This window comes from Nannobrachium achirus (assembly GCF_963921795.1).
Source record: "Nannobrachium achirus genome assembly, chromosome: 10".
Taxonomy (NCBI): Eukaryota; Metazoa; Chordata; class Actinopteri; order Myctophiformes; family Myctophidae; genus Nannobrachium; species Nannobrachium achirus.
This window is the reverse complement of record NC_137819.1, coordinates 53760006-53904184: the sequence shown is the minus strand read 5'-3', so window position 1 is coordinate 53904184 and position 144179 is coordinate 53760006. Positions and strand designations below refer to the sequence as shown.

General features: G+C 41.7%; 5 protein-coding genes across 7 annotated transcripts in view; all 5 read left to right on the top strand.

Moving 5' to 3' along the window:
* The window catches only part of LOC308292120 (alpha-taxilin-like), a 14733-nt gene extending 5446 nt beyond the window's left edge, over window positions 1–9287 (top strand). Inside the window, exons 5-11 of the mRNA XM_080734376.1 lie at window positions 1672–1842; window positions 4048–4242; window positions 4881–5000; window positions 5095–5169; window positions 5745–5837; window positions 5932–6027; window positions 7178–9287. Of these exons, the coding sequence (XP_080590502.1) occupies window positions 1672–1842; window positions 4048–4242; window positions 4881–5000; window positions 5095–5169; window positions 5745–5837; window positions 5932–6027; window positions 7178–7495 (1068 nt within the window). The 3' untranslated portion in view covers window positions 7496–9287. The remainder of the gene's footprint in view (window positions 1–1671; window positions 1843–4047; window positions 4243–4880; window positions 5001–5094; window positions 5170–5744; window positions 5838–5931; window positions 6028–7177) is intronic.
* A 49987-nt stretch (window positions 9288–59274) lies between these two features.
* Window positions 59275–63468, top strand: LOC308292177 (alpha-taxilin-like). Its single transcript, XM_080734461.1, has 6 exons — window positions 59275–60338; window positions 60937–61056; window positions 61151–61225; window positions 61766–61858; window positions 61963–62058; window positions 62616–63468. Exons 1-6 carry the CDS (start codon window positions 60237–60239, stop codon window positions 62931–62933), a joined length of 804 nt encoding a protein of 267 aa, XP_080590587.1. The 5' UTR covers window positions 59275–60236; the 3' UTR covers window positions 62934–63468.
* A 2826-nt stretch (window positions 63469–66294) lies between these two features.
* LOC308292171 (alpha-taxilin-like) lies at window positions 66295–73778 on the top strand. 2 transcript variants are annotated; one of them, XM_080734452.1, is made up of 9 exons: window positions 66355–66392; window positions 67539–67631; window positions 68213–68283; window positions 69383–69484; window positions 70068–70187; window positions 70282–70356; window positions 70897–70989; window positions 71096–71191; window positions 71748–73778. In XM_080734452.1, the coding sequence occupies exons 4-9, from the start codon at window positions 69383–69385 to the stop codon at window positions 72063–72065; spliced, it is 804 nt and encodes a 267-aa protein (XP_080590578.1). In that variant the 5' UTR covers window positions 66355–66392; window positions 67539–67631; window positions 68213–68283; the 3' UTR covers window positions 72066–73778. The 2 variants fall into 2 exon arrangements, with proteins under 2 accessions (XP_080590577.1, XP_080590578.1); XM_080734451.1 differs by lacking the exon at window positions 68213–68283 and having other exon boundaries at window positions 66295–66392.
* A 5166-nt stretch (window positions 73779–78944) lies between these two features.
* LOC308293161 (DOMON domain-containing protein FRRS1L-like) lies at window positions 78945–83682 on the top strand (the record flags this gene model as incomplete). Its single annotated transcript, XM_080735595.1, has 4 exons — window positions 78945–78985; window positions 80990–81128; window positions 82807–83053; window positions 83510–83682. 4 exons carry the CDS (start codon window positions 78945–78947, stop codon window positions 83680–83682), a joined length of 600 nt encoding a protein of 199 aa, XP_080591721.1.
* Window positions 83683–95991: 12309 nt separating this feature from the next.
* LOC308292145 (uncharacterized protein) lies at window positions 95992–125211 on the top strand. Of its 2 annotated transcripts, XM_080734410.1 has the most exons (27): window positions 95992–96332; window positions 99590–99729; window positions 106379–106457; window positions 108498–108583; window positions 108923–109128; window positions 114432–114485; window positions 114612–114719; window positions 114839–114892; window positions 115419–115517; window positions 116012–116065; window positions 116690–116788; window positions 117057–117110; window positions 117232–117285; window positions 118290–118343; window positions 118470–118577; window positions 118697–118750; window positions 119277–119375; window positions 119870–119923; window positions 120548–120646; window positions 120915–120968; window positions 121090–121143; window positions 121329–121382; window positions 121618–121671; window positions 121850–121894; window positions 122633–122731; window positions 123414–123521; window positions 124133–125211. In XM_080734410.1, the coding sequence occupies exons 1-27, from the start codon at window positions 96250–96252 to the stop codon at window positions 124514–124516; spliced, it is 2490 nt and encodes an 829-aa protein (XP_080590536.1). In that variant the 5' UTR covers window positions 95992–96249; the 3' UTR covers window positions 124517–125211. The 2 variants fall into 2 exon arrangements, with proteins under 2 accessions (XP_080590536.1, XP_080590537.1); XM_080734411.1 differs by lacking the exon at window positions 124133–125211 and having other exon boundaries at window positions 123414–123869.
* Window positions 125212–144179: the final 18968 nt, after the last annotated feature.

The window sequence follows — 144179 nt, the reverse complement described above, 5'->3', positions numbered from 1 at the left end:
ATCACACTAGGGATGGGACGGGATAAGCGATATTATCGTTTATCATGATGAAAAGCATTGCGATAATCATATCGAGATTTAATTTATCGTGAAAAAGTCCTCCGTCATGCACTGGGATCAATTCACCGTTTACGTGTTTGCCGAGCTGCATATCCAGTACCACTTAAACCCTCTATTGGTAAAACCTACTTATAATATACAGTATGTACTTGATACAGTCTTTTTTTCACTCTCTACAAAATCTCTTTGCCAAAAAATAGCCGATCTACAAGCTCACAACGCGTCGCAATGCGACACGTTGTGTGCTTGTAATCGGCTATTTTTTTGGCAAATATTCTGCCCCAGGATTATGGATGTTGGGGATATTTTGATTATCGCGATTTCTTTGGTCACAATAATCGTGATATGAAATCTTATATCGTCGCATCCCTACATCACACTTCCTGATCCAGCACGAGTTCTCTTAAGGTGCCTGCACTTTACATTGAACTGTTTTGGCAAGATCCAATCATCTCAGAGGTTGGAAATGTGAGTAATTATAACTGATTTTAGCTAGATCATTTGAAGGATCTTTACTTTGGCTCAGACTGGACAGCTGAGCACAAAGTGACTTATGGAAATGAGGTACTGATTTATCGCTGGTGCTTACACACACAGGCAGACACAGTGGTGCAATGCAGAACTCAGTGCTATACTGTACGTCCTCTGTGTCCTAGGGCTATTTTGTAACCCACAGGGAGAAATGTACTGTGTGAAATAACTGCATCATTCTGTGCATCCTGCATTAGTGATTGATTTTGCACTGGAGGCGTGTGTCTCAAAGAGAGAGGGTGTGTGTATGTGAGCTTGCTACTGTAGATAAAATACTGCTGTATAAGTGAGTGACTTTAAGAAGGATACATATGTTTACAAATGGTATTGTGTGTGTGTGTGTGTGTGTGTGTGTGTGTGTGTGTGTGTGTGTGTGTGTGTGTGATAGCTATAGCAAGCATGGAATCTTTTTCTTTTTGACTATTGATGATTTCCCCCCTTTTTTGACTAATGAGCACCTTCCAACAACTTTATCACAAGTTCTAGCCATAGAACATTTTTCTACAGCTATTGTCATATGAGCTGTGCACGCAATGTTTCCTACTAGCATTTGGAATTTTCTCAGGTTGTAGATAAATTGTTAATCGCAATTATTTGAGTGACAATTAATCGTCATGTAAAGTGTCATAATCGTGACCGCCCTATGTACAGCGTGTGACACTGGTGTGCAACTAGGTTCAACTCAGGCTTTAGCGTTACCCTACAAATTGCACACACACAAAAAAAATTGTAAACCTAGTATAAATGGTATTTAAAAAATCACACCCAATGTGAAGTGAGCGGTGGTCGTGCTTGCATAACGTTTTCAGACTAGGATTTGAGTCTAGGATGTACAGGGTATGCTACACACACACGTTTTGAGGAAAAAGGCTACAGACATACGACATATGACATCACTAGACAAACATGATGCTACGTACACACATTTTACTATGGCAAAACGCTGAGGAAAAAGGCTACAGACACACGCACAGCCACTCTTAGGAGCGGTTTACCACCGCTCAAAAATTACCGCAGTAAAATCAAATGTTTTCACAAGTACAGTAATACTATACTCTCATTACTGTGTGTGTGTGGCAGCTGGAAGAGCAGCGTAACTCTCAGAAGCAGATGCGAGCGCTGCAGAAGAAGCAGACGCAGCTGGTGCAGGAGAAGGACAACCTGCGGAGCGAGCACAGCAAGGCCATCCTGGCCCGCAGCAAGCTGGAGAGCCTCTGCAGAGAGCTGCAGAGACACAACCGCACACTCAAGGTACTCCACACACACACACACACACACACACACACACACACACACACACACACACACACACACACACACACATACACACACACACACACACATCACAGGGTGCAGGGTCTGCAGGTCTGGAGAAAGTATGGAATGAACGAATTACAGTTCTATCTCTAAAGTCTGAAAGTTGTGCTCATAGTTATGTAATATTTTTGCCAGACCCATGAAATGGGTAGGCCTACATAAGCAAATGTCGGTCTGTCCGGGTTTTCTATATAAAGGGTATATATGATGATGACATGATGATGACATGCCTATAAAAGGCATGATGTCATAAATGATGATGACAGACAGGGGGTCTGGCACAACCAGGTTGACCTGGTCTAGTTGAAGTTGACATTACACAAAGGAAAAGACAAACATGTTCAACACCCCAAAATTTTTGTTTTGTGTTTGTTGTGATTGCCAGTTGCCTAAGCTGTAATCCTGCTCTCCCTCTGCCAACCTGGGGAGGGCCCCGAACTGAGCTCATGCTTCCTTTAGTGCATGAGGAGTGAGCAAGCCATTTCTTATCACCTGACAGGGGGGAGCTTTCTGGGGGGGAGCGCGTGGAAGGAACACTTTATTCCAACCAGTTCCATTCCCCTCCATCAGGCGCCCCGGCTGGCCAGGGGGAGGCATTATAGAGACCAGGATTACTGCATGTTTTTGTGAGGGTATCTCTACCCTAGTGTGTGTTTGTGATAACTGCTGCCTTTAAAGGTGATACACCATGCATTTAAAAAGTATTTATGTCATATTGTCTATGTCCCAAAAACGTTTTTCAAAAGGTTTGAGGCTAAATTACCACTCCTGAATAGAGAGCCTCTCATTTTTGAATGGCTCTGAGCATTTTCAGCTGCAGTACCACCTTTGGCCTGAACTGCGCCCCCCCCCCCCCCCCCCCAACTTCTGCTACTGCTAACTTCCTAATCAGTGGGCAAATGGTGAAAGGGTGTGCATCATATTCACAGACTAAAATAGCTTTACTAGAAACTATGACTTGAGATTCGAGTTCAAGGCAGGCACTTCAATAACGAGACCTTGAGGCTTGTTAGTTGCTATCTAGGTGAGTGAGTTCCCGCACTCGACAGCCCAAGTCCTCGCACTTTGAAAAGCGCGCCATCTGAGTTGGCAAGCCGTAGTGGACAGCATAGATTGTCATCTGAACGCAAATGAGCGTCTCTCAACCAAATCACAGTGATTGGGGTGAAACATTTAGTTAGGAAAAAGATACATGTGTTACACACGTCTTGTACATTATGGTTCTTAATCTTAGAAGGAGTAGTTCACCCTCTTTTCTTCTATTGATTACTCCCATTCTGGAATCAATACATTTATTGTAATCACATTTTGGTCTTAGGAATGCTATAACAAATATTATTGAACTCAAGTCTCCATGGCGTGAGTAATCAATTGAAAAAAAGTCCTTTAATTAAGCTAAGCAGCACAGTCAAGACGCAAATACAGAAACATAGCATGAAGCTCAAAGACACAATGACCGTGATGAGCTGCTGTTGGATTTAAAAATCAAACCTCGGTTCGAAGTGGAGCGGTGAATCTGAGCAGCTTGCTAAATGCCTAAACTGTAAACTGTAAACTGTGCCTGTGAGTGAGTGGTGAGTGTGCCTGGCCTGCACAAAACAGCGCCCCTCCTTTAACTAGTGTGTTGTGTGTGGCCACTCAAGGTATTGCCAGGCTACGGACACGGCCAGCCAGCCACCCAGCCAGCCACCCAGCCACATACCCACGGACATACCTGTCTATTGGGAGCGCTTTCACCGCTCCAAAAATAAAAAGGTCACCACTTTGGGTCTGCATACTGACCGTGTGTCCTTGCAATAGGAATGTTTTTAATTGTGTTTTTCGAGTCTTTTTTTTCTTTTTAGATGTGGTCAGTGTGCTATCCGGTCAGTTACCGGTGTGGGCCGTGGAAGCCATCTTCAGGGCCATCACAAGGGGGGAAAAGTGGGACTGAGTTACTAGGGCCCAAGGTGGAGGGGCCTTAATTATTTTATACTTGAAAAATAGCCACTCTGTGCCGCACTGTGAGCTTGTATATCTGCTATTTTTCAATAGTTAAAGCACAAAGTGTTAGTGAATCCTTGTACCCAGGGCCCAGAAATTGGTGCGACACCCCTGGCCATCTTCATGCGGTCCCCCTCTTCTCCTCTCTCCCCCCAGGATGAAGGTGTGCAGAGGGCACGGCTGGAGGAGGAGAAGCGGAAGGAGGTGACGTCCCACTTCCAGGTGACCCTGAACGACATCCAGGCGCAGATGGAGCAGCACAACGAGAGGAACGCCAGCCTCAGGCAGGAGAACACAGAGCTGGCTGAGAAACTCAAGAAGCTCATAGAACAGTACAAGCTGCGAGAGGAGGTACTTCCTCTGGCCTCCCTTGTCGGGGGGAATTGTTGTCTTCAAATTTTGGGGGGCTTTTTTTTGTATGATGAAGACCCCTTAGTTCAGTGGTTCTCAACCTTTTCAGGCTGCCCACAAAATAATCATATTGTAACTGGAGCGCTAAGAGTTGAGGCATTACATTTTGTATAACACGGTTCTATTGTGAAAAGAGCAGATCTACATGCTCATGAGGCGTTGTGAGCATGTAGATCGACCATTTTCACAATTTCTGCCTCTAATATTTGACAATTTGACCAATATTTAATTTGTCATTTTAGATGTATTAAAAAGTCCTCAAATTGTCACTTTAGAAATGTGCAGATACCCTCCATACACTCAAACTTTATGCTGTTTTGTCAAACAATGTTGCATATTAAGTTAATCATCTGGGGACCCCCCCACCCCCAAAAATATATATTTTGGGGACCGACCCTCAGGTTGAGGACCACTGCCTTAGGTGAGAGAGAGATGAAGCAGAAAGTCGAGATGAGCGTTTATATTAGCAAAACATTGGTAATAGTAGTATGAGTTTATGGTGTGTGTGTGTGTGTGTGTGTGTGTGTGTGTGTGTGCGTGTGTGTGTGTGCGCGTGTGCGTGCGTGTGCGTGTCCCAGCACATAGACAAGTTGGTGAAGCACAAGGATCTCCAGCAGCAGCTGGTGGACGCTAAGTTGCATCAGGCCCAGGAGCTGCTCAAGGAGTCTGAGGAACGCCACGACAGAGAAAAAGAGTTTGTACGTTAGTCGTCCACGTGCCATACATACATTCATACTGTACATAAACACATGTTCTGTCCCCTAATTCCTTGATGGGGTTCTCTGTTCTCAGCTGCTGAAAGAAGCAGTGGAGTCTCAAAGGATGTGTGAGCTGATGAAACAACAGGAGGTCCACCTCAAGCAACAGGTTTGACTGGACCCTTTGTAGAACTAGTGATACTAGTAGTAATGATAACCAGTAAGATGCCTAAGGGCAAGGTCATGCAGATAAAGCAATAACATTATGGAATACACATAGCATCTATGCAAAAGAAACAGAACATCTACGTGAATGAAATAATCTAACTACTTATATGACAGCCAATCTGTAGAGGTGTCATTGAAGCAAATATACTGATATTTATTTTACAGGCCTACTATAATAAGTTCTTTGTAGTGTTTGTGTTTAGGTTCCCTGAAACAAAGGCCTGATTGTCCTGGAGATCTTATGCTCTGATCTAGTCTGGTCTGGCTATGCTAAAGCCCGCTCCAGTATTTTTTGCTGTTCCATGTTTTCCAGTGCCAACCTTTAGAGCTTTAGAGCTATAAGTCCATGTGGAGGAGAGTGAACTTCGTTCTGCTCTGGTTTCCATAGCAGTGTGAAATCATTTCAAACCACAACCACAGTGGAGATGGTTTGTTGAGAACATTTTGGAGGGAGCTTTAAATATTCTGATGTGATTGTACCTGACCAACCCTCATGGTTTCCTCCTCCCCTCCTAGCTGTCACTCTACACAGAGAAGTTTGAGGAGTTTCAAACCACTTTATCCAAGAGCAATGAGGTCTTCACCACTTTCAAACAGGAGATGGAGAAGGTAATGTGTGTGTGTGTGGGGGGGGGGGGGTTAAAGAAAGAAATAGCCTCTCAAGAGCTGACCTTCCTTTTTATGTGTAATTGTATATCCTCAGATGACAAAAAAGATCAAGAAGTTGGAGAAGGAGACCACCATGTATCGCTCCAGATGGGAGAGCAGCAACAAGGCTCTCCTGGAGATGGCAGAGGAGGTAAGCCACTCCAGATTAGGGATGGCACGATACGCGATTATTATTGTTTATCGTGATAAAAAACACTCACGATAATCGTATTTTGGAGCTTTAATTTATCGTGATATCGTGCTCCGTCATGCACTGGGATCAATTCACCTTTTATTTGCCGAGCTGCATATCCGGTACCATTTTAACACCTTCAAAGCCGTCCGCACTTGCCCGTACTTGCCTCGACCACCAATTAGCCGATCGTCTATTCCCGTACTTTCCCGTAATTTATGAAATTAATCATAATTTTTTGAAAAATACAGTTGCCGGCCGTGCTCTGTCTCTTTAAGAGACCTTGTGCAATGGGATCAAGTCAGAAACGTGATGACGTCATCGGCTGGCTCTGCCACTGGGTCCATGAGCGGCCATTACGGCCCCTTGTTATCTGTATGGAGCAGGCTGGCTAGCGCACCCTCTTGTCTTTTTCCATCAGACGACAGACGAAATCAAGCCTTCGGAATGAATGGATTGCATTGGATTAGATAAATGTGCGTGCACAGAAGACGGATTGTATTTTTGGGTGCTGTTTATTATCGCTGTTTTCCCCGTATCGCTCCATGTTAATGACCGGAGGAGATCTGCCTTCTAGACCATCAAAATAAGGTTGGCCAACAAAAAAAACTCCGTTTGCTGGCTTGCACGGAGCGATCCGATTGTGTTGTTATGATTTCGTGCTTTGCTTTTTTAAAACATGTTTATAAATAAATTGCTGATTGCACGGCAGTACCGGGGTTCAGGGGGTTCTGCCGGGGCTTGGAAGGTGTTAAACCCTCTATAATTGGTAAAAGTTACTTACAATATAGTCTTTTTTTCAATTTATCAAATGTCTTTGCCAAAAAGGTGCCGATCTACAAGCTCACAATGTGTCGCGATGTGTTGTGAGCTTGTAGATCTGCTATTTTTTGGCAAATGTTCCACCCCAGGATAATGGCTTGTGATTATCGCGATAATATCGTAAATCGCAATTTCTTTTGTCACAATAATCATGATATGATATTTTCATATCGTCCCATCCCTACTCCAGATGAATCCAAAACATATAGAATAGCACAGCATGTGGATGACATGTCAATACGGGCTTGCATTTCTTTCTTTTTTTCCACTGACTGTCTCTGCACAGAAAACCATGCGGGACCGTGAGTTCGAGGCCCTGCAGGGGAAAGTCCAGCGGCTGGAGAAGCTGAGGCGGGCGCTGAAGGTGGAACGCAACGAGCTCAGCAAGAAGGTCCAGAACCTCAGCGGAGCCCAGGAGGACCCCAGGGCCGACTCCCCCTCTCCGCCCCCAACGGACTTACCTCAGGAGCCCAGCCTGGTCGCCAGCATCCTCCCCGCCCCAGACGCAACGCCCTGCTCTCATTCTTGTCACTGTGGCCCAGAGCTGGACACAGAGGGTTTAATGGGAGAGGCATGCCCCCAGTCTCTCACTGCCCAAGACTGAGCCTTGCAGCCCTAGTCTCACACACACACACGTGCACACACAAACGCTAGCGTGCAAGCCTCTGCTACTAAGCGCCGTTTCAGTAGCAGTTGTTGCTTTTATCTGGTTTGACAGCGATGGTGGTAGAGTTTACTCGTGTCCTTCCGAATGTGTCTGGGGTTTCACGGTAACGAAGGGGAGATTGTGCCTTCTGAAGGGATAGATCTTATCCTGCATCTCTTGTTTCTGTCCTGTTCTTCTTCTTTTTTTTTTTGCTTCACATTCCACGCATGATGCGCAAACTGCAGAGATATTTGTGCAAGATAAGAGAGTCAATGCTGCTCAGGATGGCAAAAGTCACAGAAAATAGTCCATTCCTATGTAATTTGTGTTCATGCGTTCCACCTGTACGTGTTCATGTGTGTCGGATATTGTTTGTAGTTTGCAGTATTGTAAAGGCCTAGTAGCACAACCTTGGCTTCAATACAGGTGTCAATTTATTAATGTATTTAGTCAGTACAATACTTGCAGATGGCATGTTCATTATGAATCACAAGTGATCTGGGGAAATTTAGAAATTACATTTTCATTTTGATCTAGGTTTGCTTATTTTTTTTTTCAGGCAGTATAAGTTTTGTAAGAACATCACATCTTCCTGAAGTTTGAGTTTGTATCAATTTGCAGACCATTTTAGGGTTGCAGACGTTTCTTTTTTCTGATTTGTTTAGTTGCATTGTGCTTCTCATCTTGTGGATTGTATTTATTGTTTACAATTTTTAAAGTGTGTATCTTGGAAAAACACCACTATAAAAATAAATCAGTTTATTTTTCATACTTGAGATCATTTATGAAGGTATTGTATTTGGAACAACTTTCCATTCCTAATTATTGTCTTTTTTCCTTTGCTCGCTTTATATCGGTTGATTTCCTTTGTCTGTTGGCTGTTCTTGCGGTCATGACGTGACAGATTTCAGTTTCAATTTAAATTTTAGGCCAGTTAAGTCCATCTTTTGTAAATCAGTCAGTATTATTTTTTTGGCAAATTACTTAAGCTGTTGGACACCCACCTTGGGTCATTGCAGTAGTACTGGTATAATGTATACGAGAATGTTATAGGATCTCTATGCAACCCTTGTCGTGTGGTTTTGTTCTGTGGCATTCTGACACAAGCACTTAACCGGGAATGTATATTCATTAGCCATTAACTCCTACATGTACATGTGTGTTCAGTTTATAGCCTGATTTATACTTATTTGCCTGTTGTTGCCGCTTGCCAAAAATTGCTGATATTCAAGCTCACAACGTGACTCTGTGTGACTCGTGAGATTGCAGGTCTGCTACTTTGGGCGTGTGACACTGGCACTCAAAGAACTTTAGATCAAGCCTTTGGAAAAGGTAAATAAAGGAATTTGTAATGATTTAAAATAATGCTTTTGCTCAAATTAGGATTGGGTGGCGTATGATTGTGTGTAAATCACAGTAAGACACAGTCAATGTAATGTTAATTTCATAACACTCCACAGACATGATACTTGGGTTACTTAATGTCATTGGTGTGGTCATTTCAGCCACTAATGATTTATTAACTTGGTAACGCAAACATTTCTTCCACGGTCGGTTACACACTACAGACTCACCATGTCCATCATTGACAAGAACCAAAGATTGTTTCCCTTTTTGACTACTTTGCAGTACTTTTATCTGGCCTTGTATATTATGTTTCTTGATAAATAAACGATGCAACTGTAAACTGGCCAAGTCTTACATTAACAACCAGCGTTCAAAACTGGGTCAAGTTCACTCTCAAGTTCAAGTTCTCAATATGTTAATAAAATGACTCTATTACCATTATTTGTCTGTGTAATAATTTATATGTTCAAGATTTGTTGCCGGACAACGCCAGTTGGTTTAACCAACGACCCATAAAGAGGTCTCTTAATAAAGGCCAACACAGGTTCGTAATATACACTGAGAGAGCAACCTGGGGAATGTAAACCCCAAAGAGAGAGAGGGAGACCAAACAAGTTCTCAGGGGGATACAAAAGTACAAATTTATTGGTCCCTAATACATGGGCATCTTCGCCATTAGAACAATAACACAAAAAAGAAACCCAAACAAAAGAAAGAAAAAAGCCCTAACTAGGAGCGCCACTAAGCCGGGAATTGTAAAGGGATATTTAAAAATAGCGAAATAGTATAAACTTTAATAGGACAACGAATACTAAAACCAGATATTTAAAATACTAAATCCTCCAAAGTGGGGACACTAATAAAACTCCAACGGGCACCGTGCGTCCCTTAATCAAGCACTTAACTCTATTTCTCTTATCATACTATAGGCCAAGACTCAGGCCAAGCGCAGAGCGCTACAGTACTTTTACTCAATTACTTCGTTTGTTACGTGTCAGTGTACAAGCGCAGAGCGCTACAGTGCTTTTACTCAATTACTTCGTTTGTTACGTGTCAGTATACAAGCGCAGAGCGCTACAGTGCTTTTACTCAGTTCGTTATAGCAGAGCAACCACCCAGTGGACCCAATGTCTTCAATGGAGTGTATATGGATAGCCGGACATCATCACTTCTCCCGTCTACTTCGGTACACCTGCAAGCACAGGAGGGAGAGTGCCAGATAACTTGTTCTACACCACCAGGCGCTTTATACGTGAAGGCTAACAGGATTCGTGGCAGTGTGACATAAGACGGTACTCACACACAAAGAAAAGGCTCGTCACACTGTGATCGCCGTCACACAGCCCGGCCAGGTACGTCACCCTCTGGAAGGCTGGAGGTAGTTTGGACACGACCCGTCTCTCCAAGGCTGGTTCTGCACTGGTGCACAAGTCACTCAGGATAGTTATATGGTATACTCAGTTCGTTTCTTTCAATGTCACTAGGCCCCCTGTCATGCTCTGCTGCTGCTCGTCTGCACACACGTCTGTCCTCTCTGGAGTTTTGCTGTCAACTGAGTCTGCTCTCTCATTCATACTCTGCGACACTCCCCATGCCGGCTCCCCATTGGCCCGCAGTGACGTCACCCCACCCCCATTGGTCGAGTCTCTGTTCCTAGTTATCCAACCCAGAACCATTACACACAATGTCCGAGGAACATCAGTCCAGTCCATTCACAAAAACAGGGACACGCATGGGAGAAAGAGAACACAAATAAATCATTAAAACAAAACATACAAGGCGTGTGTACTCAACAGAAATAAATAGAAATAAACACCGCATGTATAACCAGAATACAAAAATAAAAAAGCAAAAAAATAGGAGTACCCTCTTTCACCCCATTACATTCTCCCCTACTTTTACGTTAGCAGTCCCTTGCGAAAGACACTACGTTGGACTATACCTATTTGGCGGCTGTCCTAAATTAACCCGAGCAGAACGCCGGGGCCCCACAGGAAAGAACCCATAGCACTGCGGAATTGCTGGGCTCCTCACCTCGGGCTCTGGTTCAGGTCTCACTGCTTCTCGTGGAGGAGCTATGCACACTTTTAAAGCATTCCGGTGCATAGTGCGATCCCGCCCCCCCTTCTCCGGTTGAATACGGTACACCAGCCCCGCATCGCCCACCGTACCCAACACCACAAAGGGCTCCGGGTCCCACCAGGGAGCCAGCTTTCCCTGTCCCTGTCTGTTCCTATTACGTACCCATACCCGTTCCCCTGGCAACAGCGGAGGGATACCTGCCCTACGATCATAACTACGCTTCCGCTGGTCCGCTACCCCACCCATCTTCTGTTCTGCAGTGCGGTAAGCCATGTTTAAACACCGCTGGTGGCTCTGTACCCAGTCCCCCACCCTCTGTCTAGGCTGGGATGGCAACACCCCCAACTCTACGTCTACTGGGCGCCGCAAATGACGACCAAACATTAAGAAGGCCGGGGCGTAGCCAGTGGCGCTGTGTGGCGTGTTATTATAAGCATGTACTAACTCGGGTAGGTGTTCTGCCCAACGGTCCCGCTTATCGGCATCCAAAGAGCGTAATAAATTCAAAAACGTTTGATTCCACCGTTCCACCCCCCCGTTACCGGCCGGATTGTACGGAGTCGTACGGCTCTTAGTAATACCATATACGTTACACAATTCTTGGAGCAAGGCCGACTCGAAGTTCTGGCCCCGGTCCGAATGAAAACGGACAGGACACCCATAAGGCTGAATAACATAAGCCCACAGGGCACGGACAGTGGTCTGGGCTGTCTGGTCGCGAGTTGGAATAGCCCAGCTATATCTGGTAAATAGATCGGTCGCTACCAAAACATTTTGCCATGGATCGGCTGGTCTCCCCAGGGTCAGGAAATCAATCGCAACAACCTCTAGGGGATAAGACACATTAAATGGCTGTAACGGGGCCCTGGGTTCTACTCTAACCTTCTGTAGGCTGCAGGTGACACATCCCTGTTGGAACCGACGTACCTCCCCCTCCATGCCTGGCCAATAGAACCGCCGTCGTAGCTGCGTCAGTGTCCGATCTGTTCCCGCATGCGCAGCTGCTTCGTGCATTCCTCTCCACACCTCGTGCCGTCGGGGACCTGGACAAACAAGTTGACAGTACTCTTCACGAGTATACGGGTCAGTCACTCTGCGATATAACACGCCTTCTCGTAACTCAAACTTCGTCCACTACCGTAATAGTTGTTGTACCCCCCTCGTCCACTTCCTCTTCTCGCTCAACGCAGGATGGGCTCCTCTCTCCACCCACCGAGCCACCCGCCCAACATCATCGTCCGCTTGCTGTGCATCCCTCCATTCGCTCCTCTTCAGCCCGCCCGCCTCGTCTTCTCCCTGTACTAACTCCACCGCCCCCACAGCCTCGGTGCGCACAGGGAATCTGGACAGCGCGTCCGCATTGGCATTGTTCTTCCCCGGCCTATACTTGACGTCAAACGTGAAGGAGGCTAACTGTGCTGCCCAACGCTGTTCGACAGCACCTAACCGTGCCGTGGAGAGGTGCGCCACTGGATTATTATCCGTAAACACGGTAAATTGAGCCCCCGTAAGATAATCTTTGAACTTTTCAGTCACAGCCCATTTAAGGGCTAGGAGTTCCAATTTAAAAGAACTATAATTCGCATCATTCTGTTCGGTCGGATGCAAACTCCGGCTTGCGTAGGAAATAACCCGCTCTTTACCCTCTTGGACCTGTGACAACACCGCACCCAGGCCATGGCTACTGGCGTCCGTATAAACCACAAATGGCTGGTTAAAATCGGCGTACGCCAGTATAGGGGCCTGGGTTAGCGCTGTTTTCAACGCATCAAACGCGCTCTGACATTCAGGAGTCCACATTATTTTATGTTGGTGTGATCTAACATCATTTGGAATGCCAATTAAGAGGCTGGTTAAAGGCCGTGCTACCGCGGCGAAGGACGGCACGAACCGGCGATAATATCCAGCAAACCCCAACCACGCACGAACCTCACGGACAGTGGTAGGAGTGACCCACTCCCTCACGGCCACCAACTTGTCTGGGTCGGGTCGCACTCCCTCGTGATCCACAACGTGGCCCAGGAACTTCACCTCCCGTTGCAAGATTTTACATTTGTCCAGCCGCAGTTTTAGCCCCTGTTTCCACAGTCGCTGGAACACGGTCTCAAGATGCTGTAGGTGGGAGGAGAAGTCAGGTGAGTAAATAATAATGTCATCGAGATAAACTAACAAGGACTCTGTTACTAGGCCACTAAGGCACTGTTGCATAAGTCGCTGGAAAGTGGCAGGGGCATTACACAACCCAAACGGCATTCTTTTAAATTCAAACAGGCCGAGAGGTGTAGTAAATGCAGTCTTTTCTTGGTCACGCGGGTCCATTCCCACTTGCCAATAGCCACTTGCCAGATCTAATGTTGAAAACCATTTAGCTTGCGTCAGGCTCGTCAGTGTCTCTTCAATGCGCGGCAGCGGAAAGGCGTCCTTATGAGTGACAGCATTCAGTTTACGATAGTCAACGCAAAAACGCCAACTTCCATCTTTCTTCTTGACAAGCACGATTGGTGCGGCCCACGGGCTACAACTCTCTGCGATGACTCCTTGTTCCAACATACCGCTCAGCAGCGTCTTCATCTCTTTATACATCGAGGGAGGCAGTGGCCGGTGTCGCTCACGAATGGGCGCCGCGTCTCCGGTAGGAATCTGGTGCTGCACGGTGTCGGTCCGGCCGAAATCCTCGTCATGGGTAGCGAACACCTTCTCCCAGGTGGACAGCATTTCCCGCAGTTCATCTCGTTGCCCCTCTTGTAGGTCGGGTCGGTCCGCCAAACCCTGCATCTCCCGTGGTAAGGTGCGCTCCAGCTCGTCTTCTTCGGCGCTCACCAGCGCCACTTCCACCGCGCCATCTTCTCCCATTGACAGGCTCAGGTCTCGCTGTCCACGGACATCCACAGCATCTACGAGGTACAGTTTCCCTAACTTTTGATACCGGCCCACCCGAACACTAAATGCATGGGGATTACAAAGGCGCACCGGAACACGCCCCCCCTTCACAGTCACTACGGCTCGTGCCACCCCCAGTTGGTGGTTATTCGTAGTATTTTCCAGCAGGGCCTCGTAGTCACCACCGGCAGGTCCCCGGCGCGCACGGCCCCACACAAGTACCTCGCTGCGGGCAGGCACCCAAATCTGTCGGCGACCGGCAGGCCACACGTAGCCCAGGGATCCATCTTCGTTAGTGACCGCTTCTATCTGCCTACAAGCGGCGAACGCGTCTTTCCACACCGCTTTCTTATATTTAGGGGAAAAAGCAGTTTGGCCTGGCCATTTAAATAGAACGCCCCAACATGCACTAACGACATTCATGCCGATAATTAAAGGGTGCGTGCAATGTTCATCTTTTACGATTACTACCCCCCTCCCTGGCACAGTGACTCCCTCCAACTCCATGTCCAACACCGCATAACTGGTGTACGGGATATCAAGGCCATTAGCCGCTCTTAACTTAAACACCAAGGGATTTTGTCCCAAGTTAGCGGGGGGAAAATATTGATCGAATAGGCTCTGTTGCATGAGCGTGACTTGTGACCCAGTATCTAGTAGTCCCTGTAATGGAACTCCCTCCATGGTAACTTTAATAAGTGGGCACTCACCCACAAAAGCCTCATTAGCCCTAACCCCTTTTAACGGGTGTTTGACACCGGCTGCTCGGACTCCAGCAACCGGGTTCTTTAGTTTAACGGCGGCTGGTTCCCTCTACAGAACCGCGCTATATGGCCCGCAGTTTTACACTGGCGGCATATGGGTCTACCCTCTGCATCCCACTCATTTCCTCGGTTGGGCACATACCGGTTACTCGTTGGTGCGTAACGCTGTGCTGGCGGCGGGGCATAGGGGGCCGGTTCATACGGGCGATTATACGGCGGAGGTGCGGCTGTGGCAGCCTCCTGTGAACGCTCAGGCGGCGGGGGTGGTACAGCAGCGGCAGCAGCCTGTAGCACCGGGCGGAGCTCCCTCATCAGTTCATTCGTCAGTCCCTGCATTTGCACTTTTACGTCTTCCATGATCTCCTGTCTCAGTTTGTTTCCAGTCGCTCGTCTGTGAGGGGTTAGAAGCAGGCGTGGGATTAACAGCATGGCACATTACTTCAGGCGTTTTCATATCCCCATACTCAGTATCTAATAATAAGGCCTCTGCTCGTAGTTCAGCAAAACCATCATCTGGATTTCTCCGGGCGTATACTCGTAGTGCTTGGCTCAGCGGACCCTCGGACAGCCCCATAAGCAATTGATCTCGTAAGACGATATCGGAGGGGGCCGTGTTTGGATCATGTCGCCGCAGCCTACAGCATAATTCCCTAAGTCTTAGAATATATGCACTAATGCTTTCGCTCGGCCGCTGAGTGCAACCATAGAACTGTGACCGTACTTTAGACACTGGAACAGTTTCTCTATACAAGTTATCAAGATATTTCAAGATTTTTCCCACCGTGTCTCGCTCGCCTTCTTCCAGTACAACGATTTGCCGCTTAGCCTCATCCGTTAAAGTTTTAAACAAAATAGCCACTTTTTTTACTTCTGTCATCTCCTGTGTGCCTAATAAACCTTTAATTTGATCCCTCCATTCTTTATATTTTTCCTCCCCTTCTGTTCCCGCAAACTTGGGCAGCCACGGGGCTCCCGGGTACACGGGCATCATCATCATTGTTAGCAGTCACAGTGAATAGCAATGTAGCTACAATTGTTTGGTCTCTCTCGTGTTGCTCTCTCGCGTCCTGCCGACACAACGTCAATTATGTAAACTGGCCAAGTCTTACATTAACAACCAGCGTTCAAAACTGGGTCAAGTTCACTCTCAAGTTCAAGTTCTCAATATGTTAATAAAATGACTCTATTACCATTATTTGTCTGTGTAATAATTTATACCAAAATGTTCAAGATTTGTTGCCGGACAACGCCAGTTGGTTTAACCAACGACCCATAAAGAGGTCTCTTAATAAAGGCCAACACAGGTTCGTAATATACACTGAGAGAGCAACCTGGGGAATGTAAACCCCAAAGAGAGAGAGGGAGACCAAACAAGTTCTCAGGGGGATACAAAAGTACAAATTTATTGGTCCCTAATACATGGGCATCTTCGCCATTAGAACAATAACACAAAAAAGAAACCCAAACAAAAGAAAGAAAAAAGCCCTAACTAGGAGCGCCACTGAGCCGGGAATTGTAAAGGGATATTTAAAAATAGCGAAATAGTATAAACTTTAATAGGACAACGAATACTAAAACCAGATATTTAAAATACTAAATCCTCCAAAGTGGGGACACTAATAAAACTCCAACGGGCACCGTGCGTCCCTTAATCAAGCACTTAACTCTATTTCTCTTATCATACTATAGGCCAAGACTCAGGCCAAGCGCAGAGCGCTACAGTACTTTTACTCAATTACTTCGTTTGTTACGTGTCAGTATACAAGCGCAGAGCGCTACAGTGCTTTTACTCAGTTCGTTATAGCAGAGCAACCACCCAGTGGACCCAATGTCTTCAATGGAGTGTATATGGATAGCCGGACATCATCACTTCTCCCGTCTACTTCGGTACACCTGCAAGCACAGGAGGGAGAGTGCCAGATAACTTGTTCTACACCACCAGGCGCTTTATACGTGAAGGCTAACAGGATTCGTGGCAGTGTGACATAAGACGGTACTCACACACAAAGGCAAGCATACGCTTGCCTCCTGAGTTGAAAAGGCTCGTCACACTGTGATCGCCGTCACACAGCCCGGCCAGGTACGTCACCCTCTGGAAGGCTGGAGGTAGTTTGGACACGACCCGTCTCTCCAAGGCTGGTTCTGCACTGGTGCACAAGTCACTCAGGATAGTTATATGGTATACTCAGTTCGTTTCTTTCAATGTCACTAGGCCCCCTGTCATGCTCTGCTGCTGCTCGTCTGCACACACGTCTGTCCTCTCTGGAGTTTTGCTGTCGCCATCACTGAAGCACAGGTATTGGCTAAAACCATTCGATGTTACAGGACAAGCACAAAGTTTCCAGAATTGTATACAGTAGTGGTTAAAAGTATTGGCACCCTTGCATTTGTTTTAAAAAAAAACAATCGTCTAGATCCCCAAATTATTTTGGGGGGTCCCAGATGATTAACTTAAAGTTATACCATGTAACTTTTTTTATAAAACAAATCTTAAAATTGTCCTAACTGTTAAATCGCTAAAGTTTTAGAACCCCCACTCTGTTATTTTCAGCTTCTGAAGCCTTCTCTTTATATGTTTTCTATGAGTTGTGAGGGGGGTAGAATTTCCCGGCAAAATGATGTCATCTCCCACATGATACACTACCGGCCAATCACAGCGCCGATCATACACCACCGGCCAATCACAGCGAGTCTTGCTGTCTCTAAAGGAAGTAGCTTCCCTCAGCAACTGTGTTTACATTGGTGAAGGAATCTTGCTTGCTACTCCCTCAATCCTGGTCTAAAAATGATGGGAGACGGCTCTACGGAATCGTATCGGCGAGGCGGAGGTGCTCGCGACGGCCGCGGGGGTCCGCGGACCCCCGTTCCGGTGGTCCGCGGCGACTCCGGCCGAAAAAAGCAATACCGCTACTGACCACTAGTTGAGCAGCTTCCACAGTACAGCTTTAATGTGAAACATTGTTTTCTCACTCAGCAATAAACAAACCAACGTAAAGTTTAATTGTGTAGAGGGTATATGCACATTTTTTATTTCTAACTGTTTATGATGTGAGAGGTGCTCCTGGAAGGAGCTAAGCTCCAACATCTGACTTTGTCCGGGGACATGAAGTGTGGCCTATACATCTGGACGCTTAATGAAATGAACTCAAATAGCACTGCTCACTTCACACTAGGTGTGATTTGTTAAACTATGGTAACATTTCCTTAGTTCACACCTCATTAATTAAAGAAAGAGGTTTTGCTGCTGTTAGTTTGGACTCTCCTGTGACCAATGCGGTGTGGTTAAACCTGTCAGGATCAACCTCCACCAGCATAGGTCCCAGAGTCACTGAATCACTAAGCCTCTCCACCACGGCCAGGTCACAGCAAAAGGAGAGGAAGTGGCCCTTAAAAAGGCCGTTTGGGGGGGTTGCAGGAAGGGTCTTGGATCTCACATGAGGGAAAAGTAGTTGGCCACCGCAGAGTCCCACTCCTGATAAAGAGATGAAAATGCTATTGCTTACCATTACGTACCATTTTCATCTCATTAGTACGGTATCTCCTTCAGGGTGAGAAGTTAAGTCACCCAAGAGAGACTTAACTTGGAGTAGAACCATTGCTCCTACACTTGGAAAGGAGGCAGCTTAGGTGGTTCGGGCATCTACTGTAGTACAGATGCCCCCCGAGCGCCTTCCTAGGAAGGTCCTCGATGCACGTCCCATTGGGAAGAGACCCTGTGGTGGATCAAATAATAAGGTTTATATTATCTCCAAATCTGGAAATCTCATTCCATTGAAGATGGATGGATGGATACATTAGTACATTGGGTACATCCTCCATGTTGCGTGGAACATGAGCGGTGAACTTGAACCATTCATTTGAACTGGTCGGTCCTGTAAAAGTGAGCAAAGTGATTTGTTCAGAATGTTCACTGAAATGAAAGGGCTCGCTCATCAGGGGGTACCAGTTTATCCACATCCTCCCATCTTCCTGTACTTTGATGACAGTTGGATAGCTTGTTCCATTGGTATGAACCACTGTGACATCAATGAGTAATTGATCTGCTACAAAAGGGATCTTCTTTGGCATTTCAGCTTCCGTCAGTTGAATTGCCCAGTGCTTATGCCAGTTATTCACATGGTACAGCTCTGGTCTCTCTGCCTGCACGTTGACAACAAAGTAGAATTCAGTGTTGTGTTTTTTAGCGTGTTTGAGTTCGTTGTGTGTTGCAACAAATCTGGTTTGATAGCTAACTTTCTTGGTTGCTTTGACCTCTATGTACTGGGTTGTTCCGTTGGTATGATCCACTGTGATGTCATAGGGCTCACCCGTCTCCCGTCCAGCGTTTATCCATTTGACGTTGGCGTCATCGCCATATGTTGACCTCAAGTACAGCCAGGCCCATTCTTCTCCACGTTTGCCAACTCCACTCTGGTTCAGTTTATCCCGTATACAACTTGTATTCATCTTTTTCAAATTGAACATTGTACGTCGTATACAACTTGCATTCTTCTTTTTCAACTTGAACATTGTAGGTCGTATACAACTTGTATTCATCTTTTTCAACTTGAACATTCTAGGTGCTTGTACATTAGAAGCACGACCATGTTCAGTTATATGGGGGGGCTCTCTCCATTCCGAGTGGCAAGTGGCAACACTTCCACAGAGGTTAGGGTTAGGGTTAGGGTAAGTGATAGGTTTAGTGTCGGAATGGAGACATATCGGAGAGGAGACATGTCGGAATGGAGCCATATTAGGTGGTATGCTGCTCTCAGTGCTATGGACCTCCTCCTGAAGATGCTGATGATCAACTGAAGTGATTTGTTGACACTTCATCTTTTTATACCATAACCGTTGCTATGGACAACAAATGTCAACAAACATTTTGTCAACAGACATTTTTGTCAACAAACATTTAAACAAACACACTCAAGATGTGTTTCTCCATAAATATGTACCCTAGCAACCACAGTGTTTACCCTAGCAACGGGCAGTTTTTCCCTAGCAACCACAGTGTTTACCCTAGCAACCACAGTGTTTACCCTAGCAACCTAATATCAGACCATATTAAACCATAGCAACCTACATAAAAAAAAGTATTTTTCCCAAAAAAGTATTTTTCCCCAAAAAGTATTTTTCCCAAAAAAGTATTTTTTTCCAAAAAAAATATTTTTTTCCAAAAAAAAGGATTTTTTTCCCCAAAAAGTATTTTTTTCCCAAAAAGTATTTTTTCCAAAAAAAAGTATTTTTTTTCCAAAAAAAGTATTTTTTTCCAAAAAAAAGTATTTCTTTTCCAAAAAAAGGATTTTTCTCCCCATTTTTTTTTTTTTTTTTTTTCAATATTTTGTGTCAGTTTGAACCCATGTAGTAAAATGTATTGGGTTCATTTATTGAAACCAAGTACTGTATTAAATCCACAGTGCACTTACAGGTGGATACTGGTCATTTTAACTTAAAGGAGTAGTTCACCACCAAAATGACTTTTTTCTATTGATTACTCACGCCGCGGAGACTTGAGTTGAATAATATTTGTTTTGTATTTGTCGCATTCCAAAATAATTATAATAGTACATTTACCCCCATTGATTCCGGATGGGGACCTATGCATTTGGGTCAATGGAGGTACATTTATTGTAATCAAATTATTGCCTTAGGAATGCGACAAATAGAAAAAAAATATTATTGAACTCAAGTCTCTGTGGCGTGAGTAATCAATAGAAAAAAGTCATTTTCGGGGTGAACTACTCCTTTAACAGTAAGTTCAGCTGCAAATAACAGCTGACATTAACAACACATGAACAGTGCAAATTAAGTAGATGTGACTTAATAAGAACACATTCCAATGTCAAAGCAAAACTTCAATGCAGACTGACAGACAGAAGGAGGAGAGGGAGAGAGGAGGAGGAGGAAAAATAGACAGAGAAACGTCTTATTTCCAGACATCCCAATTTGGCTATCAGCATAACTTTCCATTCCTAATTATTTTCTTTTTCCTTTGCTCGCTTTGTATCGGTCGATTTCCTTTGTCTGTTGGCTCTTCTTGCGGTCACGACGTGACCAATTTCAGTTTCAATCTAAATTTTAGGCCAGTTAAGTCCATCTTTTGTAAATCAGTCTGTATGTATTTTTTGGCAAATTACTTAAGCTGTTGGACACCGACCTCGGGTCTTGGCAGTAGTACTGATAGAATACTTTACATGTTTGTTGTTGCTAGCATTAACATTTATGATACTGTGAGATTAAGACTACCAGTAAGACTCCCGCACCGTTGCCACACCCGGTGTGCATTTCCGAACGCACCCCCCGTTTCTCGGCGAGCTTCATTTCGGCGACTCTACCTGTTACCCTTTGGGCGTGTGACACTGGCACTCAAAGAACTTTAGATCAAGCCTTTGGAACAGGTAAATAAAGGAATTTGTAATGATTTAAAAGAATGCTTTTGCTCAAATTAGGATTGGGTGGCGTATGATTGTGTGTAAATCACAGTAAGACACAGTCAATGTAATGTTAATTTCATAACACTCCACAGACATGATGCTTGGGTTACTTACTTGGTGAGGTCATTTCAGCCACTAATGATTTATTAACTTGGTAACGCAAACATCTCTTCCACGGTCGGTTACACACAGCACACTACAGACTCACCATGTCCATGATTGACAAGAACCAAAGATTGTTTCCCTTTTTGTCTACTTTGCAGTACTTTTATCTGGCCTTGTATATTATGTTTCTTGATAAATAAACGATGCAACCGTGAATGTGATTTTGCCTGATATGACTCTTTACAACATATTGCTCATTCTAACAAAGTGGATGTTGCATGTGTCGCCATCACTGAAGCACAGGTATTGGCTGAAACCATTCGATGCATGTTACAGGACAAGCACAAAGTTTCCAGAATTGTATACAGTCGTGGCTAAAAGTATTGGCACCCTTGCATTTGTTTAAAAAAAAAACACACAATCATCTAGATCAGTGGTTCTCAACCTGTGGCTCAACCCAGGGGGGGTCCCCAAATTATTTTGGGGGGTCCCCAGATGAAACATTGTTTTCTCACAACAAACCAACGTAAAGTTTAATTGTGTAGAGGGTATATGCACATTTTTTATTTCTAACTGGTTATGATGTGAGAGGTGCTCCTGGAAGGAGCTAAGCTCCAACATCTGACTTTGTCCGGGGACATGAAGTGTGGCCTATACATCTGGACGCTTAATGAAATGAACTCAAATAGCACTGCTCACTTCACACTAGGTTAGATTAATAAAGAATTAATTAAAGAAAGAGGTTTTGCTGTTGTTAGTTTGGACTCTCTCCTGTGACCAATGCGGTGTGGTTAAACCTGTCAGGATCAACCTCCACCAGCATAGGTCCCAGAGTCACTGAATCACTAAGCCTCTCCACCACGGCAAGGTCACAGCAAAAGGAGAGGAAGTGGCCCTTAAAAGGGCCGTTTGGGGGGGTGCAGGAAGGGTCTTGGATCTCACATGAGGGAAAAGTAGTTGGCCACCGCGGAGACCCACTCCTCCATTATCTCCTCCTTCTCATCCAGAATGGCGTCCCACTCTCGTTGAATCTCTTGCGGAGTCTTCTCCTCCTTCAGCTTCCTGAGGGAAAAGAAGTCTGCCACAAGAGACTCCCAACTCCTCCATCCTCTCCTCGTGCTCCTCCACTCATACTTGATCCTCCACTCCTCGCTGCACTCCAGTTCTGACCACAACAGTGTAACTTCAGCCATAGTAATGGATAAGTCGTCTCTCTGCTGCTTACAGTTCAGTTCTGTGCTTTCTCTGTGACAAGAAAGAAGAAAAGTGATTTGAATGTCCCCTGATCTCGAGAAGCTAACGGCTGCAGCCTGCGGGAAGTCTGCAGACGTGGGTCTGCAGACGCCGCGTCTGCAGACCAGACCCGCGTCTGCAGACCCCATACTACTTGACTTTACTGCCCCCTAGTGATTCGGGGCTTTCCTAGAACAGCGGAAGGAGGAAGTGTCGTGTGGTCTCACATGATTTACAAGCTCACAATAAGTTGCACTGTGTAACTTTGTGAGCTTGTAGATCGGCTATTTATCACGCGCACACACACACACACACACACACACAGCACACACACACACACACACACACACACACACACACACACACACACGATTGGTAGATCTAATTCTAAAACCAGTCCCATCCCAATGATTTTTAGATCTAATTCCATCGGCAGTTCCATACCATAATTTGTAGCTCTAAATCCATCACCTGTCACATCCACATGATTTGTAGATCTAATTCTAAAACCAGTCACATCCACATGATTTGTAGATCTAATTCTAAAACCAGTCTCATCCCAATGATTTGTATATCTAATTCCATCGGCAGTTCCATACCATAATTTGTAGCTCTAAATCCATCACCTGTCACATCCACATGATTTGTAGATCTAATTCTAAAACCAGTCACATCCACATGACTTATTTGGGGTGTTCCTTTTAGGCAGGGTGTATAACTGTAGGCTACTTGTACTGTTCTTCATTTTGTCTAATAAAATATACAATCAATCAATATCCATAACTTATGGATAGGAGAGGATGAGGGGGACAGAGAGGAGAGGAGAGGATGAGGGGGAGAGAGAGGAGAGGAGAGGATGAGGGGGGGAGAGGAGGAGAGGAGAGGAGAGAGGAGAGGAGGCTTACTAGGATCTACTTTTAGTTGACCTTGTACCAGTGATTTGTGCTGAGAGGAGAGGAGAGGAGAGGAGGCTTACTAGGATCTCCTTTTAGTTGACCTTGTACCAGTGATTTGTGCTGAGAGGAGAGGAGAGGAGAGGAGGCTTACTAGGATCTCCTTTTAGTTGACCTTGTACCAGTGATTTGTGCTGAGAGGAGAGGAGAGGAGTGATTTGTGCTGTAATGAAACTGTACTTAATTCTTCATTCAATCAATCAATACACTGTGCAGACCTGTCTGCAGCATAGAGTTATAATAAGAATATAGAATAGAGAGGACACCAGATATCCCCGCCCGTCTGCAGACCCTACTGACTGGCATTTCCGAAGGCTGCCACTGGGAGCAGTAGAGAGGTTGACCTGGGTCTGCAGACCCCTGCAGACCTGTTTGCAGACCCAGGTCTCGCAGACGCCTTCCCGCAGGCTGCAGCCGTTACTACTTGGAGATCTCCTCTATTTATACTGCTGGCTGCCCGCTGCTCATTGGCTGTTGCCTAGCAACAGTTTGTGTACAGCAGAGACGCGCAAACGCTCTGACGTCACCTTGTAAAACAAACAAACAAACAAACAGGTGCTGCAGGCTTGTAACATCTCCACACGTCCTAAACTATGGTCCTAAAGCACCAGCAGTGCTCTGTTCTGACCACCAGGTGGCGCGCGAACAAACCATCACTTGCTGGAAGTGAACCCGGAAATGATCGCGTTCCTTTTCCTCCTCATCTCCGCCGCCTGAAACACGAGTGTTCATCTTTTCTCTTGTTTGAGTTGAAATCAGGACCACAAAGGATCGAGTGGAAACACTCCGCTTAACAGCGATGGTGAGCACATCAAATCGTGGAAAATGTCCCCCCGAATTTATGTTTACCAGGAAGGTGTTTTGTTCATCTAGTGGAGATTGTCGGCTCGCCTCCGGTTTAACCGCTCCCGGTGTCGCCACCATATCCACTCGGGCTCCATATCTGCGCAGGGGTCCTTCGCTTGCGAATGACGTCTCACAATGTCACACAATATGGCCGAACACAGCAGACCTACTAGCTCACAACACATAACAAGCGCAACGCTTTGTAGGCTTGTAGATCGTCTGTTTTCGCCCCACCACGCAGCATGGCAACACCATTCTACAAAGACAGCAGTGTTCATTCTTCTCTTTTATAATTAATATTATGATGATTGTGAATTTCACTTCTAACCTTTACTGAACACTGGAACATGACATTGAATGACACTGTCATTCAATGTTATATGAGATACTTCAATGGTTTCCAGTGGAAATAAGCTTAGTCTTTTCATGGATCTCCTTTTAGTAGACCTTGTACCAGTGAACTGTACCGTCATGAAACTGTACCTTTTCCTATGCAAACTTCTAATAAAGTCTTCAATCAATCAATCAAACATTCACAAAAAATAAAAAAACAAAAAAATATAACCAAATAATATAACCAAAATATAACCAAAAATATAAAAAAATATAAAAAACCAATATAAAATATAATATATATATATATATATATTATATATATAATATAAATATATATATATAATATATATATTATATCATATTATATAATATTATATATATATAATATTATAATATTAATATAATATAATATTATATAATATTATATATATATAATATATAATATGTAATTATATAATATTATATAATATATATAATATTATATATTATTTTATATATTATATATTATATAATATTATATTATATAATATTATTATAATATTATATATATATATAATATATAATATTATATAATATATATAATATTATATATAATATTATATATATATATAATATATATATATATATTATATATTATATAATATTATATAATATATATATTATATAATATTATATAATATAATATTATATAATAATATATATATTATATAATATTATATAATATAATATTATATAATAATATATATATTATATAATATTATATAATAATATATATATTATATAATATTATATAATATATAATATAATATATAATATTATAATATTAATATAATATATAATAATATTATATATATAATATATTAATAATATATATAATATATTATATATATATATTATATATATATATATTATATAAATATTATATATATAAATATAAAAAAACAATATAAAAAACCAATATAACCAAAAATATAACAAAAAAAATAATAAAAAACCAAACCTATTTGCCAAAAATAGCTGATCTACAAGCGTGTAGATCTGCTATTTTTGGCTAAAGTTCTCCTCAGAAAAGGGATGAGAGGATTGTTCATTTATTCTAAAAGAATGGTCCTATCACCAGGCCTAGAATTTCGTCAGTTTAGGGGCAAGGCCAATTGGCCTTTGGTGTTGTCAAATTTTTGAGGGCACAAAGGCCAAGTGCCAGGGCAGGAAGGCCATCATTAAAACAATGATTTTAAGTCCACGCCACAGTCATAATTAATTTAGCTTAAACGTTAAGGTTTAATGTAATACCTTTCAATTAAATAAATATCAAGAACCTGTTTATTTCTGTTTTGCCATGTGCAGTGGTGTAAAGTAACTAAGTACATTTACTTAAGTATTGTACTTAATTGTTTATTGTAATTTTGAGTATTTCTAACACTTACTTCTACTCCACTACATCTCGGATCCAAATATTGTACTTTTACTCCACTACAATTATTTGAAATCTTTAGTTACCAGTTACTTTGCATATATAAATTATAATAATATTAAACATACATGAACCACTTTAGCCCTATTTTGGCTATTTGAAAATAATCAAGCTTGTAGAAAAAATAGCAGATCTCCAAGCTCAAGATGTGTCGCATAACTATGCATTGTGAGCTTGTAGATCTGCTATTTTCAAAAATGTTGTACTTTTACTGTTGGTACTTTAAGTACATTTTGATACCAATACTTTTGTACTTTTACTCAAGTATATTTTGAATTTGAGGACTTTACTTGCAACGGAAGTATTTCTACATTGCAGTAGGCTATTGATACTTTTACTTAAGTAAAACATTTGAGTACTTTTTCCACCACTGGCCATGTGCACGCACGCACACGCACACAAACTCCTCCCTCCCGTTCGCGGAGTGATCCCTTTCTCAACAATAATGTACTTTCTGACAGCTCAGCCTCTTGGGGAAAGAATAGCTTTTGGTTCCCTTAATAGCGCTGCATTTTGGTTGTTGTCCTGAGCTCAGCAGAGCTCCGTTTGAAGGCATTCGTTCACACATTCGGATTTATTCAACAGGCTGCGTTAGATAAAACTCCCGTTTAGCCCGGTGATGGTTTTGTGTTGTAACTTGTATAAACACTGTGTCGCGGGACTCCGTCGGCTCCACTATGCGGCGGCTGCTATGCTGCTACTACGAGCGTAAATGGAATCTACTACTGGTCATGTGCGCAGCTCAACCAACCACACACTGCTGTTACCGTAATGACTGGACAATCGCGCGCAGAGGAAAAAATCAAACCTCGGTTCGAAGTGGAGCGGTGAATTTGAGCAGCTGTACCCTATGTGAGTGAGTGTAAACTGTGCCTGTGAGTGAGTGGTGAGTGTGCCTGGCCTGCACAAAACAGCACCCCTCCTTTAACTAGTGTTTTGTGTGTGGCCACTCAAGGTATTGCCAGACTACGGACACGGCCAGCCAGCCACCCACCCAGCCACCCACAGACATACCCACAGACCATAGGCGGCGGGTCAATAAGGCCAGGGTAGGCTGTGCCTTCCCAAATGCTACGCTGGGTATTTTGCAAATTATATGAACCGCGGGGGCCCGGCCGTCAGCCTCCGACTGACAGTCAGTCTCAGTCCAAATGAACGTCAATCTGCCTGACCGTCATCGCGCTGCCTCTGTTACACCTATTTCCTGTTATTTTTCTGAGTAAAATGCCACGCATTGGGAAGAAGTAAAGGGGGACACTTTATTGTGAAGGACAACAGGAAGAGCACTCACAGACAGACAATGTTGTTTTGTTTACGTTTAGTGAGAAGTGTAGGCCTAGTGATGATGGCTGCAGTGGACCGCGCACTTTCAAAACCTTTTGTAATTTGTATCAACTAAAATATACCACAGACACTTTCAAATGAGACAGGCAGCGATGCACAAGCAAACACAAGGCATTAATCATGACGTCGACATTGGACAATTACGCCAGCGAGGAAACTATACAATGATATTATCATCATCACGGATACTTTCTGATTCTGGAAGTGGAACACTTCATCTGTGAGTATTATTGCCTGAACTGTTAGGACTTCTCCTCTCTATCGCGCAGCTGAAAGCCTGTATCAACAGAATAACTGTGTGTGTGTGTGTGTGTGTGTGTGCGCGCGCGCGGCTGCGCCGTCACCGTGCGTAATTTGGTTGCATAAGTGATGTGTGTGCATACTGTTGTCTATTGTGTAGACCTACAGATTGTTGTCATTGTGTCAGATAGGTCTGTAACTGTTTGGGTCGCTGTATTCTTGTATATAAATGGCATGGAGGCAGTGTCTGACACAGCCGGTGGAGGCGCGCCCCCCCTCCACCGGGGGGGGGGGGGGTTCGGCGGGGTGCAGCCTCGCCAAACGTTTGGCTCACCCGCCGCCTATGCCACAGACATACCTGTTCATTGGGAGCGCTTTCACCGCTCCAAAAACGGTAAAAAGCAGTTAATGGACTGCTGTGGGCGCCAGGGCACCACGGCCACTGTGGCCGTTTGGGCATGTCATTTTTCGAGGGGCACACGGCCAAAGAGAGGGGCAACGACGGCCATGGCCGTCGTGGCCGCCGTGAATTTCCTGCCCTGCCTATCACACATAGATTTGGTGTCTTCCCCTGTAGTAATTCTGAGGACCCCTAGGGGCCCTGGACCCCCTGTTGAAGACCCCTGCTGTAGATGCACACAAGGTGTATTTTCATTACTTACATTAATATAGCCCAGCCTACATTACATCTGCCCAATCTAAATAAACAGATAAAGTAAAATTGATAATTAAGTAACTGGACCTAATTAGGTGTAGGCCTACTGGTGTAGCCTACTTGTATCAACAACCAATTGATAGCTCTTCTATGGATTACAATAGAAAGAATGGAATTAACATGTTAAGTGGCCTTTAATAGCTCACATATCCTGAATTTCAATCTGAAAGAACCTGGAAAATGTGTTAGGACAATTAGAAGTACACTAGTATAGAGACATATATCATACACATATTTTTAAATACATTTGTGTCTTTTAAAAAACATTATTTAGTGAACTTTTATTTTGAAGGCTAGTGCACTTTTATTTTGAAGGCTGGAGCCTGGCTTATTGTAGCTTTATCCCAGGCCGGAAACGCTAATGCAGCTCACTTCACCGAGCTCAGACGGAGAGCCGATCCTATTGTGTGACGTCATCAACAGTCGCAGGACCCCCGCGCTAGGATGGCAGAGCGAGCAGATATTTGACCCACACCGGCTAACTTTAGCCTAGCGTGTGAGCTAACTGAACGTCGACGAGATGCATGCATGCATTGCAGATGCAGACAGATGTCACGAGCTGTGGTCGCTTAATTTAGTGTTTCTAAAACTTTCACATTTCGAGGTCTCCCCTTAACTCTGACAGTGTACACAATGGGACCAAATGGACCCATTGTGTACACTGTCAGAGTTACAGATTGTATGGGTCAATCGATTCAGACCCCACTAAAGGAACCCACAGAGTCCCTGGAATCCACTGTGAGAACCACTGGCTTAATTCAGTGGGTTTCAACCGTTTTCATATCAAGGGCATATTATTTATTCAGCATTTGAGCCACGGACCACCATTTGATGATGAGATTTAGCCTCTCAGACACAAAACGTAGATTTTGTTGTCGTTGGATAATATTTTGTGCACAATTCCATGCTGTGTTGCTGTGGGATAAAAGAGATAACAGACAAACGTTGATCAAAAATATCAGTTTTTCTGGATTCTCTAATTGTGTAGACTTCTTGTAAATTACGTAATGCAGATTTTTTTTTCCTTCTAACAAATCTAACTTTTGAGAGCGTAAATGGACCCGTAAGGGTTTTACACTCTCAAGAGTTAAAAGATCTTAAGGTTCCATTTGGTTACCAACTCCATCATTTAGCTGGGGACCACCTGCAATCCCCTCAAGAACACATGGTCCACCGGACCATACTCAAACTGTCTTTATTGATTGATTGATTGAAGACTTTATTAGAAGTTTGCATAGGAAAAGGTACAGTTTCATGACGGTACAGTTCACTGGTACAAGGTCTACTAAAAGGAGATCCATGAAAAGACTAAGCTTATTTCCACTGGAAACCATTGAAGTATCTCATATAACATTGAATGACAGACAAATAGAACACAGTACTATGCAGTAGATATGTAAAGAAAAACAAAAAAGAAAACAGTAAGTCTAAACAAACAGTATAGGTCTATAAGAAGGGGCAGGGGAGGTTAGGGCTGGGCTAGGTTCATTTTTTTTTACCAGTTGCGAACGGCTGCTGCCTGTCCCCACTGCATTATTTGTTTACTTGAGCATCCCCTTTCACCAGAACAAAACATTCTCCCAGAGTGATGCTTTTGTATTGTAATGTTTTTGATGTTATTTATGATAGTTTACACTCAGATTTAACAGATTTTAGCTTGTGGGATAAAATGTTAAGATCCAATAGTAGATCAAGAAAATATAACATTTTGAGTACCCCTAGGTGTACCCCAAAGCACCAGAGCACCCCTAGTACTGCCATTTGAAAAACATTGCTCTTAAAACTGTTAGACACATATTGTCTGCTCTAACACATACTGTTATACCTACCTGGCTACTGAAAACACTGGATGTCCACACTGTGTCTAAGAACGTTTTGTCTGCTCTTTATGTATCGTCTCCCACAGAAACCCATTCTGCTCATCTCTCTCTCTCTCATCAGGACGCTGCTGGGCCTGGTGCGTCCGTCAACCATGGGTTGCCCTTGGAATATTAATTACTATATTCATTACTATTTTTGGTGCTACACTGAGTGTACTTTTGACCAACCATGAAAACATATGGGCATGGACTTTTTTCATCCCAAGCTCTGTGGCACTTTTAATTTTAATTTTAATTGTACTTATAAAATGTCACACTGTCCAAGCAGAAGAGAACGAAGAGGAAGGTGGTAGCAGAGTCCCCTCACCAACACCTGCAGTGTAAATGTCTATTCCACACAAGCCATGCCCTTGAGAAGTCTAAACAAACAGTATATACAAAGAAGGGGCAGGGGAGGTTAGGGCTGGGCTAGGTTCATTTTTTTTTACCAGTTGCGAACGGCTGCTGCCTGTCCCCACTGCATTATTTGTTTACTTGAGCATCCCCTTTCACCAGAACAAAACATTCTCCCAGAGTGATGCTTTTGTATTGTAATGTTTTTGATGTTATTTATGATAGTTTACACTCAGATTTAACAGATTTTAGCTTGTGGGATAAAATGTTAAGATCCAATAGTAGATCAAGAAAATATAACATTTTGAGTACCCCTAGGTGTACCCCAAAGCACCAGAGCACCCCTAGTACTGCCATTTGAAAAACATTGCTCTTAAAACTGTTAGACACATATTGTCTGCTCTAACACATACTGTTATACCTACCTGGCTACTGAAAACACTGGATGTCCACACTGTGTCTAAGAACGTTTTGTCTGCTCTTTATGTATCGTCTCCCACAGAAACCCATTCTGCTCATCTCTCTCTCTCATCAGGACGCTGCTGGGCCAGGTGCGTCCGTCAACCATGGATTGCCCTTGGAATATTAATTACTATATTCATTACTATTTTTGGTGCTACACTGAGTGTACTTTTGACCAACCATGAAAACATATGGGCATGGACTTTTTTCATCCCAAGCTCTGTGGCACTTTTAATTTTAATTTTAATTGTACTTATAAAATGTCACACTGTCCAAGCAGAAGAGAACGAAGAGGAAGGTGGTAGCAGAGTCCCCTCACCAACACCTGCAGTGTAAATGTCTATTCCACACAAGCCATGCCCTTGAGAAGTCTAAACAAACAGTATATACAAAGAAGGGGCAGGGGAGGTTAGGGCTGGGCTAGGTTCATTTTTTTTTACCAGTTGCGAACGGCTGCTGCCTGTCCCCACTGCATTATTTGTTTACTTGAGCATCCCCTTTCACCAGAACAAAACATTCTCCCAGAGTGATGCTTTTGTATTGTAATGTTTTTGATGTTATTTATGATAGTTTACACTCAGATTTAACAGATTTTAGCTTGTGGGATAAAATGTTAAGATCCAATAGTAGATCAAGAAAATATAACATTTTGAGTACCCCTAGGTGTACCCCAAAGCACCAGAGCACCCCTAGTACTGCCATTTGAAAAACATTGCTCTTAAAACTGTTAGACACATATTGTCTGCTCTAACACATACTGTTATACCTACCTGGCTACTGAAAACACTGGATGTCCACACTGTGTCTAAGAACGTTTTGTCTGCTCTTTATGTATCGTCTCCCACAGAAACCCATTCTGCTCATCTCTCTCTCTCATCAGGACGCTGCTGGGCCTGGTGCGTCCGTCAACCATGGGTTGCCCTTGGAATATTAATTACTATATTCATTACTATTTTTGGTGCTACACTGAGTGTACTTTTGACCAACCATGAAAACATATGGGCATGGACTTTTTTCATCCCAAGCTCTGTGGCACTTTTAATTTTAATTTTAATTGTACTTATAAAATGTCACACTGTCCAAGCAGAAGAGAACGAAGAGGAAGGTGGTAGCAGAGTCCCCTCACCAACACCTGCAGTGTAAATGTCTATTCCACACAAGCCATGCCCTTGAGAAGTCTAAACAAACAGTATATACAAAGAAGGGGCAGGGGAGGTTAGGGCTGGGCTAGGTTCATTTTTTTTTACCAGTTGCGAACGGCTGCTGCCTGTCCCCACTGCATTATTTGTTTACTTGAGCATCCCCTTTCACCAGAACAAAACATTCTCCCAGAGTGATGCTTTTGTATTGTAATGTTTTTGATGTTATTTATGATAGTTTACACTCAGATTTAACAGATTTTAGCTTGTGGGATAAAATGTTAAGATCCAATAGTAGATCAAGAAAATATAACATTTTGAGTACCCCTAGGTGTACCCCAAAGCACCAGAGCACCCCTAGTACTGCCATTTGAAAAACATTGCTCTTAAAACTGTTAGACACATATTGTCTGCTCTAACACATACTGTTATACCTACCTGGCTACTGAAAACACTGGATGTCCACACTGTGTCTAAGAACGTTTTGTCTGCTCTTTATGTATCGTCTCCCACAGAAACCCATTCTGCTCATCTCTCTCTCTCATCAGGACGCTGCTGGGCCTGGTGCGTCCGTCAACCATGGGTTGCCCTTGGAATATTAAATACTATATTCATTACTATTTTTGGTGCTACACTGAGTGTACTTTTGACCAACCATGAAAACATATGGGCATGGACTTTTTTCATCCCAAGCTCTGTGGCACTTTTAATTTTAATTTTAATTGTACTTATAAAATGTCACACTGTCCAAGCAGAAGAGAACGAAGAGGAAGGTGGTAGCAGAGTCCCCTCACCAACACCTGCAGTGTAAATGTCTATTCCACACAAGCCATGCCCTTGAGAAGTCTAAACAAACAGTATATACAAAGAAGGGGCAGGGGAGGTTAGGGCTGGGCTAGGTTCATTTTTTTTTTACCAGTTGCAAACGGCTGCTGCCTGTCCCCACTGCATTATTTGTTTACTTGAGCATCCCCTTTCACCAGAACAAAACATTCTCCCAGAGTGATGCTTTTGTATTGTAATGTTTTTGATGTTATTTATGATAGTTTACACTCAGATTTAACAGATTTTAGCTTGTGGGATAAAATGTTAAGATCCAATAGTAGATCAAGAAAATATAACATTTTGAGTACCCCTAGGTGTACCCCAAAGCACCAGAGCACCCCTAGTACTGCCATTTGAAAAACATTGCTCTTAAAACTGTTAGACACATATTGTCTGCTCTAACACATACTGTTATACCTACCTGGCTACTGAAAACACTGGATGTCCACACTGTGTCTAAGAACGTTTTGTCTGCTCTTTATGTATCGTCTCCCACAGAAACCCATTCTGCTCATCTCTCTCTATCATCAGGACGCTGCTGGGCCAGGTGCGTCCGTCAACCATGGGTTGCCCTTGGAATATTAATTACTATATTCATTACTATTTTTGGTGCTACACTGAGTGTACTTTTGACCAACCATGAAAACATATGGGCATGGACTTTTTTCATCCCAAGCTCTGTGGCACTTTTAATTTTAATTTTAATTGTACTTATAAAATGTCACACTGTCCAAGCAGAAGAGAACGAAGAGGAAGGTGGTAGCAGAGTCCCCTCACCAACACCTGCAGTGTAAATGTCTATTCCACACAAGCCATGCCCTTGAGAAGTCTAAACAAACAGTATATACAAAGAAGGGGCAGGGGAGGTTAGGGCTGGGCTAGGTTCATTTTTTTTTACCAGTTGCGAACGGCTGCTGCCTGTCCCCACTGCATTATTTGTTTACTTGAGCATCCCCTTTCACCAGAACAAAACATTCTCCCAGAGTGATGCTTTTGTATTGTAATGTTTTTGATGTTATTTATGATAGTTTACACTCAGATTTAACAGATTTTAGCTTGTGGGATAAAATGTTAAGATCCAATAGTAGATCAAGAAAATATAACATTTTGAGTACCCCTAGGTGTACCCCAAAGCACCAGAGCACCCCTAGTACTGCCATTTGAAAAACATTGCTCTTAAAACTGTTAGACACATATTGTCTGCTCTAACACATACTGTTATACCTACCTGGCTACTGAAAACACTGGATGTCCACACTGTGTCTAAGAACGTTTTGTCTGCTCTTTATGTATCGTCTCCCACAGAAACCCATTCTGCTCATCTCTCTCTCTCATCAGGACGCTGCTGGGCCTGGTGCGTCCGTCAACCATGGGTTGCCCTTGGAATATTAATTACTATATTCATTACTATTTTTGGTGCTACACTGAGTGTACTTTTGACCAACCATGAAAACATATGGGCATGGACTTTTTTCATCCCAAGCTCTGTGGCACTTTTAATTTTAATTTTAATTGTACTTATAAAATGTCACACTGTCCAAGCAGAAGAGAACGAAGAGGAAGGTGGTAGCAGAGTCCCCTCACCAACACCTGCAGTATAAATGTCTATTCCACACAAGCCATGCCCTTGAGAAGTCTAAACAAACAGTATATACAAAGAAGGGGCAGGGGAGGTTAGGGCTGGGCTAGGTTCATTTTTTTTTTACCAGTTGCGAACGGCTGCTGCCTGTCCCCACTGCATTATTTGTTTACTTGAGCATCCCCTTTCACCAGAACAAAACATTCTCCCAGAGTGATGCTTTTGTATTGTAATGTTTTTGATGTTATTTATGATAGTTTACACTCAGATTTAACAGATTTTAGCTTGTGGGATAAAATGTTAAGATCCAATAGTAGATCAAGAAAATATAACATTTTGAGTACCCCTAGGTGTACCCCAAAGCACCAGAGCACCCCTAGTACTGCCATTTGAAAAACATTGCTCTTAAAACTGTTAGACACATATTGTCTGCTCTAACACATACTGTTATACCTACCTGGCTACTGAAAACACTGGATGTCCACACTGTGTCTAAGAACGTTTGGTCTGCTCTTTATGTATCGTCTCCCACAGAAACCCATTCTGCTCATCTCTCTCTCTCATCAGGACGCTGCTGGGCCTGGTGCGTCCGTCAACCATGGGTTGCCCTTGGAATATTAAATACTATATTCATTACTATTTTTGGTGCTACACTGAGTGTACTTTTGACCAACCATGAAAACATATGGGCATGGACTTTTTTCATCCCAAGCTCTGTGGCACTTTTAATTTTAATTTTAATTGTACTTATAAAATGTCACACTGTCCAAGCAGAAGAGAACGAAGAGGAAGGTGGTAGCAGAGTCCCCTCACCAACACCTGCAGTGTAAATGTCTATTCCACACAAGCCATGCCCTTGAGAAGTCTAAACAAACAGTATATACAAAGAAGGGGCAGGGGAGGTTAGGGCTGGGCTAGGTTCATTTTTTTTTACCAGTTGCGAACGGCTGCTGCCTGTCCCCACTGCATTATTTGTTTACTTGAGCATCCCCTTTCACCAGAACAAAACATTCTCCCAGAGTGATGCTTTTGTATTGTAATGTTTTTGATGTTATTTATGATAGTTTACACTCAGATTTAACAGATTTTAGCTTGTGGGATAAAATGTTAAGATCCAATAGTAGATCAAGAAAATATAACATTTTGAGTACCCCTAGGTGTACCCCAAAGCACCAGAGCACCCCTAGTACTGCCATTTGAAAAACATTGCTCTTAAAACTGTTAGACACATATTGTCTGCTCTAACACATACTGTTATACCTACCTGGCTACTGAAAACACTGGATGTCCACACTGTGTCTAAGAACGTTTTGTCTGCTCTTTATGTATCGTCTCCCACAGAAACCCATTCTGCTCATCTCTCTCTCTCATCAGGACGCTGCTGGGCCAGGTGCGTCCGTCAACCATGGATTGCCCTTGGAATATTAATTACTATATTCATTACTATTTTTGGTGCTACACTGAGTGTACTTTTGACCAACCATGAAAACATATGGGCATGGACTTTTTTCATCCCAAGCTCTGTGGCACTTTTAATTTTAATTTTAATTGTACTTATAAAATGTCACACTGTCCAAGCAGAAGAGAACGAAGAGGAAGGTGGTAGCAGAGTCCCCTCACCAACACCTGCAGTGTAAATGTCTATTCCACACAAGCCATGCCCTTGAGAAGTCTAAACAAACAGTATATACAAAGAAGGGGCAGGGGAGGTTAGGGCTGGGCTAGGTTCATTTTTTTTTACCAGTTGCGAACGGCTGCTGCCTGTCCCCACTGCATTATTTGTTTACTTGAGCATCCCCTTTCACCAGAACAAAACATTCTCCCAGAGTGATGCTTTTGTATTGTAATGTTTTTGATGTTATTTATGATAGTTTACACTCAGATTTAACAGATTTTAGCTTGTGGGATAAAATGTTAAGATCCAATAGTAGATCAAGAAAATATAACATTTTGAGTACCCCTAGGTGTACCCCAAAGCACCAGAGCACCCCTAGTACTGCCATTTGAAAAACATTGCTCTTAAAACTGTTAGACACATATTGTCTGCTCTAACACATACTGTTATACCTACCTGGCTACTGAAAACACTGGATGTCCACACTGTGTCTAAGAACGTTTTGTCTGCTCTTTATGTATCGTCTCCCACAGAAACCCATTCTGCTCATCTCTCTCTCTCATCAGGACGCTGCTGGGCCTGGTGCGTCCGTCAACCATGGGTTGCCCTTGGAATATTAATTACTATATTCATTACTATTTTTGGTGCTACACTGAGTGTACTTTTGACCAACCATGAAAACATATGGGCATGGACTTTTTTCATCCCAAGCTCTGTGGCACTTTTAATTTTAATTTTAATTGTACTTATAAAATGTCACACTGTCCAAGCAGAAGAGAACGAAGAGGAAGGTGGTAGCAGAGTCCCCTCACCAACACCTGCAGTGTAAATGTCTATTCCACACAAGCCATGCCCTTGAGAAGTCTAAACAAACAGTATATACAAAGAAGGGGCAGGGGAGGTTAGGGCTGGGCTAGGTTCATTTTTTTTTTACCAGTTGCGAACGGCTGCTGCCTGTCCCCACTGCATTATTTGTTTACTTGAGCATCCCCTTTCACCAGAACAAAACATTCTCCCAGAGTGATGCTTTTGTATTGTAATGTTTTTGATGTTATTTATGATAGTTTACACTCAGATTTAACAGATTTTAGCTTGTGGGATAAAATGTTAAGATCCAATAGTAGATCAAGAAAATATAACATTTTGAGTACCCCTAGGTGTACCCCAAAGCACCAGAGCACCCCTAGTACTGCCATTTGAAAAACATTGCTCTTAAAACTGTTAGACACATATTGTCTGCTCTAACACATACTGTTATACCTACCTGGCTACTGAAAACACTGGATGTCCACACTGTGTCTAAGAACGTTTTGTCTGCTCTTTATGTATCGTCTCCCACAGAAACCCATTCTGCTCATCTCTCTCTCTCATCAGGACGCTGCTGGGCCTGGTGCGTCCGTCAACCATGGGTTGCCCTTGGAATATTAAATACTATATTCATTACTATTTTTGGTGCTACACTGAGTGTACTTTTGACCAACCATGAAAACATATGGGCATGGACTTTTTTCATCCCAAGCTCTGTGGCACTTTTAATTTTAATTTTAATTGTACTTATAAAATGTCACACTGTCCAAGCAGAAGAGAACGAAGAGGAAGGTGGTAGCAGAGTCCCCTCACCAACACCTGCAGTGTAAATGTCTATTCCACACAAGCCATGCCCTTGAGAAGTCTAAACAAACAGTATATACAAAGAAGGGGCAGGGGAGGTTAGGGCTGGGCTAGGTTCATTTTTTTTTTACCAGTTGCAAACGGCTGCTGCCTGTCCCCACTGCATTATTTGTTTACTTGAGCATCCCCTTTCACCAGAACAAAACATTCTCCCAGAGTGATGCTTTTGTATTGTAATGTTTTTGATGTTATTTATGATAGTTTACACTCAGATTTAACAGATTTTAGCTTGTGGGATAAAATGTTAAGATCCAATAGTAGATCAAGAAAATATAACATTTTGAGTACCCCTAGGTGTACCCCAAAGCACCAGAGCACCCCTAGTACTGCCATTTGAAAAACATTGCTCTTAAAACTGTTAGACACATATTGTCTGCTCTAACACATACTGTTATACCTACCTGGCTACTGAAAACACTGGATGTCCACACTGTGTCTAAGAACGTTTTGTCTGCTCTTTATGTATCGTCTCCCACAGAAACCCATTCTGCTCATCTCTCTCTCTCATCAGGACGCTGCTGGGCCAGGTGCGTCCGTCAACCATGGGTTGCCCTTGGAATATTAATTACTATATTCATTACTATTTTTGGTGCTACACTGAGTGTACTTTTGACCAACCATGAAAACATATGGGCATGGACTTTTTTCATCCCAAGCTCTGTGGCACTTTTAATTTTAATTTTAATTGTACTTATAAAATGTCACACTGTCCAAGCAGAAGAGAACGAAGAGGAAGGTGGTAGCAGAGTCCCCTCACCAACACCTGCAGTGTAAATGTCTATTCCACACAAGCCATGCCCTTGAGAAGTCTACAAAGAAGGGGCAGGGGAGGTTAGGGCTGGGCTAGGTTCATTTTTTTTACCAGTTGCGAACGGCTGCTGCCTGTCCCCACTGCATTATTTGTTTACTTGAGCATCCCCTTTCACCAGAACAAGACATTCTCCCAGAGTGATGCTTTTGTATTGTAATGTTTTTGATGTTATTTATGATAGTTTACACTCAGATTTAACAGATTTTAGCTTGTGGGATAAAATGTTAAGATCCAATAGTAGATCAAGAAAATATAACATTTTGAGTACCCCTAGGTGTACCCCAAAGCACCAGAGCACCCCTAGTACTGCCATTTGAAAAACATTGCTCTTAAAACTGTTAGACACATATTGTCTGCTCTAACACATACTGTTATACCTACCTGGCTACTGAAAACACTGGATGTCCACACTGTGTCTAAGAACGTTTTGTCTGCTCTTTATGTATCGTCTCCCACAGAAACCCATTCTGCTCATCTCTCTCTCTCATCAGGACGCTGCTGGGCCAGGTGCGTCCGTCAACCATGGGTTGCCCTTGGAATATTAATTACTATATTCATTACTATTTTTGGTGCTACACTGAGTGTACTTTTGACCAACCATGAAAACATATGGGCATGGACTTTTTTCATCCCAAGCTCTGTGGCACTTTTAATTTTAATTTTAATTGTACTTATAAAATGTCACACTGTCCAAGCAGAAGAGAACGAAGAGGAAGGTGGTAGCAGAGTCCCCTCACCAACACCTGCAGTGTAAATGTCTATTCCACACAAGCCATGCCCTTGAGAAGTCTAAACAAACAGTATATACAAAGAAGGGGCAGGGGAGGTTAGGGCTGGGCTAGGTTCATTTTTTTTTTACCAGTTGCAAACGGCTGCTGCCTGTCCCCACTGCATTATTTGTTTACTTGAGCATCCCCTTTCACCAGAACAAAACATTCTCCCAGAGTGATGCTTTTGTATTGTAATGTTTTTGATGTTATTTATGATAGTTTACACTCAGATTTAACAGATTTTAGCTTGTGGGATAAAATGTTAAGATCCAATAGTAGATCAAGAAAATATAACATTTTGAGTACCCCTAGGTGTACCCCAAAGCACCAGAGCACCCCTAGTACTGCCATTTGAAAAACATTGCTCTTAAAACTGTTAGACACATATTGTCTGCTCTAACACATACTGTTATACCTACCTGGCTACTGAAAACACTGGATGTCCACACTGTGTCTAAGAACGTTTTGTCTGCTCTTTATGTATCGTCTCCCACAGAAACCCATTCTGCTCATCTCTCTCTCTCATCAGGACGCTGCTGGGCCAGGTGCGTCCGTCAACCATGGGTTGCCCTTGGAATATTAATTACTATATTCATTACTATTTTTGGTGCTACACTGAGTGTACTTTTGACCAACCATGAAAACATATGGGCATGGACTTTTTTCATCCCAAGCTCTGTGGCACTTTTAATTTTAATTTTAATTGTACTTATAAAATGTCACACTGTCCAAGCAGAAGAGAACGAAGAGGAAGGTGGTAGCAGAGTCCCCTCACCAACACCTGCAGTGTAAATGTCTATTCCACACAAGCCATGCCCTTGAGAAGTCTAAACAAACAGTATATACAAAGAAGGGGCAGGGGAGGTTAGGGCTGGGCTAGGTTCATTTTTTTTTACCAGTTGCGAACGGCTGCTGCCTGTCCCCACTGCATTATTTGTTTACTTGAGCATCCCCTTTCACCAGAACAAAACATTCTCCCAGAGTGATGCTTTTGTATTGTAATGTTTTTGATGTTATTTATGATAGTTTACACTCAGATTTAACAGATTTTAGCTTGTGGGATAAAATGTTAAGATCCAATAGTAGATCAAGAAAATATAACATTTTGAGTACCCCTAGGTGTACCCCAAAGCACCAGAGCACCCCTAGTACTGCCATTTGAAAAACATTGCTCTTAAAACTGTTAGACACATATTGTCTGCTCTAACACATACTGTTATACCTACCTGGCTACTGAAAACACTGGATGTCCACACTGTGTCTAAGAACGTTTTGTCTGCCCTTTATGTATCGTCTCCCACAGAAACCCATTCTGCTCATCTCTCTCTCTCATCAGGACGCTGCTGGGCCTGGTGCGTCCGTCAACCATGGGTTGCCCTTGGAATATTAAATACTATATTCATTACTATTTTTGGTGCTACACTGAGTGTACTTTTGACCAACCATGAAAACATATGGGCATGGACTTTTTTCATCCCAAGCTCTGTGGCACTTTTAATTTTAATTTTAATTGTACTTATAAAATGTCACACTGTCCAAGCAGAAGAGAACGAAGAGGAAGGTGGTAGCAGAGTCCCCTCACCAACACCTGCAGTGTAAATGTCTATTCCACACAAGCCATGCCCTTGAGAAGTCTACAAAGAAGGGGCAGGGGAGGTTAGGGCTGGGCTAGGTTCATTTTTTTTACCAGTTGCGAACGGCTGCTGCCTGTCCCCACTGCATTATTTGTTTACTTGAGCATCCCCTTTCACCAGAACAAGACATTCTCCCAGAGTGATGCTTTTGTATTGTAATGTTTTTGATGTTATTTATGATAGTTTACACTCAGATTTAACAGATTTTAGCTTGTGGGATAAAATGTTAAGATCCAATAGTAGATCAAGAAAATATAACATTTTGAGTACCCCTAGGTGTACCCCAAAGCACCAGAGCACCCCTAGTACTGCCATTTGAAAAACATTGCTCTTAAAACTGTTAGACACATATTGTCTGCTCTAACACATACTGTTATACCTACCTGGCTACTGAAAACACTGGATGTCCACACTGTGTCTAAGAACGTTTTGTCTGCTCTTTATGTATCGTCTCCCACAGAAACCCATTCTGCTCATCTCTCTCTCTCATCAGGACGCTGCTGGGCCAGGTGCGTCCGTCAACCATGGGTTGCCCTTGGAATATTAATTACTATATTCATTACTATTTTTGGTGCTACACTGAGTGTACTTTTGACCAACCATGAAAACATATGGGCATGGACTTTTTTCATCCCAAGCTCTGTGGCACTTTTAATTTTAATTTTAATTGTACTTATAAAATGTCACACTGTCCAAGCAGAAGAGAACGAAGAGGAAGGTGGTAGCAGAGTCCCCTCACCAACACCTGCAGTGTAAATGTCTATTCCACACAAGCCATGCCCTTGAGAAGTCTAAACAAACAGTATATACAAAGAAGGGGCAGGGGAGGTTAGGGCTGGGCTAGGTTCATTTTTTTTTTACCAGTTGCAAACGGCTGCTGCCTGTCCCCACTGCATTATTTGTTTACTTGAGCATCCCCTTTCACCAGAACAAAACATTCTCCCAGAGTGATGCTTTTGTATTGTAATGTTTTTGATGTTATTTATGATAGTTTACACTCAGATTTAACAGATTTTAGCTTGTGGGATAAAATGTTAAGATCCAATAGTAGATCAAGAAAATATAACATTTTGAGTACCCCTAGGTGTACCCCAAAGCACCAGAGCACCCCTAGTACTGCCATTTGAAAAACATTGCTCTTAAAACTGTTAGACACATATTGTCTGCTCTAACACATACTGTTATACCTACCTGGCTACTGAAAACACTGGATGTCCACACTGTGTCTAAGAACGTTTTGTCTGCTCTTTATGTATCGTCTCCCACAGAAACCCATTCTGCTCATCTCTCTCTCTCATCAGGACGCTGCTGGGCCAGGTGCGTCCGTCAACCATGGGTTGCCCTTGGAATATTAATTACTATATTCATTACTATTTTTGGTGCTACACTGAGTGTACTTTTGACCAACCATGAAAACATATGGGCATGGACTTTTTTCATCCCAAGCTCTGTGGCACTTTTAATTTTAATTTTAATTGTACTTATAAAATGTCACACTGTCCAAGCAGAAGAGAACGAAGAGGAAGGTGGTAGCAGAGTCCCCTCACCAACACCTGCAGTGTAAATGTCTATTCCACACAAGCCATGCCCTTGAGAAGTCTAAACAAACAGTATATACAAAGAAGGGGCAGGGGAGGTTAGGGCTGGGCTAGGTTCATTTTTTTTTACCAGTTGCGAACGGCTGCTGCCTGTCCCCACTGCATTATTTGTTTACTTGAGCATCCCCTTTCACCAGAACAAAACATTCTCCCAGAGTGATGCTTTTGTATTGTAATGTTTTTGATGTTATTTATGATAGTTTACACTCAGATTTAACAGATTTTAGCTTGTGGGATAAAATGTTAAGATCCAATAGTAGATCAAGAAAATATAACATTTTGAGTACCCCTAGGTGTACCCCAAAGCACCAGAGCACCCCTAGTACTGCCATTTGAAAAACATTGCTCTTAAAACTGTTAGACACATATTGTCTGCTCTAACACATACTGTTATACCTACCTGGCTACTGAAAACACTGGATGTCCACACTGTGTCTAAGAACGTTTTGTCTGCTCTTTATGTATCGTCTCCCACAGAAACCCATTCTGCTCATCTCTCTCTCTCATCAGGACGCTGCTGGGCCTGGTGCGTCCGTCAACCATGGGTTGCCCTTGGAATATTAAATACTATATTCATTACTATTTTTGGTGCTACACTGAGTGTACTTTTGACCAACCATGAAAACATATGGGCATGGACTTTTTTCATCCCAAGCTCTGTGGCACTTTTAATTTTAATTTTAATTGTACTTATAAAATGTCACACTGTCCAAGCAGAAGAGAACGAAGAGGAAGGTGGTAGCAGAGTCCCCTCACCAACACCTGCAGTGTAAATGTCTATTCCACACAAGCCATGCCCTTGAGAAGTCTAAACAAACAGTATATACAAAGAAGGGGCAGGGGAGGTTAGGGCTGGGCTAGGTTCATTTTTTTTTTACCAGTTGCAAACGGCTGCTGCCTGTCCCCACTGCATTATTTGTTTACTTGAGCATCCCCTTTCACCAGAACAAAACATTCTCCCAGAGTGATGCTTTTGTATTGTAATGTTTTTGATGTTATTTATGATAGTTTACACTCAGATTTAACAGATTTTAGCTTGTGGGATAAAATGTTAAGATCCAATAGTAGATCAAGAAAATATAACATTTTGAGTACCCCTAGGTGTACCCCAAAGCACCAGAGCACCCCTAGTACTGCCATTTGAAAAACATTGCTCTTAAAACTGTTAGACACATATTGTCTGCTCTAACACATACTGTTATACCTACCTGGCTACTGAAAACACTGGATGTCCACACTGTGTCTAAGAACGTTTTGTCTGCTCTTTATGTATCGTCTCCCACAGAAACCCATTCTGCTCATCTCTCTCTCTCATCAGGACGCTGCTGGGCCAGGTGCGTCCGTCAACCATGGGTTGCCCTTGGAATATTAATTACTATATTCATTACTATTTTTGGTGCTACACTGAGTGTACTTTTGACCAACCATGAAAACATATGGGCATGGACTTTTTTCATCCCAAGCTCTGTGGCACTTTTAATTTTAATTTTAATTGTACTTATAAAATGTCACACTGTCCAAGCAGAAGAGAACGAAGAGGAAGGTGGTAGCAGAGTCCCCTCACCAACACCTGCAGTGTAAATGTCTATTCCACACAAGCCATGCCCTTGAGAAGTCTAAACAAACAGTATATACAAAGAAGGGGCAGGGGAGGTTAGGGCTGGGCTAGGTTCATTTTTTTTTTACCAGTTGCGAACGGCTGCTGCCTGTCCCCACTGCATTATTTGTTTACTTGAGCATCCCCTTTCACCAGAACAAAACATTCTCCCAGAGTGATGCTTTTGTATTGTAATGTTTTTGATGTTATTTATGATAGTTTACACTCAGATTTAACAGATTTTAGCTTGTGGGATAAAATGTTAAGATCCAATAGTAGATCAAGAAAATATAACATTTTGAGTACCCCTAGGTGTACCCCAAAGCACCAGAGCACCCCTAGTACTGCCATTTGAAAAACATTGCTCTTAAAACTGTTAGACACATATTGTCTGCTCTAACACATACTGTTATACCTACCTGGCTACTGAAAACACTGGATGTCCACACTGTGTCTAAGAACGTTTTGTCTGCTCTTTATGTATCGTCTCCCACAGAAACCCATTCTGCTCATCTCTCTCTCTCATCAGGACGCTGCTGGGCCTGGTGCGTCCGTCAACCATGGGTTGCCCTTGGAATATTAAATACTATATTCATTACTATTTTTGGTGCTACACTGAGTGTACTTTTGACCAACCATGAAAACATATGGGCATGGACTTTTTTCATCCCAAGCTCTGTGGCACTTTTAATTTTAATTTTAATTGTACTTATAAAATGTCACACTGTCCAAGCAGAAGAGAACGAAGAGGAAGGTGGTAGCAGAGTCCCCTCACCAACACCTGCAGTGTAAATGTCTATTCCACACAAGCCATGCCCTTGAGAAGTCTACAAAGAAGGGGCAGGGGAGGTTAGGGCTGGGCTAGGTTCATTTTTTTTACCAGTTGCGAACGGCTGCTGCCTGTCCCCACTGCATTATTTGTTTACTTGAGCATCCCCTTTCACCAGAACAAGACATTCTCCCAGAGTGATGCTTTTGTATTGTAATGTTTTTGATGTTATTTATGATAGTTTACACTCAGATTTAACAGATTTTAGCTTGTGGGATAAAATGTTAAGATCCAATAGTAGATCAAGAAAATATAACATTTTGAGTACCCCTAGGTGTACCCCAAAGCACCAGAGCACCCCTAGTACTGCCATTTGAAAAACATTGCTCTTAAAACTGTTAGACACATATTGTCTGCTCTAACACATACTGTTATACCTACCTGGCTACTGAAAACACTGGATGTCCACACTGTGTCTAAGAACGTTTTGTCTGCTCTTTATGTATCGTCTCCCACAGAAACCCATTCTGCTCATCTCTCTCTCTCATCAGGACGCTGCTGGGCCAGGTGCGTCCGTCAACCATGGGTTGCCCTTGGAATATTAATTACTATATTCATTACTATTTTTGGTGCTACACTGAGTGTACTTTTGACCAACCATGAAAACATATGGGCATGGACTTTTTTCATCCCAAGCTCTGTGGCACTTTTAATTTTAATTTTAATTGTACTTATAAAATGTCACACTGTCCAAGCAGAAGAGAACGAAGAGGAAGGTGGTAGCAGAGTCCCCTCACCAACACCTGCAGTGTAAATGTCTATTCCACACAAGCCATGCCCTTGAGAAGTCTAAACAAACAGTATATACAAAGAAGGGGCAGGGGAGGTTAGGGCTGGGCTAGGTTCATTTTTTTTTACCAGTTGCGAACGGCTGCTGCCTGTCCCCACTGCATTATTTGTTTACTTGAGCATCCCCTTTCACCAGAACAAAACATTCTCCCAGAGTGATGCTTTTGTATTGTAATGTTTTTGATGTTATTTATGATAGTTTACACTCAGATTTAACAGATTTTAGCTTGTGGGATAAAATGTTAAGATCCAATAGTAGATCAAGAAAATATAACATTTTGAGTACCCCTAGGTGTACCCCAAAGCACCAGAGCACCCCTAGTACTGCCATTTGAAAAACATTGCTCTTAAAACTGTTAGACACATATTGTCTGCTCTAACACATACTGTTATACCTACCTGGCTACTGAAAACACTGGATGTCCACACTGTGTCTAAGAACGTTTTGTCTGCTCTTTATGTATCGTCTCCCACAGAAACCCATTCTGCTCATCTCTCTCTCTCATCAGGACGCTGCTGGGCCTGGTGCGTCCGTCAACCATGGGTTGCCCTTGGAATATTAATTACTATATTCATTACTATTTTTGGTGCTACACTGAGTGTACTTTTGACCAACCATGAAAACATATGGGCATGGACTTTTTTCATCCCAAGCTCTGTGGCACTTTTAATTTTAATTTTAATTGTACTTATAAAATGTCACACTGTCCAAGCAGAAGAGAACGAAGAGGAAGGTGGTAGCAGAGTCCCCTCACCAACACCTGCAGTGTAAATGTCTATTCCACACAAGCCATGCCCTTGAGAAGTCTAAACAAACAGTATATACAAAGAAGGGGCAGGGGAGGTTAGGGCTGGGCTAGGTTCATTTTTTTTTTACCAGTTGCGAACGGCTGCTGCCTGTCCCCACTGCATTATTTGTTTACTTGAGCATCCCCTTTCACCAGAACAAAACATTCTCCCAGAGTGATGCTTTTGTATTGTAATGTTTTTGATGTTATTTATGATAGTTTACACTCAGATTTAACAGATTTTAGCTTGTGGGATAAAATGTTAAGATCCAATAGTAGATCAAGAAAATATAACATTTTGAGTACCCCTAGGTGTACCCCAAAGCACCAGAGCACCCCTAGTACTGCCATTTGAAAAACATTGCTCTTAAAACTGTTAGACACATATTGTCTGCTCTAACACATACTGTTATACCTACCTGGCTACTGAAAACACTGGATGTCCACACTGTGTCTAAGAACGTTTTGTCTGCTCTTTATGTATCGTCTCCCACAGAAACCCATTCTGCTCATCTCTCTCTCTCATCAGGACGCTGCTGGGCCTGGTGCGTCCGTCAACCATGGGTTGCCCTTGGAATATTAAATACTATATTCATTACTATTTTTGGTGCTACACTGAGTGTACTTTTGACCAACCATGAAAACATATGGGCATGGACTTTTTTCATCCCAAGCTCTGTGGCACTTTTAATTTTAATTTTAATTGTACTTATAAAATGTCACACTGTCCAAGCAGAAGAGAACGAAGAGGAAGGTGGTAGCAGAGTCCCCTCACCAACACCTGCAGTGTAAATGTCTATTCCACACAAGCCATGCCCTTGAGAAGTCTAAACAAACAGTATATACAAAGAAGGGGCAGGGGAGGTTAGGGCTGGGCTAGGTTCATTTTTTTTTACCAGTTGCAAACGGCTGCTGCCTGTCCCCACTGCATTATTTGTTTACTTGAGCATCCCCTTTCACCAGAACAAAACATTCTCCCAGAGTGATGCTTTTGTATTGTAATGTTTTTGATGTTATTTATGATAGTTTACACTCAGATTTAACAGATTTTAGCTTGTGGGATAAAATGTTAAGATCCAATAGTAGATCGAGAAAATATAACATTTTGAGTACCCCTAGGTGTACCCCAAAGCACCAGAGCACCCCTAGTACTGCCATTTGAAAAACATTGCTCTTAAAACTGTTAGACACATATTGTCTGCTCTAACACATACTGTTATACCTACCTGGCTACTGAAAACACTGGATGTCCACACTGTGTCTAAGAACGTTTTGTCTGCTCTTTATGTATCGTCTCCCACAGAAACCCATTCTGCTCATCTCTCTCTCTCATCAGGACGCTGCTGGGCCTGGTGCGTCCGTCAACCATGGGTTGCCCTTGGAATATTAATTACTATATTCATTACTATTTTTGGTGCTACACTGAGTGTACTTTTGACCAACCATGAAAACATATGGGCATGGACTTTTTTCATCCCAAGCTCTGTGGCACTTTTAATTTTAATTTTAATTGTACTTATAAAATGTCACACTGTCCAAGCAGAAGAGAACGAAGAGGAAGGTGGTAGCAGAGTCCCCTCACCAACACCTGCAGTGTAAATGTCTATTCCACACAAGCCATGCCCTTGAGAAGTCTAAACAAACAGTATATACAAAGAAGGGGCAGGGGAGGTTAGGGCTGGGCTAGGTTCATTTTTTTTTACCAGTTGCGAACGGCTGCTGCCTGTCCCCACTGCATTATTTGTTTACTTGAGCATCCCCTTTCACCAGAACAAAACATTCTCCCAGAGTGATGCTTTTGTATTGTAATGTTTTTGATGTTATTTATGATAGTTTACACTCAGATTTAACAGATTCTAGCTTGTGGGATAAAATGTTAAGATCCAATAGTAGATCAAGAAAATATAACATTTTGAGTACCCCTAGGTGTACCCCAAAGCACCAGAGCACCCCTAGTACTGCCATTTGAAAAACATTGCTCTTAAAACTGTTAGACACATATTGTCTGCTCTAACACATACTGTTATACCTACCTGGCTACTGAAAACACTGGATGTCCACACTGTGTCTAAGAACGTTTTGTCTGCTCTTTATGTATCGTCTCCCACAGAAACCCATTCTGCTCATCTCTCTCTCTCATCAGGACGCTGCTGGGCCTGGTGCGTCCGTCAACCATGGGTTGCCCTTGGAATATTAAATACTATATTCATTACTATTTTTGGTGCTACACTGAGTGTACTTTTGACCAACCATGAAAACATATGGGCATGGACTTTTTTCATCCCAAGCTCTGTGGCACTTTTAATTTTAATTTTAATTGTACTTATAAAATGTCACACTGTCCAAGCAGAAGAGAACGAAGAGGAAGGTGGTAGCAGAGTCCCCTCACCAACACCTGCAGTGTAAATGTCTATTCCACACAAGCCATGCCCTTGAGAAGTCTAAACAAACAGTATATACAAAGAAGGGGCAGGGGAGGTTAGGGCTGGGCTAGGTTCATTTTTTTTTACCAGTTGCAAACGGCTGCTGCCTGTCCCCACTGCATTATTTGTTTACTTGAGCATCCCCTTTCACCAGAACAAAACATTCTCCCAGAGTGATGCTTTTGTATTGTAATGTTTTTGATGTTATTTATGATAGTTTACACTCAGATTTAACAGATTTTAGCTTGTGGGATAAAATGTTAAGATCCAATAGTAGATCAAGAAAATATAACATTTTGAGTACCCCTAGGTGTACCCCAAAGCACCAGAGCACCCCTAGTACTGCCATTTGAAAAACATTGCTCTTAAAACTGTTAGACACATATTGTCTGCTCTAACACATACTGTTATACCTACCTGGCTACTGAAAACACTGGATGTCCACACTGTGTCTAAGAACGTTTTGTCTGCTCTTTATGTATCGTCTCCCACAGAAACCCATTCTGCTCATCTCTCTCTCTCATCAGGACACTGCTGGGCCAGGTGCGTCCGTCAACCATGGGTTGCCCTTGGAATATTAATTACTATATTCATTACTATTTTTGGTGCTACACTGAGTGTACTTTTGACCAACCATGAAAACATATGGGCATGGACTTTTTTCATCCCAAGCTCTGTGGCACTTTTAATTTTAATTTTAATTGTACTTATAAAATGTCACACTGTCCAAGCAGAAGAGAATGAAGAGGAAGGTGGTAGCAGAGTCCCCTCACCAACACCTGCAGTGTAAATGTCTATTCCACACAAGCCATGCCCTTGAGAAGTCTAAACAAACAGTATATACAAAGAAGGGGCAGGGGAGGTTAGGGCTGGGCTAGGTTCATTTTTTTTTACCAGTTGCGAACGGCTGCTGCCTGTCCCCACTGCATTATTTGTTTACTTGAGCATCCCCTTTCACCAGAACAAAACATTCTCCCAGAGTGATGCTTTTGTATTGTAATGTTTTTGATGTTATTTATGATAGTTTACACTCAGATTTAACAGATTTTAGCTTGTGGGATAAAATGTTAAGATCCAATAGTAGATCAAGAAAATATAACATTTTGAGTACCCCTAGGTGTACCCCAAAGCACCAGAGCACCCCTAGTACTGCCATTTGAAAAACATTGCTCTTAAAACTGTTAGACACATATTGTCTGCTCTAACACATACTGTTATACCTACCTGGCTACTGAAAACACTGGATGTCCACACTGTGTCTAAGAACGTTTTGTCTGCTCTTTATGTATCGTCTCCCACAGAAACCCATTCTGCTCATCTCTCTCTCTCATCAGGACGCTGCTGGGCCTGGTGCGTCCGTCAACCATGGGTTGCCCTTGGAATATTAAATACTATATTCATTACTATTTTTGGTGCTACACTGAGTGTACTTTTGACCAACCATGAAAACATATGGGCATGGACTTTTTTCATCCCAAGCTCTGTGGCACTTTTAATTTTAATTTTAATTGTACTTATAAAATGTCACACTGTCCAAGCAGAAGAGAACGAAGAGGAAGGTGGTAGCAGAGTCCCCTCACCAACACCTGCAGTGTAAATGTCTATTCCACACAAGCCATGCCCTTGAGAAGTCTAAACAAACAGTATATACAAAGAAGGGGCAGGGGAGGTTAGGGCTGGGCTAGGTTCATTTTTTTTTACCAGTTGCGAACGGCTGCTGCCTGTCCCCACTGCATTATTTGTTTACTTGAGCATCCCCTTTCACCAGAACAAAACATTCTCCCAGAGTGATGCTTTTGTATTGTAATGTTTTTGATGTTATTTATGATAGTTTACACTCAGATTTAACAGATTTTAGCTTGTGGGATAAAATGTTAAGATCCAATAGTAGATCAAGAAAATATAACATTTTGAGTACCCCTAGGTGTACCCCAAAGCACCAGAGCACCCCTAGTACTGCCATTTGAAAAACATTGCTCTTAAAACTGTTAGACACATATTGTCTGCTCTAACACATACTGTTATACCTACCTGGCTACTGAAAACACTGGATGTCCACACTGTGTCTAAGAACGTTTTGTCTGCTCTTTATGTATCGTCTCCCACAGAAACCCATTCTGCTCATCTCTCTCTCTCATCAGGACGCTGCTGGGCCTGGTGCGTCCGTCAACCATGGGTTGCCCTTGGAATATTAAATACTATATTCATTACTATTTTTGGTGCTACACTGAGTGTACTTTTGACCAACCATGAAAACATATGGGCATGGACTTTTTTCATCCCAAGCTCTGTGGCACTTTTAATTTTAATTTTAATTGTACTTATAAAATGTCACACTGTCCAAGCAGAAGAGAACGAAGAGGAAGGTGGTAGCAGAGTCCCCTCACCAACACCTGCAGTGTAAATGTCTATTCCACACAAGCCATGCCCTTGAGAAGTCTAAACAAACAGTATATACAAAGAAGGGGCAGGGGAGGTTAGGGCTGGGCTAGGTTCATTTTTTTTTACCAGTTGCAAACGGCTGCTGCCTGTCCCCACTGCATTATTTGTTTACTTGAGCATCCCCTTTCACCAGAACAAAACATTCTCCCAGAGTGATGCTTTTGTATTGTAATGTTTTTGATGTTATTTATGATAGTTTACACTCAGATTTAACAGATTTTAGCTTGTGGGATAAAATGTTAAGATCCAATAGTAGATCAAGAAAATATAACATTTTGAGTACCCCTAGGTGTACCCCAAAGCACCAGAGCACCCCTAGTACTGCCATTTGAAAAACATTGCTCTTAAAACTGTTAGACACATATTGTCTGCTCTAACACATACTGTTATACCTACCTGGCTACTGAAAACACTGGATGTCCACACTGTGTCTAAGAACGTTTTGTCTGCTCTTTATGTATCGTCTCCCACAGAAACCCATTCTGCTCATCTCTCTCTCTCATCAGGACGCTGCTGGGCCAGGTGCGTCCGTCAACCATGGGTTGCCCTTGGAATATTAATTACTATATTCATTACTATTTTTGGTGCTACACTGAGTGTACTTTTGACCAACCATGAAAACATATGGGCATGGACTTTTTTCATCCCAAGCTCTGTGGCACTTTTAATTTTAATTTTAATTGTACTTATAAAATGTCACACTGTCCAAGCAGAAGAGAACGAAGAGGAAGGTGGTAGCAGAGTCCCCTCACCAACACCTGCAGTGTAAATGTCTATTCCACACAAGCCATGCCCTTGAGAAGTCTAAACAAACAGTATATACAAAGAAGGGGCAGGGGAGGTTAGGGCTGGGCTAGGTTCATTTTTTTTTACCAGTTGCGAACGGCTGCTGCCTGTCCCCACTGCATTATTTGTTTACTTGAGCATCCCCTTTCACCAGAACAAAACATTCTCCCAGAGTGATGCTTTTGTATTGTAATGTTTTTGATGTTATTTATGATAGTTTACACTCAGATTTAACAGATTTTAGCTTGTGGGATAAAATGTTAAGATCCAATAGTAGATCAAGAAAATATAACATTTTGAGTACCCCTAGGTGTACCCCAAAGCACCAGAGCACCCCTAGTACTGCCATTTGAAAAACATTGCTCTTAAAACTGTTAGACACATATTGTCTGCTCTAACACATACTGTTATACCTACCTGGCTACTGAAAACACTGGATGTCCACACTGTGTCTAAGAACGTTTTGTCTGCTCTTTATGTATCGTCTCCCACAGAAACCCATTCTGCTCATCTCTCTCTCTCATCAGGACGCTGCTGGGCCTGGTGCGTCCGTCAACCATGGGTTGCCCTTGGAATATTAAATACTATATTCATTACTATTTTTGGTGCTACACTGAGTGTACTTTTGACCAACCATGAAAACATATGGGCATGGACTTTTTTCATCCCAAGCTCTGTGGCACTTTTAATTTTAATTTTAATTGTACTTATAAAATGTCACACTGTCCAAGCAGAAGAGAACGAAGAGGAAGGTGGTAGCAGAGTCCCCTCACCAACACCTGCAGTGTAAATGTCTATTCCACACAAGCCATGCCCTTGAGAAGTCTAAACAAACAGTATATACAAAGAAGGGGCAGGGGAGGTTAGGGCTGGGCTAGGTTCATTTTTTTTTACCAGTTGCAAACGGCTGCTGCCTGTCCCCACTGCATTATTTGTTTACTTGAGCATCCCTTTTCACCAGAACAAAACATTCTCCCAGAGTGATGCTTTTGTATTGTAATGTTTTTGATGTTATTTATGATAGTTTACACTCAGATTTAACAGATTCTAGCTTGTGGGATAAAATGTTAAGATCCAATAGTAGATCAAGAAAATATAACATTTTGAGTACCCCTAGGTGTACCCCAAAGCACCAGAGCACCCCTAGTACTGCCATTTGAAAAACATTGCTCTTAAAACTGTTAGACACATATTGTCTGCTCTAACACATACTGTTATACCTACCTGGCTACTGAAAACACTGGATGTCCACACTGTGTCTAAGAACGTTTTGTCTGCTCTTTATGTATCGTCTCCCACAGAAACCCATTCTGCTCATCTCTCTCTCTCATCAGGACGCTGCTGGGCCTGGTGCGTCCGTCAACCATGGGTTGCCCTTGGAATATTAAATACTATATTCATTACTATTTTTGGTGCTACACTGAGTGTACTTTTGACCAACCATGAAAACATATGGGCATGGACTTTTTTCATCCCAAGCTCTGTGGCACTTTTAATTTTAATTTTAATTGTACTTATAAAATGTCACACTGTCCAAGCAGAAGAGAACGAAGAGGAAGGTGGTAGCAGAGTCCCCTCACCAACACCTGCAGTGTAAATGTCTATTCCACACAAGCCATGCCCTTGAGAAGTCTAAACAAACAGTATATACAAAGAAGGGGCAGGGGAGGTTAGGGCTGGGCTAGGTTCATTTTTTTTTACCAGTTGCGAACGGCTGCTGCCTGTCCCCACTGCATTATTTGTTTACTTGAGCATCCCCTTTCACCAGAACAAAACATTCTCCCAGAGTGATGCTTTTGTATTGTAATGTTTTTGATGTTATTTATGATAGTTTACACTCAGATTTAACAGATTTTAGCTTGTGGGATAAAATGTTAAGATCCAATAGTAGATCAAGAAAATATAACATTTTGAGTACCCCTAGGTGTACCCCAAAGCACCAGAGCACCCCTAGTACTGCCATTTGAAAAACATTGCTCTTAAAACTGTTAGACACATATTGTCTGCTCTGACACATACTGTTATACCTACCTGGCTACTGAAAACACTGGATGTCCACACTGTGTCTAAGAACGTTTTGTCTGCTCTTTATGTATCGTCTCCCACAGAAACCCATTCTGCTCATCTCTCTCTCTCATCAGGACGCTGCTGGGCCTGGTGCGTCCGTCAACCATGGGTTGCCCTTGGAATATTAAATACTATATTCATTACTATTTTTGGTGCTACACTGAGTGTACTTTTGACCAACCATGAAAACATATGGGCATGGACTTTTTTCATCCCAAGCTCTGTGGCACTTTTAATTTTAATTTTAATTGTACTTATAAAATGTCACACTGTCCAAGCAGAAGAGAACGAAGAGGAAGGTGGTAGCAGAGTCCCCTCACCAACACCTGCAGTGTAAATGTCTATTCCACACAAGCCATGCCCTTGAGAAGTCTAAACAAACAGTATATACAAAGAAGGGGCAGGGGAGGTTAGGGCTGGGCTAGGTTCATTTTTTTTTACCAGTTGCAAACGGCTGCTGCCTGTCCCCACTGCATTATTTGTTTACTTGAGCATCCCCTTTCACCAGAACAAAACATTCTCCCAGAGTGATGCTTTTGTATTGTAATGTTTTTGATGTTATTTATGATAGTTTACACTCAGATTTAACAGATTTTAGCTTGTGGGATAAAATGTTAAGATCCAATAGTAGATCAAGAAAATATAACATTTTGAGTACCCCTAGGTGTACCCCAAAGCACCAGAGCACCCCTAGTACTGCCATTTGAAAAACATTGCTCTTAAAACTGTTAGACACATATTGTCTGCTCTAACACATACTGTTATACCTACCTGGCTACTGAAAACACTGGATGTCCACACTGTGTCTAAGAACGTTTTGTCTGCTCTTTATGTATCGTCTCCCACAGAAACCCATTCTGCTCATCTCTCTCTCTCATCAGGACGCTGCTGGGCCAGGTGCGTCCGTCAACCATGGGTTGCCCTTGGAATATTAATTACTATATTCATTACTATTTTTGGTGCTACACTGAGTGTACTTTTGACCAACCATGAAAACATATGGGCATGGACTTTTTTCATCCCAAGCTCTGTGGCACTTTTAATTTTAATTTTAATTGTACTTATAAAATGTCACACTGTCCAAGCAGAAGAGAATGAAGAGGAAGGTGGTAGCAGAGTCCCCTCACCAACACCTGCAGTGTAAATGTCTATTCCACACAAGCCATGCCCTTGAGAAGTCTAAACAAACAGTATATACAAAGAAGGGGCAGGGGAGGTTAGGGCTGGGCTAGGTTCATTTTTTTTTACCAGTTGCGAACGGCTGCTGCCTGTCCCCACTGCATTATTTGTTTACTTGAGCATCCCCTTTCACCAGAACAAAACATTCTCCCAGAGTGATGCTTTTGTATTGTAATGTTTTTGATGTTATTTATGATAGTTTACACTCAGATTTAACAGATTTTAGCTTGTGGGATAAAATGTTAAGATCCAATAGTAGATCAAGAAAATATAACATTTTGAGTACCCCTAGGTGTACCCCAAAGCACCAGAGCACCCCTAGTACTGCCATTTGAAAAACATTGCTCTTAAAACTGTTAGACACATATTGTCTGCTCTAACACATACTGTTATACCTACCTGGCTACTGAAAACACTGGATGTCCACACTGTGTCTAAGAACGTTTTGTGTGCTCTTTATGTATCGTCTCCCACAGAAACCCATTCTGCTCATCTCTCTCTCTCATCAGGACGCTGCTGGGCCTGGTGCGTCCGTCAACCATGGGTTGCCCTTGGAATATTAAATACTATATTCATTACTATTTTTGGTGCTACACTGAGTGTACTTTTGACCAACCATGAAAACATATGGGCATGGACTTTTTTCATCCCAAGCTCTGTGGCACTTTTAATTTTAATTTTAATTGTACTTATAAAATGTCACACTGTCCAAGCAGAAGAGAACGAAGAGGAAGGTGGTAGCAGAGTCCCCTCACCAACACCTGCAGTGTAAATGTCTATTCCACACAAGCCATGCCCTTGAGAAGTCTAAACAAACAGTATATACAAAGAAGGGGCAGGGGAGGTTAGGGCTGGGCTAGGTTCATTTTTTTTTACCAGTTGCAAACGGCTGCTGCCTGTCCCCACTGCATTATTTGTTTACTTGAGCATCCCTTTTCACCAGAACAAAACATTCTCCCAGAGTGATGCTTTTGTATTGTAATGTTTTTGATGTTATTTATGATAGTTTACACTCAGATTTAACAGATTCTAGCTTGTGGGATAAAATGTTAAGATCCAATAGTAGATCAAGAAAATATAACATTTTGAGTACCCCTAGGTGTACCCCAAAGCACCAGAGCACCCCTAGTACTGCCATTTGAAAAACATTGCTCTTAAAACTGTTAGACACATATTGTCTGCTCTAACACATACTGTTATACCTACCTGGCTACTGAAAACACTGGATGTCCACACTGTGTCTAAGAACGTTTTGTCTGCTCTTTATGTATCGTCTCCCACAGAAACCCATTCTGCTCATCTCTCTCTCTCATCAGGACGCTGCTGGGCCTGGTGCGTCCGTCAACCATGGGTTGCCCTTGGAATATTAAATACTATATTCATTACTATTTTTGGTGCTACACTGAGTGTACTTTTGACCAACCATGAAAACATATGGGCATGGACTTTTTTCATCCCAAGCTCTGTGGCACTTTTAATTTTAATTTTAATTGTACTTATAAAATGTCACACTGTCCAAGCAGAAGAGAACGAAGAGGAAGGTGGTAGCAGAGTCCCCTCACCAACACCTGCAGTGTAAATGTCTATTCCACACAAGCCATGCCCTTGAGAAGTCTAAACAAACAGTATATACAAAGAAGGGGCAGGGGAGGTTAGGGCTGGGCTAGGTTCATTTTTTTTTACCAGTTGCAAACGGCTGCTGCCTGTCCCCACTGCATTATTTGTTTACTTGAGCATCCCCTTTCACCAGAACAAAACATTCTCCCAGAGTGATGCTTTTGTATTGTAATGTTTTTGATGTTATTTATGATAGTTTACACTCAGATTTAACAGATTTTAGCTTGTGGGATAAAATGTTAAGATCCAATAGTAGATCAAGAAAATATAACATTTTGAGTACCCCTAGGTGTACCCCAAAGCACCAGAGCACCCCTAGTACTGCCATTTGAAAAACATTGCTCTTAAAACTGTTAGACACATATTGTCTGCTCTAACACATACTGTTATACCTACCTGGCTACTGAAAACACTGGATGTCCACACTGTGTCTAAGAACGTTTTGTCTGCTCTTTATGTATCGTCTCCCACAGAAACCCATTCTGCTCATCTCTCTCTCTCATCAGGACGCTGCTGGGCCTGGTGCGTCCGTCAACCATGGGTTGCCCTTGGAATATTAAATACTATATTCATTACTATTTTTGGTGCTACACTGAGTGTACTTTTGACCAACCATGAAAACATATGGGCATGGACTTTTTTCATCCCAAGCTCTGTGGCACTTTTAATTTTAATTTTAATTGTAATTGTACTTATAAAATGTCACACTGTCCAAGCAGAAGAGAACGAAGAGGAAGGTGGTAGCAGAGTCCCCTCACCAACACCTGCAGTGTAAATGTCTATTCCACACAAGCCATGCCCTTGAGAAGTCTAAACAAACAGTATATACAAAGAAGGGGCAGGGGAGGTTAGGGCTGGGCTAGGTTCATTTTTTTTTACCAGTTGCGAACGGCTGCTGCCTGTCCCCACTGCATTATTTGTTTACTTGAGCATCCCCTTTCACCAGAACAAAACATTCTCCCAGAGTGATGCTTTTGTATTGTAATGTTTTTGATGTTATTTATGATAGTTTACACTCAGATCTAACAGATTTTAGCTTGTGGGATAAAATGTTAAGATCCAATAGTAGATCAAGAAAATATAACATTTTGAGTACCCCTAGGTGTACCCCAAAGCACCAGAGCACCCCTAGTACTGCCATTTGAAAAACATTGCTCTTAAAACTGTTAGACACATATTGTCTGCTCTAACACATACTGTTATACCTACCTGGCTACTGAAAACACTGGATGTCCACACTGTGTCTAAGAACGTTTTGTCTGCTCTTTATGTATCGTCTCCCACAGAAACCCATTCTGCTCCAGGGCCATGAAAGGTCCATCACTCAAATCAAATACAACCGAGAAGGAGACCTGATCTTCTCTGTCGCTAAAGACACCGTAAGTCAACAATACTTGCATGGACTTGTTCAGGTTTATTTAATTTCAAATGCATCTAGTTATACTATGTTAACTTTATGAACTTAAATACAAATACATTGATCATAAAAAAGACCACTATACTAGTCATTCAAACTACTAATATGTAAGTAATTTCAAGCTGGTGATGTTTACTTCTAATGTATTACTGTAAATGAGTCTAATTTCGAGAATAAATAAATATTGAATGAATGAATTAAAGCAGGTCATGTTTTCATGTTTGGAATTGTAACAGCTGAAATCAATAATATATCAGTATTAACCTGCGGGCCAAATTAAGAACATGTGGCCCATGTATGGACTAGTTGGTAACTTTTGGCATTTTCCACTGCATGGCGTTTACTGGCTTTTGGTACCATATACCGGTACTTTGTTTTACACTACAATATAATATTCTGTAAAATCCTGTGTTCATTGAACTCTTGAAAGTTCACTTATTGTTAGTGCCAGGTACTCGCTTTGTGTGATACAGTATAAATAGAAAACGCCAAAAGTTGAGTCATATTTGTGTCTATGCTTGTCTTCCATCTGTTGAATTTCAGGTAGCCAACGTGTGGTACTCTGTCAACGGCGAGCGACTCGGCACCTACAACGGACACACTGGCGCTGTGTGGTGCGTCGACTGCAACTGTATCTAGGGATGGCCAAATGGAGATTTTTTCTTAACCGATAACCGAAAGGCCTTATCAGTTAATTAACCGTTAACCGTTAAGGAAATCTCTTCAAAATGCGTTAAGGAAATGTGTTCAAAAATGTGCTATTTTAGCGATTTAAAAAAGGAAAATACACCCGTTTTTCCCCATAATAAAGTGCCATATTTACACATTACAAACAATAAAACTAGGAGAAACAAGAATACAAATGTTTTCTAAAAGAAATGTGTTTTTGCAAAGAAACGGGGGCATTGAAATGATCAGTCTGTAATGTGCCAGGCACGTGCGCACATACAGCAAAGGGGGCTGGAGCCCTTAACTTTTATCAACAGAATTGTCCACCAAAAGGCCATTCAGCCCATGCCTCTCTAACATTCTGTGCACTCCCTGGCTATCGGCTAACTAAACAGCCGCAGCGAGATGCTCGTATGTAGAACAATAACTTTCAATCGTATAACTTTTGGAATGGTTGAATCGGCTAAACGTGATGTCCATTTCATTATTTTTCTTCTCTCTCGCCCGTGTTTTGTGTGTGCTGATGCAGCGATCATTGAATTTGCGACTCTGAGCTCAGCTTTGTTATTTTCGCATATCCTACTCTGTAACCAAGACGACTTTAGCGTTCCTCACGTCATCAACATGTAACATTAGAAAGTTGTGTTTTAAGCTCTTCTTAAACGGGATTCAATGTGACGGGGTCTGTTTTGTAAAATCCAATCGACGACGGAGCATTTGTTGAATAGGTCGGCGTGTATGACTCGCGTCGCAGACTCGCAGTTGCCTGAATGCTGGATGTTACACAGCCATTGGTGTCCCAGAAATGTGTGACCACAGCGCGTAGTTGCATGGTTGATGACTTGATGTTGCGTAGATATTGGTGTACGGGGCTTTTGGTGCGACACATGGGTTGATTTCCTTTTTCTTTTCTTTTTTATCGGTCAAAATTGACCGTTAGTGCTTACCGGTAACCAATTTCTTATCGGTTTAACGGTAACGGTTAGCCGTTGGCCATCCCTAACTGTATCCTTTCCACACCAAACTCACCTTGTCCACACGCAGATGGAGCAGCACAACGAGAGGAACGCCAGCCTCAGGCAGGAGAACACGGAGCTGGCCGAGAAACTCAAGAAGCTCATAGAACAGTACAAGCTGCGAGAGGAGGTACTTCCTCTGGCCTCCCTTGTCGGGGGGAATTGTTGTCTTCAAATTTTGGGGGGCTTTTTTTGTATGATGAAGACCCCTTAGTTCAGTGGTTGTCAACCTTTTCAGGCTGCCCACAAAATAATCATATTGTAACTGGAGCGCTAAGAGTTGAGGCATTACATTTTGTATAACACAGTTCTAACTTCTATTGTGAAAAGAGCAGATCTACAAGCTCATGAGGTGTTGTGAGCATGTAGATCGGCCATTTGCAAAATGTCTGCCTCTAATATTTGACAATCTGACCAATATTTAATTTGTCATTTTAGATGTATTAAACTAAAAGGTCCTCAAATTGTCACTTAAGAAATGTGCATAGACCCTCCATACACTCAAACTGTATGCTGTTTTGTTTACAATGTTGCATATTAAGTTAATCATCTGGGGACCCCCCCACCCCCAAAAAATATATTTTGGGGACCGACCCACAGGTTGAGGACCACTGCCTTAGGTGAGAGAGAGATGAAGCAGAAAGTCGAGATGAGCGTTTAGGAAAACATTGGTATTAGTAGTATGAGTTTATAATCTGATTGTGTGTGTGTGCGTGTGCGTGTCCCAGCACATAGACAAGTTGGTGAAGCACAAGGATCTCCAGCAGCAGCTGGTGGACGCTAAGTTGCATCAGGCCCAGGAGCTGCTCAAGGAGTCTGAGGAACGCCACGACAGAGAGAAAGAGTGTGTACGTCAGTCATCCACGTGCCATACATACATACATACTGTACATAAACACATGTTCTGTCCCCTAATTCCTTGGTGGGTTACTCTGTTCTCAGCTGCTGAAAGAAGCAGTGGAGTCTCAAAGGATGTGTGAGCTGATGAAACAACAGGAGGTCCACCTCAAGCAACAGGTTTGACTGGACCCTTTGTAGCGCTAGTGATAGTAGTAGTAGTAATGATAACCAGTAAGACGCCTGAAGATAAAGCAATAACCTTATGGAATACGCATAACATGCAAAAGAAACAGAACATCTATGTGAATTAAATAATCTAACTACAACCAGTCTGTAGAGGTGTCATTGAAGCAAATATACTGATATTCATTTGACAGGCCTACTATAAGTTCTTTGTAGTGTTTGTGTTTAGGTTCCCTGAAACAAAGGCCTGATTGTCCTGAAGATCTTATGCTCTGATCTAGTCTGGTCTGGCTATATTAAAGCCCGCTCCAGTATTTTTGTATGTTTTCCAGTGCCAACCTTTAGAGCTTTAGAGCTATAAGTTATGTGGAGGAGAGTAAACTCTATTCTGCATTGGTTTCCATAGCAGTGTGACATAATTTCAAACCAAAGCCACGGTGGAGATGGTTTGTTGAGAACGTGTTGGAGGGAGCTTTAAATATTCTGATGTGATTGTACCTGACCAACCCTCATGGTTTCCTCCTCCCCTCCTAGCTGTCACTCTACACAGAGAAGTTTGAGGAGTTTCAAACCACTTTATCCAAGAGCAATGAGGTCTTCACCACTTTCAAACAGGAGATGGAGAAGGTAATGTGTGTGTGTGTGTGGGGGGGGGGGGGGGGGGGTTTAAAGAAAGAAAATAGCCTCTCAAGAGCTCACCTTCCTTTTTATGTGTAATTGTATATCATCAGATGACAAAAAAGATCAAGAAGTTGGAGAAGGAGACCACCATGTATCGCTCCAGATGGGAGAGCAGCAACAAGGCTCTCCTGGAGATGGCAGAGGAGGTAAGCCACTCCAGATTAGGGATGGGACGATACGCGATATTATCGTTTATCGTGATAAAAAACACTCACGATAATCGTATTGTGGAGATTTAATTTATCGTGATATCGTACTCCGTCATGCACTGGGATCAATTCACCTTTTATTTGCCGAGCTGCATATCCGGTACCATTTTTTAAAACCCCTCTATATTTGGTAAAAGGTACTTACAATATACATACTTGATAGTCTTTTTTTTTTTTTTTTTTTTCAATCTATCAAATGTCTTTGCCAAAAAGGTGCCGATCTACAAGCTCACAACGCATCGCGACGTGTTGTGAGCTTGTAGATCAGCTATTTTTTGGCAATGTTCCACCCCAGGATAATGGCTTGTGATTATCGCGATAATATCGTAAATCGCAATTTCTGTTGTCACAATAATCATGATGTGATATTTTGATATCGTCCCATCCCTACTCCAGATGAATCCAAAACATATAGAATAGCACAGCATGTGGATGACATGTCAAGATACAGGCTTGCATTTCTTTCTTTTTTTCCACTGACTGTCTCTGCACAGAAAACCATGCGGGACCGTGAGTTCGAAGCCCTGCAGGGGAAAGTCCAGCGGCTGGAGAAGCTGAGGCGGGCGCTGAAGGTGGAACGCAACGAGCTCAGCAAGAAGGTCCAGAACCTCAGCGGAGCCCAGGAGGACCCCAGGGCCGACTCCCCCTCTCCGCCCCCAACGGACTTACCTCAGGAGCCCAGCCTGGTCGCCAGCATCCCCCCCGCCCCGGACGCAACGCCCTGCTCTCATTCTTGTCACTGTGGCCCAGAGCTGGACACAGAGGGTTTAATGGGAGAGGCATGCCCCCAGTCTCTCACTGCCCAAGACTGAGCCTCGCAGCCCTAGTCTCACACACACACACACGCGCACACACACATGCTAGCGTGCGAGCCTCTGCTACTAAGCGCCGTTTCAGTAGCAGTTGTTGCTTTTATCTGGTTTGACAGCGATGGTGGTAGAGTTTACTCGTGTCCTTCCGAATGTGTCTGGGGTTTCACGGTAACGAAGGGGAGATTGTGCCTTCTGAAGGGATAGATCTTATCCTGCATCTCTTGTTTCTGTCCTGTTCTTCTTCTTTTTTTTTTTGCTTCACATTCCACGCATGATGCGCAAACTGCAGAGATATTTGTGCAAGATAAGAGAGTCAATGCTGCTCAGGATGGCAAAAGTCACAGAAAATAGTCCATTCCTATGTAATTTGTGTTCATGCGTTCCACCAGTACGTGTTCATGTGTGTCGGATATTGTTTGTAGTTTGCAGTATTGTAAAGGCCACATCTAGTAGCACAACCTTGGCTTCAATACAGGTGTCAATTTATTAATGTATTTAGTCAGTACAATACTTGCAGATGGCATGTTCATTATTAATCACAAGTGATCTGGGGAAATTTAGAAATTACATTTTCATTTTGATCTAGGTTTGCTTATTTTTTTTTTTCAGGCAGTATAAGTTTTGTAAGAACATCACATCTTCCTGAAGTTTGAGTTTGTATCAATTTGCAGACCATTTTAGGGTTGCAGACGTTTCTTTTTTCTGATTTGTTTAGTTGCATTGTGCTTCTCATCTTGTGGATTGTATTTATTGTTTACAATTTTTAAAGTGTGTATCTTGGAAAAACACCACTATAAAAATAAATCAGTTTATTTTTCATACTTGAGATCATTTATGAAGGTATTGTATTTGGAACAACTTTCCATTCCTAATTATTGTCTTTTTTCCTTTGCTCGCTTTATATCGGTTGATTTCCTTTGTCTGTTGGCTGTTCTTGCGGTCACGACGTGACCGATTTCAGTTTCAATTTCAATTTTAGGCCAGTTAAGTCCATCTTTTGTAAATCAGTCCGTATTATTTTTTTGGCAAATTACTTAAGCTGTTGGACACCCACCTTGGGTCATTGCAGTAGTACTTGTATAATGTATACGAGAATGTTATAGGATCTCTATGCAACCCTTGTCGTGTGGTTTTGTTCTGTGGCATTCTGACACAAGCACTTAACCGGGAATGTATATTCATTAGCCATTAACTCCTACATGTACATGTGTGTTCAGTTTATAGCCTGATTTATACTTATTTGCCTGTTGTTGCCGCTTGCCAAAAATTGCTGATATTCAAGCTCACAACGTGACTCTGTGTGACTCGTGAGATTGCAGGTCTGCTATTTTGGGCGTGTGACACTGGCACTCAAAGAATTTTAGATCAAGCCTTTGGAAAAGGTAAATAAAGGAATTTGTAATGATTTAAAAGAATGCTTTTGCTCAAATTAGGATTGGGTGGCATATGATTGTGTGTAAATCACAGTAAGACACAGTCAATGTAATGTTAATTTCATAACACTCCACAGATGATGCTTGGGTTACTTAATGTCATTGGTGTGGTCATTTCAGCCACTAATGATTTATTAACTTTGTAACGCAAACATTTCTTCCACGGTCGGTTACACACTACAGACTCGCCATGTCCATGATTGACAAGAACCAAAGATTGTTTCCCTTTTTGACTACTTTGCAGTACTTTTATCTGGCCTTGTTTATTATGTTTCTTGATAAATAAACGATGTAACCGTGAATGTGATTTTGCCTGATATGACTCTTTACAACATATTGCTCATTCTAACAAAGTGGATGTTGCCATTACTGAAGCACAGGTATTGGCTAAAACCATTCGATGTTACAGGACGAGCACAAAGTTTCCAGAATTGTATACAGTAGTGGCTAAAAGTATTGGCACCCTTGCATTTGTTTAAAAAAAAAAACACACAATCGTCTAGATCCCCAAATTATTTTGGGGGGTCCCAGATGATTAACTTAATGTGAAACATTGTTTTCTCACTCAGCAATAAACAAACCAACGTAAAGTTTAATTGTGTAGAGGGTATATGCACATTTTTTATTTCTAACTGTTTATGATGTGAGAGGTGCTCCTGGAAGGAGCTAAGCTCCAACATCTGACTTTGTCCGGGGACATGAAGTGTGGCCTATACATCTGGACGCTTAATGAAATGAACTCAAATAGCACTGCTCACTTCACACTAGGTGTGATTTGTTAAACTATGGTAACATTTCCTTAGTTCACACCTCATTAATTAAAGAAAGAGGTTTTGCTGTTGTTAGTTTGGACTCTCTCCTGTGACCAATGCGGTGTGGTTAAACCTGTCAGGATCAACCTCCACCAGCATAGGTCCCAGAGTCACTGAATCACTAAGCCTCTCCACCACGGCAAGGTCACAGCAAAAGGAGAGGAAGGTGGCCCTTAAAAGGGCCGTTTGGGGGGGGTGCAGGAAGGGTCTTAGATCTCACTTGAGGAAAAAGTAGTTGGCCAGAGTCCAAAAGAGATAATGGAGGAGTCCCACTCCTCCATTATCTCCTCCTTCTCATCCAGAATGGCATGCCACTTGACTTCTGGCACTTCTGGCGTTGAATCTCTTGCAGAGGCTTCTCCTCCTTCAGCTTCCTGAGGGAAAATAATTCTGCCACAAGAGACTCCATATGTGGCCTGCGCAAAGGGGATCTTTTTATTTTTTTCAGGAGGCACCAGGCCAGTTTTTGCACTAGGCGGCACAGTCCACCGGGAATCGTCCCCCTACTCCCTACTGTCAATCCGGGCCTGCACTTCTGGCACTTCTGGCGTTGAATCTCTTGCAGAGGCTTCTCCTCCTTCAGCTTCCAGAGGGAAAATAATTCTGCCACAAGAGACTCCAACTCCTCCATCCTCTCCTTGTGCTCGACCATGATGGCCACCCAGTCCTCATACTTGATCCCCCTCCACTCCTCGCTGCACTCCAGGACTGACCACAACAGTCTAACTTCAGCCATAGTAATGGATAAGTCGTCTCTCTGCTGCTTACAGTTCAGTTCTGTGCTTACTCTGTGACAAGAAAGAAGAAAAGTGATTTGAATGTCCTGATCTCCTCTATTTATACTGCTGGCTGCCCGCTGCTCATTGGCTCTTGGCTGTTGCCTAGCAACGGTTTGTGTACAGCAGAGACGCGCAAACGCTCTGACGTCACCTTGTAAACAAACAGGTGCTGCAGGCTTGTGTATCATCTGTGTTGCCATGGCAACATCTCCACGCGTCCTAAACTATGGTCCTAAAGCACCAGCAGTGCTCTGTTCTGACCACCAGGTGGCGCGCGAACAAACCATCACTTGCTGGAAGTGAACCCGGAAGTGATCGCGTTCCTTTTCCTCCGCATCTCCGCCGCCTGAAACACGAGTGTTCATCTTTTCTCTTGTTTGAGTTGAAATCAGGACCTCAAAGGATCGAGTGGAAAGACTCCGCTTTACAGCGATGGTGAGCACATCAGATCGTGGAAAATGTCCCCCCGAATTTATGTTTACCAGGAAGGTGTTTTGTTCATCTAGTGGAGATTTTGTCGGCTCCGGTTTAACCGCTCCCGGCTAACGTTAGCCTAGCGTGAGCTAACTGAACGTCGACGAGATGCATGCATTGCATGCAGATGCAGACAGAAGCTGTGGTCGCTTAATTTAGTGTTTCTCAAACGTTCACATTTCAAGGTCTCCCCTTAACTCTGACAGTGTACAAAATGGTTCATTTGGTTCCATTGTGTACACTGTCAGACTTGTATGGGTCGATTTAGACCCCCATAAAGGAACCCACAGAGTCCCTGGAATCCACTGTGAGAACCACTGGCTTAATTCAGTGGGTTTCAACCGTTTTCATATCAAGGGCCCGTTATTTATTCAGCATTTGAGCCACGGACCACCATTTGATGATGAGATTTAGCCTCTCAGACACAAAACGTAGATTTTGTTGTCGTTGGATAATATTTTGTGTACAATTCCATGCTGTGTTGCTGTGGGATAAAAGAGATAATAGCCAAACGTTGGTCAAAAATATCAGTTTTTCTGGATTCCCTAATTGTGTAGACTTCTTGTAAATTACGTAATGCAGATTTATTTTCTTAACAAATGGATGGTGCTGGATTTGGAAGCGCTCGTGGGAAGTCACTCAACAGTCCTGTGTACCCCCTGGTTCTAAATGTCACATAATGCAGGTGTCAGTGGGATGTTGCGTTATCAAAGACGAGCGCTTCCAAAGTTTCCAACACTTAATGACCGAAGGTAACTCATAACATGTCTACAGTGGATTTTTTTCTGAAACAAACACTTTGTAGATAGAAAGAGGATACTCCAAGCTTTCCATAGAGCACCAATGTTGTTGAGTTTGACGTTGTTTAATACAATCAGATAGCAAAAAAGAAAAAAAAACTGTTTTGATGCATTGGCTGCCTATGGGAGGGAAGTATTGCAACCCTAGATTCAACATAATTAGAAAGAAATCTAGTGTTGCAATTTGCAGCTATGTCTGCTCTAACACAGACTGTTATACTTACCTGGCTACTGAAAACACTGGATGCCATTGTCCACACTGTGTCTAAGAACGTTTTGTCTGCTCTTTATGTATCGTCTCCCACAGAAACCCATTCTGCTCCAGGGCCATGAAAGGTCCATCACTCAAATCAAATACAACCGAGAAGGAGACCTGATCTTCTCTGTCGCTAAAGACACCGTAAGTCAACAATACTTGCATGGACTTGTTCAGGTTTATTTAATTTCAAATGCATCTAGTTATACTATGTTAACTTTATGAACTTAAATACAAATACATTGATCATAAAAAAGACCACTATACTAGTCATTCAAACTACTAATATGTAAGTAATTTCAAGCTGGTGATGTTTACTTCTAATGTATTACTGTAAATGAGTCTAATTTCGAGAATAAATAAATATTGAATGAATGAATTAAAGCAGGTCATGTTTTCATGTTTGGAATTGTAACAGCTGAAATCAATAATATATCAGTATTAACCTGCGGGCCAAATTAAGAACATGTGGCCCATGTATGGACTAGTTGGTAACTTTTGGCATTTTCCACTGCATGGCGTTTACTGGCTTTTGGTACCATATACCGGTACTTTGTTTTACACTACAATATAATATTCTGTAAAATCCTGTGTTCATTGAACTCTTGAAAGTTCACTTATTGTTAGTGCCAGGTACTCGCTTTGTGTGATACAGTATAAATAGAAAACGCCAAAAGTTGAGTCATATTTGTGTCTATGCTTGTCTTCCATCTGTTGAATTTCAGGTAGCCAACGTGTGGTACTCTGTCAACGGCGAGCGACTCGGCACCTACAATGGACACACTGGCGCTGTGTGGTGCGTCGACTGCGACTGTATCTAGGGATGGCCAAATGGAGATTTTTTCTTAACCGATAACCGAAAGGCCTTATCAGTTAATTAACCGTTAACCGTTAAGGAAATCTCTTCAAAATGCGTTAAGGAAATGTGTTCAAAAATGTGCTATTTTAGCGATTTAAAAAAGGAAAATACACCTGTTTTTCCCCATAATAAAGTGCCATATTTACACATTACAAACAATAAAACTAGGAGAAACAAGAATACAAATGTTTTCTAAAAGAAATGTGTTTTTGCAAAGAAACGGGGGCATTGAAATGATCAGTCTGTAATGTGCCAGGCACGTGCGCACATACAGCAAAGGGGGCTGGAGCCCTTAACTTTTATCAACAGAATTGTCCACCAAAAGGCCATTCAGCCCATGCCTCTCTAACATTCTGTGCACTCCCTGGCTATCGGCTAACTAAACAGCCGCAGCGAGATGCTCGTATGTAGAACAATAACTTTCAATCGTATAACTTTTGGAATGGTTGAATCGGCTAAACGTGATGTCCATTTCATTATTTTTCTTCTCTCTCGCCCGTGTTTTGTGTGTGCTGATGCAGCGATCATTGAATTTGCGACTCTGAGCTCAGCTTTGTTATTTTCGCATATCCTACTCTGTAACCAAGACGACTTTAGCGTTCCTCACGTCATCAACATGTAACATTAGAAAGTTGTGTTTTAAGCTCTTCTTAAACGGGATTCAATGTGACGGGGTCTGTTTTGTAAAATCCAATCGACGACGGAGCATTTGTTGAATAGGTCGGCGTGTATGACTCGCGTCGCAGACTCGCAGTTGCCTGAATGCTGGATGTTACACAGCCATTGGTGTCCCAGAAATGTGTGACCACAGCGCGTAGTTGCATGGTTGATGACTTGATGTTGCGTAGATATTGGTGTACGGGGCTTTTGGTGCGACACATGGGTTGATTTCCTTTTTCTTTTCTTTTTTATCGGTCAAAATTGACCGTTAGTGCTTACCGGTAACCAATTTCTTATCGGTTTAACGGTAACGGTTAGCCGTTGGCCATCCCTAACTGTATCCTTTCCACACCAAACTCACCTTGTCCACACGCAGATGGAGCAGCACAACGAGAGGAACGCCAGCCTCAGGCAGGAGAACACGGAGCTGGCCGAGAAACTCAAGAAGCTCATAGAACAGTACAAGCTGCGAGAGGAGGTACTTCCTCTGGCCTCCCTTGTCGGGGGGAATTGTTGTCTTCAAATTTTGGGGGGCTTTTTTTTGTATGATGAAGACCCCTTAGTTCAGTGGTTGTCAACCTTTTCAGGCTGCCCACAAAATAATCATATTGTAACTGGAGCGCTAAGAGTTGAGGCATTACATTTTGTATAACACAGTTCTATTGTGAAAAGAGCAGATCTACAAGCTCATGAGGTGTTGTGAGCATGTAGATCGGCCATTTGCAAAATGTCTGCCTCTAATATTTGACAATCTGACCAATATTTAATTTGTCATTTTAGATGTATTAAAATGTCCTCAAATTGTCACTTAAGAAATGTGCATAGACCCTCCATACACTCAAACTGTATGCTGTTTTGTTTACAATGTTGCATATTAAGTTAATCATCTGGGGACCCCCCCACCCCCAAAAAATATATTTTGGGGACCGACCCACAGGTTGAGGACCACTGCCTTAGGTGAGAGAGAGATGAAGCAGAAAGTCGAGATGAGCGTTTAGGAAAACATTGGTATTAGTAGTATGAGTTTATAATCTGATTGTGTGTGTGTGTGCGTGTCCCAGCACATAGACAAGTTGGTGAAGCACAAGGATCTCCAGCAGCAGCTGGTGGACGCTAAGTTGCATCAGGCCCAGGAGCTGCTCAAGGAGTCTGAGGAACGCCACGACAGAGAGAAAGAGTTTGTACGTCAGTCATCCACGTGCCATACATACATACATACTGTACATAAACACATGTTCTGTCCCCTAATTCCTTGGTGGGTTACTCTGTTCTCAGCTGCTGAAAGAAGCAGTGGAGTCTCAAAGGATGTGTGAGCTGATGAAACAACAGGAGGTCCACCTCAAGCAACAGGTTTGACTGGACCCTTTGTAGCGCTAGTGATAGTAGTAGTAGTAATGATAACCAGTAAGACGCCTGAAGATAAAGCAATAACCTTATGGAATACGCATAACATGCAAAAGAAACAGAACATCTATGTGAATTAAATAATCTAACTACAACCAGTCTGTAGAGGTGTCATTGAAGCAAATATACTGATATTCATTTTACAGGCCTACTATAAGTTCTTTGTAGTGTTTGTGTTTAGGTTCCCTGAAACAAAGGCCTGATTGTCCTGAAGATCTTATGCTCTGATCTAGTCTGGTCTGGCTATATTAAAGCCCGCTCCAGTATTTTTGTATGTTTTCCAGTGCCAACCTTTAGAGCTTTAGAGCTATAAGTTATGTGGAGGAGAGTAAACTCTATTCTGCATTGGTTTCCATAGCAGTGTGACATAATTTCAAACCAAAGCCACGGTGGAGATGGTTTGTTGAGAACGTGTTGGAGGGAGCTTTAAATATTCTGACGTGATTGTACCTGACCAACCCTCATGGTTTCCTCCTCCCCTCCTAGCTGTCACTCTACACAGAGAAGTTTGAGGAGTTTCAAACCACTTTATCCAAGAGCAATGAGGTCTTCACCACTTTCAAACAGGAGATGGAGAAGGTAATGTGTGTGTGTGTGTGGGGGGGGGGGGGGGGGGGGGTTTAAAGAAAGAAAATAGCCTCTCAAGAGCTCACCTTCCTTTTTATGTGTAATTGTATATCATCAGATGACAAAAAAGATCAAGAAGTTGGAGAAGGAGACCACCATGTATCGCTCCAGATGGGAGAGCAGCAACAAGGCTCTCCTGGAGATGGCAGAGGAGGTAAGCCACTCCAGATTAGGGATGGGACGATACGCGATATTATCGTTTATCGTGATAAAAAACACTCACGATAATCGTATTGTGGAGATTTAATTTATCGTGATATCGTACTCCGTCATGCACTGGGATCAATTCACCTTTTATTTGCCGAGCTGCATATCCGGTACCATTTTTTAAAACCCCTCTATATTTGGTAAAAGGTACTTACAATATACATACTTGATAGTCTTTTTTTTTTTTTTTTTTTCAATCTATCAAATGTCTTTGCCAAAAAGGTGCCGATCTACAAGCTCACAACGCATCGCGACGTGTTGTGAGCTTGTAGATCAGCTATTTTTTGGCAATGTTCCACCCCAGGATAATGGCTTGTGATTATCGCGATAATATCGTAAATCGCAATTTCTGTTGTCACAATAATCATGATGTGATATTTTGATATCGTCCCATCCCTACTCCAGATGAATCCAAAACATATAGAATAGCACAGTATGTGGATGACATGTCAAGATACAGGCTTGCATTTCTTTCTTTTTTTCCACTGACTGTCTCTGCACAGAAAACCATGCGGGACCGTGAGTTCGAAGCCCTGCAGGGGAAAGTCCAGCGGCTGGAGAAGCTGAGGCGGGCGCTGAAGGTGGAACGCAACGAGCTCAGCAAGAAGGTCCAGAACCTCAGCGGAGCCCAGGAGGACCCCAGGGCCGACTCCCCCTCTCCGCCCCCAACGGACTTACCTCAGGAGCCCAGCCTGGTCGCCAGCATCCCCCCCGCCCCGGACGCAACACCCTGCTCTCATTCTTGTCACTGTGGCCCAGAGCTGGACACAGAGGGTTTAATGGGAGAGGCATGCCCCCAGTCTCTCACTGCCCAAGACTGAGCCTTGCAGCCCTAGTCTCACACACACACACACGCGCACACACACATGCTAGCGTGCGAGCCTCTGCTACTAAGCGCCGTTTCAGTAGCAGTTGTTGCTTTTATCTGGTTTGACAGCGATGGTGGTAGAGTTTACTCGTGTCCTTCCGAATGTGTCTGGGGTTTCACAGTAACGAAGGGGAGATTGTGCCTTCTAAGGGATAGATCTTATCCTGCATCTCTTGTTTCTGTCCTGTTCTTTTTTCTTTTTTTTTTGTTTTGCTTCACATTCCACGCATGATGCACAAACTGCAGAGATATTTGTGCAAGATAAGAGAGTCAATGCTGCTCAGGATGGCAAAAGTCACAGAAAATAGTCCATTCCTATGTAATTTGTGTTCCTGCGTTCCACCTGTACGCGTTCATGTGTGTCGGATATTGTTTGTAGTTTGCAGTATTGTAAAGGCCGCATCTAGTAGCACAACCTTGGCTTCAATACAGGTGGCAATTTATTAATGTATTTAGTCAGTACAATACTTGCAGATGGCAAGTGATCTGGGGAAATTTAGAAATTACATTTTCATTTTGATCTAGGTTTGCTTATTTTTTTCAGGCAGTATAAGTTTTGTTAGAACATCACATCTTCCTGAAGTTTGAGTTTGTATCAATTTGCAGACCATTTTAGGGTTGCAGACGTTTCTTTTTTCTGATTTGTTTAGTTGCATTGTGCTTCTCATCTTGTGGATTGTATTTATTGTTTACAATTTTTAAAGTGTGTATCTTGGAAAAACACCACTATAAAAATAAATCAGTCTATTTTTCATACTTGAGATCATTTATGAAGGTATTGTATTTGGAACAACTTTCCATTCCTAATTATTGTCTTTTTCCTTTGCTCGCTTTGTATCGGTCGATTTCCTTTGTCTGTTGGCTGTTCTTGCGGTCACGACGTGACCGATTTCAGTTTCAATTCCAATTTTAGGCCAGTTAAGTCCATCTTTTGTAAATCAGTCTGTATAATTTTTTTGGCACATTACTTAAGCTGTTGGACACCCACCTCGGGTCATTGCAGTAGTACTGGTATAATATATACGAGAATGTTATAGGATCTCTATGCAACCCTTGTCATGTGGTTTTGTTTTGTGGCATTCTGACACAACAAGCACTTAACCGGGAATGTATATTCATTAGCCATTAACTCCTACATGTACATGTGTGTTCAGTTTATAGCCTGATTTATACTTATTTGCCTGTTGTTGCCGCTTGCCAAACATTGCTGATATTCAAGCTCACAACGTGACTCTGTGTGACTCGTGAGATTGCAGGTCTGCTACTTTGGGCGTGTGACACTGGCACTCGAATAACTTTAGATCAAGCCTTTGGAAAAGGTAAATAAAGGAATTTGTAATGATTTAAAAGAATGCTTTTGCTCAAATTAGGATTGGGTGGCGTATGATTGTGTGTAAATCACAGTAAGACACAGTCAATGTAATGTTAATTTCATAACACTCCACAGACATGATGCTTGGGTTACTTGATGTCATTGGTGTGGTCATTTCAGCCACTAATGATATATTAACTTTGTAACGCAAACATTTCTTCCACGGTCGGTTACACACTACAGACTCACCATGTCCATGATTGACAAGAACCAAAGATTGTTTCCCTTTTTGACTACTTTGCAGTTCTTTTATCTGGCCTTGTATATTATGTTTCTTGATAAATAAACGATGCAACCGTGAATGTGATTTTGCCTGATATGACTCTTTACAACATATTGCTCATTCTAACAAAGTGGATGTTGCATGTGTCGCCATCTCTGAAGCACAGGTATTGGCTAAAACCATTCGATGTTACAGGACAAGCACAAAGTTTCCAGAATTGTATACAGTAGTGGCTAAAAGTATTGGCACCCTTGCATTTGTTTAAAAAAAACACACACACACACACACACACAATCGTCTAGATCCCCAAATTATTTTGGAGGGTCCCAGATGATTAACTTAATGTGAAACATTGTTTTCTCACTCAGCAATAAACAAACCAACGTAAAGTTTAATTGTGTAGAGGGTATATGCAAATTTTTTATTTCTAACTGTTTATGATGTGAGAGGTGCTCCTGGAAGGAGCTAAGCTCCAACATCTGACTTTGTCTGGGGACATGAAGTGTGGCCTATACATCTGGACGCTTAATGAAATGAACTCAAATAGCACTGCTCACTTCACACTAGGTGTGATTTGTTAAACTATGGTAACATTTCCTTAGTTCACACCTCATTAAAGAAAGAGGTTTTGCTGTTGTTAGTTTGGACTCTCTCCTGTGACCAATGCGGTGTGGTTAAACCTGTCAGGATCAACCTCCACCAGCATAGGTCCCAGAGTCACTGAATCACTAAGCCTCTCCACCACGGCAAGGTCACAGCAAAAGGAGAGGAAGGTGGCCCTTAAAAGGGACGTTTGGGGGGGTGCAGGAGGGTCTTGGATCTCACATGTTCAGTCACCCAAGAGAGACTTGGAGTAGAACCATTGCTCCTACACTTGGAAAGGAGTCAGCTTAGGTGGTTCCGGCATCTACTGTAGTACGGATGCCCCCCGAGCGCCTTCCTAGGAAGGTCCTTGATGCACGTCCCATTGGGAAGAGACCCTGTGGTGGATCAAATAATAAGGTTTATATTATCTCCAAATCTGGAAATCTCATTCCATTGAAGATGGATGGATGGATACATTAGTACATTGGGTACATCCTCCATGTTGCGTGGAACATGAGCGGTGAACTTGAACCATTCATTTGAACTGGTCGGTCCTGTGAAAGTGAGCAAAGTGATTTGTTCAGAATGTTCACTGAAATGAAAGGGCTCGCTAAGAGAGAGTATATTATTGAAATAGCTAAAATAGCAAATAGCTAAAATAGCAGATCTACAAGCTCACAAATATTGCGTCGCAATATGTACCCTCTGATTTGAATCTGAAAGGCCTTTGTAAATACAGCCACAGGTGAGAAGTCAATGTAGTCAATGAGTTGCTCTGCCTTTACTACAACCAGTGTTATATTTGTAATATTTTATTTTATGTAAATTTATCCGGCAAGAATATATGTAGGCCTATAGCTATTGACATGTTAATAAATAATACACAGCTCTATATAAGCAGATCACCAGAAAACAGTGTTGGATCAAAGCCAGCATTAATTGGGAAATGGTCTGAAGTAGGCTCAGACTTGTTCATTCAAGTCCACAGGTGAACCATTATCGGTCCAAGACTGCTGTGATTCCATAACGTATCAACTTGAAAGCAGTGAATCTTCACAACAATAAACACGATTATGTCCTAAAATATAATTATGTGCAGATAATGTGCACGTTTGAAATGGCATAAACAGTCTGGCATTCATGATAACGTAAAAGAGACAACCCATGAAGAATTTAGAACACTGGGGTTATACTGGCATCTAGTGGCACTTCTATGTGTAACACCGAGATTAAGTTTTGGATACATCTAATTAATTATCGTGGTCATTATATGGTCAACAAACGCTGCATCGCCGGGGAAAAAAAACTGCAAAAGCGGTAACGGATGATTTGACGGTGCGATGGATGCATATGAGGACACTTGACACGCAGTCTATAATAATGAGGACGTCGTCGCATTCATCGTTATCTTAAGGCATTTTTAGTTGTATTATTTATTTGGCCATGAATTCCTTGAGAAAGCTCGTCCATCTGTCGGCACTGCTGAGCCAGGTCTGGTGGTGGGGGGTCGTGCTGCCGAGCCCTACCGACGAGGGTGCGCTCCGGACCGGGCACGGAGGCCACGGCGAACCCGGTCACAAGGAACCGCATCATAAGGACTCATACAGCACGTTCGCCTCCGAGTTCCTTGAATCTAGATATCTGTCAGATGACGGTGAGAATCTTATTCCAGCATGAAGAAGTGTCTTTAGACAGGATCAATTTTCAGAAAATCAGAACCCCGAAGGCATTTTGCGAATATTTATTATATACAACTGTTCTAGGGGTATTAAGGGATGCTGAATCCAAATTTGCTGTATATAATGCTCAAAAATGTTCCTAAATGGCTCAAAATTGACAAATCCAACATGGCCGCCACTGCAAGGCTGAAACTATTTAAGTACAAATCTTTTTGACTAAACAAGGTAGAAACTTGAACTAAATGTGTTTTTCTAGGTTAGCCTACATGGGGAATTTGAAATTCTATCCTAATTTTAGATCAGACGTGAATAAATGGCTTGAAACTCATACTGTACATGTATAGCAGAAAAGGTTCATTATTGATGCATAATTCGTCAAACAGAAACAAAAGCAGGATGAACCATGGTTTTATTCATCAAAACTCTTTTGATTTAGATTTTTCTATCAACAAGTCATATATGCAAATTATATATAGTATTCCACTTTCAACAGGGAAACAGGGGAAGGGCTTCTCTCCCCACACACACCCATTGTAACTTCAAACTCCATTTTAACAATTCATTAAAAATACCCATTATTTTTTCTGGTGTCTCATTCTACCCTCCTAATACGTGAGCAGGCCGTGTTTTTTTCCATAACCTTTTTTTCATTTATTTTTATTAAAATTAAATAAAACAAATATATATTAAAAAAATTAAAAATGTTATTGAAAAAACACGACCTGCTTACATATTAGGAGGGTAATATGAGTCACCAGAAAAAAAATAATGGGTGTTTTTAATAATCTATCATGGTTAAAATGAATTTTGAAGTTACAATGGGTGTCTGTGGGGAGAGGCCGAGGGCCTGGTAACATTTACATCAAATATCTAAATATTGAATCAAGTAAATTAAAAACTGGTCAGGGTGTTCATAAAAGCCTGATTAGACGATAAAATTACCAAAAGTTTTTTGAAAGTAAAATATCCCTTTAATATGAAGATAGGCTACATTAATTTAGCCTATTTAGTCATCAATATTTCGAGCAGATCTCATAGGTATCTTGCAGCTGCATGCAACCAATTCCACTTTTCCTGAATAGAATAGAATGGATTAAAATATAATATAATAGTATTTTAACATATCAATAAAAGTAAATGTACATGGGAATACTTGTGTATTGTGGCAGCTTATTCACAGTCTTCCAGTATTCCGGCAAGTGTTGAGTTTTTTGCAGTTGCATGCTTCCATACATGCCATATGACTCTTTATGGATAGAATAGAAGAGAAGGGGATACAACGTTTATAGCCAGCACAAGTACATCAGGGTAGGGTTCATCAATCTGTCAACATCTAGAGTCTAGAGAGTATGCAGTCTAGTAGGCTGATATTCTCTAAAATGTCCAAATCCCTTTAGTACAATCTATTATACATACATACCTGCAGCTGCAGCGTTGGCTGAGGCACTCCTTTGTACACCCACATGAAGTGAACTCCCTGCAGGCTTTGGGCATAGGTGGCAGAGAGAGTAGCCGTGGCACTAACTGGCCTTCCTTGATCATCCATCCCATTTCCTCCACTGGAGGAAGATCGGGGTGTGGCAGGTGAGCTTGATTCCATATAGTTGCTTGATGGTGTGCACGCATGATATGGAACCTCACAGCATCTGTGGTTTTGCAGAATAACTTTACTTGTGCTTTGTTGCATGAATCAGGCACACCATAGATCTTACAAATGAATCTTTCTGATGATGTCACGATATCTTGTGTGAAAGGGCCCTTCCCAAGGCCAGCAAGATCAGTGTGATGTTCGAACACCTGCCAGGCTGTCTTCTTTCCGTGGCCGCTGAACTGAGACTGTCACATCCATGGGCATGGAAGGCAAGGAGTGTGTCCAGTTGATCCTCAGACAGTATCCTGTGAATTTCATGCACTGGGAAAAACTTTGGGTCCTTTGATATCCCAGCTTTCATGTAGACATGGGTACATCTGATTTTGTCAAAGTGAGCAAGCAGTAGTAGAAGCACCTCTGTGTCACGTGCTGACACGACTACTGTTTCCATCAGTGCATGGATACAGTGAAGGATCAGTCCTGTATCAGCTTCCTCGTGGACACTCCTTGCCTGCCATGCCCTTACTGGATGTGACAGTGTGTCTCAGTTCAGTGGCCACGGAAAGAAGAGAGCCTGGCAGGTGTTCGAACAACATCACACTGATCTTGCTGGCCTTCGGAAGGGCCCTTTCACAGAAGATATCGTGACATCATCAGAAAGATTCATTTGTAAGATCTATGGTGTGCCTGACGTTGATTCATGCAACAAAGCACAAGTAAAGTTATTCTGCAAAGGTCGTCCCCAAGAGACTCTGCTACCAACCACAGATGCTGTGAGGTTCCATATCATGCGTGCACACCATCAAGCAGCTATATGGAATCAAGCTCACCTGCCACACCCCGATCTTCCTCCAGTGGAGGAAATGGGATGGATGATCAAGGAAGGCCAGTTAGTGCCACAGCTACTCTCCCTGCCACCTATGCCCAAAGCCTGCAGGGAGTTCACTTCATGTGGGTGTACAAAGGAGTGCCTCAGCCAACGCTGCAGCTGCAGGTATATATGTAAAATAGATTGTACTAATGGGATTTGGTAATTTTAGAGAATATCAGCCTACTAGACTGCATACTCTAGACTCTTAGATGTTGACAGATTGATGAACCCTACCCTGATGTACTTGTGCTGGCTATAAACGTTGCAAAAAATTCAACACTTGCCGGAACACTGAGGAAGACTGTGAATAAGCTGCCACAGTAAGGATTACAGTAAGAAGTATTCCCATGTACATTTACTTTTATTGATATGGTAAAATACTATTATATTATATTATAATCCATTCTATTCTATTCAGGAAAAGTGGAATTGGATGCATGCAGCGGCAAGATACCTATGACATCTGCTCGAAATATTGATGACTATATATAGATGCCCCCCAGGCGCCCACATGGAAGGATTAAATCTCCGAACTGGCCTGGGAACGCCTCGGTATACTCCCAGAGGGAGTGGAGGAAGTTGCTCAGGATAAGGAAATCTGGAAGTCTCAGTTGGAACTGTTACCCCCGCGACCCGATTCCGGATAAGCGGTTGAAGATGGAAGGATGGATGGATGGATGGATGGATGGATGGATGATAGCAAAATCTAAATCAAAAGAGTTTTGATGAATAAAACCATGGTTCATCCTGCTTTTGTTTCTGTTTGACGAATTATGCATCAATAACGAAACTTTTCTGCTATAAATGTATGAGTTTCAAGCCATGTATTCACGTCTGATCTAAAATCAGGATAGAATTTCAAATTCCCCATGTAGGCTAACCTAGAAAAACACATTTAGTTCAAGTTTCTACCTTGTTTAGTCAAAAAGATTTGCACTTAAATAGATTTCCACCTTGCAGTGGCGGCCATGTTGGATTTGTCAATTTTGAGCCTTTTAGGAACATTTTTGAGCATTATATACAGCACATTTGGATTCAGCATCCCTTAATACCCCTAGAACAGTTGTATATAATAAATATTCGCAAAATGCCTTCGGGACTTTATACAAGCACATTTTCAGAAATTCTACCTTGTCTACTTGTCTAGCTGTATCTGTAGGCTATAGGCTATGTGACGATTTGAGCAAAGTATTCTCTTTAAGATTTCATTTCAAGATGCAATAGCCGACATGTTTTTAGTATCTGTGCGTTTTTGGTTATGAATGTGCTGAAGGTAGCAAATACAACAGGCTTTCAGCACCCAGGCCAGCTCCCTGCTAGTAGCAGATGATGACCTCCCCCCTCCTCTGTTTATCATGCCTCTTTGCTCTCTCTACAACACGCACGCACGCACGCACGCACGCACGCACGCACACCAGAGTCCAGGGTGAAGAGCTATTCACTTCACCGCGGTGTAGTTTTCTAGCTATCACCTAAAATTACATAACAAAGCCTAGGTGATAGCTAGGTAACTAAGGGCTGCATCAGGTTAGCAAAATATGCTCTTATCTCTGTCTCTCATTCTCCTTTTCTCTATATCCGGCTCCCCTCTCCTTCCTATGTAGTAATACAGGGCTCTTGCTTGTCCAGCTGTATTTCCCTTGGCTCTTTCATCTGTGGCTGTGTAGCTAGAGAGAGAGAGAGAGGGAGAGAGAGAGCGAGAGAGAGAGAGAGAGAGAGAGAGAGAGAGAGAGAGAGCTTCAGCAGAAAACAGGGTCATTAAAGTCTACTCTGGGAGTGGGGAGTTAAAGGCATCTTCAATCCTATTCATTTGAATAAGCCTTGTTGGGTAACATGAGGAGTGGGCATCAAAACATTCTGTTGGCCTAGCAGTCTGTGCACTCAGGCTCAAGGTAGCCTGACAGCGCATCGCAGGTTTGAGTCCCGATCCCGACGGCCTTTGCTGTGTGTCACTCCCCATCTATCTCTCCCTGCTTCCTGTCTAACTCTTCACTATCAATAAAGACATAAAAAAAAGACATCTAAAACAAAAACATTCTGGGCACAATAGGAAAATGTGGGCACCAAAACAATGTAGCACCAAACCTCAGAAGAGTGGGCACTAGAGGAAATCTGGGCACCAAAACAGTCTTTGTGTCCACAGAACACATTTTGCACCTGTCTGGCATGCGTTTTACTGGAATGCATCTACATTTAGATGATTTTTACATCCAAAACATTTTCTGACAAGAAATTAATGAATAGAAAAGGTTTAGGTTAAGTTTAGGAATAGTTTTGTGAGTGTAAGGTTAGTTTTAAGCGGCCTATTGCCCACTCTTCTTGGAAGACTGGCCACCTCTAGTGCCACTGCTCACCCAAAGTGTCAACTCTTTGTGATGCCCACTCTTTTTTAGTGCCTATAGTCTTCCCCCAAAAATGGTGCCCAGGTTTCCCTAGTGCCCACCCTTCCTGTATTCGTCTTGTTCCATTGGTTTGACGACTTTGCAGTTTAAGTGGTCAACCTTTGTTGGTATAATCAGTTGTATAAGTACACATGTTGTTGTGTATTATGTCCAGGTATGGGAAGCCAGGATGTGATGCCGAGTCATGTGACTACTTTCTGAGTTACCGTCGCATTGGGACAGATGTGGAGTACGAGCTGAGTGCAGACACAGATGGATGGGTGGCTGTAGGCTTCTCCTCTGACAAGAAGATGGTGAGCAGCTTTGCATCATGAGACTCACCACACAATGAAATCTTCTTTTCTTATTTAACTTAAAGAGCATACACTTACACACGTAACCACATGAACCCTAATTTAACTATTCTGGTATTCAGTGAAAACTCGTTATAAGCTTGTAGATCTGTTATTTCAATGAGGATATGGTGTAGAGGGGGGGAAAAGGAACGGGGGAAAGTACAGACCCCTGGGGGACTCCGGTCAACAAAGTATAGGGTTTAATTAGTTTTAGTTTAGTTTAGTTTATTAGCACATCATATAAAACATGTAACATTATATACATGGGAAAATACAGTGCGAGGAAAGGAAGAAGACATAGTAGTGTGGTTGCCCTAACAGGGCAACCACACTATAGTACTTGTCCAACTTTATTATTCAATAAAGAGCAGAGCAGGTGACACGGTTAACCTGAACAGACTGGTGAGGAAAGCAGGCTCTGTTGTTGGGTCCTCTCTGCAGGGGGTGGAGGAAGTAACCAGAGTGCGTACAGCGAGGAAGCTAGATTCCATTTTGGAGAACTCCTCTCACCCCCTCCATCTGGAGATCACCAGTTACTGGAGTAAGAGAGGAAACGACCGCTTTGCCTACCCAGGACGGAGATGTGAGAGACTAGGAAAATCTTTTGTACCGGCCGCCCTTAAGCTGTACAACGAGACACATAACGGACGAGTGAAAAGGACTTCCTTCCTAACCTAGACTGACGGAACTATTGCTGTATTGACTTTACAACTGAATTTCCCCCTTGGGATAATAAAGGTATCTATCTATCTATCTATCTATTCAAGAGAGTGACCAAAAGTTTGACGCGCTACTCCTCACAAATATCCTCCTCACAAAACTCCTCGCTATATGTCAAATCGACCGGCTTCATCGGGAATCATGTGGAACCATTTCTGTAGAGAAAAGTTGTATAGTTTAATTGATGTTAATTTATTAGTGAATTCGTTTTCCCCATTGACTTATACCGGTATATCCATATCCATATATGGAGCTATATCCATCTAAGTAATGATCCAGTCGTCTTCATGTATGGCTATCAAGGGTTTGATGAGGACAGTGTTGTGATCTTCATATATGGAGATCCAGGTGATGATAGTCAGCTCCATATATGGAGAGAGAGACACACGAAATTAAACTTTTCCCAAATATGGAGATGACTGACATAGATGTCTGACATCATAGACCACATGAGACTGACACAGTATGTACATGGGCATTCCAAGATATGGGCTTAATATTGATGACATCAGGGATCTCCATGTATGGGCATTAAAGGGACAAGGACGAAATGGTTTAGCACACACACTCAAATAGGGACAAGGACTGATAGATACAGAGATATTTATTTGCTAGTGTGTCACGGCAACCACACTTGCAATTTCCAATTGCCACTTTCTAGTCTATATCAATGTGCCTTTCCTTCTTGATGGACTGAAGAGAACCATCCGTTACAAAATGTTTTTAGCATTCATTTCCATTTCTTTGTATGCATTGTTTTATGTGTTAGCAACCACCTACTTCGCCAACAAAGTCATTCTGAATCTGGTGTTTCAAATGTTTTTTTTTTCTTCTTCTTCTTTTTCTCATTATTAAATAATAATAATGTTATTTATTTATTTTATTATCTTGAATATAATTCCACTCTCTTCCTCAGGGAGGCGATGATGTCATGGGCTGTGTACATGACGATAATGGGCGTGTGAGGATTCATCACTTCTACAATGTGGGCCAGTGGGCCAAGGAGATCAAGAGGAACCCGGCCAGGGACGAGGAGGGCATCTTTGAGAACAACCGGGTGACCTGCCGCTTCAAACGACCACTATACGTACCCAGAGAGGAGACACTGGTGGACCTGCACCTGTCATGGTACTACCTGTTTGCCTGGGGACCGGCTATACAAGGTGTGTAACTAGTCGTTGCCCATTCGAACATATGCACTGCGAATTATGTGCAGAGTTTGGGTGTGCACAGTATATGAGGGATTGAATGTAGGAGTCTCAGAAGTAATGTTGGAGACGTATCAGTGATTTCAGTCATCTCCATATTTGGGTGATGTTTCAGCATGTGGCTGTTACCATGGCGGAGATGCATGCGCAGTACAGGCGGCAGTATGATGTCAGTTATCTCCAAATGTGGACACTGTTTTGTATCAGTGATGTCATGTGGGTAAATCAGACAGCTATCGGACAGACAGACATTTAGTAAATTAATAGTTAGATAAAATGGACCCAATCGACCTGAAAACTTGAAATGAATACTGGGGACACTGTATTGTGCATTTTCGCTGTTCACTTTATACAAATCTAAGCTGCTTATTTTCCATTTCTTACAGTATGTCGTCTTACCTTTGCCAACAGGTTCCATCACAAGGCATGACATCGACGCTCCCCCCGTCAGCGACCACATGATCAGTATTTATAAGTACGAGGACATCTTCATGCCCTCAACGGCCTACCAGACCTTCAACTCTCCCTTCTGCCTGCTCCTCATCGTAGCCCTCACCTTCTACCTGCTGATGGGAACACCTTAACCCGTCAGCCGTCACTGGAAGACATTTGATAGAGGAGAGGAGAGGAGAGGAGAGGAGAGGAGAGGAGAGGAGAGGAGAGAAGAGAAGAGGAGAGGAGAGGAGAGGAGAGGAGAGGAGAGGAGAGGAGAGGAGAGGAGAGAAGAGAAGAGAAGAGACAGCAATAAGTGTATTTACCGTTTCTAACTAATTACACAGCCTCCATCAAATACACAATTTGCACAGGACACAAGACTACGTAAACGAAACAATAGATATATGGATTATACCGAACCAAGGTTTGGTTTTGCAGTACATTCACATAAAGGTACAATAGAATAGTGGCATTATAGTTTTAGGTCAAACATATAGATTTATTATTTATTATTTATTATTTATTTATTTAAGGGGGCACGGTGGCGCTATCCGGCGAGCGCTCGCCTACCTCGCTTCCTCCTTTACTGGCCAACGGCGGGGCTCCTCGCGTCCAAATAAAAAGAGAGCGAGTTCAATTGTCGCCAATGGAAGATCTCCCCCGCGGTGGTTTCTTTCCAATCAGAACGCCTCCCGTCGCACGTCCGTCCGTCTGCCAATAAAATCGCTGCACTCCTTTTTCATTTCTCCTCCCCTCCCTCTCTCCCCCCCGATCAAAACACAACGTCCCTTGCTGGATTCCAACCAATCACACTCCGTCTTTTCGGGTCGCTGTTCCGGTCTGGGGCCAGAGCGGATATGGAAACGCTACTTGCTTTAATGTGGGCTTACACATTACCGGATACAGTAGGCGGGCTCTAGACCGCATCTGAGCACAGAGCAGCAAATAGAAACCACACGGGAGGGCTATGAACAGCGGTTGAAAGTTGAAAGCCACATTCTCTTAATGCAGCGTCCGACGTTAAAAACAAACAATTGTCACTCAGAGACCTTTGGATGAATGGACACTTGCTGACACTGGCTTTGTTATCCTAACACTCAAGGTAAGTTTCGTGACTTCTATAAATTACTATGGTAATGGTCTGGTCATCTGCAGACTGCAGGAAATGCATTACCATACATACAATAACAAGTAGGCAATAGGCATGGTGATGGTGTCTGCTACTGTCTTTCATTTGATCCTTGGCTGGCCAATACTATCTAGTTAATGCTTTATTTGTAAAGACAGTTTAATAGATCATATGGATTACATAGCTAAGTTACTGTCCTGCTATTGCAATATTAGGCTATTATTATATATTTTTTTAAGGTAGGCTATTTTCAGTGTCATTGAAACATTAATGATAAGGAGTTATATACAACTTTACATGTAGTAGCCTAGTATGTTAATGAAAGTGAAAAGGGGACTACATTTGGCTCATCAACAAAGCATAACAAACATATTATTTGTTTATATAGATCTATGTGTTTCTCTTATGAATTTTGTACAAAAGGACCCACATGTAAACAAGCCATTGTGCTTTATTGGGTTTAAATCCTATTAGTAGACCTTGGATCTGATTCTGAACTGTACTGTGCTTTTCCTATGTGAACTGCTAACAAAGTATTCAATCAAACCCAGAAACATAAAGACACTCAGAGTTAAGGGTCTGTGCAAATAAAACATTTGAGAACCAGTATATCAGTGTCATACATATTCCGAAGAAAACCTGCATGGAGACTTGACATTCTGTAATTGGATCTTATGATCAAAATAAGAACATTATAATAGTGTGTAAATCTTTGCCACATACAAATGTCTGTGTACAGACATAGATGGCCCCTGCATGATGGCTGCTAAAAAAAGATAATGCCATGGTGGGATCTGATGTGTGATGGGCATACTGTATTATCACATAGGCAAACATAAACTGTGACACTGTGACAATGAATTTGTATTGATTATACATATTTCTCTCTATTTCTCCTTTGCTGTCTCCCAGACCTCAGCTGTTCTCTCTGCACCTCTTCACCAAAGGCGATGTGCCTCCACGGCCAGATTCAACAAGCGGACAGTGCAGGCAAATTCATGCAGAAAGTGGCCAGTTCAGAACACAGGAACCAGGACACAATACTGTAAACTGCCCAAAAATACAGACACCATATCAAAGGAGGAGTCGCTAGCAGGCAACAAAAAAATAAATGAGCAGATGTTTGCCTTTCCCTTACTTAAATTTGTGATGTCGTTGAGACTTGTTTTATTATTCTTGTGCAAAGTGTGATGCCACCAGAGCCATCAACATATTGTCGCTGTCAGGCAGAAACCATGTCCCATTCCTTTTATTTTATTGTAAATGAATGCCCTACTTTATCATACATGAGTGTTGCTTAAAAGTAGTGAAAATAGCAGATCTACAAGCCCACAACACATCAAAGTGTTGTCAGCGTGTAGATTTGTCTATTTTCACCATGTTAGCAGATCTATAGGCCCACAAGATGTTGACATGTTGTCAGCTTGTAGATCAGTTATTTTCACTATTTTAGATACTTTTTAAATAGTGATAAGAAATAAGTGATAAGTAATAAGTTTTGGACATACAGGGTTTCCATCCAAGAGTGATGATGTATTCATATATATTTGTTGTCACCATGTTTATGTTGTATGTGGGATTAATACCCTGTTGTATTTGAATCTTTTAGATTAAAATTGTATTTACCTTTCATGCAGTTGCATTTTTTTACTTAATGAAATATGTTGTGCTTTTACCTCAATGGTTGACTTTGTTGATCCCCATTGGAAATAAGTCCAGATGTCATAATATTGTTGATGTTTGTTTGTTTGTTGTAACTCATACAGAGTAAGATTTTAAAAGAAATGTGTGTAGATGTCAGCAGCATTAGAATGAAATACAAGGTACTTCTAAGTGAATTTGTTTCAAACCAAGATGAAATAATAGATACATTGAAATACTGATCTGCATTTGCAGTGGATCTCTGAATAAGAGAAAATAATTATTATGTTATATAATTATATAAAATAATAATAATTATAAGGGTAACAATACATAAAATGTACAGTGAATATATAATACATATATACTGTGTACATCTATCACCAGTGAATATAAATAGATGTACAATACATCTATGAATGAAGTACAGTCTCACAAGGGTTATACTTAACAGGCATCTGTCAATATGTGCCAATGTACCGTAGGCCTACATGTTGTATTGTAGTAATACAATAGTACAAATAGGTTAGATGATGGTGAGAAAATTGATTTTGTGGTCCATTTAGAGATGGTTAAAACAATGAGGACGTTTCTTTCATTCATTGAGTGTTATTTTTGCATGGCGTAGGTGGGAATCGAACACCTGACCCGGCGTAGGTGGGAATCAAACCCACGACCTTCGGATCCTCACCAACCATACCTAAAATCGACAAAAGTCACAATTTTCATGAATCTATCATATATACTCATAAACTACTTGGACAGATCACTGGGGAGATGCACACGAAGACTGGCCTGTTGCATTTTTCATCCCTTCCACGCTCGTTTTCTCTTTCCTTTTCTCTTTCTCCTCTTTTTTCCTTCTTCCCCCTTCTCCCCCTCTCCCCCTTCCATTTTTTCCCCCTTCCCCCCCTAGGTAGGCAATTGTTCCCCAGCCCTGGCGCAGCCAGTAGTGCTGTCGCCTCACAGCTAGAAGGTCCTGGGTTCGATTCCCGCCGGGGGACACTGTGGGTGCTGGGGGCGTGTTCCCTCCTCCGCGTCATCAGTGCCCACACCCTAGGTGGGGTTGGCAAAAGGGCCTTTCTGTGTGGAGTTTGCATGTTCTCCCCGTGTCTCCTAGGGTAGATAACCTCACAAAAACATGCAGTAATCCTGGTCTCTATAAAGCCTCCCCCTGGCCAGCCGAGGCGCCTGATGGAGGGGAGTGGAACTGGTTGGAATAACGTGTTCCTTCCACGCGCTACGTCCAACCGGGGAAGCTCCCCCTGTCAGGTGATAAGAAGCGGCCTGCTCACTCCTCATGCATTGAAGGAAGCATGAGCTCAGTTCAGGGCCCTCCCCAGGTTGGCAGAGGGAGAGTAGAGCCCAGGATCACAGCTTAGGCAATTGGCACCGGGTGAAAAAATGGGTTACAAAAATCGTGGGATCAAAATTTAGAAAAAAAAAAAAAACATATAGATTTATTTTATTTACATTTATATGCTATACTCTGGAACCCTGTGTGCACCAAATGTGTCAATAACTAAAGCCCTTTGCACACAGGCGCGTTTATCCGTACGGATAAAACGGACAATTTCGTTTTTTTATAAGAAAACAATGATTCTCTACGACCTCATGCACACCGGATCCGAATTAGCCGTGCGACAAGTGGCTGCGGCCGTGCATTTTTTTCTCTCGATCAAACCCAGTTCGATTCGTGCGTCTTGTCGCATGCGGTGAAAAACTCATCACTCCTTTTATGACTCCTTTTGGGATCCGCAGCGCCGATTCCGCACAGCATTGCACACTAAATCCAATGCGTTTTATTCATGCAGCAAACGGAAAAAACGCAACTGTCCTGTGTCCAAAGGGCTTAACTCTTAAGAATTGTCATGCGACTGAGCGGGAATTGACTAAATGAAGATAACAAAGGACCTTTCATCATCATGCCAGAAGATAAGGAGACTGGACCTTGACAGGACTGTAGTAAAAGCCTGGCAAACCAAAGTACATAATTATGGTTCCAGAGGACGTGCTCAAAAATAGAAAGGAGCTCATAGAGCCATATAACACTCCTTCACTGTACTTGTTCTGTACTCCATCATGTTTCTGGAGACCTGGTACACATTATTAGCCCTCCCAAATATGGTTTGAAAACTGACACTGACAACAGAACCCTTCCATGATGCTTTAGTTCTAAAGGGAGAAGTAAAGCATTGTCTGTTTTGTTTCCACTGCACTGAAAATTTGATTTTACACCTAGCTTGTAAAGGCATGGTTCACTTTGCTTTTTCTAGGGCTTTGGCCCCATTGTCTTTTGGGGGATGTTAGTTAGTTTGTCCATCATTAATCTCTGGCACAGAGTGTGTGTGTGTGTGTGTGTGTGCGTGCGTGCGTGCGTGCGTGCGTGTGAGCAAGAGAGAGAGAGAGAGAGAGAGAGAACAATAGCTGTGATGTGTTTTGTGAGTCTTACTGAAGCAATAACAGTCTCAACAATTGCGTAAATGTGTGGATGACATATTTGGATATTGATACAATTCTTCCCTTTGTTATTGTATCCTATCATAATCTGAAGTAGGCTAATCATACTGAATTAAAGTTGCTAAATGTACTGTACTGTTCAGTTCAGTTCACAGATTCCATATTGCAATGCTTCCCAATTAAATCATTGTTATCTACCATGCCTGTGTTTGTCATCAATATGCACACATGGATGTCATCAAATAAAGAACATTTTGTTTCAGTAAACTGTCAGCTGGGTTGCTTCAGTCACAGATGCTTAGGTAGTTAAATACAATTTGATGAAAACGACAATGTGAATTGCATTGAACATCAAAAACATTTTTTACAATAGTATAATGTGCTTCCACTTTATCATGAATAATCCCCCGCATTATCTGTAAACATTGATTTTAATATTCTGTGTGACTTTCTCCACAGCCACTGCTTCCTCTAACACGAGGCTATATTATTTTAATGTATTCATTTCATAGATTCATTGTAGAACTTTGCTTTGCTTTTATTTTATTAGTGTACAGTAGGCCTATAGTATCGATACATATAAATGGATAACTATAACTGTCGCTCACCATTGTATTTTTTAAGTTTAAGTTTATTTCGGTCATTGTTTACATTTAAAACAACATTCCATTTGTAAAAACAAAAAAAGAAAAGCAAAACATTTCACATAATAAAAACAGAAACAGTTAAAACTAGGGATGGTCCGATCAGGTTTTTTGGAACCGATCAGCGAGCACCGATCACAAAAGTTTGATCACCCGATACCGATCAATCACCGATCCGATCAAGTTATTATTTATATTTCCTAAATGTTAATGTTTTAACTTTAATTCATTCATTCATTCACTCATGAATTCATTTATATATTTGCCTTATAGTTATTTACCAGCATTACTATGTATTTATTATCATAGCAGTAACTAATTATTCCTTCAGCACTGTGGAAATCTATACCCCAAAATGGCCTCAAGTGGGCATACTGAACGGCTGGTTGATCGGATGCACCGATCCGATCCGATCGGTGAATTTACCTTTTGATCTAAACCACCGATTATCGCCGATCACGCTTTGATCGGCCCGATCCGATCCATTGCCGATTGATCGGTAACATCTCTAGTTAAAACAAAACAGAAAAACAAAGCAGCACACGACTGCTGGACCGAAAAGGAGAAGGCTGAAGCTAAAGCTTATAATGCCTACCCTTCTAATTAATTATTTAACAAAAACTATTGCAAAATATAATATAATAATATAAACAAAGCAAAAAATATGTATATGACATTTAAATAATTACATTTTTAACAATCTCAGGTTGTGGCCTGTAATTATCAAATTTTATTCTTTTTTGTTTTTTTATTTTATTATTCATTTGTGCAGTTTATTATTCTATATATTACTGTATATTACTGTATTTTTGTATCATATTACTTTTGTAGATTCTCTTGAATTTATATATGGAGCTACATGTTTTTAATTCATTTTCACAGCTTATTTTTTATGTGGCATGTACAGTATATAGCAGAGTGATTCACTGCCTCAGCCTGATGGCCGCAAAAGTCTAGTATCTCCCTCGGTCCATAAGGATGTAGCTTTGGTCTTTTGGGGGTATTTTGTTCCTGTATAGTGTATAGTAAGTGAATGGGACCCAAACTTTCAGCAGCTGTCAATAGTTCCTAGGGATTTTGAATTTCAAACTTTGTTAGATGTGTTACTAGACACCTTTACAAACACATTGGTGAAGACATTTCTTGGTAAGGAATTTATTCCTAGATTTTATTAATATCCTCTCACTATGATGACCCAGAAGGTCTATATACTAATACTATAGTATCTCCCCCGGTCCATAGGGATGTCCCTTTGGTCTAGTAGTGGTTAAGATGACTTGCATATGGGAGACCCGGGTTCGAGCATTACATGAACACTGCCATCCACTTGAATATTTAAAACTATACTTTTTATAGTTATACTAGTTATAGTGCTCAGTGTGAATGGCCCTTAAAAGTACAACATTTGTCTCTGAGATGTAGTGGAGTAGAAGTAAAAGTACTGAAAATTGGAAATACTCCAGTTAAGTAAAAGGAACTCAAACGTTTAGATCTAGTAATCAAGTACAGTACTTAATTTCAATTCAATTCACACACACACACACACACACACACACACACACACACACACACACACACACACACACACACACACACACACACACACACACACACACACACACACACACACACCACGACCACCGCTCAGTTCACACGGGTGTGATTTTTACTGTAATCCGAGTCCCCAGAAGTTCTTCTTTTCTTTCGCCACTAGGGGGACGACTCAGACTGGCGAGCTCTATCTCCCTGGCAACCCATTAGCCAATCAACGGCACACAAAACGGCGGCACCTGCACTGTGCTTCCTGTCAATGGGATACTGGAACTGTGCGCGCGCTACTGCTCTTTTGAAAATTGTGTGTATTAGTTACTAAGCTAGAATAATTATCTTCGTCTATTAAACTCGTATTAAACGGTTTAGTTCGTATCTTAGTAGCCTACACAAGAACAAGAACTCAACTAAAACCACCAAATAACAGCCTACTTGTACATAATGGTAAGCTTAAAGCCCAAAGCACCGTGTGAACTTGTAAAGTTAAAAACGAGCCAACAACTACACTGCTTTGTGCTAACTTTCTGCATCTAGCATGAAGACCCACATTCATATTGAATATTTTTTACTAAAATCTTTGTTTCTGGGGGTCCCCGGAACAAAACATTTTGAGATGGGGGTCCGCGGCTAAATACATAGCATTTTGGGGGTCCTTGACATGACAAAGTTTGAGAACCGCTGATATAGGCTGATTCAGATTCCTGAAAAACCTATGTTGCTGGTTCTCAAACTTTGTCATGTCAAGGACCCCCAAAATGATATGTTTTTGGCCGCGGACCCCCATCTCAAAATATTTTGTTCCAGGGACCCCCAGAAGAACAGGTTGCAGTGGTGGGAAAAGTAGGCCTACTCACATTTTGTACTTTAATACCACAGAAAGTCTCAAATTCAAAATGTAGGCCTACTGTAAAAGTACAAACGTGTTGGCAACAAAATGTACTTTAAAGTACCAAAAGTAGAAAGTACTCATTATGCAGAATGTCCCATTTCATGTTTTCAAATGTATACAAATATTTGAAAATAGCAGATCTACAAGCTCACAAGTCACAACAATCATTGTGAGCTTGTAGATCGTCAATTTTCAAATGGCCGAAATGTATAGAGGGCTGAAGGTTTTGTAAAATCTCTAAAGTAACTAGTAAAAAGTGTTCAAATAAATGTAATGGAGTAAAAGTAGGCTACAATATTTGGATCCAAGATGTAGAGTAGAAGTAAAAAGAGACCTATTGGAAATGGGAAATAATCAAGTAAAGTACAAATAACTCAAAAGTGTAAGTACAGTACTTAGTAAATGTACTTAGTTACTTTGCACCACTGACAATTTGTGAACTTTATTTTTCAGGGTAACATGTCGTCAACTAGAGGAAAACAACCAAGCAAAGCCTCACTGGAGGAAGGAAAGGAGGACACCATCGACTACACTATCAGTAGCAGACATGGTAAGATAATAGTTTACCCGGCTTTAGGTGTAAACGATAGAACGTAAAACAAGTTAAATGTTAGTAGGCTATAATAAAGCAAATTTTTGTTCCTAAAGAAATTAAGTTCTGTCCTCTACCAAAAGGAAAGAGGTCATTGCAACTTGAACCAGTAGGTTTTCTGGTCCTAATGAGTCTAGAACTAGGCTATTAGGGCAGTGGTTCTCAAACCTTTTCAAGTCAAGGACCCCGAAATTGACACTTATTAACCCGCGGACCCCCATTTGAAAAGATATGCCAGGGACCACATATAAGATAAGATTTTTATGGCTCTAGCAGTGATTCACAACCACTTCAATTTCAAGGACCCCCATGCATTAGTCCAGGACCGTCCCCCATATTTTCTATCTCTGAGACCCCAATTTATATTGTAAAATCAATGTTAATTTAACTCAGAGTGTACAAATGGAACCAAATTGACCGTTAGAGTCAAACGGAACCCTAACGGGTCCATTTGGTTCCATTTGTACACTCTCAGAGATCTATATGGGTCTGTCTCTGTTTTGTTCCTAACTATCATTTAGATGGGGACCCCCTGGAACATCCTCAAGGATCCCTGGGGGTGCCCGGTCCCCATTTTGAGAACCAATGCTATAGGGAGTCCACCTCCAACCACTGCAGCTAGACCTACTAAATGATAATATTGTATTAGCATAGGCCTACATACTCTACCACATCTCAAACTATTTACAGGGCACCCCTGTAAATACATATTTCATCCACGACACGTCTGGATTACATTGTACTTTATAGCATCTCACATTTAATGTCAATCTTTTCCCCTAAGATAAAGTATGTCACAAGGAAAACTTGAGAGAATCACTGTTTCCATTAGGACAGAAAATAACTTTATACTTGACATTTAACCACTTTGAGAAACCCTGTTCTACCATTAAGATTAGTTAAACGTTTTATTAATTAAAATACGTTTACCTTCTTTTCATGGTCTGTAGAATTGATCACCAAGTGGTCAGAAATACAAACCACAGATTTTGATTATTTCTTTGTTGTTTATTTGTAATTGTCATCAATCAGATGGACCTCCAGTCCCTGACAAGGTTGGGAAGAAGCGATCAGCTGATTTTGAGGAGGAGGATGAGGTGGAGTTGCCTCGTGGTGTTGGGTATGTATTCTAAAACCATATTCATATTAATATAAACATAGGTCCATTGAAAAAGCAGCTGACCCTCTTCTATGTATTCGGGTTATGTTACTTATTCCTTCCATTATTCTTCCTTGAATCACAGGAATATTGTGTAGAATAATACAATAAATTGAGTGTAATGTAGATCCAGGAACTGGAAGATTATTCTAATGTTGTTGGGAGTATCCCTACATGTTTTACTTTCAGGGGCCCAACGTTTGATTTGAATTAAGCCACAGATCCCCATTTGATAGGATAATTACTTTTTCTTTTTTTATCTCTGGGACTGGGACTAAAATCTATACACTTAATTTTTTCACTCTGAAAGTGTATAAAAGGAACCTAATGGACATGCCAGGGTCATTTTGGTTCCATCTGTGTACTCTCATGAGTTACATTAAGTGTCCATTTGGTTCTTAACTTTAAGTAGTTTAGCCTGAGGACCCCCTGGAACCCCCCCAATGACCCCTGCTGGGGGACCCTGTACCCCACATTGAGAAACGGTATCTATCCCAACTGCACGCTCTGCACTTCAAATAGTGTTGGACTTGGTACCTTTCTTCACATGGTTTGGGAATGCCCCAATGTGTCCTCATTTTGGAACATGGTGGCCTCGAAACTTTCAATAATTTTTAGAGTCAATATCACATCTTCTCCTGCTGTTTTCAGCACACAACCAAGTGTAAAATCAGTCATTACGATGCCAAAATACATTTCAGTTGATCTTATGATATTTAGTCGACTAAAATTAGACTAAAACTAAAGCTTTTCAGTTGACTAAATTATGACTAAAACTAAATGACATTTTATTCAAAAGACTATGACTAAAACTAAATCAAAATTTGCTGTCAAAAACAACACTGGTGGAATGCAAACGTTTAGATGGCTTAGCTATAACAATGGCAGACCTCCCAACCTGTACGCATTTTGCGTAGTAAGCACGCATTTTTAGTCTCTGTACGCAGGTACGCAAACTCCTCTAACGGCTACGCATTATCGGGGGATGGTAACACAACACATTCTGCGTTGTGTTCGGTTGTGTTGTGGTGTCGGTACTACATCCACTCGGGCTCCATATCTGCGCAGGGGTCCTTCGCTTGCAAATGACGTCACACAATGTCACACAATATGGCCGAACACAGCAGACCTACTAGCTCACATTGCCTCACAACACATAACAAGCGCAACGCTTTGTAGGCTTGTAGATCGGCTGTTTTCGCCCCACCACGCAGCATGGCAACACCATTCTACAGAGACAGCAGTGTTCATTCTTCTCTTTTATAATTAATATGATGATTGTGAATTTCACTTCTAACCTTTACTGAACACTGGAACATGACATTCCCAAAAAATAAAAAAACAAAAAAAGATAACCAAATAATATAACCAAAATATAACCAAAAATATAAAAAAATATAAAAAACCAATATAAAATATAATATATATAATATATTATATAATATATTATATATATATAATATAATATATATATATATATTATATATTATATAATATTATATAATATAATATTATATAATATTATATAATATAATATATAATATTATATAATATTATATAATATAATATTATATATAATATTATTATAATACTATATATATATATATATATAATATTATATAATATAATACTATATATATATATATAATATATAATATATTATTATATAATATTATATAATATATAATATATATAATATAATATTATAATATTATATAATATAATATATAATATTATAATATAATATTAATATAATATATAATATTATAATATAATATTAATATAATATAATATTATATAATATAATATTATATAATATAATATTATATATATAATATATAATTATATAATATTATATAATATTATATAATATATATAATAATATATATAATATATTATATATATATATATTATATATATATATTATATAAATATAATATATATATATATATATATATATATATATATATAAATATAAAAAAACAATATAACCAAAAATATAACCAAAAAATAAAATAAAAAACCAAACCTATTTGCCAAAAATAGCTGATCTACAAGCGTGTAGATCTGCTATTTTTGGCTAAAGTTCTCCTCAGAAAAGGGATGAGAGGATTGTTCATTTATTCTAAAAGAATGGTCCTCCTATCACACATAGATTTGGTGAACTTTTATTTTGAAGGCTACTGCACTTTTATTTTGAAGGCTCCTGGCTTATTGTAGCTAACTCCCAGGCCGGAAACGCTAATGCAGCTCACTTCACGGAGCTCAGACGGAGAGCCGATCCTATTGTGTGACGTCATCAACAGTCGCAGGACCCCCGCGCTAGGATGGCAGAGCGAGCAGATATTTGACCCACAGTGGCTTAAAGTGAGGCAAAACATTTTTCTCCCTGCCATGTAGTTCCTCCCAGGCACCACATGAATGGTGTGTGAATGGGGCGCATGGCGCTGGGGAGCACTAGAACGGAAGCGATGCTCGTTTTGTCGTTAGAAGAAGAATTTAACCGATTGGAGGACGGAGTCTGTTTGTTTTGGTCATAGAGTTATAAGAAGGTTTTGGTTTAGTTCAGCATGCACGCATCTCACAGCGACGCCGACGAGTTATCGATCGGATACATAACGGCGATATTAATCAGATTAATGTAAAAGAAGATGATACGGAGAAGGGCCGTGGTGTCGTGCGAGTCGATGCACAGCGACTGTTCCCCCCCTCAGTGCTGCCAACGATCTAACAGGTAATAATAAAGTTTTAAACCCCTCCTCTGAGGTGAATTCACATGTCATAGCAGCCACGATGGTGAGAATTGGTGAAATCTTGTACTATGCCTAACCTAAACCTATCTTGCGACGCTGGTGAAACAAAACGAGCGGCTGCGCTCAGCCTGGAGCTGTTGTGTTCTTGTGTATGAAGTCCGTGTTATACTTCGTCATACGACGGTGTTGCAGCGAGCAACCAGTCGGAAAAGTCAAAACGTGTGACCCAGTTCTTTCTTAGTACAATGAACTGAAGCATACATTGGCCACGATTGGATAAAATACTGGGCTGCCTGTTCCACTTTAACTCGAGTATGAATGAATGAATTAGGCCGATGTGTATTGTCAAAAACATTAACAGTGAACAAATTATTTGTGAATCTATGAAGACATTAATGGTCTATCAACAATGAGTAGCCTGCAGCCTATATGAATGAATATACAGACTAGGCTGTATGTGATCTATACACAATGTAGGCCTATATATTAATTAATGGATGGAATAGAAACCTACATGAGTTGTATACTTTCAACTTCTTGAAAATCATGCACAGAAATGTGGATTTATTTAGGCTGCTCAATTAACAAAGACACATGTTTATGTAAATAGCCTACTTGACAATGAAAAGCTATTTTGCAATTTGAATAACATGATTACATTGATGTATGTTCATTCATAAAGTCACTGGTGATAGACTGTTTTGCTAGTCTATTGTTAACTAACTCTGAGCAAGGGCAGTTAGTATATTTTATTAAAGATTTGTCAACAGAATTGCCAATGCAACATTATTGTATTGCCTGGTAATACTAGCCTACTTTTTCTCAGGACCAAATGGCATTGTTATTTAAAAGGTTGTTCTAACATCTTGCCTCCTCCTATTAGTGTAAGTCAAGACATGCAATGTGCTACATTTCTGGTGTGAAATTTTGTTAACATAACTGTCAAGGTCCCACCCAAAAAGGTGCATGGAACCCCCCAAAATATACGCTGTTTTGTGAGGGAAAACAACAAAAATTGCACCGCGGGCGCTGCGGGCGCCACACTCAAAAAAATGTGCCAGGGTTGGCAGGTCTGCAATGGTTCCTGACTGTTCCTCGGGGACCCATGGTTTGTCTTACCTGTCTGTCGTCCAATGCTTCATTTCCATTGCAAAAGTGCCAGGTCATTCATGGCAATGAGGTGCTAAGCATTTTACGGTCTAATATTAGTCTTTATGTTACAACCGGGGTGAACAGGACTGTGTTCATTGCTGTGGTCCTGCTATAGTAGCGACTTTTAACAGTTTTACTGCCAGCCCATTTCAGTGTTTTTATCTGGTGTAAACCAGATCATTAAAGAGATCATTTTCTGGCGAGACATTCAGGCGACCTAGGCGACCTATTTGCCGATTGGCTGTCCAATGTCACATGGTAACCGAGCTAGTTTCATGATTGGAAGCGGCCCTCCAAACGATGGGATGGGGGGTACTGCATTAGGGCCAATAGCAGGGGACTTTCCCGTTCCTCCAGGCTATGGAATTCTAGACTGGTGTAATGAAATATTTTGTCCAGCAGGGAGCACCATTCCTTCACACTTCACAGGTCAGGCCCTAGAACTCTATGGTCAGGCCCTGTGGTCACACATTTCTGGACACCAATATCTGTGTAACATCCATGCATTTATACAACTGCGAGTCTGCCGCTGCGTGCTTGATTTGGCTGTACACGCTGACTTGTTCATCAGGAAACATGCTCCCTCATCGATTGGATTTTACAAAACAGACCCGCGTCGTCACATTGAATCCTGTTTAAGAAGAGCTTAAACACAACTTTCTAATGTTACATTGATGACGTGAGGAACGCTAAAGTCGTCTTGGTTACATAGTAGGCTATGCGAAAATAACAAAGCTCAGAGTCGCAAATTCAATGATCGCTGCATCAGCACACACAAAACACGTGAGAGAAGTAAATGAATGAAATGGACATCACGTTTAGCCGATTGAACGATTCCAAAAGTCATACGATTGGAAGTTATTGCTACATGCGGCTACATGCGTCTCATGCTGGTTTTGTTAGGCAATAGCCAGGGTCCAGGGAGTGCACAGAATTTTAGAGAGGCATGGGCTGACATTTCTAAAAGGGCCTTTTCATACGGATAAAAGTTAAGGGCTCAAGCCCCTTTTGCTGTATGTGCGCACGTGCCTGGCGACCACCGCGTCACATTACAGACTTATCATTTCAATCCGTTTCTTTGCAAAAACACATTTCTTTTAGAAAACATTTGTATTCTTGTTTCTCCCAGTGTTATGGTTTTTAATGTGTAAATATAGCACTTTATTATGGGGAAAAACGTGTGTAGGCCTATTTTCCTTTTTTAAATCGCTAAAATAGCGCATTTTTGAACACATTTCCTTAACGGTTAACGGTTAATTAACTGATAAGGCCTGACGGTTATCGGTTTAGAAAAAATCTCCATTTGGCCATCCCTAGACATATAGCCTACAGTAAGTTAGAATATTATGAAATATACATGAGAAAGAACACCAACACTAACTTCAACACACCAATACACCAGATTTTAAATTGACTGTGTGTCGATTCTTGTTTTACGACCACAAGAAAACGCTGTTTACACATCTATCCGTTCTGTCCATTCTTTTCAGTACCCTGGGTGACGCTAAATTCCACCATAGTTACACTCATACAACCATTCTAACAAAATGAGCAAATAGCTACTTTTGCGTCGGGCGCTCCACGCATGGGCGATCCACACGTGCATGCTGGTACCGGGTTGCCACCAGCTGCTCAGATCTTTTTTCGGAATGAAAATCCGACTTACGGGTGAGGAGGAAAGTGTGTTTTTATGTATAATGCATTCTAACCAGAATCACAACAAGGCAGACCCAGAATGGACCGTGCACTTCCGTGTTTTCGTTCAGTCACATGATCTGCCACTGGAGGCAAGCGTTTAGGTTCCGTACGGAACCCTTGTTTGTTAAATCTTTAACTATTGAAAAATAGCAGATATACAAGCTCACAGTGCAGTTGGGTTTTTCAAAAAAACTTAGAAAGATTCAGGTCCAAATTCAAATGTTCACGATTCTTCAAAAAATAGCAGATCTACAAAGCACTTGGTGCCGTGCTGTGAGCTTGTGGATTTGCTATTTTTTTAATAGATTTTATAAAGCATAAAATAATAATACGCAGTAATGCGTACCCGGTCTAAATGGTTTCATGTTCCGTGTGTTTTCTTATCCAGAGAGCCCTTGATGTCGCGACCCCTCCCCCAGCCAGGCACCTTTGAGTTCCATGTGAAAAGGATGAACGAGAAGGGGAGGAAGCATGAATGGCAGATGGAGCATTTCAAGCCTCAGGACCAGCTCATGCTAATTAGAGAAGGTAGAGACTCCACATGTGCACACCTGCTAGGCTTGCCTTGGTCAATATTGATTTTTCCTATTAGAGCTGTCACAGTTATTACATAATCGTCTAATCGCAATTATTTGACATAATCACGATTATTTTTCATAATCGTTTCCATGTTGAAAAATGTTCATCTATTTAAAAAAGTCAATAGTTGTGGAAGTAGCCGATCTACAAGACCTACATGTTTCGACCTTGCGGTCTTCATCAGGGCAAAGAACTGGAGCACCAGTCATACAGATCCATTAGTCATACAGATCCATTAAATAGTGGCTATTCACATGATGTTACTAATACACAGGCAATTAATGACCATTGTAATCACGGCACACCCAAAGTATGCAAGCACACTGATTAAGTGGCCTACACATCTACACACCCACAGCAGCCTACTGAGCAAGACAGAATGAGCCTACAATGCAAATGCAGGAGATATGCTTAAAGTCTCAATTATATAACAAATAACAAAATTATCTAACATATAATTTTCCAAAAGTCTGTCTGTCTGAGTGTCTGAGTGTCTGTAACAGCGTTTCTCCTCAATGGCTGGAGCAATTGATCTGAAATCGCATCACCATTAGCATATGAACACACCTGACATAACTGTGAAGCCCGTTTGCCACTTTCACAAATCATATACTGTATATTAGCATTTTTATGGTGTATCTACTATCTATTCTGCATCTAGCATGAGGCACATCTATTCTGCATCTAGCATGAGGCAACATGTTTAACCAGCTCTGTGTGTGTGTGTGTGTGCAGGCAGGCGGGTGTGTATGCAGGCGGGCAGGTGGGCGGGCGGGGGGGGGGGGGGGGGGGGTTGTATCTCTGTAGCCATTAAACGAAATGGGTATTTCTTACATTGATGCTCCTACATATTATCATGCAAGCACCAGTTAAAGTTACTTTCCATCCCTCATATACTGTGTGCACAGTGCACATCCCATAACCCACACACTGCACAACATTTTGGAGCTCATATCTTTGAACGGGTAAGGGCTAGTATAACAAATAACAAAAATACATAAAGAAAATACATGCCAACAATAATAAACAAATAAATCACAAAGAAAAAGCAAACACAGAAATAAACATTGTGCATAAAATAAGATAGAAACCCAAAACCACTATAGGTAACACATGAAGTCTATGTCCTCATTTAAACCAGGATGGGTTAGAGCGTCTAAGGAATGTATCCAGAAAGTTTCACGTTGATTCAGTTTTTTGAGACGGTCTCCACCTCTGGTGAGGGGTTTGACGTGTTCAATACCTGTAATACGTAAAAGGGAATCATTACTATTGTGGACAGTCCTGAAATGTCTAGCTATGGGGTAGTCCAAGTTATTAATGCGTATAGTGTATTTATGTTCAGCCAGTCTGTCCCTAAGCCGGCGTTTCGTTCTTCCAACATAAAATATATCTGGGCAGGTACAAGTGAGTCTATAGATTACATGTGTAGTATTGCAATTCATAAAATCGTTTATCTTGTACACCTTCTGGGTTTTGAAGTCTGTAAAAGTTTTAGTTTGTTGTACATTAGAACAGTGAGGGCAGTTCATGCATTTAAAAGACCCGATGGGTCTTTTGAGCCAGGTTTCCTTTCTAGTGGGGAGCAGATGGTTATGTACCAACTTGTCACGTAAAGTAGGGGCTCTTCTAAAAGAAACCTGTGGCGGCTCAGGGAATACTGATCTTAAAGTAGGGTCACTTTCAATTATCACCCAGTTGTTCTTAATAATGTGACCAACCTGGTTAGCAACCGTGCTATATTGTGTGACAAAAAAGGGCCGCGGACTAGAAGAGTTCGCGCGTTTCTTTTTTATTAGCAAGTCTGAGCGCTTAATGCTCTTAGTCTTGTTAAGTGCGCGTGAAACAACACCTTTATTATACCCTCTTTCACAAAAGCGGTTGGTCATGTCTGAGGCTTGGGTCTCAAAAACTTCCTCGCTGTCACATATTCGTCTGAGACGTTGGAATTGACCATAGGGAATATTATTAGTCAGATAATGGGGGTGAAAAGAATCAGCTCTCAGTAATGTGTTGCGGGAAGTTTTCTTTCTAAAAATAGTTGTATGTAACATGCCCAGATCATCTTTTGATATAGTGAGATCAAGAAAATCAATGCTGGATTGAGAGTATTCAATTGTGAGTTTAATGTTAGGATTCAAAGAATTTAAATATTTATGAAAACTCAATAATTGTGTCTCAGAACCATTAAATATAAGTAATAAATCGTCAATATACCGGCCATACCATGTAACGCACTTAAAGAACTGATTCACTGGGTTCAGTACAAATCTGTTTTCCCAATACCCCAAATATAGGCATGCATAGTTAGGAGAAAAACACGAGCCCATAGGGACACCAATACATTGTTTGTAAATCTCATCCGTAAACATGAATACATTATTATTGATAATCCAATTCGTAAGTTCAATAATAAACTGCGTGGGTGGCAAACTGTTTCTGTCTGAGAGAAAAAATTCCATAGCCTCTAAACCATCATTATGATCTATGTTGGTATATAGAGATTCTACATCCATAGTAACCAAGAACTGAGAATGTACATTGTTAAGCATTGCTAATCTGTTTAGTACATCTGTGGTATCTTCAATAAAAGATGGAAGCTTATGGACAAAAGGTTTAATATGAAAATCAATAAGTTTAGAAGCCTGTTCAGTTAGAGTACCTATACCAGAAATAATGGGACGACCTGGGGGGTTATCAAAAGGCTCTTTATGGATTTTAGGAAGTAAGTAAAATGAAGCTAACATGGGGTGTTCCACCATCAGATATTTGAACTCATTTTCAGAAATCCATTCAGCCTCCTTAGCTCTAACCAACAAATCATGGAATTGGATTTGCATTGTAGGCAAGGGGTTGGAGGAAAGCTTGATATAATGTTTGGAATTTAGCTGTCGCTTAGCTTCCAAAATATAATTCTCTTTAGACAAAATCACAGTGGCACCACCTTTGTCAGCAGGACGGATCACAATAGTGTCATTTTTTGCCAAATCATCAAGCGCAAGGCGCTCAGTACGTGTGAGATTGGATTTAGGCTTAAAGCCAGACACAGAAGAGTCCACAAATAGTTTTTCAATATCAAAATCCACCTTTTTGGTAAATGCTAACAAGGATGGATTAGACACAATGGGAGCAAAACGGGATTTCGGTCTGAAATCAGGACCTGGAGCAGGGAATACACCAGGTTGTACCTCCGTCCCAGTAGAATTAGAGTCTGTGTGGGAGGAGGGGACTGGGGCGCCTGGGTTTGGATGATTATGTGTATGCGCTCCCTGGTGGTAGTACCAAGTTTTTAAATGTAGATTCCGATAAAAACGGAATAAGTCAACTCTGGTGTTAAACAAGGAGGTGCTGTGTGTAGGGGCAAAGGACATACCTTTGGACAGAACACTCAGTTGGTCTTTACTGAGGTTGATTTGTGAGAGGTTCACTACCGAGGATATTGTTTCCTCGGTTGGTTCCTCAATGATGTGTGTCTCTGGGACGCGCGCTGTGGCTGCGCGTTCCCTCCGTCTGCCCCGGCGTGTCCTCTGTTTGCGCCCTTGTTCGCTGCTTGATTTGCTCTCTGTGGAGGCGGCCAGTCGTGGTCTAAAAATCACACCCGTGTGAAGTGGAGCTGTGTGTGTGTGTGTGTGTGTGTGTGTGTGTGTGTGTGTGTGTGTGTGTGTGTGTGTGTGTGTGTGTGTGTGTGGATCATGTGTACCGATTTTTGTGACATTTGAAGAAAATATGTAGGAAAAGGAGCAAAAAGTGTGTTTTGGAGAAAATTCAAGATGGCGGAAAATCTATCATGGCGCAAATGGGCGTGGCCTATATGGGGAGATGCGTCATGACCCAAGGAATCCAGGGAAAAAATATTTTTAATTTTCCGACCTACGGTTCAAGAGTTACAGGCCAAAACGTAAAGTGGGGTGTTATGGCGCCACCATGCGGCCAAATGACACAATTATTTTTTATTTAATCCTTGAAATCATTATGAACCTCCTCTCCAAGTCTTGAAACTCTAGCCCCTATGGTTTGCGAGAGACAAATAATTGAATGTGAGTTTTTGCGATTCCCATTATAAGTCAATGGGGAAAATTAATTCACTAATAAATTAATATCAATTAAACTATAGAACCTTTCTCTTAGAAAAGTAATAGCCCATGATTCCCGAGTAAGCCGGTCGATTTGACATATGGCGCGAGTGTGTGGTGGCAAAACTGTGGGACTAGTGGCGTGCCGAAGTTTAGGAAGTTCAGGCTACATACACACACACAGACACACAGACACACCCACACGGCCACGTATAGGGAGCCTGTGCTTCACACAGCTCCAAAAAATGCTCGGTGTCGTCGGTAGACACCGGTTTTGGGTTTCTATCTTATTTTATGCACAATGTTTATTTCTGTGTTTGCTTTTTCTTTGTGATTTATTTGTTTATTATTGTTGGCATGTATTTTCTTTATGTATTTTTGTTATTTGTTATACTAGAAGCTTTCGGGCGTCTAGTCGGCGACCTGGCCAACTCGGAACAATGTAAATAGGGAATGAATGCCCCGCCCTTTAAAGCAAACCCCATTATACCTGTTTTCATAGGACCCGTTTTGACCATCTGTCTGCCTGTGTCCATTTATGCCCATATATGGAGATATCTGTATCTGTCTGTCTGTCTGCCGGCGTCCATTTTATGTCCATATATGGAGATCACTGCAGTTATAGTTCTGGGTCCATTTTATGCCCATATATGGAGATATCTGTCTATCTGCGTCCATTTTATGCCCATATATGGAGTATCTGTCTGTGCCTCCAACTGTGTTGCAGACACAGTGCCGGTTCCCCCTTTAATGCAAACCTCATTATACCTGTTGTCATAGGACCCGTTTTGAACATCTGTTTGCCTGTGTCCATTTATGCCCATATATGGAGATATCTGTATCTGTCTGTCTGCGTCCATTTTATGCCCATATATGGAGATCTTTGACCATCTGTTTGCCTCTGTCCATTTATGTCCATATATGGAGATATCTGTATCTGTCTGTCTGCAATCCATTTTATGCCCATATATGGGGGCATTCATTTTATGCCCATATATGGAGAACGTGCGTGCCCTTGGGACGAACGGTTCTCGAGATACGCGGATTACATACATACATACACACTCACAGAGATTTTTTTTTGACTCATGTGGCGTACGTGATGTCAGAGCCTTTTATGAAGTGATGTCACAATGAGTCAGAGCTTTCGCCGATTTCCTCCGGAACAGCCTGATGTCAACAATCAACCCCGCATAAGGAGATTCCGAACGTTTCGCGCCGGTTCGGGGTCCATTTTATGCCCATATATGGAGTATCTGTCTGTGCCTCCAACTGTGTTGCAGACACAGTGCCGGTTCCCCCTTTAATGCAAACCTCATTATACCTGTTGTCATAGGACCCGTTTTGAACATCTGTTTGCCTGTGTCCATTTATGCCCATATATGGAGATATCTGTATCTGTCTGTCTGCGTCCATTTTATGCCCATATATGGAGATCTTTGACCATCTGTTTGCCTCTGTCCATTTATGTCCATATATGGAGATATCTGTTTATGCCCATATATGGAGAACGCGCGTGCCCGTGGGACGAACGGTTCTCGAGATACACGGATTACATACATACATACACAATCACAGAGATTTTTTGTTGACTCATGTGGCGTACGTGATGTCAGAGCCTTTTATGAAGTGATGTCACAATGAGTCAGAGCTTTCGCCGATTTCCTCCGGAACAGCCTGATGTCAACAATCAACCCCGAAAAAGGAGATTCCGAACGTTTCGCACCGGTTCGGGGAAACCGCGCGTCGGGTCGGGTCGAGACCCGGCACTGCACTCCGTGCCGCGGCGGGGAACGCGCGTGCCGAATCTGAAGCCGGTGGGACGAACGGTTCTCGAGATACGCGGATTACAGACACACAGACAGACAGAGACTTCTCGCATTTATAGATAGATAATTAAGACTTTAAGCATATCTCCTGCATTTGCATTGTAGGCTCATTCTGTCTTGCTCAGTAGGCTGCTGTGGGTGTGTAGATGTGTAGGCCACTTAATCAGTGTGCATGCACACACACACTTGCATAATTTGGGTGTGCCGTGATTACAATGGTCATTAATTGCCTGTGTATTAGTAACATCACGTGAATAGCCACTATTTAATGGATCTGTATGACTAATGGATCTGTATGACTGGTGCTCCAGTTCTTTGCCCTGATGAAGACCGCAAGGTCGAAACATGTAGGTTTTTAGACAATAAACTTTGTTTTATTTTAAACTCCTCGAGTGCTCGGATCTCATCTCTTTTCTATGAAGTGACTTCTTATTGTCGGAGTGGCAACACTTCCATAGAGGTTAGGGATAGGGTTAGTGTCGGAAAGGGGACATGTCGGAATGGAAACATGTAACCGCCGGGGGGTGACATGCTTCAAAAGGGGTCTTTCAACGATATACTCCACTGTTTTCAGAAGGCTTGGTTCTCAAGCCTTCAAAGTAGAACTGAACAGAATAAACGGACACATAATACATGTTTCTGTTGAATCTGTTCTCCCTCTGCTCTTCTTTTCTCTTCTAATTTATCTCCTTTTAGAAGTGCTGGAGCAGGAGGTGATGAAGCTGGAGGAGCTTCACAACCAGGAATCGAAAAAGTGCGAGCAGATAGAGATGAAGTACGGCTCTCAACTTGCTCTAGAATTATTTAATGCTATTGAAAAATAGCAGATATACAAGCTCGCAGCACCGAGTGCCGCTCTGCCCCATCACTCTTCCTTTTTTTGTGAATAATTCAAGATGAGCTTGATTGATGTCAAGTTGGCTGCTGGTGCGATCGTAGGCGAGAATTGTGTAGCGTTCCATAACGGAAATGACTTGCTCTGGAATTGGTTTTAAAGCCTTTGACAGAGCCATGAAGGCCTCTGTTGCCAATGTCAAAGGCATTCCAGGTTTCCCATGCTTTCTTCTTTCCCCTGGTTGCAAATGCAGATACTGTGTCACAGCCAGCAAAGGCATGGAACACAGGAAGAGCCATGGATTTGTCAGGAGTGGACCCAGAGTTTTGGCAATCTCATGGGCAGGTATAGTGTCTGAAGTGTGTTTTTTACAGTCCCAAATGCCACCCAGCAAGCTTGGTCTTGAGTTATTCACAAAAAAGGAAGAGGAGAGCAACTAAGCCCCCAACTAAGGATGCACTGGTGCAACAACTCAAAAGAGCAGTGTACCAAGGAGTACACTGTTGGGGACAAGCATTTGAGGTGGCACCAGAAATGCCATCTCCAACAGACTGGGGTTGGACAAACCCACTTGATTGGAGACCATTGTGGTCAATTCTTCCACAGGCAAGCCAATCTCTCCTTCAGCTCTTAAGTTGTGGCTGCAAGAAAGGCTGGCAGGGGCATTACAAATACAATATATATATATATATATATATATATATATATATATATATATATATATATATATCCTAATAGTGCACAGCATAGTGTCAATGTGGAGGAGGCTGTGAAGGAGACAGTGAAGATTGAAGAATAGATTCATCATCAGCATCATCATCATCAACAACGACAACAATCAATCAATCAATCAATCAATCAATCAATCAATCAATCAGTCAGTCAAACAAAAAACATGCATGAAACTTGAAATCAATACTAGCAAAAAAACATGAAATATATGTGCTTAAGAAATAAATTTGAACAAGACAATGAAACCAAATGTATGCAACAGACGCAAAATATTGTGATTTCCTTCTCACATCAATTGACTATTAAATATTCAGCTGGACAGTTTATGATGTTGTACACATTATCAATGGAATCATTGACCATCAAAACATAGGTGTAGAAATCACATATTCTGTATTATTATGTATGGTTCTGTAGATAAGACGCAAAATACATTATCTGGTAATGGCGGATATTAAAATGCCCACCATGGCCACCAGGGAGCTTTTTTGCGATGGCTCCATATCTGACAATGTTCAGGATCCCAAACTATACAAGTGTACCAAGTTTCATACTTTTATTGAAAAGTGAAAAATGTTCGGACAAAACCAGCGGACTACCTCACAACATCACCGAATTGACCATTAACTATTCACCTGAACATTTTACGATGTTGTACATGATATCAATGGAATCCTTGGTCATCAAAACATAGGTCTAGACATCATCTATTCTGTATTATCATTTTTTGCTTAGGAGTTATGATGCTAAATACATTAATTGGTAATGGTGAAAAGTAAAATGGCTGCCATGGCCACCAGGGGGCGTTTTTGCGATGGCTCCATATCTGAAAATGTTCAGGGCCCCAAACTGTACAAGTGTACCAGGTTTCATACTTTTATGATAAAGTGAAAACAGTTTGGACAAACATTCGGACAAAACCATTGGACTACCTCACAACATCACCAAATTAATCATTAACTATTTTTCTGAACGGTTTATGATGTTGTACATGGTATTATTGTAGTCATTGACCATCAAAATATAGGTGTAGACATCATCTATTCTGTATTATCATGTTTGGTTCGGGAGTTATGATGCTAAATACATTAATTGGTAATGGTGGAAAGTAAAATGGCTGCCATGGCCACCAGGGGGCGTTTTTTCGATGGCTCCATATCTGAAAATGTTCAGGGCCCCAAACTGTACAAGTGTACCAAATTTCACGCTTGTATGAAAAAGTGAATGATTCTCGTCACTATCCTCCAGACTTCTGATGGAGTTGGAGAAGCAGCGGGAGAAGAGAGAGAGGGAGAAGAGGGCGTCTCAGGCCAAGCTCACGCTAACGAGACAAGGTAGAGACTCCACATGTGCACACCTGCTAGGCTCACAACACGACGCGATGCGTCGAGTTGTGGGCTCGTAGAACGGCTATTTCCACTATCAATGTTCTTTTTTAAGTATACAGTTGTCAAATATTGTGTCGGAAAGGGGACATGTCGGAATGGAAACATGTAACCGCCGGGGGGTGACATGCTTCAAAAGGGGTCTTTCAACGATATACTCCACTGTTTTCAGAAGGCTTGGTTCTCAAGCCTTCAAAGTAGAACTGAACAGAATAAACGGACACATAATACATGTTTCTGTTCTCCCTCTGCTCTTCTTTTCTCTTCTAATTTATCTCCTTTTCCAAGAACTGGCGGACGTTAAGTTTAAGCTGAGAGGGCGTTTCAACCAGAAACCGTTGCTGACAAGGCACTGCGAGGACATAGAGATGAAGTACGGATCTGAAATAGCTCTAGAATTATTCAGGCACGAGGAGGAGCACCTGCGTCTGGAGAAGTTGATGAAATACGGGGATCAGGAGGACAACAGACGACAGTCCAACTTCATGGACCCAGTGAGTACTAGAGTGTACTAACCAACATAATACGGGGGTGTAAATATCGTCACTGTCGGGAAGAAACCTTTTATCTACAAGTTTCAAATTTGTATGTTTCTTCGCAAAGTAAAGCCCTGCTTCATACTGCACAACAGTAGTGAAAACAGCAGATCTCAACGCCTCGCACCGGTGTGCCCCTTCTCAGGGGCACACCAAAGGTCCCCAGGCACAGTGGTTGAGAAACACTGCAGTATTGGTCCGGTCATTTTTCTTGATTTCTCATACTCTCTGCCTATGGGCCGAAGTCTGGCAATGCCAGGCTATATTATAATACAGTAGATCAGCATTGGCTGGCCACAACCGGTTTGTCACACACTCCCATTGGTATGCAAATTTAGCCTTTTGTTTTCACCTGGCCGATTTGAGTTGGGTATCCTTCACTTAAAGGGCCTACACCATGCTTTTAAAACTATATTTTTTGTATAAATATATGCTCAAAATTGAGTCTTAGACAGGTTTTAACCCTCAAAAAACACTCTGACCATTCTTTTTGTTTGTTCTAGCTCTACTATAATGAGGCTCTCCAGCTGCAATACCAAAACGGCCTCTGTTTGCTCAGGGGCGCATCTAGTGGGGTTTTTCCAGAAAAAAAAAAGTTTTTTGAAAAAGAAAAAGTTTTTTGAAAAAAAAGTTTTTGAAAAAAAAGTTTTTGAAAAAAAAAGTTTTTTGAAAAAAAAGTTTTTTGAAAAAAAAAAGTAAGTTTTTGGAAAAAAAAAAATTTTTGAATTTTTTTTTTTTTTTTTTAAGTTTTGAAAAAAAAAAATATTTGAAAAAAAAGTTTTTTTTGAAAAAAATTTTTTTTGACTGCATTGCATTTTTTTGAAAAAAAAAGTTTTGAAAAAAAAAATTTTTTTGAATTTTTTTTTTTTTTTTTGACTGAAAAAAAAACGGGAATCCGAGAGTGACGTCACTCTCGTCAACTCTCAGAACATCACTGTTCTGAGAACCCGTGGAAAGCTTTTCATCTCTGTCTGCCCAAAACCAGAGAAAGACACAACGGTCAGAAATAGGACTTTGTGAGGATAGAAGGTGCCAGTGGGACCCCAAAAAAAGGTTTTAAAATAGAAAAAGTGAAAATTCATGGTGTAGGTCCTTTAAAGCATAGCACCCTCAGCCATTGTGGGCTGCCGCCGGCCCTGCCTAGAAGTATCACGTTATTGCTGTATAATACAATAATACCACTACGCTTGTGGTATTACTGCATCATCAAACCTTGACGAGCTGAAAAATGAACACCTCCATGCCAGTAAATTCCACCTTTCAACAATGAAATCATAACATGTCTAAAAAATTTGTGTGGGGGTATATATATATATATATATATATATATATATATATATATATATCTATCAGGGATTGACACTAACGGTTGCCCGACTGCCCGGGGCAAGTAAATAAAAAGGTCGGGCAGGTGAATTGTGCTACTGGGTTGCCCGAACGGGCAAGTGCACATTTTGAGCAACATAATAATGAGATGTGTGCCTATACTTGAACAGGGGCTACAGGGCTAGTTGTCCGTCTCTCTCTCCCTCCGAAGTCCCTCCACACGCCCCACACACACTCACACACTCTCTCACACACACACACACACTGAACGAACGCGCGTGCAGGCAGCCGCCAGCCAGTGGCTATGTGAGCTCCGTCAAAAACAGCGAATCTACAAGGCATACACACTCACATTATGCTACAGCATGGCCAGATTAATGCACGCACTTTACGTGCTGAAGCACAGGTCACCAAACGTTGGGGAGAAAGTGAAAGAAGACAGAACTATTACTGCAAAAGTCGCTAAAACATTGACATGTCCGCGAACGGCGCGAAGCGTCTATTTTACGAGTGAAGCGTCTATTTTCCATGCTATCAACAGTGCTTTCCCGATGTTTCCCTCCCTGTATTGCGCTACATAATGTATTTAATCATGAGCAGCATGCATGTGCACTGCAGGGCAGCCTGCTTGTTAGCGTTCTGTGCTAACAACTAACATAAACACATCTCCGACTCTGACGGTCTGCTGTCCAGCGTTGCCAGGTTTTGTTTGTGAGAGAGAAACAAGCAAGACTATTTTATTTTCTTCTTCCTTTTTTGGTGTGTGTGTGTGTGTGTGTGTGTGTGTGTGTGTGTGTGTGTGTGTGTGTGTGTGTGTGTGTGTGTGTGTGTGCGCGTGCGTGTGTTGGGGGGACGGGGACGGGGGGTAGTTGTAGAAAAAAGTACTCAAAGGTTTTACTTAAGTAAAAGTATCAATACTGCAATATAGAAATACTCTTTTACAAGTAAAAGTACTAAAGTAAAAGCAAAAGTGCTAAAGTGGTTTACATATGTCTTATAATATTATAATTTATATCTGCAGTAAGTAACTAGTAACTAAAGTTTTCAAATAATTGTAGTGGAGTAAAAGTACAATATTAGGATCCAAGATGTGGAGTAGAAGTAAACATATTGTACAGTACTTAAGTAAATATACTCCATCGCTGCGGGGGGGTAAGTGGCCAAGACCTGAGGGCAAGTAGAATATGGCCTGTACTTGCCCGACGGGCAAGTGCCTCTGAGACCTTACTGTCAACCCCTGTATGTATATATATATATATATATATATATCTCTTAATATTATAATTTGTGAGCCAGCCCATGGAGCCCATGACGGCCTATTCCCAGCAAACCAGTAAACGTAACGGTTCCCCGCTTGGCATGTACATTGCTCAATACTCTGGCAAGCAACTAAGCTATGTTTGCTGCCATGATTGTACTTAAATGTCATACAATTAATATAAAACGTAATTTTTTATACAGGCATATATTTTAGCCACCTCTCGCTAGGACCCCCCTCCCACCCTACTGCGCATGTGCGACTGCAGTGCACACAAGTAGAGATGGGATTTATGGCTCTCTGAAGTGAGCCGGATCTCTGGGATCCGTTCCTTTCAAAGAGCCGTTCAAAAGAATGGCTCATTTGAGTTACTATGTAGATTTTGATTATGATTACAAATAACTTCAACCCTATATAAATGTATTTCTGACATACATATGTAGCCTACATACCTGCTATTTGAATTTTGATTATGATTACAAATAACTTCAACCCTATATAAATGTATTTCTGACATACATATGTAGCCTACATACCTGCTATTTGAAAATAGCCGATCTACAAGCTCACAAATGATTTTTTTATTTATTTTCTTTTTTTACATTTTATTCATTGTAAAACCTGTGAAACAGGACATTCTTAAAGTACATTTTGATACCAATACTTTTGTACTTTTACTTAACATTCCAAGTTTCTACTTGTGGCAGAGTATTTCCACATGGATTGCAGTATTGATATTTTTTTTACTTTACTTAATAGAGCACGCACGCCGAACACACACAGTGACACATTCGCGAACGTGCAAATGCTATGGTGTAACTAAATAGCCTACGCATGTAACATTGTGTTGACGGAGGGACGCTACTCTAACGTGCAAGCTTCAATCGTTATATTGCTTTCTGCAATGGAGAGCAGGGGTAGGATGAGGAATAGTGGAATACACAAAAAACATACCAGCGAGGCATTTATGTAATTTCCAACATCAAAAACCCCAAATATTAACAACAATCAACGGGTCGACATGTCTCAGAACGTGCCTACTTTCGCCATTTGATTTCTCCTGACTCCTATTATATTGGTGCTAAAAAAGACTAACTCACTTTCAGACAGCCCAGACCGGGTGGGGAGGTGGTTGAAAAATCTATTAGAAGTTTGCAATAGAAAAAAGTACAGTTTCATGACAGTAAAAATCACTGGTACAAGGTCAACTAAAAGGAGATCCTAGAAAGCCGAGGCTTATTTCCACAGGAAATAAGCCTAATGGGGCCACGGCCGCTTAAGGGACTGGAGGAGGTTGTGTTATTATTTAGGTGGCGTAGAAAATTACAGTAACTATATATATATATTTTACCATTAGTGTCCATGTGTGCCTTTTTGTTCATGATAAATCTTGGATATTATCTCACTACCTTAATCAGAATACGTACCAGCCAGTCTGTCCGCATTTCTGCTAACTCTGCGTCCGACTGTCCGTTGTTCAATTGTGTAAAAAACATAATACAAAAATGCCTCTCCAAGTGCCCATATGTGGGCACTTGGAGAGGTGGCCACCTAGACAACTGGGCACTAGGGACATAAAGTGGAGCACACACTGAACGCGGGCAGCTGCGCAGCGTCGCATCGCGGTATCGACGCACGTGAAGTGCCGTGCGGTAACCCCAACTGGATCAGTTGGGGTTACCGCCAAGTCATCCAGAATCAATTCTATATATATAGAGAGAGAGAATTTCTTAGATTTGTTGTCTTTTGAAATACTGTATATATTATTTTGTAATTTAGGAAAATAAATGTTGATTTTCACTCGAGTCGTGACCCATAAAAATTGGTCTGTGACCCACAAATGGTCCATGCCTCTTCTTTTTATATCCTCCACTCTGGTCTTTCATTTTTATGGCCATTTTATCACTGCTTCTGAATTAAATACTTTATGCATTTCCTTTTCATAGTTTGTCTACAGTTTGATATTTTGACTGTTTGGTATTTATTTTTAACAATTTAACAACTAAATGTAACAATTTAATGAAAAGGTTTATTTTACATTAAACCTTGCATCTAGATTGTGGGCATGTTTTCAAAGAATTTCCAATATGTTCAAAATACTTAAATAGTAAGAATCGCCGATCTACAAGCTCACAACTTATCGCATCCCGATGAGGTATCGAAGATTGGCTATTTTTGCTATTTGTTGTACAGCAAAATATATAGGGCTTAATCAGTTACGTTTTTTTTTTTTTTTTTTTTTTTTTTCAAACCCTGATTATAAATTGCACTTTATCCTGCAGGGGGGATTTCAGTTGTTACAGCAACACATACGGATACATAAATGTCCTAAATGATACAGTAGGATCTGATCATTAAGACCACTCACTATGCAGATGGCAGCGCACAACGCAAACATTTCCAAAATATCATTATGGCCCTACCATAGCAGTGTGCAATGTACATGCTGAAGATTCAAGATTCAGGATTCAAGATGGAATATAGCAAAAGACCTGTCAAAGGACTACAGTGGAAATACGCTTACAATGGAAATGTTTTTTATCCTTTTGGTATTGTCTGACTGTGTACATGGAAAAGCTTCAGCACAAAACTAACACAGAACTGCATGCACTAAACAGCCATCGTTCGGTGTCTTCATTTACTCACTCTTAATCTATTCATCCCTTATCGATTTCAGGGAGATCCTGGTGTTGCTGGTATGAAGGGAGATGCTGGTGTCAAGGGAGAGCCCGTAAGTTTTAACCTTGTTCCAAACAGCTTTATGTATTCATTTTGCTACATTACAATGTAACCCAAACGGCAGGGCTTTGTTTTCATATGAAGATCTTAAAAAACACCTCTCTATTGCCTTGCCCAGGGACACTCCGGACCTCAGGGAACCCCCGGACCTCAGGGTGAGGAGGGCAAGAGAGGTCCCACTGGCGAGGCCGGTGCCACCGGCCCCGCTGGACTCCGTGGAGCCAGAGTGAGTAGTGTCACGTTCACCCAGATCCAAACGGACAGTAAACAACTGTCTAGTTTACACCAATACTGTTGTGTGACTGTGATCATCTGCTAATGTCTGTGGGTGTGTGTCTCCCACAGGGTGCTGGCGGAAGCTATGGTATGCCCGGGCCCGAGGGAAGATCTGGCCCTATTGTGAGTAACCATAAAGAATACGTCAATTGAACAAGTGTGCCTCCAATAGATTAAACGTCCTAATCTAAAATACCCTAAATGGCCATATACCGTAAGCGTAGAAGACTGTGTACCAGTAGTCACTTTAGACCAGTGATTCCCAAACTTTTCACTCGAGACCCGAAAGAGGGATGAGACGTTTGCCCGGGACCCAAACTAGTGAAAATAGCAGATCAACAAGCTCACAATGTGTCGCTTCGCGCCGTGTTGTGAGCTTGTAGATCGGCTATTTTCAATACTTAATTATAATTATTTTATATTTATGGAATTTCATAGATTTGTTTGTTTTTGGTTTATAAAAGTTGTATAAAATTATTATTGCCCCACTGTTTGAGAAACAGCACATTAGACACTGTAATCATCATATATAATATTTGTAGATGCAACGAGGGAGAACACATCTGGTTTTCCCTGTTTTACATTCAACTGTTGACACCTGCTCTCCCTCCTTTTCTTCTCCCTCTCTCTCTCTCTCTCTCTCCTTTAGGGTATGCCCGGAGCCCGTGGTGCCACTGGTGCCTCTAGCGCTCGTGGACCCCCCGGAGATGCCGGTCGTGCTGGTGAGCCTGGTCTGACTGGCCCAAGAGTGAGTTTTAGTTTTCTTTTCTTTTTTAATCAGGGGTCTGTAGTTCTTGTCAATGTAGTGAGTCATTAACCTAATCATTAACCCTATTCTGGGGCTTGCATTTGCCACAAATAGCAGATCTACATGCTCACAACGCGTTGCAACTCAACACGTTGTGAGCTTGTAGATCAGCTATTTTCTGCAAAGATATTCAGTCTAGAGTGAAATCAGGCGTGGGCCTAGTAGGCCTTAATGGGGTCGACCGACCACCTTAAGTGAAATCATAGAAAGATCTTTAGAAAGCAGTGCTGGCACAGCCATCAACGCTGATGATGGTTGGTCTTGCCCTTGAGCAAGACACCTAGCCCTGGATCAGAATATAAGCATATCCACTTGGATGTTCTCAGTCAATCTCAGTGGGCCAAGTTAGGATAGGTTATAGATCACCTCAAATAAAATAAAATCAGCCAGGTATTTTAAGAAGATGAATCACTGATCAATATTTATCTCTTCAGGGTCAACCAGGAAGCGCTGGAAGTGGTGGACCCCAAGGCAAGGAGGGAGCTTTGGTGAGTAAATCCCAACACCCTAGTTCATTCATCTACTACATCAGGGGTGGGCAACTTTGATGATGGAGAAGTACACTTTATTTTCACACTCACTCCAGAGGGCCACAATGCATATACAGCTAAAAAATAGCTGATCTACAAGCTCAAAGCGTGGCAGTGGCGCAGTGCGACATGTTTTGAGCTTGTAGATTGTCTATTTTTGCTATTTTTTAAATGGAATCCTGAATAATTTTCTATCTATTTTTGAATTGGAATCCTGAAAAGTATTATCATTTCTTCATTTCAAATTCATTTATATGTTCTTAGGTTAACTTTATGAACTTAAATACAAATACATTGGACATAAAAAAAAGACTAGTACTAGTCATTAAGCCTTCTAATATAGACTGAAGTAATTAAAGTGGGTCATGTTTGCATGTTTGGAATTGTAACAGCCGAAATCAGTAATATATCAATATTTCAATATTAACCTGCAGGTCACATTAAGTGAAGGTGGGGGCCGCATGTGGCCCCTGGGCCTCCAGTTGCCCATGTATGATCTACATCATCAGTATGGATTACAGCTACAGTATACCTGCACTCCTGAATGGCATGTAATGGAACTTATCTCTCATCCCCAATCAGGGTCCTGCTGGACAAGATGGCCGTGCTGGACCTCCTGGCCCAACTGGACCCAGAGGCCAGCCTGGAAACATTGGATTCCCCGGACCCAAGGGACCTGGTGTAAGTGGATTCAGAACATATATTAGACAGTACCATGACTTGGAGATTAGCAGACCAACAGCATGTTCTTAGGCTTGTTCTTGGCTAATGAGCAGAAGGATTGTCCTGGTATCCTACCAAGGCTGAAGCACACAGGCTACTTATATCTTTACTCTCGAGGAAGATTCCCATAACTTTACATTAAACTTGGATGTACCAACTGCAGTCTTGCTCTTATTCTCTATCACTGTGTATAATAATGACATAATCTCCTTCTCTCTCTCTTCAGGGTGAGGCTGGCAAGCCTGGTGAGAAGGGATCCTCTGGCCCCACTGGACTGAGAGTAAGTCCCAGTCGAGCATCATTTATCACCTACGCTTAGTATATGACAAGTCATTATGTCATCCACAAAGTTGTATATCTGTCACCGATAAGTCATTGTTTGCCTGTCTGCCTTTGTATAGGGAGCCCCTGGCCCTGATGGCAACAACGGAGCAACTGGTACTGGTGGACCTGTGGTAAGTATTAGGATTTCTAATCTTGCATTCAATAAGAAGTTCCTCTTTTGGCTGATGACCACACTGTAACCATCTGTCATTTTTCCCTGTGATAATCTTTGGTATTTTATCTCTTTTATCTCTCTCTCTCTCTCTCTCTCTCTCTCTCTCTCTCTCTCTCTGCTGTTGGGGTTACCGCCAAGTCATCCAGAATCAATTCTATATATATAGAGAGAGAGAATTTCTTAGATTTGTTGTCTTTTGAATTAAATACTTTATGCATTTCCTTTTCATAGTTTGTCTACAGTTTGATATTTTGACTGTTTGGTATTTATTTTTAACAATTTAACAACTAAATGTAACAATTTAATGAAAAGGTTTATTTTACATTAAACCTTGCATCTAGATTGTGGGCATGTTTTCAAAGAATTTCCAATATGTTCAAAATACTTAAATAGTAAGAATCGCCGATCTACAAGCTCACAACTTATCGCATCCCGATGAGGTATCGAAGATTGGCTATTTTTGCTATTTGTTGTACAGCAAAATATATAGGGCTTAATCAGTTACGTTTTTTTTTTTTTTTTTTTTTTTTCAAACCCTGATTATAAATTGCACTTTATCCTGCAGGGGGGATTTCAGTTGTTACAGCAACACATACGGATACATAAATGTCCTAAATGATACAGTAGGATCTGATCATTAAGACCACTCACTATGCAGATGGCAGCGCACAACGCAAACATTTCCAAAATATCATTATGGCCCTACCATAGCAGTGTGCAATGTACATGCTGAAGATTCAAGATTCAGGATTCAAGATGGAATATAGCAAAAGACCTGTCAAAGGACTACAGTGGAAATACGCTTACAATGGAAATGTTTTTTATCCTTTTGGTATTGTCTGACTGTGTACATGGAAAAGCTTCAGCACAAAACTAACACAGAACTGCATGCACTAAACAGCCATCGTTCGGTGTCTTCATTTACTCACTCTTAATCTATTCATCCCTTATCGATTTCAGGGAGATCCTGGTGTTGCTGGTATGAAGGGAGATGCTGGTGTCAAGGGAGAGCCCGTAAGTTTTAACCTTGTTCCAAACAGCTTTATGTATTCATTTTGCTACATTACAATGTAACCCAAACGGCAGGGCTTTGTTTTCATATGAAGATCTTAAAAAACACCTCTCTATTGCCTTGCCCAGGGACACTCCGGACCTCAGGGAACCCCCGGACCTCAGGGTGAGGAGGGCAAGAGAGGTCCCACTGGCGAGGCCGGTGCCACCGGCCCCGCTGGACTCCGTGGAGCCAGAGTGAGTAGTGTCACGTTCACCCAGATCCAAACGGACAGTAAACAACTGTCTAGTTTACACCAATACTGTTGTGTGACTGTGATCATCTGCTAATGTCTGTGGGTGTGTGTCTCCCACAGGGTGCTGGCGGAAGCTATGGTATGCCCGGGCCCGAGGGAAGATCTGGCCCTATTGTGAGTAACCATAAAGAATACGTCAATTGAACAAGTGTGCCTCCAATAGATTAAACGTCCTAATCTAAAATACCCTAAATGGCCATATACCGTAAGCGTAGAAGACTGTGTACCAGTAGTCACTTTAGACCAGTGATTCCCAAACTTTTCACTCGAGACCCGAAAGAGGGATGAGACGTTTGCCCGGGACCCAAACTAGTGAAAATAGCAGATCAACAAGCTCACAATGTGTCGCTTCGCGCCGTGTTGTGAGCTTGTAGATCGGCTATTTTCAATACTTAATTATAATTATTTTATATTTATGGAATTTCATAGATTTGTTTGTTTTTGGTTTATAAAAGTTGTATAAAATTATTATTGCCCCACTGTTTGAGAAACAGCACATTAGACACTGTAATCATCATATATAATATTTGTAGATGCAACGAGGGAGAACACATCTGGTTTTCCCTGTTTTACATTCAACTGTTGACACCTGCTCTCCCTCCTTTTCTTCTCCCTCTCTCTCTCTCTCTCTCTCCTTTAGGGTATGCCCGGAGCCCGTGGTGCCACTGGTGCCTCTAGCGCTCGTGGACCCCCCGGAGATGCCGGTCGTGCTGGTGAGCCTGGTCTGACTGGCCCAAGAGTGAGTTTTAGTTTTCTTTTCTTTTTTAATCAGGGGTCTGTAGTTCTTGTCAATGTAGTGAGTCATTAACCTAATCATTAACCCTATTCTGGGGCTTGCATTTGCCACAAATAGCAGATCTACATGCTCACAACGCGTTGCAACTCAACACGTTGTGAGCTTGTAGATCAGCTATTTTCTGCAAAGATATTCAGTCTAGAGTGAAATCAGGCGTGGGCCTAGTAGGCCTTAATGGGGTCGACCGACCACCTTAAGTGAAATCATAGAAAGATCTTTAGAAAGCAGTGCTGGCACAGCCATCAACGCTGATGATGGTTGGTCTTGCCCTTGAGCAAGACACCTAGCCCTGGATCAGAATATAAGCATATCCACTTGGATGTTCTCAGTCAATCTCAGTGGGCCAAGTTAGGATAGGTTATAGATCACCTCAAATAAAATAAAATCAGCCAGGTATTTTAAGAAGATGAATCACTGATCAATATTTATCTCTTCAGGGTCAACCAGGAAGCGCTGGAAGTGGTGGACCCCAAGGCAAGGAGGGAGCTTTGGTGAGTAAATCCCAACACCCTAGTTCATTCATCTACTACATCAGGGGTGGGCAACTTTGATGATGGAGAAGTACACTTTATTTTCACACTCACTCCAGAGGGCCACAATGCATATACAGCTAAAAAATAGCTGATCTACAAGCTCAAAGCGTGGCAGTGGCGCAGTGCGACATGTTTTGAGCTTGTAGATTGTCTATTTTTGCTATTTTTTAAATGGAATCCTGAATAATTTTCTATCTATTTTTGAATTGGAATCCTGAAAAGTATTATCATTTCTTCATTTCAAATTCATTTATATGTTCTTAGGTTAACTTTATGAACTTAAATACAAATACATTGGACATAAAAAAAAGACTAGTACTAGTCATTAAGCCTTCTAATATAGACTGAAGTAATTAAAGTGGGTCATGTTTGCATGTTTGGAATTGTAACAGCCGAAATCAGTAATATATCAATATTTCAATATTAACCTGCAGGTCACATTAAGTGAAGGTGGGGGCCGCATGTGGCCCCTGGGCCTCCAGTTGCCCATGTATGATCTACATCATCAGTATGGATTACAGCTACAGTATACCTGCACTCCTGAATGGCATGTAATGGAACTTATCTCTCATCCCCAATCAGGGTCCTGCTGGACAAGATGGCCGTGCTGGACCTCCTGGCCCAACTGGACCCAGAGGCCAGCCTGGAAACATTGGATTCCCCGGACCCAAGGGACCTGGTGTAAGTGGATTCAGAACATATATTAGACAGTACCATGACTTGGAGATTAGCAGACCAACAGCATGTTCTTAGGCTTGTTCTTGGCTAATGAGCAGAAGGATTGTCCTGGTATCCTACCAAGGCTGAAGCACACAGGCTACTTATATCTTTACTCTCGAGGAAGATTCCCATAACTTTACATTAAACTTGGATGTACCAACTGCAGTCTTGCTCTTATTCTCTATCACTGTGTATAATAATGACATAATCTCCTTCTCTCTCTCTTCAGGGTGAGGCTGGCAAGCCTGGTGAGAAGGGATCCTCTGGCCCCACTGGACTGAGAGTAAGTCCCAGTCGAGCATCATTTATCACCTACGCTTAGTATATGACAAGTCATTATGTCATCCACAAAGTTGTATATCTGTCACCGATAAGTCATTGTTTGCCTGTCTGCCTTTGTATAGGGAGCCCCTGGCCCTGATGGCAACAACGGAGCAACTGGTACTGGTGGACCTGTGGTAAGTAATAGGATTTCTAATCTTGCATTCAATAAGAAGTTCCTCTTTTGGCTGATGACCACACTGTAACCATCTGTCATTTTTCCCTGTGATAATCTTTGGTATTTTATCTCTTTTATCTCTCTCTCTCTCTCTCTCTCTCTCTCTCTCTCTCTCTCTCTCTCTCTCTCTCTCTCTGCTATTAGGGTGCTGCTGGTGAGAGAGGAGAGCAGGGAGCTGCTGGAGCTCCTGGCTTCCAGGTTTGAATGCATTATCTTAAGTCAAAAATGGCTAAAATAGCTGATTATTCAGTCAGGGAACTCAGACAGGCCTCTCAGGCACCCATCCATCTTCCTTTGCCAGGCATTAATCAAGTAAAGAAAAGTAAACAGTGATATTGTATTATTATGGATTACAATAATATGCTCGTCTTGATGTTAGTCTGGTTATACAAGCAGTGTTATTGATTTTCTTTTTTATCTTTGATATCTACAGGGACTGCCCGGCCCCTCTGGACCATCTGGTGAGGCTGGCAAGCCCGGAGACAGAGTGAGTATACCACACACACACTCTAAATCTGCTAAATGCCTAAATTGTACAAATTGTATTGCTGATACACTGTAGGAACAATCCTCACAGATATGCCATTGCTGTGTACTGTAGGAACCGTAGCTATTGATACCAAATAGTTTTACATCTCTTAACTAACTGTTCTCTGTCTCTATAGGGTGTCTCAGGAGACCAGGGTCTTGCTGGACCTGCTGGTGGCAAGGTAGATCCAACCCGTCTCATCTCATAATTCCCTTGATCCTTGAGCTTTCTCCAGTTTGCACACATTATTCATAAATACACACTTTCTTTCAAACATCAAACAATAGTGTATCCGTCCTTACGTTGTTCAGACAGAAATAAATGATGTTACTGTGCTGTCATTTTCTAAATGTCTCTTCAGATGCATTTGCATGCACTCAGAGTTAAATGAACACTCAGGGTTATACCATCATCTACACCAGTGGTTCTCAACCTGTAGGGGTCCCCAAACTATTTTGGGGGGTCCCCAGGTGATTACCTTAATGTGCAACATTGTTTTCTCACTCAACAGTAAACAAACCAGCATAAAGTTTAAGTGGGTGAAGGGTATCTGCACATTTCTAAAGTCACAATTTAAGGACTTTTTAATACATCTAAAATGACAAATTAAATTGGCCAAATTGTCAAATTATATTAGAGGCAGAAATTGTGAAAATAGCCGATCTACATGCTCACAACGCCTCGCAACGCGAGGCGTTGTGAGCATGTAGATCTGCTATTTTCACAATAGAACCGTGTCGAACAAAATGTAATGCCTCAACTCTTAGTGCTCGTCAGGGTGGAAAGGGGTGCCCAGTTCAAATATGATTATTCTGGGGGTCGCGGCCTGAAAAGGTTGAGAACCACTGATCTACACGTTGGCCATGTAAAAGCTTTACATTTCTATAAGTGACCCTTCGGTATGTGTGTGTCCCTCCAGGGAGAGCGTGGTAACCCCGGCGCTGCTGGCTCTACTGGAGCTCAGGGATCCATGGGAGCTCGCGGACCTGCTGGAGCCCCTGGACCTGATGGTGGCAAGGTAAGACAATCCATCCTGGTGTTGTGACTCTGCCTGGCCATTAAAGAGTGTTTTAACGTTAAAAACCTGAAAACGAATATTGAATGCAGGAAATTGGAGAATAGTTTGAACAGGGGGAAAATGCATTCTGTAAGTTTTGGTACCTGCAGAGCACTACCAGTGAAGCTCAATTAGTGTTCTAAACCAGTGGCTGCTGGGGGGCAATTGGAAAGAGGAGGAAAGATTTATATAGATGCTACAACTAATTGCAAGGCATGGGTCTTCAACAAGGTACCTTCATTAAACAAACAAACCAACAGAAATCTACTAAATATTATGAGTTAGCTTTGAAAGCCTCAAGTTGCAAAGAAAACCTTCTAAAAGTAAACCTTCTAAAAGTAAGAAATGTATATATTTTACACAATATATGTAGTGGGGTTCCGTGCTTCCTCTGTCTCTCTCTCTCTCAGCTAAGGGGGTCCTAGGCCTGAAAACCGTTGAAGACCATGTTATAAGGCATTGGCTCGAATGTTTTTTTCTTTAAGCAAAATAATCCTTGGGCTTTAATGGGAAAGATGAACCAGACGTTGTTATACTACGGACTAACTCAATAAGTCAATTCTAAAATGTTAACCTATTGAGTTTGTGTGCGTTTTGTATGGTGGGGGGAAAATGAACCATACTTTGCTGTGTGTGTTTCCAGGGAGAGCCCGGTAACGTTGGACCCGCTGGCGCTGCTGGACACCAGGGTGCAGGTGGAATGCCCGGTGAGCGTGGAGCCGCTGGTACTCCTGGCGGAAAGGGAGAGAAGGTTCGTCGAGTCAAATGTATTTATTTAGCACATTTCATACGCAGCAAACTCATTGTGCTTCCCATTAAAGCAGTGGTTCTCAAAGTGGATTCCAGGGACTCTGTGGGTTCCTTTAGGGGGGTCTAAATTGACCCATACAAGTCTGTCTCTGTCACTGTCAAGGGTTAAGGGGAGACCTTGAAATTTGGAAGTTTGAGAAACACTGCATTAAAGGATAACAGAAAGAACATACAAACAGATATAAAGTACAATATAAAACCCTCCACCCTCTCATCCACACACATTAAATACAGCATGTAATGAGTGCCTGATGATAAGTGGTCTGATAGGTTTATAGGTATCAGGTCGGCGAGTGCATGTATTCTGTATATCCAAGCAGAAGTTCATCCCACACACAGTGCTAAGCGTAGCTAGCGCTATTCTGCAACCTTGTGACCACTGATTTACAGACCCATTCTCTGGGTAGTTTGGAGCCCAATGAGCTTTCTGTTTGAACCTGCTTCATCAAACTATTCATTTTAATCCATGTCCCTCTGTCTGTCTGTCTGTCTGTCTGTCTGTCTGTCTGTCTGTACGCAGGCACTCTCTGACACATTGATTTTCTTCCTCAGGGCGAGCGTGGAGAGGTTGGACCTGCTGGAGCTCCTGGATTCGCCGGTAGCCCTCAGTTTAGTTTGTTAGTTAGTTACTTTGTAGATTTTGGATCAGATCCCATCGTTCATTTCAAAGAAGCGTTCTCACATTCTCTCCACATCTCTCTCTCTCTCATCAGGACGCTGCAGGGCCTGGTGCCACCGTCAACCATGGGTTGCCCTTGGCATATTAATTACAATTGTAATTACTATTTTTGGTGCTACACTGAGTGTACTTTTAACCAATCATGGCAACATATGGGCATGGACCTTTTTTATCCCAAGCTCTGTAGCACTTTTCATTTTAACTTTAATTGTACTTGTAAAATGTCAAGCAGAAGAGCACGAAGAGGAAGGTGGTAGCTGAGTCCCCTCACCCAGTGGCGTATCCAGCACTCCACAGTTGGGGGGGACATATTTTGACCAGCCCACATTGGCCGTGCGCGAAGCGCGTCCAAGACCACCGGACTGCACTGAAATACATGGCTGATATAATAAGCTCCTCCTGAGCCTAGACGTATTAACGGACCCCTATATCGGGCCATACTGTATGGGATATGTTATGTAATGTATGTAATGTATGGCAGTTTAGAGCATATTCAATCGGCTGATAACGTGGGGATCGTCGGTGTCTCTAGTCTTTAGTTCCACTGTTCTGAACGGTAGAACCCTTGACCGTCCAGTGTCAGGGATATGGCTGCCTGTTGTCACCACGGTTTAAAACATTTATGCACTTTCTGCACTGTTTTAATTACAACACGATGATGCTAACAGCAAGTGTTTGATTATAGCGTCTGCAATTCTTTGTTTGAAATCTTAGGGTTATGTTATTTATTGACTAAGTCTAAACAACTGCCACAAAAAGTTTCCCTAAGCATTGTGAGCTTCGGCGAGCTCCCTTCATGTCTGTCTGCGTGTCTGGAGTGGACATGGAGCAGTTGACTGGACACTGAACAACAAAGTGGACTTCCATTGAACACGAGGACAATGTGATAAGCGTTTGAATTGTTTGAATTTACCATAGGTTTATTTATTGACTATTAGCACAACTGCTTGGAAATAAGCCCTTCTAGACTTTTTGTGTTTATGCTTTAAGCATATTGTATAATTGTACCTCTGTATATTTTGCAAACTGTTAATAAAGTATTCTTTCAACCAATCAATTGAGCATTAGGTCCTATTGTTTTTAATGATGTGTTGTTGTGTGTTTTCTTTGAATTTTATTTTGTCATTGTCTTTAATGTTTGAAATCAATCAATCAATCAATCAATCAATCAATCAATCACTCAATCAAAATAGGCAAAGAAACAGCTCAGATATACTGTACATCTCAGATAGCCTACTCCTCACCAACACCTGCAGTTCAGTATATCAGTCCCACTCTGACCTGACTGGGCTCTCCTCTCGGACACTGGGCTACGTTGCTACGCGTGCGGTTAGGGTTAGGGTTAGTAATGGACTAACGCAATGTCGGAGTAATCTCTAAGTCACCCGCTCGCTCTGTCTGGTGCACCATAGACACACAGCTGAGATTGCCCTGGCTGAGGTTTAAAGGGCTGTAACACCAGACCACATTCTGTTCTTTTGTTTGGTAAGGATTTTAATTGGGTCACAGTTTTGCTCCACTACTATTTACATTTGCACTCACTTGTTTGTTGTGTGGAAAAATAAAACCACTTGCTTTAATGCAATGCAAGTGAAAGACCAGGTTTAACGGGCTGTAAGTTACATCAAGTACTGTGCTTAAGTACAATTTAGAGGTATTTTTACTTTGCCTGGAGTGTTTCCAATTGTTAATACTTTTACTTCTAAAAAGTATAATTTTGGTTACTTGAAAATCAACAAGATCTATGATGCGGCACATTGCAAGCTTGTAGATCTGCTATTTTCAAAAGATTGTTGAAACCTTGTGAAATGGAACATACTGTGTAAAGACTATTTTTACTTGTGGTACGAATACTTCTACTAAAAATGTGAGTAATTCTTCCACCACTGCCTGTGTGTAATAGCATGTGTCAGAGAAACATATTAAAAACTAGAAGCAGTGCTCTTCCGAGCACAGGTCTCCACCAGGTCAGGCATGTAATGTGTTTTACATAAGTCGGCCTCCTGATGGCGCTATAAAAGGTTGATGTAAAAAATGCAGGGAAAAGGTTTTACCTTGGCCTCGAAGGAGTGCGCATACAAAGTTTGACACTAATCGGTGGAGTTATAGGTGAAAACATGAATCGGCCTGTTATAGCGCCACCATGAGGCTGATTTGATTTTTCTTAAGTGACATTTATTCCTCTGCCTATTGGGAATGTGCATGCACAATTTCACCAAAATCGCACACTGCGTTCAGGATTTCAGGCATTTTATTCAAAACTGACCATTCCTGCAAACTTTGAAAGCCAGTTTTAGCCAATCAGGATGGAATATGGAAAATCTGACACATCCATGTCGATCACATGACTGTAGAGATACTGTCTACTGATTTACGTGATTTTTGGACAAAATCTGTAGGAGTACTGGCAAAAGTTAGTTTTGCAAAAGTCGGCCTCCTGGTGGCGCTAGAACAGGCCCATGTGAAATATTTGGGGCAGAGGTTCTGAATTGGTGTCGAGGGAGTGTGTGTGCACAGTTTGGCAGCGACCGGGCCAACGGCGCCGGAGATTAGCTGGTAACGGACAAACGGACGGACGGACGGACGCACGCACGGACGGACGGACGGAGGGGAAAACATACTCTCCACCAGCACGGCGCCGGAGATTAGCTGGTAACGGACAAACGGACGGACGGACGGACGGACGCACGCACGGACGGACGGACGGACGGACGCACGCACGGACGGACGGACGGAGGGGAAAACATACTCTCCCTCAGCCTTCGGCTGGTGGAGACAATGATTCAGATATTTGTTTTGTTGTTGTTTATTGTATTACGTGTGGTAGAGAACATTTTACAATTATTGAATGATTCATTACTTAATCACATTGTAATTATAACATTATTTGTTCATGCATGCATAGTGAAAAACAATGTATGACACACATTTCATGTATGGAAATAATAATCTAGCCTATAGATAATTTAAATTAATAATATATATAGAGCCTATTACGTGTTTTGTAAGTATTGTGAAAAGCTTACTGTAATAGCTACCACTAAGAGTGAGTCTCTATTGGCACAGAGTGACCACACATGCAAACACTCCAAAGGTGTGCAAGAAATCAAATATATCAATCAAAATATGCTCCCCATTGACATACGTTACAGTACATACAGTTAATAGGCTCTTTTAGCTTGTAAACAAATTGAAACTAAGCTGATTCTGGACATCACCAAACCCAGTGTTTGCATTTAACCCATTTAGGCCTAGAATTATTGAATGCTTTAACTATTGAAAAATAGCAAATATACAAGCTTTAGAATTTTTACCCGAAGTGTCTTTTGAGTCACCGAAAAACCTATGTTTCTATGTCAGCAATGTGGCTAGCCATCGTCAAAGAAAAGGTCCTTTTCACTTAACTGGAGCTCAGCTAGTCTGTTCTTGAGAGACTACTGTGTCAGTGGTTCTCAAACCTTTTCATGTGAAGGACCCCCTAAATGATATTTATTTATAAAATTGAGTTACAAACGTTCGCTTTGAAAATACATATATTCAAAGATTTGCACACATTTTCTCGACTTTTTCAAAAATAGCAGATCTACAAGCTCGCAGCGCGGCACTCGCGCTGTGAGCTTGTATATCTGCTATTTTTCACTGGTTAAAGCATTCAATAATTCTAGGCCTAATAAAAATATAGCTCCAAGGAGCGACAACGGGGCCAAGCAGAAAATATAAAAAATAAACGGAAGAAGAAGGGGGCAAGTGGGAAAGACGATTAAACAAAGGTGCATGAGCATAGCAGCAGATGTGAACTGTGTGTGGGAACTTGTTAGGTATCCCATTTATTAAAAAGGGCATGTCTCTATTATGTTGCCTAGAATGGCGGTATTTCAAACTCTTGTAAAACATTCAGTCATCAAGACGGAGCCTGGAATCAAATCTGTGACTGTTATGGAAATACAATTTATATTCCCTTTCAGGCTATTGATCTATCGATTATTGAGTTATCGATTATTGATATAGATTATATATTTAATATTCATCTTACTTCGGTTATATTAATATATGACTGTATGCTGATGTTATGAATGTAATATGTAAGCAAGGGAAGTAAATGAGTATGATAATATGTCTTATGAGTTTAGGCCTCAGTGTACTGTGTACACGTAGTTATGCAGCAGCAGGCTCATACAGCAAGGTCAAGTACACTAACTATTTCCCTGTAGGCAAGCGGCAGACCCAGACAGCAAGACGACAGGTTAAGGTGTTATGAACGCAAGGAGAATGTTTCTTATATCAGGCCTCAGTATTCTGGCTAGGGTAGTGACTACACACTACGGCCTCGGCATAGAGCAGAGGGCCTTCCATGCTCAGTCGATAAGAATGGAACACATGCAATAGTTGGTCAGGGATAGTGTCGCCGCTCTCAGTCAAAGAGCGTCGAGCAGCACATTTCATAGTCAGGCAGAAGTGACCTTACATACTCAAGTGTTGAGAGAGTACATCTTTTGGTCAGACAGAAGGAATGTCAGTCCTCAGAATTATCTTAACAATGTGTATGTATCCTTGCAGTATCTGTATTTAAGCTGCCTCAACATCCAGATCGGTGTCAGACTCCCGTTGCCTTTCGAGACAACTGGACCCTGTCCACCTTTCCTTCTTTCATCTCTCTTTTTCCTTTCTCCTCTCTTCTTTCTATCCTTTACTCTTCTCATTATTATATTACATAGGAATCATTGTCATATTATTATTATTGTCATCTGTTGTATTGAATAAATCTGTTATAGACATATCAGTGTCTAACTCTTCATTCTCTCACCGAGGAAATGTTCGAATTTCGACAACAATTGGCGACGAGGATGGGATTGGACGCGCAGCCTGGTGCTCCTGCCGGATGTTACCTCCCTGCGGGTGAGAAGCTGTCCGGTTAGGAGCAAGGGCTGCTGATCCAATCCAGGGTTGAGGATGATGAACCACGCGGTGAGAGACTGATTTGTACAACAGATGAAGTAGTCTTTTAGAAGAGTAATAGTGCCGTATACTGTATATGTATATGTATATGTATATGTATATGTATATGTATATGTATGCATACTGTATATTTATAGGTTGTTGATCATGATCAGAGGTTATGCATGCAAACTCGTGACTAGTCGGATCACTGTCTCAATGTCTATGTTTATAGTTACAGACAGGGAAGTCTTATACTAGGTCACTGACGGACGCGTCTTGGTTGTTTAGGTGAGCTATAATTCCAAATAACTTGAGTAATCGGTTGTTCGGTGAGCTATAATTCCAAATAACTAGAGTTATACTTTTTTGGTGAACTGTAATTCCAAATAACTAGAGCTGTAATTGTTCAGTGAGATATAATTCCAAATAACTAGAGCAATCTGTTGTTTGGGGAGCTATAATTCTGAACAAATAGAGTAATCGGTTGTTCGGTGAGGTGTAATTCCAAATAGCTAGAAATGGGTAATTACCAGAGTTATAGAAGTGAGTGTGCCAGGGATGCAGCAGTGCCCAAACAACTGCCGCCTTTTTTGCGAGGACATGTCAGATTATGTCCAGAAAGTCATGGTCAAATTGAGAGACGGTGGGAATCGCGGGGTTCCCAGCGGGGGCAATTCCTTTTAACTCAAATTCCTAATAACTCAAATTTATTGGGGGAAAACTTGTAGAGAAGAAGATCACAGAGGAGAAGCAGCATGCATGACAATCCAGTAAAAGTATAAGATATGAATTCAATGAATGAATCATCACCTTGTTTTTGGTTTGTTTTATTTGTTTCAGTCTACGATTTTTGGAGCTGTGTGAAGCACAGGCTCCCTATACGTGGCCGTGTGGGTCTGTCTGTGTGTCTGTCTGTCTGTCTGTCTGTGTGTGTGCCTGTATGTAGCCTGAACTTCCTAAACTTCGGCACGCCACTAGTCCCACAGTTTTGCCACCACACACTCGCGCCATATGTCAAATCGAACGGCTTACTCGGGAATCGTGGGCTATTACTTTTCTAAGAGAAAGGTTCTATAGTTTAATTGATATTAATTTATTAGTGAATTAATTTTCCCCATTGACTTATAATGGGAATCGCAAAAACTCACATTCAATTATTTGTCTCTCGCAAACCATAGGGGCTAGAGTTTCAAGACTTGGAGAGGAGGTTCATAATGATTTCAAGGATTAAATCAAAAATAATTGTGTCATTTGGCCGCATGGTGGCGCCATAACACCCCACTTTACGTTTTGGCCTGTAACTCTTGAACCGTAGGTCGGAAAATTAAAAATATTTTTTCCCTGGATTCCTTGGGTCATGACGCATCTCCCCATATAGGCCACGCCCATTTGCGCCATGATAGATTTTCCGCCATCTTGAATTTTCTCCAAAACACACTTTTTGCTCCTTTTCCTACATATTTTCTTCAAATGTCACAAAAATCGGTACACATGATCCACACACACACACACACACACACACACACACACACACACACACACACACACACACACACACACACAGCTCCACTTCACACGGGTGTGATTTTTATTTTACATCACCATATTGCAGTTATTTCACTGAGTACTATTTGGCTCCAATTATTGGTTGCCTTTTGGAAAATAACAGTAAGAAAGAGAAAGGGAGATAGAGAACAGCAACTAACACACGTCTATTATTTTCGTTTAATTTTATTTTTCTCTATCCTTTTGTTTGAGGGTACTGGGTGGACCTCGACCTGGATTCCGCTCCTCCCAATGGCTCTCCCAGCATACGCACCACCGGCACCAACCCACAACAACCGTCAGGATCGTTCTGGTCTACCGTCCGTGGGCCCTACAAGACATTGCCGAAGCAGCAGAGGATATCGGCAGCCGCACGTCTATGTGGCTGCACAAAATACAGTTAAAAGAATGCCGTCCCTCCAGGATGGAAATATGCAAGGTGACAGTCAACTCATTGCAAAGTGTGAGGCCGCATTCCCGCCCAGAAGAGACATTGGCAAAGTTGCCATGGTGACCCGTGACACGGAAGGGCGAGTCACTGATTACTACAACGTCTGTGGACAGTGTTTGTTTTTAAGAGTGAAGTCAGTGGACTGATGCAGCCAGGTGCAGTGGCGTGCGCCTGTAATCCAAGTTACTGGGTGGATCGTTTGAGCTCAGGAGTTTTGAGCTGCAGTGGACTATGTCGATCGGGAGTACGCAGTTCGGTATCGTTGAAGCCAAGGTGATGGGTGCAAGACCACTATATGAGATGCACCCTAAAACGTACAAGGACTCAAGTGCTCCATGTTCAAATGAATCGCTGCCATGAACATGGGACAAGGACAGTTCAGCCGCAAAACCAGCGAGGATGCAGTGGGTGCGGATGTGGCAGAAGAAGCCAAGGACCTGGGGGGGATGGCAATGGGGTAGATATACCTGAAGAAGTGAGTGAACATTGGCATGTTGTGCCCAACACCATGCAGCTGAGGGAGGTTGGGCTGCCGGACAGTCTGGTGCACAACACAGCTTTCCGATTGAGGCCAGGTGGAGGAGCGGACCCCAGGGAGAGATGCTGGTTGCACCACCCCAGAGCAAGTACCCCTCACACACACAACACAACGCACATGCACATGCACATGCACATGCACATGCACACGCACACGCACACACAAGGCATGCACAAGCTAGTGCAGCAAGCTACTGTATCTATTATCTACAAGATAAGAAGAAAATGCAACAAGCACAATCACACACAAATTAGGGGACTACTACAGTAGGGCATTCTGGAGCAACATATTCACTGTTCAGAGCAAGTAGTAGAATATGAGTACCCCTAGCATAGTCATAAAGGTCAGGAAACTCAAGCACTCATTTATACTGAGTACAATATGTCCAGGTACAGCCCGAGTCAGTTATTAGTTCCAATGGTGTTTAAAAAAAAAACAAAAAAAAAAAAACACAGGAATTAATGACAGAAATCCTAATTCATGACATGGTACAGACACACAAACTGCAAATTAACTATACAGTAAATACATGTTTACTAGTCTGTGGATTGTGCTGCTGCCTCTCTCTCTCTCTTCATCTGATTCTCAAGGCAAGTTATTCAAGGGGAAGTATGCTGCGTATCTCTCTTGGAGAGGAAACACACCAAAGGCTGGCAGGATTTGGGCACAATGCTGGGTCGCCAATGACAGGGCACAGGTTTGGTACCGGTACAGTTTTATTTTAAAAAGGCCTATAAAGAAGTGAGATCACACAGTCTAGACACCAATCCACAACTTTAAGAGGTGCACCTACGGAATTGCGGTTGTGCGGAGTTTGCAGGCTGTCTGTCACAAACCGTGTGCCCCACAGGTTGCAAACCCCCACACTATTTTGACTCAAATTCCGCCCGCCGCGACAATTTTCTGTCTTTTTTATTCTGTGGTCAAGTTGACCAATGCGAGGTTTTTTCGTTTCCGATTGAGGCATCCGATAAATCTGATCAGATCAGAGAATCATGCGAATCTCCAGGGGTTTCACAGTGAGCTAGTCAAGAACCCAGGAGTCTGGACCCATCCGCAGGGTCTACACTTTGACGGTCTGACAACTTATGGTTTGTGTGGCTCCTCAGAGGAGGCCTGCAGAACCTGACACTGTGATGCTCCTGAAGCACCTCGCTGATAAGGGTCACGGTTAGTTTGTCAAAACTGCAGTATGTACAAGAGTGAATCTATTGGGGACATGTGATCACAGCAGGGGGCAAAATCCCTCTCTCCCTGACATGTATTAATAGTAGAAGAAGCTGACAGGACCAAGTATTATAGGGACTGGACTTGACTGGACTAATAAGGCATTTTATGATAAAATAGGCCTTGGATGAATGCCCTACTCGCTACCTATGACAGGCAGAACAGGTGGGGCTATTCAAGTATTCATAGACAAATACTTTATATCATTCTCTTGTAATTCCAAGTTCAAGTGTGTTAACAGAGTTTTGTTTCAGTTACATTATGTTCAAATCACATTACTGTAGTATTTGCATAATATTTAATTGCATGAAATGATCTTTAAAATAAAAGTCACATAACCATGTACAGTAGGAGGAGCCCTGTTCTGTATTGGTATCATATTTATTTGAGCATTACACCTACATTTTAATAAATGGTTGATGGGACTCACAGCCCTATGGCCCGGTCCATAATCAGCCCAACAGTTCACCTAATCAGTTGATCAAAGGGGGAACTGCATGATGTCATGTTTGCAAATAGCATGGTAAAGTTATGTAGCTTACGGTTGTCACTGCAAAAGCAATGCTTTCGGGCAGGCACACTGTATAAAGTATGAAGTATATTTCTGATGTGCTGCATTGTTGCCCATTAACCCTTTTCTCTGTAACAGGAATTGTTCGTATTTTTGTTGATTGCAGACGAGACCAATATCTGAATCTTACAATACCTACTTACTTACGCCTACAGCCCTACTGGGGGCATAGGCTGTCAACAAGGGATCTTGTGCTGTTCTCTTCAGCTTGCTCCATGTCATTTTCATGGCCGTGATGTCTGCCTCCAGGTCTCTGTACCTGGTGTTTCTTGGATGACCTCTTTCCTTCTTGCCCTGTGTGTGGAGTCCATCCTAGGCCTTGTCAGGAGATGTTGCTTCACTTGCATGCAGGCTTTCACAGAGTCATATCCAACTACGTTTCATTTCTTCTTATGCGGGCAGCTGTCCTGTCCTCTGCCGGAGTGCACTGATGGTGTCTGGCCATCGGATGCAAGGATCTTGCACAGGCGACTGTGGATGAAACCCTGCACTTGCGTGCAGGGCAACTGTAGTTCTCTGTGTCTCTGCTCTATGTCATTAACTTGTGCAAGGGGTGCAGAGAAAACGTTCTTGTTGTGTTTCCAAGTGTTTGTGTACTGTATGTGAAACCGAGCGAATGAAACTTAACTAACTAACCCACTAACTACAGGCTAACTTTGAGTGCATGATAAATGCTTAAGGTAATTCTCTGCGAGGGTGGGGATTGTTTTGTATGTTGTATGCTGTTATGTCCTTTCCGATAGGAAGCAGCATTCATGTACAGCAGACCCTGAACACACACAAACAGTGTGCAACTTGGAAGTAAGTGATATATACACAACACAACATCCCACCAAACCGAGCTGTGGATATATTATTATAGAAGTGTGAGCATATTGTTTATTTAGGACGCACAGTTACTGTAGCTGTAGCATTGATTGATTGAGTGTTTGTTTGATTGATTGACTGACTGATTGAATACTTTAGTAACAATTAATACTTTATAGATAAGATTGTTAACAGTACAGAGTGCAGTCAAAGGTTATGCTAAAAGGATAACACAAATGCCCCAGGGATTTATTTCCATTGTGGGCCAGTTTACTCAATGCATCAGTAATCAGTAAGACATCCAATATGTGCAGCAGTAACTATTTTTCTTGGGGACCACAACTTTCAGTGTTACATAACAACCAGTGTTGGGGGTAAATTGTTAAAGGTGATTAATTACTGTAATATTACTTTAAGCCTTAACTGCAAAGTCGTTACTAAGGATATTTCAGTACATAGGTAAGTTATTACATTTAGAAAGTAACTTGCCCAACACGGTTAATAATAACTCATATCATAATGCAGAGTTCAGTATGGACTGTTTGTTTAAATAAAGTGGATCTTACTTACAGCTAATTATGTGAAATGTACTTCTATTGCATGTCTGTTACAATAATGTCGATATAAATGGAAAGAGTATTTCTCATACAGAATAAACAGAGTCTTTGTAACTTATGTTTCCTTCTAATAAATGCAAGTAACAAATCGATTAATGTTATATTGGATATATAGCAAATCAGTTGCTGAGAGTAACTTAAGTACAGGGAATCGAATATGTACTCAAACTAAGTGACCTTATCCTCCTTACTTTTGATACATCTATTGCACCTATGTGTTGAGATTTTATGCTTCTGCCCCAATACATTTCGTAGGTAAATAATGGGCATTGTGCCACTACCATTATTCTCAGCTTTAACTACAGTAACTTTGCACATATAGCCAGTGTTGCTTAAACCTTTTGGGCTCAGGACAGATATTTAAAGTTGTTTAACCCTAAATTACATTGCTATTTGTTCTACTTAAGTGTAATAATTTATCATGTTACATTTGTTGTGAATGTATTCGGAACATTCATATTGATTATAAGATAATATGCACTGTAGTGAAAGCATGTTCTCACTTTCGTTAATTTGTGATTTGAATCACTTGAAATTCAGTGTCTTTAGACGTGTAACCTGGATAGTGAGAGACTTAAGAGAATATCAGTTTCAGTTATAACTGATTGAAAGCAACGTTTATACGATTTTATAACTTATTTTAGAAGTTTGCAAATCCAAATAATACAATAAAAGATACTTTATTTTATTCCAATGGTTTGTTTTATTCTTCCAAAATGAGTTACCATGCAGGCTAAGTGTCATGAAATTAGAAATACAATGTTCTCCAAGTGATAACAAGTGGTGTGGAGATGCTTGATGTTAGATCAATAGAACTTATTGTCACATAAAGGACCTAAGTGATTGATACCAGTTCAGCTACCAAGCTGCAACAGAATGAATACTTTACCTTTAGGACTATTAGTCATGTATGATGCCAATACTCTTTACTCAAGTAAAATCTAATGCAGGACTTCCAATTAAGTACTTCTGTATTTTGGCATTGAATACTTATCCCACCACTACAGTGAATAGGAAAGGTTATAGGTACCCATAAGGAGGAAGATTTCGGGGTTGGGGGGGACTAACCTCTGAAGCATATTTTAACTGCAGGTCAGCAAGTGTCAAACACGGAACAACGCCCAACCAAGGGCCAACATGGAGACACATGGCAAACCACATCGTCTTTCAACAGTGGCTTGCCCCCAATCGGTGGGGGGTAGCTGGAGCTGCACCATTATTCTGATCACAATTAGAATTTGATTAATTACAGCTCTAGATATAGCTTTATCCTATAGAACAGCATCTGCTTTTGTCTGATGTGTTTACTTGAACCATTCACTGGCATTAGCTAAATTGTATTACATTTTGTGTCCATTATATGGCCAAAGGGGGAATTGTTATGGAAATACAATTTATATTCCCTTTCAGGCTATTGATCTATCGATTATTGAGTTATCGATTATTGATATAGATTATATATTTAATATTCATCTTACTTCGGTTATATTAATATATGACTGTATGCTGATGTTATGAATGTAATATGTAAGCAAGGGAAGTAAATGAGTATGATAATATGTCTTATGAGTTTAGGCCTCAGTGTACTGTGTACACGTAGTTATGCAGCAGCAGGCTCATACAGCAAGGTCAAGTACACTAACTATTTCCCTGTAGGCAAGCGGCAGACCCAGACAGCAAGACGACAGGTTAAGGTGTTATGAACGCAAGGAGAATGTTTCTTATATCAGGCGTCAGTATTCTGGCTAGGGTAGTGACTACACACTACGGCCTCGGCATAGAGCAGAGGGCCTTCCATGCTCAGTCGATAAGAATGGAACACATGCAATAGTTGGTCAGGGATAGTGTCGCCGCTCTCAGTCAAAGAGCGTCGAGCAGCACATTTCATAGTCAGGCAGAAGTGACCTTACATACTCAAGTGTTGAGAGAGTACATCTTTTGGTCAGACAGAAGGAATGTCAGTCCTCAGAATTATCTTAACAATGTGTATGTATCCTTGCAGTATCTGTATTTAAGCTGCCTCAACATCCAGATCGGTGTCAGACTCCCGTTGCCTTTCGAGACAACTGGACCCTGTCCACCTTTCCTTCTTTCATCTCTCTTTTTCCTTTCTCCTCTCTTCTTTCTATCCTTTACTCTTCTCATTATTATATTACATAGGAATCATTGTCATATTATTATTATTGTCATCTGTTGTATTGAATAAATCTGTTATAGACATATCAGTGTCTAACTCTTCATTCTCTCACCGAGGAAATGTTCGAATTTCCACAACAGTGACCTTCTCTTTAATTAGGCATCCACATGAACACCTCATTTAACAGGGATCTAACTCTTGACCTTCGGGCTCCCAGGCTGACACTCTTCCCATAGACCAGTTATTTGTTTACAAACATTGAGACTGAATGCACAGGTGACTATATCATGTAATCAATTCCCAACAGATCCCCAAACCTTTTGTTTTGGGGAGCGCTGGTTCCAGTTCATTCAACCTCCTCTTGTGTGCTAGTGAGGTGCGCCCATGGGTGCATCCGGTTACACGCTGCCTACAACCGTTTTACTCTATAATGAGTGAGTGGACGCGTGTTTGTCTCTCACAAATGTCTTATTTGTATAGAAATGTCTTATTGTAACAGAAATAGATCACAGCCCTCAGACTAAAGTATGCTTAATAATAGTGTTACAAAATCATAATTAATATAGTTAAGTCATGTGATTTAACAGCATGGTAACCATGAGCAGTGAGCACACCCACTAACATCTATCTGCCTGCCTGCCTGCCTGCCTATCTGCCTGCCTGCCTGCCTGCCTGCCTGCCTGCCTATCTGCCTGCCTGCCTGCCTGCCTGCCTGCCTGCCTGCCTGTCTACTCGCCAATGCAAACACGTGCACACACGCGCAACACATAAAGGCAATAATTGCTTTGTGACATAATTGGATTCCAGAGCAATAATCATTTCCTCCAAAGCTCTCGAGGGCAGGGTCCAGATTATATTGTTCATCTGCAGCACTTTTTATCGCACTACTGCAGTACTTTATCAAAGCATGTAGCCTATGTGAGAGAGGAGAAAGAAATGATTAGCCTCGGGGAAAGCAACACATGGAGCATTCTCTCTGATGTTGCAGAGATGAGCGTGTGTGTGTGTGTGTGTGTGTGTGTGTGTGTGTGTGTGTGTGCGTGTGTGTGTGTGTGTGTGTGTGTGTGTGTGTGTGCTTGCGTGTGTGTGTGTGCGTGCGTGCGTGCGTGTGCAGCTGTTTATGTGCATTTAGGGGCAGCAGTAGGGAGAGCTTTGACACCAGCATTGTTTTCTTCTGCTCTCATAAGGACAAAATAACAATGCGAGTCAAAGCATTCACGGTGCCAATTCTTATGCACACTCCTTTGAAAATAAAATAAAACCAACCTAGTGGAGCAGAGCTTAGATGCAGCTGTGCTTAACTCACAGGGACAGGCTCTTATTAGGTGGACTTCCAATGACCTATGTATAATGCATTTGTTTGATAATTTTTTGTACATTTCTTTTTTTTTTATATTCGTTTTGGAAATGTTAGGATTGCAACCTATTCATTTTCTTTTTGTTGTTGCATGGATTGTGAGTTGTTGCATGGAAACCTGCGCTACCTCAGCTTAATTTATTTTCGACGCTAATGGCGAAAGCAGAAACGTTTACTGGGTACACAGGCAGTATTTTGTTGTTCTTTAGCCCAAGATACTGTGGCAACAGCAGCCAGCTAACAGGATCACCAGAGAGAGACCACTGCTGCTACAGTAATCCAAGAGAGCCATCATTGGTGTTTGGATGGTTGCTCCTCTCCTCTCTGATTCTATAAGTTTGCATTATTTTTGAGCCAGATAAAATTACTGCATTACGTTTTGTCATTGACTTGTGTTTTCTGGAGATTACTTTTCAGATTTCTCGACATTCTTTCTTGATCCAGCACCCTGTTTGTTTTCATGTTATCTCATGTCTCATGTTTTTTAGGTTAATGTGTGCATTTTACTCGACCCCTTCACATTCAACTGTTAATTTAGTGTAAGTTATATTTGAAAAGAACCATTTACTGTATTTCTAAAATAAACCGCTGTGATAAACTTGAATAAAGGTTCACAATTCACATTGTATTTTTATGTCCTTTTCTCCCCCCATAAATTCTTCAGCTGTGTTTTTAGGATTGGTGTGGAGTGGAAAGATAACCCTAACCCAGACCGCCTCAGGATCTCTGGACCATATTAACAGTTTCCAAGCCAAGGGGGTAGATTGACGAGAATGATTAATTAGGCAGCCAGGCCACAGACGAAGATTGACGAGAATAGGCTATTTTTGTTATAAAACAACTCAAAATACATTATTTTTGCCGATTTAACAAACAGGGGTTTCGTACGAAACCTAAACGCTTGCCTCCAGTGGCAGATCATGTGACTGAACGAAAACGGGGAAGTGTAGGCCCATGTGACTCTGCTTTGTTGTGAAAAAACGTTAGAAAGCATGAAACACGGACTTTCAAAATGGCGGCGTGCTAGGCGGACGCGTTTTTCTCCGCTCCGCAGGCATGACAAAACTCTGCAATAATTAAAACAGCCACGGAGACGTTGGGGTAAGCAAGGGCATGGTACCCCGAGGAGAAGCCTTCTTTCCCTACGGCTGAAAAACAAGTGGTGAATCTCACTGCGCTGTCTGGGAGGTTCTTCTTTATGTTATCGTTGTGCACCTCTTTCCCGTCCTGAGATATGAAGAGTCTGCGATGTGCTGTATCAGGGTCCAGAGTCACGTCCACTGAATATTGCTGGATCCTCCTCAGCTCATCACACAGCTTCTTCATCTCCTTACTGAGTGTCTTCTCCAGCTGAGCCACAGCTGTCCTCACAGTCCCCACATACGACTGATGCACACTGACCTTGGTCCAGTCCTTGGTGGGTGGAATGGTGTTGAAGGATGTGAACTGGGCGTTCTGGAGGTTGAGGAGGTAATCTTCGGTGGGCGAGAGCTTCTTCATCTCAGAGCTTTTCTTCTTTAACTCAGTGATTTCCTGTTCCAGCTCTTTAATGAGGACTTCGGCCTGTTCCTCTCCCGTTTTTTGCTTCTCTTCAATCACATCGATGAGCTCAGCCTGGCTTCTCTCAATACAGCTGATCATATCATTGAAGACCTGCACACTGCCTCGTATCTCTCTAGCTGCAGTTTTCTTGCTTAACTCTACTGACTGCTGGAACTCCTGAATCTTCACCTGTCTGTCCTGGATCATCTTCTGAATGTCATCCTCTGTCTTTCCCAGCTCAGCCATCTTTCTGTCAAATTCCTCTTTCACATTCACAACCTTGTGCGCCTCGTGGTCTGTCGCATTGCAGAACAGACAGACGCGCGTGCGGTCATTCATACAGAACAGCTCCAGAGGTTTGTCGTGTTTTTTACATATACAGTCGTTCGGGTTCCTTACGGCGCACATTGTTAAGTGAGGTGTAAACTTTGTCATATAATCGTGCCGCGCCATGTGAGTCTCACACATGGATTTGAGACACGTCAGGCAGGTCTTCACGGCTTTGACCTGCTCTTTACAGATGTCACAGAAGGCTTCTTCTGGTTTAGAAGCTTTCATACAGGAGACGTCAGGCTCTTTGCTTGCGCTGGAAGTTTGTTTCACCTGCTTTGACATCCTGAACTGATCCGCCATCTCTGAGAGAATTTTGTTAACGGAGAATCGTGGTCTCTTATCGAAGGTTTCATTACATAGAGGACACTGGCACACTGGCTCCTTATTGTCCCAGTATTGTGTGATGCAGGTGTGGCAGAAGTTGTGTCCACATGGAGTGGTGATTGGATCAGTGAACACATACAGAAGTGACGATGGAAGGCTCGTCTGAGGACGACCTAGAGAGAGAGGGCCGCATTCAGAGCCTGGATGTGATGAAAATTACACAGCACTACAACAACATCTGTGTCTCCAGTATACACCATCCAAAGTGATGATGTTTGGAGGGCAAAGAGAAGATGTAGGCCTACTAGGACACAAGTGTCAGCTTCCTCATGGTCCTCATTGGCACAACTAATTCCTCCTGAACAGAAACCTCCTAAACAGAAATCACATCCAGGCTCTGAATGCGGCCGCAGAAATCTGGATCTCCTTCAAAGCTGGAAAGATTACTAGAATGATCTCCTTGAATACCATTGCCACAAACCTGGGCATGACAATATGCAAGGGCATGGCTCTCTTCCATTCATTCTTTGGCTCAGACAGCACATCGTCATTCAAATCCATGGCAGGGTAAGCGATCCTGCTACAAGGTGATACGCAAAGTGCTATCCCTCAAGAATTTGTAACCCTTGCTGACACTCCAACACAAGCATCTCCAAGGCTGAAAAAAGTGGGCAATGATGTTGATCATGTTCGATTGACACAATTCTCACATAAAACTAGGGACGTGGAAAGGATTCCCCCCCAACTGATGCTTTGGATCAACATCTGAACAGAAGTGTCTTCCAAGCAAGCGCCTGGGTGACAGCACATAACTATGTATCTGCATGAATATGTATTGTAGTACTATGTCATTCATTCATTCAGGTCCATGATGACCGTCCACAGTCCCACTGATTATGGGATTAGTGGTCCCATTTGGACCACTCTGCCCCTTGCCAAGGATATATTAAAGTGTGAAGTGTACTTGTAAACGTGCTTGTATGCCAACCTGCACTCGGTGCAGTTTGCATGAAAGAAAAGTTGAAATGCACACGTCTGTGCAAATGTACTTGTGAGAACTAGCTAGACCAGAGCAGACTGTATATAGGTGTTAGATTTATTTTTTCTTTGTTAAAATATTGTTCTAGTAGTTGGTTAAAGCCAGTGGCGCTGTATTGTGGTACAGGAAAAAAAAGTGTAACTGTATTGTTGTGTATGAGTGTAATAACCATGTTATTGTGTGAAATATCATATACCGGTAATACCATAATATTCAAAACAAATATTTGACTCCAATTGATTCCCCACACAGTATTGACTTGATATAGCAATAAAATATATATATTACACAGCAATTGTGGGGAAAACTAAGACATTGTTAAAAAAAACACAATTCCGATTTTGGTAATTTTGGAAATAGGGCAAAATATATATTTTTCTTCAATCTACTGTCTTGACACTCGAACCAAATTGTTCTATAGACCATAATCTACAAATTGGAAGTGAAAAATAAACTTTAACACAAATTTAAAATGACTGAGTGTCCAGGCACCCCACTATAGTGCAGACCTGCTCGATGTGCCTACACTGTCATATTAACAATACAGTGAAGCAGCATTCTTCTACGTGCCGATGGCTTGGAATAACTCCCAGTAGGCCTACACCTACAGTAAGACAGGCATCCTCTGTGGATATAGCTTTAAAGCACAGCTCAAGACCTATTTCTTCACTCTTGCTTGCTTGTAAATATGGCCACAAAAATTTTCCCAAATATGGAGATGACTGACGTCTGACATCATAGATAGTTTGACGTCATAGATAGCCCACATGAGACTGATGGCTCAATCTTGTTCAAGATGTGATAGAGTAAGCTAGAAGTGTGGTAAGCAACTGATCAGTACAAATATGGTGAACATATAATCTATAAATGCTTTTTATAGTGCATAATGGTTTAAAAGGTCAGAGTCTAAATGTTACAACTGGTTAAATGTCTTATTAATGTATGTGTTTTATGTGTTAATCACGAAATAATCTTAACATCTCCGTCCTGTAATATTTGACGTCACTAATTATAATCTTATTATTTCTATATCTGAGCGGATTCTCTTCATTGTCTTCTAAACTACATTGTGGAACATGGAGCAATGTCTTACAGTCGCTCAAGAAAAAAAAGAAATAGCATTTCTTTGTGTTGTTTTGATGTATTTCGCTTTTGTGGATAATGGATGTTTTATTTTTTTAGATTTTCTTTGTGTGAAAAATGTAGCTCTTCAAATTAGGAGGCTTTGAGTGCAGAGCGCAGCCATCTCAGAAAACAAGCGTAAGGGAATCATGTCAGTTGCTATGAGGCTGTATTGTTTGTACATTTGAATTAGTGCCTAAATGAAGCATTACGGTGCATGCACACAGCTAGTCGTGTTGGTTGGTGTAATTCTAATCACGTTGAACCATGCTTTTGTAGAATAATAAAGTGAATGGGGAGTCTAATTTTAACAGCTTTAATTTTTCATTTAGTTCAACCAGGAGGCATATTTGGGGGATAAGGGCCTTCCTAAGGCTGATCCTTTTTTTTTTTTGTCTGTGTGAAATCGCTGAAGGCAATACGCTTACTAGTGCCATCATTTAAATGAAACACAAATTAAGTCGAATCTTGTTTTGATGGCCACTTTGTGACTAAAGTTATCTAAAAACAACAAGTTCACATTAGATGTGTTTGTTGACATAGTAGTGGCCAGCCACCCAGGTTATGAAACCCCCCTTTAAGTGCCAGCCTATTTACTCTTCCTTTGTAGAGACAGGAACATGCTGTGAAGCAAATATATGAAGCTGTATAAATAAAACCACTTGTGGAAAACTTTCAGGTCAATCTAGCGAAAACTCCTGGAATTTCAAAGAATGTATTTACAGATAAAAAAACTCAAAAGATCCAATAAAACCCCAATGGAAACCAGGCCGTCCATTAAAAATCCTCATTCTTTTAAAATACATTAAGCACAATCATTTAAATCATTACTAAATTAGGAGGAAGCAGTGACAATTCTTGTCACCCAAATAATAAATGCCTCCACCTAAGAATAACACCCACAAAGAATTACATTCACTTGTTTTTAAGAAAATTGTAAAGATTACATATAGGAGCTCCAAAAAACACCAATAGACAAATTAAGCATTCACACACATTTACCCCGCTAGCTTTTTTGTTGCAGTTTTATCTGCAAACAGGTACCTTAAATTGGAGATCCTCTCTCTCCTCAGACAGCCGTCAGGTATGATTGTTTGAATAGCCTCGGTCTCTAAATAAATATAATTTATAATATGCAAATGGTACAGGGGTACCATTTAACAAATATGCTCAAAATATATTGATTATCTCTATAAAAAAGAAAACCTTATGGCCTCCTCATCTCTTATATATTCAAAACAACCAAACACTGCCACTGCCCGCTTTCACGTGTATTTTAATGCTAGCCTGAGTGTTAACTCACCTAGCAAAAGGACCCTATAGGCCAGGAAACTCATTCCTCCCTTTTAGTACTATACGAAGGCAAGACTCA

Excerpts from the sequence above, each read along its gene's own strand:
- LOC308292171 (XM_080734451.1), top strand. Across the intron at positions 69,485-70,067 it reads AGTACAAGCTGCGAGAGGAG|CACATAGACAAGTTGGTGAA; the intron begins GTACTTCCTCTG and ends TGCGTGTCCCAG. Across the intron at positions 71,192-71,747 it reads TCCTGGAGATGGCAGAGGAG|AAAACCATGCGGGACCGTGA; the intron begins GTAAGCCACTCC and ends GTCTCTGCACAG.
- LOC308292177 (XM_080734461.1), top strand. The coding sequence starts at position 60,237 with ATGGAGCAGCACAACGAGAGGAACGCCAGCCTCAGGCAGGAGAACACG. Across the intron at positions 61,226-61,765 it reads AGGTCCACCTCAAGCAACAG|CTGTCACTCTACACAGAGAA; the intron begins GTTTGACTGGAC and ends CTCCCCTCCTAG. Across the intron at positions 61,859-61,962 it reads TCAAACAGGAGATGGAGAAG|ATGACAAAAAAGATCAAGAA; the intron begins GTAATGTGTGTG and ends GTATATCATCAG.
- LOC308292145 (XM_080734410.1), top strand. The coding sequence starts at position 96,250 with ATGATACGGAGAAGGGCCGTGGTGTCGTGCGAGTCGATGCACAGCGAC. Across the intron at positions 117,111-117,231 it reads CTGGCCCCACTGGACTGAGA|GGAGCCCCTGGCCCTGATGG; the intron begins GTAAGTCCCAGT and ends GCCTTTGTATAG. Across the intron at positions 119,924-120,547 it reads AAGGCAAGGAGGGAGCTTTG|GGTCCTGCTGGACAAGATGG; the intron begins GTGAGTAAATCC and ends ATCCCCAATCAG.